This window comes from Lepisosteus platostomus, chromosome 12, assembly GCF_059453375.1.
Source record: "Lepisosteus platostomus isolate fLepPlt1 chromosome 12, fLepPlt1.hap1, whole genome shotgun sequence".
In the NCBI taxonomy this organism is placed as follows: domain Eukaryota; kingdom Metazoa; phylum Chordata; class Actinopteri; order Semionotiformes; family Lepisosteidae; genus Lepisosteus; species Lepisosteus platostomus.
Genome location: NC_142622.1, coordinates 17,562,763 through 17,697,479, shown reverse-complemented (window position 1 = coordinate 17,697,479; position 134,717 = coordinate 17,562,763). Strand labels below are relative to the sequence as shown.

The following is a 134,717-nucleotide window of genomic DNA, read 5'->3' as shown; positions in this document are numbered from 1 at the left end:
TTTGGTATTAGCTTTCATTAAACCATACGTCTTAAACATCTGCTTCAATCCATTAGTTTGTAGTGGTGAGAACTGGGTAACAGTTCATTACTAGATCAGTGTGAATTTCTAGTTTTGGGTATGCAATGAGTTTTGAGTCTCCATTCTGGAATTAATCTTTCGTTTTAAAATAACTATTAATTATCTCTTTAGTACCTTGCTAATCTATTTTTCACTTTAATTACACTTGTGGTTTACCAAGGATTAGTGAAGAACCGTATATACCCTTCTCCACTTGGTTAATGTATACAGTACATTTTCTTAGATTGGTAAAATGAATCAGAAAACTGTAATTATTGATACAGTGAGGGACAGGGCACATGGGCAGATAACCTTTTTCCTAGAGTATCACTGACATGAGAGGATTTGTAAAACAATAAAATATTTTCGCTGAAAAACTAATACCACATAATGACTGGTAGTTTAAATCCATTAACATTGTTCAGAAATAACACCCTCAGGAGGATTCTGGTTTTTATCACAAAGATAAATCATGTAAATATGTGAAAAATCTCGACTACTGTATTGGCAGAATAAGGATGTGTTGTATGGTCTTTGCCAGCAACATTTTGTTTGTAGTGATTTGTGTAAAGTGATTTTACATCAAACATATTTCCTGTATTGCACTGGTTATTAACAGTAGCGGTTCCAATTATGTTTAGGATATACAGTATATGTATTTCGCATGCATTTCACTTCTATTTTCTTCCACTGAAAAGATATACAGTATTATCTTATATATCTTTTGGCTTATGGATGTTTGTTTTTAAATACAGTATCCATATGCCACATCTATCAAAATATTTAAGGCTTCATCTTGATCTTTTATGCAGTGCAAGCCTAATTAAAATGTGAAATTGATGATTTGGAAAAGCTAATTTTGCTTCCTTGTAGTTGCACCAGTTTTGAAAAAGAATTAATATTCATTCTTTCGATAAAGGCCGCTCTCAGTGATGTGGCCTCTTCTGAGATGGGGTTATAAAAAGATGTGGATATTTTGTCCTGCTGATTTTTAAAATGGAGAAAAATTAAGTTTTCAGGTATGGTATTCATTCACCATAGTTATTTTATCTTGGTTTTGCATTATCCAAACCACATTATTCTGCCACCCCAAAATCCCAGGTCTTCCCCGATATTCAACACCATAAATAATTAACTTTCGTTATCTATTGGTGCATCTAATTGTAATAAATGACATTTCACTTATGTGGTTCTTATCTGGGACCGTTTCCCTTTTGTGAGGGTTATTCTATCTACTATTATACAGATTCTGCATTCTCGCTTTGACAGCGGGGTCATGTGCGATGACCTTTAGGAAACTGACCCTCTGTTCACTTCACTGCTTTGTTTTTCCTTTTTAATTGTTACTTTTAAGGTTTAAAAAGACCTTGAATGGCCCTATCAGAGTCCACGCTGTTAAAGTTTGCTAAAGAAATTATGTTCGGTGTGATTCTGGATGTAATTACTTTTTTTGGCAAACATCTGTTTCATGAATGGCCAAACTCAGAGCTTTAATCTTTGCATTTCCTTCTAGTATGATAGCTTTCCCAGCTGATGTTTTTTCAGACACACATCACCTACAGTACCTTTCAAATAGTCTGCTCCATACTACAAAAAAAATGTTTTCTAAAATGAAATTAGTTCATGCTCTCTCTTGTCTGCTCAGTATTCTAGTCTTCTCTCAGAGCTCAGGCTCAGTGTAGCTCTGCTATGGACTTTACCTTTTTTATAATACAAGGAGTATTTATCATATTATGTTGTGTAATGTTTACACCATGATAAGTTTGCCTTTTTACTGTAATTCTGTCACTGTTTTGTCACAGTAGTCACAAAGTGAATGGTCATTTCTCTACAAAATACAGTGTGCGTTTATGTTGCACTCATTAATGATAGATTTAACCTGAAATATCTTCTAGACAATGTACAGGTATGTACAGGAACAATATAATTGTAATGTGTTGTGCTGAGACTAGAATCACACAATGAGACTGTAAACCCTACAATATTGCAACACTACTCTCACTAAGAGTCTTAAGGTTAACCTGATCCATTGAGTGCATTAAGTTGTATATTACACTGTTCAATTTGAACTGGTAGTCTGAACCCCAGATTCACCCTCACACTTGGAAGAATTTTTCTTATTTGTATTAAATACATTGCAAGTCAACTATTTACGTCTTTCTAATTTTTTATATCCCTCCCAAATGGAAAACCCAGTCATTAAATTTGGTCTCCTGCTCTAACCTCTGAACAAATGAGTGAGATGAGAGAACGCTCAGCCAATGCACTCAGCAAGTGCTCCTGTCAGTGCTATTTATTCAGTAATGCTGACCTACACTGAAAATATTATGCAAGAAGTCACAGCACAGTTCAGAAAAGGTTTGAAATTTGTTTTAATCTGTTATAAAAAGGCCATTTTTCAGAGAACACTCCAGAAGACACACACAAAGAGTATACCCCATGGTGCTCTGAATTCAAGTTTTTTCAGGAAGGTTTTATAGCCTGAAAACAACTCAAGACACTGTCTTGTACTGCCATGAATGGATGTATTTTGAATTGATTATAGCATGTGCATTAAAACCTGTACAAATCATTCCCACACACGGCACATGGCTGTTTTTGGCAAGGTTACTATATCTCTGCCTTTCAGTTATTCACAAAATGTCACATACAACTTTCCAAAAAGAGGAAGCTTAGGATGAACCCAGATCAGACTATGATATACTGCTCCACAGTGCCTTGCTTGGAGGAACAATGTATCTCTCCTAGCCAAGCAAACCTAGGCTGACTCATGTCCACCACAGCCAGTATTTCAGCCACATAAGGATTCCAGGTTGCAGACAGTTAATGGCTTTTCCCAGCTTCAAACTGGCAATGTCTGAATCATAGAGAACACAGCCTCCACTCTGGACAAATACTCTCATTGGTTCAGCAACTCAGGAGTCCATAAAAATTCAGATGATATCTATCACAACCCCCAGTGATAATTTAGAAGCATTCAAAAAACTTGTTTCAAAATGCAACAACATTAAATAAAAGCTGTCCGCTTGGCACATGTTTGCGCAAGGAAATGAGTTCCAGCATATAAACTAGTATTGACTGAACACAAAAACTCTTTGTTCAAACAGTAAATTAATTACATAATTATGGAAAAGACTGGCATAAAACAGAAAGCTCTGGATCATGTCAATTAAAACGCTTTCTTTTTAACAGTCAGCTTTTCTGCAATATTTTCCATTCTAACAAAAACATTTTATAAACATTTCCCCTTTCTTCAAAGGTTAGGAGTACTAGGATTACTGTTCTCTTAAAAAGATTCAGTGTTACTTTCGGTTCTGGTTGCACTTTTCCACAAGTAAAAGTAGATGTTGGTAGTTTTTGTATCTCCTAGTGACCAAATAGATTTGTAACTCCAGTAAATTCTGAATATTCAAGTGTCCACGGGACTTGCTGTTGTAAAACTATGAGGGCACAGCAGCAGCTGAGAAACGAATCTTCAATGACTACCACAGTTCTCCATGCCTCAGCATTACCACCAGGTAAACATGCTGAAGCACGACCCCAGAAGAGCTCATCAACACAGAAACATCACCAGTCAAACTCAGGACTCCTGCATCTCTGCCCGTGACTGCACCTCTGTGCTGTCATGATGTGTCTGCATTAACAGCCACTCAGTAACATATAACACTTGGGAGTATTGTGAACCACTGCACTGAGAATCTTTTAATTAAGGACATTTTTTCAGGCTTCAAATTGTTCAATCAATTATCCCCATTGCACTAAATCAAATTTTAATAGGACTATTGCAGAAAAATTCAGGAAGGATCATCTACACACATTGGCAAAGGAATCTCCTCTTTTAACATGTATCCCGTTACACATTTTTGAAAAGGAATTACCAATATACTGAACAAAAGTGTGCAATGAGTGATCTTTCCAATGCTTTCCAAGCATTCCAGAGTACAATCAAATATTGAATTGGACTCTCCTGAGAAAGAATTCAGCCTCAAAACAACCCTCTTCTCATTTACAGTGTTTGACTTTTTATATTTTAATTTGGTTTTGCAGATTTTATTTTTAAAACCCTCTTATTTATATAAACAGTTATTACTTAACAAGACTCAGAGTTATGACTCTTGCACCTCCTTAAGGGGGATGGGTATACTGTACTGCGTGATGTCCTGCAGAACTTCAATGCCAAGACACTCATTTCTCAGATCACGAACTCCAATGTCTGCAGGGTATTGGGCATTGGCTGAAGAACTGATGCAGCTCTCTGTGATACACCAATTCAGGAAATCACCAGACTGGTGTGGCTTGAATGTAGACTCACAATAACAATTTAATAATATTTAAATTATGAAACTCAACCTGACCTACAAATAAGTCCCTTTACTGGGTGAGCTATGAGATGCATGCTGGTAGATTAAAATGTACAGAATGTTCTCTTTGTTAAATGTTGACATAAATTATATTTCATATACATTACAGAAAAAGTATTAGTACTGGTACATTTTTGCAAGATATTTTTCATAAGGCTGTTCTCAAGAGCTTTCCTTTTGCTTAATTTTGTTATGAGGTTGCTAGTTAATAAATGCCATCTTTTTTGTCTTCTATAAATAGTGATTAAAGGTTAGCATTCCTAAACATGTTGCTCGTAGGTACATCTTGTTCACTGCACACTTTGTAAAAGTAAAATTATACGTTGCGTGATTATTAAGTTACAGTGCTGGCTTTTTTTATTCCTCCTGACATTCAACTCTTGTAGGAACATTCTCCAATTCAAAAGCTAAATTAATACTTTAAATAGCTTCTGGAACATGAAACATAAACTAAGGAATGGAAATTATTTATACCATGGTGACAGTTATTTCTAATAACAATGAGAAACAAACTATTTCTGCTGACATTGGAGAGACTAACAAGTTAGGAATGCACACCTTTATGGAAGTCTGACCCATAGTCTCAAAGCCATCTTTTCATCTCAGGGTATACATTATTGTATTAGTATACAAGCCCAGAACAGCAGGAAATAAACCTACCATGCCCGCCAACTATTGTTTTGAGGACATAGCATTAGCCTTGATGCCATTTACTGTATAATGTATATGAATGTTGAAACAGTTGAGGAGTTTTGATTAAGAAGCTCTAAAGAAACAGGACGAGGGATGGAGGCTGGGTGTTGTGCTGGACAAAGAACAGAATGAAAGGAAAGAAGGAAAGAAATCCAATCCTACCTCTGAGCATGGCTGTTACGATAGTAATGATCTTTAAACTTATAGGATCTGAACACTCCATTCAAAGAGCTCTACAGGTAATGGGGACTTCCTGCCACTACTGCCAATGGAGTAGAACCTATGTGGTGTTACGTCACATCCCCGGAGAACTCACCACCCTCAATCAACTCGTTCACATTCCAGTGCAGTTTCCAACTAAGTAATCAGACATACCTTCTTCCACCTGCCTACTTAAACCAGCCTGACACTCCACTCCTTGCTCAGTATGGGGTTTTACCTGGCTAGAACTGCATTGTTTCCTGTTCCCTCCCCGCAAGATTTCTAGGTTCTTGGTTCTGACCCCTGGCTTGTTTCTAACTTCGTCTTCTGGCTCTTGACTTGGTTATTGTGGATCTCTCTGGTTTGGACTCTGCTTCCTTTGTCAACTTACGGTTTTTCATCTCTATCCCCTGAACTTTCTTTGTGGATTTATTGGTTTTTGACCCTGGTCTGACCTCCTGACCCACATTTCTGGATAAACTTCTACTTGTTCTATCGAGTGCTGAGGATTCTGCATAGGTCCTTCTTCTGGATCGTAACACGTGGATGATGCAACTGCAGCCAAAGAGCACCTTTTTTACTGTATAGTGTCCCCATTGCTATACTGGGACATTGGTATCTACACAGACCACAAGGCGAGCAGTCCCATGAACACCTCTTCCAGCAGCAACCTTAGCTTTCTCAGGAGGTCTCCCATCCAGGTACTGACCAGGCTGAGTTGCAGAGTGATATACTGTAGCTGTGTTACACACAACACTGGCTATATGTTTAAAAAAAACTGCTGTACTTCCTTGAATAGTCTATTAGAAGAAATGTAGCACTTAAGGGCTCATGTTGGGTAAAAAAGAGAAAGAAATGGAAAATTTGCTCAACTCCCACTTCATTTATTAATCTTCAACTGAGACCCAGCAAAAGTCCGTTCAAGAGCCATTCCTTCTGAACCATCCCCCAGTCACCCTGCTGTGGGGCGAGACACCACCCCCAAGTTCTATACTACACACAGTTCTAATAGGAAAATCATGAACACTAGAACCAATAACTCAACCTGGACTCCCATCCCTTCTGTATGCAAATTAAAACTACCAAGCTCTAACTACAGCCCTGCCTAATCTCTGTGCAGGCAAAGCCAAATACAATACAAAATAATAACGGTTTCACCCACGAAGGAGTTATGCCTGTCATCTTCTAGTACTGTATAAAGCAAACCAAAAAAAAGTTCAATACATGTGATTCAGTCATCATCAAAAGAGCATAAATGCTATAAAACCCATAACCTAATAATACTGAATGAAAATTAGTAGTAAGAAAAGTGTCGCTACCTATTTATGAATATATGACACTTCCTCATCCCCATACATTTGTTTAAAACAACTGTGAAACTTTAAGGTACAAAGACTAAGAACAGAAAATGGTATTAAAGTGCTCCCAAACACAGGTATTTCATACTGTACAAGTTTAGTAATAGCTGTATTTGTAGGACATTCATGTATTGTTCTCACCATGGGAATATTCCCATGTACAAGCACCGAGTTGGAACCTGTACTGTACAAATAAAGTATCTGGAAAATCCCCTTTGAACTGTCTGAGGCAGCGGACTAGAATTCCTTTGACAAACCCACCTGTCTCATTAATGTTGTTGACTAGAAGTGCTGCAAAAAGAAGGGGAAAACTCACAGAAGAAATAATAAACATGAGAGTGCAGCAGTCAAATTGGCTATCATTTCCACAGAAAGGAAAGTGTTTCTCCTAAATTAAACTTAGCTGTTGCTAGCTCTAATTTGGTTCTCATGAGTGACATGTTTAGACACCTTTGCAATACTTCTAAAGTTAATAAGAACCACACCTAGGCAAACTGCAGGACTAGATATTACACCTATGAAAAGGCCTAGAGACATTTGAAGTCTGGAGTGACTAACAGTAGGTACTACTGTACTGTATATCTGCCACCTAAACTTGCTTAATGTATTTCTGACAAAATGTGTTAGTAATAAAATACCAAAATGTATCAAAGAAACAATTCAAAGGTATTTTCCAGGAACTGTTCATAGAAGACATTTTAGTTAAGGAAAGTGTACTGTGGATGCAAATAAAACATGAGATGTAATCAGATGTTTCAGATCCTAGAACAGAAAGCATTTATACATGCTTCAGAACAGCACAGGCTGTTGTTAAGTAAAACAAGGGAGTATTTTTTTATATGAGGGAAAAGACTGGTGAAGCAATGAAACATTGTAATGGATGATAATGTGATAGTTTAATCAAAGGGAATAATTGAGCCCTAAACACATTGGTCTCTTTTGCCAATTTGTATTATAAAAAAAAAATCACGATAATATAATTGCAGTTGAATTGTAACTCAAAGTTCATCTGAAGGTAAAAGAAGGTACAACTGCTGTAACTGTCATTCAGCTGCTGTTCTGTTCCAGGGTTCTGTTGCACATGTGAACACAGGCCAGAAAATCAACTCAGGCGAGAACATCAACAGCAAAGGCAGAGTTACATGCAGTCACAACTTATAATTGTACATAATTGTTTTGAAATAGCTAGAAACACTGGCAAACGCAATGCATTGACTGCCAACAGACTTAACTGGCAGGGACTCAAAATGTCACATGTGTTTTTTATGCAAGAGGTGTTGATGTCTTTAAGGTAGACGCTGAACTTGCTGTGACCTGATTGTGAGGTTAGACAGTATCTGGCATGCCTATAATACTACCAGTCTTTACATTAAAAAACAGTAGATAGTTTTTAAAGCTTCCTTCTTAGAAAGTGTTTTTACCTGGTTGTTGTCATTTGCAAATACAAGACTGCAGTATCACAGTACACACATCTTAATGTTTTGCTACTTCATGATGCAGTAAAACAAAGCTCTGTGTTGGACAAAAGCCATTGCTTTATCAGCCATCTTTCTGTCTGCTCTCTTAAATCCAATACCAGATGTTTCATATCAGTACCTTTCCAGTCAGACAAACTGCCCTTTGACTTCACCCTCTTAATATTGTTAGCAGTTAAACACCTAATAAGGTTTCCACCTGCATATTCACAAAGGGATGCTCCTGAATTTGCAGTTTGCATAGAGGTCAGTACATGACAAACTAACCTCACTTGTATAGACATTGTGACATCTTTGCAAAGCCCAAAAAGCTGTGCCATGTGTCCCTTAACTTGTCATATATCTGAACTGTTCTTTCTTATAGATTTTACTGATCATGATCTTTCTTATGGAAGTCCACTCATCTTCTGACCAGGTGGGTTTCCCAAAACAGAAAAAAACGTCTGCAGATCTTTTTGTCCAGCCAAATAGTAAGGTAAATAATAGCAAGGATCCTTATGTGAGATATACTGTAGGTCTTAATATACTGTGGGCCGTCCTGCCAAGCATGGTTGAGTATAACAAGGACTGCGTTCATACATTGACAATTTGTTCTGACTTAACTGGTCTTTCCTCTGTGGAGTCTGAAACAACTGAGCCGAGGCCATTCGTTGCTGAAGTCTACAGCCATAGTGGCTAAATGACTGGCTGTGCAATGACTGTCTGCATGCCGAAGGCAGTCACTGGCCTTCCTGTTATTCTGCTCAAGTGAGCAGCACTACAACTATTTTACCCAACAGGGCTGTACAGTAGTCTGCCCTGCCAAATACCCTTAGTTTCATTTAGATGTATTGGTCTACATTTTGGCCATACAGCACATTTAGGGCTGCTTTCCACTACCCTCTGCCTCTGACCCAACCAACTATGTCTGCTCCAATTCATGAACCATCCCATTACCTTCATCCCGATACTTGTCAGTGGTCATTCCATTCCATGGTCATAGCCTCACCAGATGCCGTTCCAAGGGCCTGCCATTACAGTGGAACTGCTATGAATCCTCGCCAGTGTGAATGGTCAGGTGCGAGCATATAACCTCTGCAAGCCAAGCATGGTATTCAGTTGTAACTAATGCTTATTGTGTTAGACAAGGAATACTGTACTTCAAAGGGGGCTGTAACCAACCTTTCAATGGTGGGAAATGAGAATTGATTTGAATGAAAAGTCAAGTGATTCAGTTTTGCTGTTCATTGGTCTTTCAATGTCAATTCCACTTGATTAGCATGAAAAGCCTAAAAGATCCCTAAGGAGTACTGGAAACTTCCAGCTCATAAGGACAATTAATTCAACCAGCAGCACAGAAGTGTGTCAAATAATCAAGTTTATGACAAGAAACAAAGTTTGCTGAAGCACTGTAATTCAAAGTTATGCCAAAGCACCCTCTAAGCCCCAGAAAAGACTTCTTCGCTTGGCTTTCAAGAGTATGGAGGTGTCAGTAATAGATTGGAGATTCTAATCCCTCACTAGGAACCACATGAATCATAATAATGAGATTTTTTAGACTTCCAAAGCATTACAACTAAGTTAAAATGCATATAAAAACATTAAATGTGTTAGGAGAGAATCCTTAATGTTTTTACTACGAATGCATCACTTACTCAAAATCACTTTTGATTAATACTGTGGCACCACTGTCAGATTTAAATTGCACATAATTACTTGTTTTAGGATATGCGGTATGTATAGATCATACAGTAGTATCCCTTTCAAAGCATTTGAAACATCATTTATACGCTCTAAAATTAATCCTAATATAATCTCTAATTAGCATTTTCCTCACAGCTCAAAAGAAATAATGTAGTAATTAAAATGGCTCCATAAAACATGACAGCAGGTACAGAAGTCATATAACATGCCTCAAGGTTAAGAACCATTTTTTAAAAAGTTCTTCATTTCTCCCTGGTCTTCAATTTATACTGTTTATAATACACACAAAGTATAGATAAGACTCATACAAAGTTCTGCAAGAGCTAAAATCCTTTAGGTGAGACATTCTAGGTGAAACATTGAACTAAGGTACTAACTATGTGTTAATTAAATGTGCCTTGGTACTAAACATAACAGTTTTAACATCAGTGTCCTTGGCTTGAATAATCTGGTCTACTCAGCCTTTGCCTTAATTCAGTTGGCAAGGTAATTTAGCACTTCTTCCTATGATAAACTGTGTGTTGGGGTGAATGCACATAATGGCCACACTGAATTCACCTCCTACTGTATACTGTACTGTATGTGAAGAGTACTGGGAACCTTTAGGATGAAAAAACACTACACAACTGCAAGAAAATAACTAAATTCGTCCATTTCTTTCTTCTGAAATGTGTTATGAACAATACATTTAAAAGCAGCATTTTTTCATACTGTTAGAGACTAAGGTTAGTCACATTTCAGCAAGTGATAAAGATGGACAGCAGCTATTCTGAAATCAAAAGCGGGATACAGTACGAAGTCATGCAATGCAAACCTAAAAAATACTTTCAGCTGCAGCTTTTTCATCTAAGAAACAGAACTGAAACTTCAGCTGTCATATGTATTTTTTACTTGTGAAGCACTGTGCTCTACATCTGTGGTGTAAGTTATTTGCATAAAGGACCTCACACAAATCTCAGGCCCTCCGATTTCACGCAAACAAAACAGTTGTGCAGATTTATTCCATCAACAACACCTTCCATCCTTAATAAATCTCATGTCCGTCCTCGTGTCACTGTGTTTTAAATGTAGATTATGAAGTTAGGTTTTGCAGGCATCGCTCTGGTGTTTTTGGAAAAAAGTAAGCACCCATTTTCTTACAGGATTCCATTTACTTGTTCTATTTAATTGTGGAGACAGCAGATCAACAGACATGCTAAAAGAATGTTTTGGGAAACCCATAGTCTGTTAAGGATTACTGAACTGCTTCCAATGCTACAGCTACCAAGTTTTACGTAGAAGATTTTAATTTAAAAAACAAGCCATGAGAGGGATTTCCACCCACAGACGTACTGCATGCCTATTGTGCTGAATCATTCCTGAAAACCATACATCTGACTTGAGCTGTTCATTGGCAAACAGATAGTGCTCTGCCTACACTTACCAGAATTAGAATGACAATTTTAGCTACTTTATTTGAATTCTGAATAATATTTTAATTATATGATTTTACAATTCCTTTAATTATTCACAATGGAATCTTCCAAAATTGTCAGGACTGGGGCTCTCCGGGACCAGGGATGGACACCTTTGACCTAAACTGATCCTACAGTGTGAAAATTCCTTTACAAAATAATGTAATTACAGTGATCAACAGATTTGCAGACCGGTTCATTTTGGCGGCCCCTTGTGGCGATCCCATTGTTAGTACACCCTTCCAGTCCCATCTGTACATGGCAAACTGCCCCACCTCTCCATAGATCTTTCATACTTTCCTCACAGGGCTAACAATTAGTTCTCAACAAAAAAGTGTCTGTTTTAAACTTGACACTGTTTAGGAAAATGGAAATACAGTGCAGTAAAATATTTTAAAAAATAAATACCATTCCTACACCGTATATTACTCACAGTCCTCCTGGAAGTAACATTCAGCCATTTCTCTCTTGGGAGTATTTTGTCTGCATCTATTGTATATTGCAGCATTCAGTAATTGCATTCCCAACCTAAGTATGGTCAAAAGTTGTCTCAAAAATGGTTCTACAGGGTAAACTCTCTTAATTTTGTCAAACCCTAGACTGGCCTGAAATGCGAGCTCATTGTCAATACCCAGGTTAACAGCATTTTCCATCTCATTGAAAATTTGCCTAAAGAAGACACATTATTGATGACAATAATTTTCCAAGTGCATTTTTCAATAGCTTTGATTGTTCTGAGACACATATGTTTTAGTTTGAGGAACATTTTCAAATGTGATGACTTGAGGCTTTCAGAGACAGAATGCAGGATTTCTCTAAGGAAACCCCAGCTAGGGTTAGGGTTAGCATTCCCGCGTTATTTATGCAATTTTTGTGCTCAGTGCTGGATATGTGGTCCCAAGAGAATTTTAAGACAAAGTATAATTTTCTCCTTTCTGCAACTTTTTTTTCTGACATATTTGACTTTTGTATATTGCAGCGTTCAGTTATTGCATTCCAATAACGCCCAAGAATAAAGTGTCATGAAAGGCCTATGGAGTTTTTCCTCAAAATATGGTTTACTCTGCCTGGCTGAGGGCTAACCTCCAGACCACATGACGAGGAGACTGGGTCCCCCATGCAGAGTGAGGAGTGACCAAGGGGCAGCTGCAGAGGTGGAGATGGGGTGGAGGTGAGATTCAAAAAGACCTATGTGAGGGAGAGAAGGGCATGACGCACAGTATTTATAGTGTTTTAGGACAGGAATTGACATCAGGAGTGATTGCTAATTACTAAGAGCCGAGTCTGATTGAACTTGGTTGTTGTCATCCTTTCTGAACATTCATTACAAACTCCATCAAAAGGTTTAATTTCGGTTTGTAGACTATTATGGAATTAATAGCAAAATGCAATAGTGTTTGTGTTCAAACCTGGTTTGCACAAACCAGTATTAAAATTGTTGCTTTATGAAGGCTAGTATCAAATTCCTTTCAAGTTCATGCATCATAAGCTGTGTAAAACTACAGTACAGCCATGTTAGAAAAAAGGAGTAGATCGAAAGGTGCAATTTGCAAGGATTTGAAGTAAGGTTTGCAAGATACCGCAGGGACAGAAATAGGTTTATGGAGAGAGTCCCGCTTGGAGAGAGTCCCGGTGCTCTGGAAGACATCATGCCCAGTCCCGGTACCAAAGAAAGGGCGCCCCTCTGTCCTCAACGACTACAGACCAGTTGCACTGACTTCTCATGTCATGAAGACACTGGAGAGGCTGGTCTTATCCCACCTGAGACCCCTGGTCAGCTCATCACTGGACACCCTACAGTTCGCCTACCAGCCCAGTGTTGGTGTGAAGGATGCGATCATCTACATGCTGCAAAGGGCCTACTCACACCTGGACAGGGCTGGCAACACTGTAAGGATCATGTTTTTCGACTTCTCCAGTGCCTTCAATACCATCCAGCCCTTACTTCTAAGGAGGAACCTGGAGGAGATGCAAGTCGATGCCTCCATAACCTCGTGGATCACTGACTACCTGACAGGCAGACCACAGTCTGTGAGACTTCAGAACTGTGTGTCTGAACAGGTAGTGAGTAACACAGGGGCACCTCGAGGGCCAGTTCTTTCTCCATTCCTCTTCACCCTCTATACTTCGGACTTTAAGTACAACTCAAAGTCATGCCACCTGGAGAAGTTCTCAGATGACTCTGCAATTGTGGGATGTATCAATGGTGAGCAGGAGGAGGAGTACAGAGGACTTTTGTGGAGTGGTGTGGGGTGAACCACTTGGAACTGAATGTAACAAAGACAAAGGAACTGGTGGTAGATTTCAGGAGGAAAAAGGTCAAACCTACTCCTGTCTACATCCATGGGAGTGGCGTGGAGATGGTGGACTCGTACAAGTACCTGGGAGTGCACATCGATGATAGACTGGAATGGTCTCAGAACATCGAGGCCTTCTATAAGAAAGGACAGAGCCGACTTCTTGAGGAGGCTCAGGTCCTTCAATGTATGTAGTAAGATGCTTCATATGTTCTATCAGTCGGTGGTAGCGAGCGCCATTTTCTACGCAGTGGTATGCTGGGGCCCTGGGATTAGAGCAGTGGATTCTAAAAGGCTGAACAGGCTCATCAGGAGAGCAAGCTCTGTCATTGGGTCTGACCTGGACCCATTGGAGGTAGTGCCTGAGAGGAGAATGGTGTCCAAACTAGAGGCCATCATGGACAACATCTCCCATCCCTCTATGACAGGCTTGCAGAAATGAAGAGCACGTTCAGCAATAGACTGATTCATCCATGATGCGCTACAGGAGGTCATTCTTCCCTTCTGCCATAAGACTGTACAACGCATCCACCTTGCGTCTGGGCAGAGGCAACATTGACAGTGACCTGTTTCTGGACTGAACGCATCTACACATCTACTCCTACATCTGTTCTCTTTCTTTTCTTTTCCCCTTTACAACCGTTTTTTGTGCAATATATGCCAGGGACCTGTGCAATATATTTATATTTATATTCATATGTGTGATATGATTTTTCTGCGTACTGTTCTGTTCTTGTTTGTTCTTTCTGCGTCCGGACTCTGAGTAACTCTTTAAGTGCACCCCTCACTGTACTGATTGTATTGTATGTATTGTACTATTATTATTATTGTATCATTTGTTACACTGTGGCTGTGTTGTCTGTGTTAAGCTGCTGTTGCACTGCAATTTCCCTCACGGGATCAATAAAGTATCTGTCTATCTTTACTGTACAGTATGTCATGTTAAACCACTGATTTTTATGAACGTGAAGTGGACCAACATTACTTTTTTAATATTAGATACCCTTATTTTCATTCTGTGTGCAAAGCTAACCAGACAACCTAAAGGCAAACGTATCATTAACCATAAATCACTCACGTTAGAAACATGAAATGTACAGTATCTGCGTACAGCATGACATTTACAAATCAGGCAGCATCTTCACAACAAAAACCTGTAGTGAAATATAGGAAGACTCTTTGTTATTGTTTACACTTCTGCATTTGCAATTTCCATTCTTGTCTGTGTTGACATTTACACAGTACTGTACAAGTTACATAGCTTCACAGCCTGTTCACAGGGAGTGTATTTCATATTGCCCTGACTAATCTTGGTTACATATGACCGTGTGCTCATAACCCACCTCTTCTGTTGCGTTCTGGGTCAGTGAACTAATGATTTCATAATCTGTTACCGATTCCTTTTAACTGGTATTTTGTTTGGCTTTTTTAATATCGCATTTAATTTGCAGTATACAGTTTATCCAGCCACATGTTTTATTTGTATTGCTGTGGAATTTATCCTGTTCTCATTATCCTGTTAGACATCTCTTACTGTACATTTAAATCAAGTTCCACTCTGCTATCAGTGCCTCTGAGGTCTGTAAACACAGATTTATTGCAGCGCAAACATTGTGTCCTTGTAGCATGGATAATAATATTTAAGTAATTATTAAATGATCAGACACGAATGATTGAAGTCAGAAAATCATGTGGTAAAAACCCATACAGTACCTTTTACCTAATTCGCTCCATTGGAAAGCATACACTTTCTCTTTTAGAGTTTTAAAAGGAAATGCGCACATTTATCCATAGTGAGCACTGAAGTATTACACATTATAATAATGCAAATAACTGTAAAGCAAAATGCCTAGATTTTGTTGGAGAATGTCAAGCATTTTACAGTGCTTCCTTTACTTAATACATTTCAAGGAACATTTTTATATAACCCAAAATAATTAATAAATAGCCTTGCTGGTTTGGGACCAATAATTGCTCAAGAGAGAATGACCCACAGATGAGGGCAGATGTGTTTAATTAGGCATGGAAGGTACTGTAGATGCTCTGAGTCCCATCACTCTGCTCTTAACAGTCTGTTTCCTATAGTAGAATGTTTAGAGATTTGAGGTCTTTCCCTTAGGAAAACAGGAGGAAACATTCCGGTGTAAAGCTTTTCCAGGTCCTAGCACCATATGCCCATTCAGGATAATCTATCACTCTTCAGGCCTTCATCCTTGTGGATTTAATGAACAGAATCCAAATTCACAAAGTGACAAGAACGGTCCTGCTGAAAAGTCTCTTTCTTTCCCTCTAATTGCCACTTTTTTTCTCACAAGGCAGTGAACCCGAAAGTTGTCTGCTAGGTTAAAGGCACAAACAGAAAACAAGGACAATAGCAAAAATGAAGAGTTAAGGACTCTTTTGAAAAAGAGGCACAGAAAAACAGGACACCTGGGAAGCAACTCGCATCAGTGAAAAAGCTTACAGATATTTCTGCTGAAAAGCTTTAGAAAATCAAAGAGACTGAGGGTGTGCCATTGTTAGGCTCTTAACTACTTGCAGGAAGGGCACTATCTCCTTGCTTTTCTTCAGTCTCAGCATCACACCTGTAATCATGTGCAATGACAGAGGACTGAGCCATTGTTCACAGTTAAAACATTCCATGTTTGAAATTGTACGGAAAAATGTGGAATGACAAATCTGTCTCTGACATTCACATAATAAATTCAAATTAAAAGGCAGGTCTCAAGAAACTCCTGGAGATGGAATGTCCATAAACGTTAACTTTTGCAAATATCATGCCTCTTCTCTTTTGATTCAATGAGGACTTTTCTCAATACATTCTGCACACAACTACCTGTCAGCAGTAAACTGCTTATACCAGAAAGGATTATGGCATGTTGGAGTTTGTACTGGAAACTTGTAGCACAAGGAGGACCTGGAAGCTCACATTGTCCCAATTATACCAATAAAATGTACAGTATTCAGGATGTCATTTGCAAGTTGAGAGAAAACTGGAGAGCCCAGCAAGACCCCATACAGATGCCCAAGGCTGTAATTAAAACCAGGCTCATTGAAGTATGAGGCAGCAGTACCTCACTACAGTACCTCACCATCATTCCTCCCCTTTCTGCTTGGAATTTTATAAAAAGAACATTGCATAATAACACATAAGGTCATGTTCCACATAAAAAATAATATTCTTTCTTACACTTTTTCTATTTGTTTAAAGAAAAGAATAAGGAAAACAAAAAGAACAGAGTAGTTTGTTGTTGCAGATTGTTAATTACATTCTTATCTAAAGAATACAGTAAACTACTTAAAAGACACTAGGCAAATTGAAAATATCTTTTGTTCTCTTGAACATAAGAAAAAACAAGAGGTTACGAGCTAAAGGGGCTCATTTGGTTGCTAGTAGCTGAGTAACGCTTAGGGTGTCATCCAGACTCTTCTTTAAAAAAGCTCGGGTATCAATTTCAACAACATGGCTGGGTAGCTTGTTCCATAATCTTCCACGCTTTGCATGAAGAAGTGTCTCATGTTCTCAGTTTTAAAAGCACTTGCTTGTAAATTCCACTTCTGTCCTGTGGTTCACTGTTGTTTCTGAAAAGGCCAGTTGGATTGACTTAATCAATGTCCTTGGATCTTTAATAGACTCAATTTTTTACTCATTTATTGTCTAGTAACATACCATATGTCATATTATTATTTTGCATGGTTAACATTTTTGAATGTGTACACATTTATGCAGTATACCTCACAGTACCTTATTCACAACTGCATTGCCACACCTAGAATTGAAAACCCAAACCTTTTAACTCATCACTCCATACACCGCTGTGCTTGAAAAACTCTGTATTTCCTATTTTCACACAGATAAGAATAAACTACAGTACATACTGTATATAGGAGCTAGATTAAACAGTAAACACTATGAGCAACATCTAGAGAAGTTTGGGACAGCTGATGTCTTACAAAAATGCCTAGAATTGGCACGAACTCTGATAGCATGAACAGGAGAGTCTTAACTGTAATTTACTTGTTACAACAAAAGGGATCTCTCCCTGTTTCACTCACGCAAGGCACTGCCTCCCTACTGTGTGTAAGAACATCACCCACACATGACAGACACAAACTAGCAGCATGCTTAATGACCCTATTATGTATGGCTGGAGGCAGAATCATTGACAGACGGGTTTTATCACTATAATCGCAATATTGATGGAAAATGTTCACATTGAAAGGCAACAGGGCTAAAGCAGAGACCTTAAACGACCAGGGATGACAGATGGTATGGAGCCAGAGCTTGACGCTCCGTAAACCAAATTCACTTTAGTGACGATACAATCAGGAAGAATTAAGTTTGAGAGTTGTTATACTATGCCCAAACAAAAGTGACACTTTGGAAAAACTCCCGTTTTCATCACACATCATCTTCGAACCGCTGACAGCTGAAAGTGAACTACAAAAAGTGTAAAAAAAGATGGAAAAAAAATGTAACTTATCTGGTGTTACATAATTAAAAGTCTCCATTTGCACAGCAGTATTGTATAAATCTTATAACCTCCCATAGTTGCCATGACATTGGTCTGAGAGCCAATGACATTAAAGTGAAACAAACTAACAAAAAACTCTCATATTCTCTCTAGAAACAACAGCAATCCACAGGACTCTATGTTGTACATCTGAGCCAGGCATTTCCCATTCAGCACCAGAATACTATTATTTTCAGAGCTATGTAAAGGTAAAAGATTGATATAATGCATTTTCACTGTGTAACAACATTTATACTAGCAATTTAGGAACACCTGCCATCTCTTATAAAACTACATAGTAGTATAATAAATGCTGTATAACAAAAACCATATACACAATAAAGTATGCGATAAAGTATACAATCTTCCAACTCAGACTTCACTTAGCAAATAATAGACAAAATGATCTTTTCTTGAAATACTTGTTCCAGTTTTATCCCTCATTGTATGTAGAGAAATATACAGTAGTTAGATTCACTGCTCCACATTTCCCATGGGGTGCCACTTCAAGTCTCTTTGATACTAATCTCATAAATACTGAGGTCTCCAACAATGTACAGTAGTCGAGGCCATATGTAATGCAGGGCATGTGCATTGCTTCTATCTTTCTAAGTGTGGGTGCAAAGATTGGCATACTTAGAGTTTTAATGTTTTAAATGAGAAAAATTATAGAAATCTAGAAAGCATCGTTTTTTTTCTGTTCCATTTAGGCCTATGATGCATCTCTAGATTTCCTGAAATTAATGGGTTCCCAAAGAACCCATCAAGAATTGTGAGACAGAAGGCAAATATTTAACAGAATGTTATTGTGGAATGTTAAACAGTTCACATATTTTGTGTGGATCAAAACTGTTGGAAATACAGTGGCTACCTATAACATTTTATTTTTCAAAATATCGTAGCATCTGATTTCTTTCAAATGTTTTAGCTTAGTACCTTTAAATGCCAGTTTTGTTCAACTTAAATTTGTTAGTAAAGCACACCGTAGTATGAAATCAAAGTTCAGAAGTGCTGTTAACAGAGTTTTAAAAACATAAGAAAGGATACACATGAGAATAAGCCATTTGGCTTCTTTTTCTCATTTGGTAATAGTAAAACTAAAATTTCATCCAGTCATTTCTTTAAAAAGTGTCCAGAGTTTGGGACTCATCCACATGCCTGGGAAGCCTGATCTGCAGACCCACAATTCTTTGTGCCATAAAACATTTCCTGTTCTCTCTTTTAAATGTATTCTCTTTTTGTTTTCAATTGTGACCTCGTGTCTTTGTTTCATTGCTGACTGTGGAATAAGCCCACGAGTTAACCCATTACTTCCACTCAGGATCTTTTATGCTTGAATCAAATCTCCTCTCCTTTGTTTCAGACTGAAGAGCTTTACCTCTCTTAAACTGTCCATATGTGGCAATCCCCTGAGACCACAAACCATTCATGTTGTTTGCTCTAAGACTGTAATATTGTTTTTGTGATGTGGTGACCAAAATGTAAGCATAACATACCTGGATTTAGTTAAATACTACACACTTTCCTACAGTGTATACTAGGGCATTCTGTTTGTTTGTTTTTTTTGCAGCAATTTAGCTAAACGAGATCTTTCTTGTCTAAATACATGGTGGCTGTTTCTTAAAATGTGATTATTTTCTACAGTACATCTTCTCATTTAGCTTTATAATTCCCCAAATCTTACCTGTAACTGAAGCAAAACTGCTTTATAGCTTTCCATCTCAGTTCCTATCCTTCTTTTTATGAGCTGGTGTTACTGTACCTCTGCAGATCTCCAATAGATAGTGGTACTATTACATCTGAAAGCTGAGATATTCTTGCTAAGGGTCCATAAAAATAACATTTCTTATTTCCCTGAGTACAATTAGAGAAATACCATAAAGAACTGGTAAGGTATTGATTACTAACCCTGGAACATCACTGGTAGTTACAGTATGTCAATATTACTCAATACAAGCAGAGCTTCTTCCAATCCATGGGTATGTTAGAGATGTTCTCTAATATAAAAAATCTGCATGAAATATTGATTTAAATGTTTACTATTTCTATTAGTATTTTTTCCCTATTATCTCATTTCACGTGCTTTTACAGTTTGTGTAGCGTTCCAACACAGGAAGATGTGTGGAGTTATTCAGGTACAGTATTTGTCTCCACCCACAGCCAGCATAATACCTTGAGAGAGTAATAGTAGCTCTTCCAAGCTGGAAATCATGGTTCAGATCTCTTAAGTGATTGTGTCATTGAAGAATTATGTAGCGTAGATGGTTTGCAGTTGTATACAGTTTGTTTTTTTATTAACTTTAAGCATTTAAGCATCATAAATAAGAGTTCTTATAAAGGATAATTATACTGTATTATTTATAATGGGAAGCTCATGAAAATATTTTAAAGTCATGTACTGTAATCAAAGATAAAGCAGCAGTGCTTGACTAAATTCAAGGTATTTACAGTTACACCCTTTCACTGCGGAAATACCTGTATTTTGAATTACATTTGATTAACATTTGATTATGCGGAGAGCAAAATTGAGCACAGTATTCCAAATGGTCTTCGTTAATTATCCCTTGATAAGATCCCTTGATTTAAATTCTGTGCTTTCAACTACTGTATTTTTCCTTACATGTTCTTTTCCTTGTTTATTGATTCCCTACATTGTCTAGAAAAGGAAAACGATGTGTTAACATAAAGAGCAAAGTCTTTTCATCGATTGATTACCTTTTGAAGCTCCTTGCTACCCATCCTGTTTTAGGTTAATGTTTAAGCTAGCTACACAGGAAACACGATCCTTGTCTACATTAAATGTTAACTTTTCCAAAGTTAAATATAAAATGCATGTCCCCACTGTAACTGATCCATAATCGCTTTCTTCTTTAATGTCCCTGAGTTTAGCACCAATGGGTATATTTGACCTTTCATAACACATGGCAGAAATAAGACGGTGCAGTCAAATGTGTGAGCGATGATAGATGACCTTTAACTTGTATTTTTGTATTTTTCTGCAGGAACCTTGAAGCTGCATTAATGCCAATTACAAGTTTATGAAAGATGTAGTCTGGATTTCTTGAAATATAATATTCACGTTTTTGTCAAGGTCTCTTTGGCCTTCTTTATTGCTTCGAGCATCCACACAATTAAAGGAAACATTAAAATACTTTTAAGTCATGCTTGTCTGTCTTCAGGGAGCAGATTGTCGCTGGCAATGAGATAAGCCTATTCAGAGTGTCAGCATCAGGAATGTGTCTGAACTCTTGTACCCTTTCTTGCGTTCTCCACCGGATGTTTTTTGAACAGGGAAAAGATAGAGGTCAGTAACAGAAAGAGAAATCCTCTGTACACGATTAATTCCATTGATTTAAATCGACAATAATTTCATCTCAACCAGAAACAAAACAGGTAAAAGAAAACTGAGGGAATCTGAACCAAAAGAGTATTCTCTCATGACGCTCATCTGTTAAAACTGGAAAGGTAGTGTGTAATATCAAGAATGCACCTCAGTGCATTTCAGTGTAGAAAATGAACACACACAGGATGCAAAATTGTGCTGATAAACACAGTTTAAATAAAGTTTATGTAATACACTCAGAAGTTTTCATCAGGCTAGGAAAGACAAATTCTGCACCTTGGAAAAAGAAAACAGATTTAATCCATTATACCACATTCTTACATTAAATTTATAACATTAAATTAGTCTCAACATTGCATGTTGAGGTTTATTCTGCTGTCCTGTGAAGAAGACGTCAGAGATAAGATTATGAAACTAACTGTACGATACAAAACTCCTGTTCCCTATTAATGCACTTCATTGCGTAAAAGGTAACGGAATTCATTCTCTTGCACAAATTTAATATTGAGGCTCTGGGTCTGAAGGGCTGTGGGCCGTGGGCTGTGATTTTAATTCCAATTCATTTTTTATTAATTCAATGTAAAAATGTAGAAGAAAATGCAATAGAAAACACACTTTGCTATAATCTTGCTGGAATATTTCTTCAGGAAAACATCTCCATATCATACCTCCTGCCATACTGCCATATCGTATCATACTGTCATATCATACTGTAGGTCAGGGCTGTCCAGTTCTGACCTGATCCTAGAAGTCAGCAGCCTGTAGTGCAGAAGTGACATGCCATTTACATTGACAACAGAAAACAGACTGGCCCACAGTTTCTGGAAACATTTGACATTTGAGCAGTGAGGATCAAAGCTCAGATTTACCAATGGATTTACCCCATTTTACCTGTAACAATCATTATTACACTGATTTTTCCCCTTCTCCATCTTTCACAAAGACATCACAACATACAACCACCCTTAAAACTAGGTTCACACCTCACTATTGACTAATTTGTTCCTAAACTCTCTCCCTTCATTTACGGATTTCTGCATTCCACAGTTCCCCAGAAGTTTGTCCCCAAGATTCACATCTCTTTGAACCCGATTTCTCACATCCCCTACCCATTCTCACTTTCTCTTTCTTTTGTCCTCCTTTCTCACGCTTTTCCCTCATTGCTCCCACACACCTGAAGAAGCTCCAGAGCTTAATGAGTTTTTTTTTCTTTGTTCACTTTTCATCAGGTATGAACCATTGAGTTTAAAAACTCTTTGTTGTAGACCTGAAAATGCTGTTAGCTATTTAAAAAAAAAGTGAACAATCCTGGACTCATATGCCCAGTATTAAACGGGTACAATAAAGCTGTAAAGAATCAAACCAATAATTAGTTGCCAATAATTAAGCTAATAATTAGTTTAAATGGATCGTCTGTAGACGCAGTAACCTTTCTGGACCAGGATTGAAAGCTCCTGCTTTAAGCTTTCTGTCACTCAACTTTAGTTTGTATCACACTCCTATCCCAGTGAATATTCATGCTGGTTGCACTCCTCTTTCGTCACCCTGCCGTGTTCTCATGAAAATTACCCTTACATTATTTCCTCTTCTACATTCCCTCAGCATTATATTTCTGTATGCACACAGTAATTGACCCATCTCCATTGCAGTTATCATTCTTCTTGTCTGTGCATATTAAGGAATGTCAGACAATCTTTTTGCAGATCTATATTCCAACCGTAATAACAGACATTAAAATGTGATACTGCACTTCTTAAATGCCTTTCTTTTTAACACCCAGGAATGAAATCAGTGTTGGGTTTCATTGTTAGGGTCTATGAAAGCTGATTAATAATGAAAAAGCTTATTTTTAAAGGTCACGTAAAATTGTGCAACTTTCTGTACTTTAAATCTGTTTTTTTATGTTACATAAATTCAAGGCATTGCAGAGAAAGTTAGTTAAGTTACAATTATAATACATTTATAATATAATAAGCAAATGATTTAATCATATCTAAGGAATTTCAAGTAATTACTATAAATTTCTGCTACTGTAAACATCTACTGATAAAATTGACTGTTTTATCTCAAAGTCTTGTCAGCATTTACACTCTAACAATGACTCAAAAGAATGGACCAAATCTCAAAAAGACAATCTCATATTCTGCGATTATTCTCTTTTCCAATGTACCATAGACAGCAACCCATGTAATTGACAGAACCTACTTACAGAGTAGCAAGCAAAGATTACAGCAAATTAATGATAATTTTCATGTTTATGCTCTCAGAATTCCTATTACACCATTCTGTTTGACAAACCAAGCTGATTTTCCAAATACAGAAATTGCAGTGTTTGTATACAGTATGTAGAGATTTAAGGGATATAGACTTTTTCTATTTTCCAATACCCTTATCCTCCAAACCTTAGAATAAGCTTTTATTAGATAACCTAAGTTATTTATCCATTTATATTTACAGTATACATTTAATAGCAAGAAGACTTGGGCAAAGTTGTTACTGGATTTTCATGTGACCTCCAAATCAACCTGGGTTTGGCTTTGGAAATATCAAATGGGGTTGGCGTACTGCAGGCAATTGAGTGAGTGTGTGTTTACATCTGTGCATATGTATGGGTGTGTCTGCATAAGCGTGTGTGTTCGACAGGCCTTCTCCCTTTCTCACAGTCAGCACACGGCACCGTTGGCTTTTGAAACCTACTTTCAGATTCTTTTTATAAATGATGAAAAGAAGAACAATGTCTGGAAACCTCTGGAATAAGCGTGTTGCCTTTGCCATTTCAGAAGTGTGTTGTTTTGTTACAGGAAGCACTAATACCCAGCTTGCTTAAGGAAACTTCTGCACTTCCTAGTAAATGAAGGGTTATAAACCTCGAATACACCCGCTGGAGAGAAGGTCTGCTACTCTTGTTTCCTCCTCTGCCTTTCGTTTTGCTTGCCAAATGCCTGCACCAATTCTCCCACAGAAAGCTAAATTAACAAACTCTTAATCGTATTGGTTTTCACTGGTTTGTCTTTAAAGCTTTTGGGGAATATATTCTTGACATATTGTGATCATAATCTTTCCAGATTTGACCACAGCCATAAAGGATGTTCTGTCTTTAGTAGAAAAAATAATAAAAACAGCAACTCCACTTCTTTACATACAGTATGACCAGGATACAAAACAAAAAACTAAAATCAAATAGCATATACAGTATAATACCATCCACAGGTGATCTTTAAGCATAGAAGTTTCTCCTTAGCACTTCAGCAAACCCTGCTCTCTGGTATAAAGCCAAACATTCCCATTTAGTCCAAATTGCATACTGTAAACAGTAAAATAAAACAATCATAGGACAATTAGCCATCCTATGACATCTAATCAAATTAGTCAAACAAGCCATAAATAATCATGCATAAAATCTTAGCAAGCAAGGAAGAGGTTCCAATTAGAAAAAAGAAGACATTGTGCCTTATTCCAGTTTTGCCATGATCCCCCAATCATTTGCTAGAGGAAGAAGACGAAGAGGACGATGATGATGATGATGATGATTAATGTCTGTTCGACCTGGAGGTTTAAGCTGGAATTTACAAAACAAGAATGTGAACTTGAATGCAGCTTAACATTAGTATTGGGTCCCCCAATCATTTGCTAGGTCTGCTTCTGTCATGAATATCAGAACCTGCAACTTGGCATGCCGTGTACTATGAATGGAGGTTTGAGAGGAAACCTAATAATAAATCTCAGAGTACCTTTAGCCCTGGAACCTTTCAGAAGGTTACTCAGAATCCGATACAGAAAAACATGTTTCCCCACAAAGCCTTCAGCAGCTACAAGTTCAGCATTCTACTTTACTTCTTGATTACAACCACAAAGAAGAGATGATTTTTTTTAAGAACTGTTGGGAGTCGGAGCCAGCTTCATCCTCCTGTATGAATTATTTCCAATAATGTTCCAACCTCTAGAAGGCTGTTGGAAAAATTCCTTTAATTGCTGCTGCTCATTGTTTTTGAAGTCTAAACACAATGTGAGAGCTGTTAGCTAGGACTATAATAAAAACAATGATTTTGCCATAGATGTTTACACAATTCTAATTGTTTGGTAAAGAAAGCTAAATTCCAAGTGAGGCCAAGTTCATTTTAGGAATCAACTCTATCGAAGGCACTGATATGTGATTGTAATAACAGGAACTTCAGAAACACTCCTGTAGCTCTATAGATAAGGCTTTCTCTCTCTGTTATAAATAAAACCAAAATGTTCTTACAGTAGGGCACAAATAATTTCTGATCAGTTGTATAAATCTGAAAATCGCTTGTAAAAATACCAGAAAAGTTCTGAGAAGAATTAAAGTTTAAAAGTCAAGGAGATGGGAATGCTGTGATAAACTTTATACAAAGAAAAGGTCTGTTCTGTTCCTGGCTGCCCTGAAAACTGTAGCGTCAGAAATCACTCTGGTCTTTGAATGTTTTTTTTTATTTTGGTATGCAGTTGCTGGGTTCATACAGATTCCAATCTGATGGCCACTTTCCTTGTTTCTTGTAAAAAGTATTTGTTGAATGTTATAACTTATTATATAATGTTAAAACAACAATGAAATTAATAAGCGTCAAACTGCAAAAAATAAGTTTAAAGTTCTTACAGAATATTAAAATAAATAATTGCCATTTACCAAATTTCAGTGTATACAGTCACTTATATTAAAGAGATTCGGGTCTGAATGTAAGAAATTTGCTCTTAATCCTCTTAAAATGCAAGGACAGGCCTTAAGTCATTTTAACCAGTCAAAATCATTCCTCTTCATCTGACTATCAAAAAAGTGTTACAGTTGTATATTTTGTGTTTGTATCCACCTTTTTGAAACAACTTTTGCCTTAGACCAAGTGAAATGGTGAAATTATAATCACATTAGCTTTGATTTTGATAAGTCAGTTTTTTACTTAAGATACTTGCAGTATTCCTTGTAGCATGTTCTGCATTTTTATCTGTCTGAGCTTTCCTGGATAATGATGAAGCGTTAGTTAGCTGCTAGTTATCTGTTCATCTTGTCTGTCCAGAGAGCAGAGGACATTGTTTGCTAGAGAAGTAAGAGTGTGTAGAGTTTGGGGTTTCGATTAGTTTTTCATTACACTTAAGAATAATGAAGAGTAAGCTGAACTAATCTCAATGTGTTAAAGGTAACTAAAGAGGAAACCTAGCTACTCTCTTGTTTTCCCTGGAGCACTGACTGTTGTTCTCACTGTCGCTCAAGTGAGAGTCTTGCTGAAGGGAAGGTTTTTTTCTCCAACTAATGCCACTAAAACTGCATTCCATTCACTTTGTGTCATCTCCTAGCCAAAGAACTGACTGTGATAGAGTGGTATTTTCTCCTTAATAGGTCTTAATTACAGCCATTTTCAAATCAATGGACAGTAAGCAGTTTGAGTTCTGACATTTTAAAGCTACTGTATAACTTTAAAAGACACAGGTCTGTGGCTATAAAGGACGCAAAGTGAGGAGCACTAGGTAAAAACAAGTCTGTTGGTTGCTTATGCTAGACTACATGTACAGTAAAATACATTTTGATGTGTACTGCTTACCTTGTGTGCTTTTCACATCCCCTCCCCAACACACATACATTCTTTCCAATATTAACATAACTGTAACCTTTGCATTTAAAATTATTCATGAATGCATTTCCGGCACTAGGAAGATATTTTGGAAGACATGCTCTTACCTTTGCCAGGTGAAACTATGGTGGTATATTTAAATGTGAATTATATTCAATGCATTCTTTGAGTACTGTAAGTATTACCCATTTAAGTATTAAAACTGTCTGTCTTCATTGGTAAATGAAGCTCGTGATCTTCATTATTGCTTCAGTTTGAATACTACAGTAAGTGATTATTTTGCCTAGTTGGCTCGGAGTTATTACTATTTACGACGTGCAACACAACTTATATTTTTTTAATCATTCAAATGCGAGTCACAAATTCCTTCTAGTGTTTCTTTCTATTGCTGCTGTGATAATTTAGACTGTTAAAATGTGTTAATTATGAATTATCATATTATTAGTAGTGACTCCAAGTATAGCAGTTTACAGTATGTCACTGCCAACGTAGTAAATGACTCTCAACTTCGCCGAAAGACGACAACATCAGAGCGATTTCAGCTGCTGCTGCTACACTGAATGCTTGTTCGTTTAATTTCAGAAAGCAGTAAATGTTGTGATGTGATCAGTTTTATTCATCTTTAACTAGATCCAACATGTGATCAAACATTACAAGTGACCTTTACTGATGTTGAAAACTATGAAGTAAATGTTTAAAATTAAAATCATGTAGAGGGAACTAGTAAACGATCACCATCCTCCAAAAGGACATACCCATCAGGCACTGAAAAAGGAAGTGCAGACCAAATCAAGTCACTATAATAATGCAATTGTATTTCATTTGGTTTTGAGCCTGTAATACCCATGTAACTAGCCAATGGAAGACAAGCCACATTTTCTAGCTAGACACGTAGACTACTTGAGAAGTTTTACTATGAAGTGAACAGATTCACATTTGATGTTATTACTTTCCATGTTAAAAATAACATGGAGACATTTCAATATTAACTTTGTAAAATGTTAATAACTTCTTGTTTGGAAGTTAATTATAATATGTTCTTCAAGGCTGGCTGATATTTTTTCTAGTTATACAATTCATTTACTGTTTTTAAATTGTTCTAAATAGTAAAATAAGTTTGGGATGGGAGCTGATAAGAGTAGTGTATATGCACATTCTGATCTGGAGGGGCACCTCTCCAAGATCTTGCCTAGGGCTCAAAAAGGTTGCGCTGGCCCTGCCTCGGGGCTCTAGACAGTCACCTACAGTAATTCCCTTAAGCCAAGATCCGGCCCTGATTTTGACTGTTTTATCGAGGGTTGATTTCTAAACTGCCTTTTGTGAGCTCCTTTCATTCTGTCATTTTTCACATTCTCATAGTGCAAGTATGGGACTACTGAGTAACAACAACCTACACACCCTTGTTGAACCATATTGCCTGTGTTTGTAACCACTGTATTAGCATTCACGTCTCATATACTGCATCAATAGGTATAAACATTTTGTAAAAACAACACTTCCTATGATCAGCAGGAAAAATAAAATACATTTTTACCTACAATACGTGATTTCATTCTAATACACAAGAAAAACTCTCACTGGCAAAATATCTTTCTTTCATCCTAATGATAAACAGTACTGTATATTCACAAAATCCAAATTTACATTTCAAATGCTCTAAACACTTTATTTTGATATTAATGCATGCATTTTAGACAGATGAGTAATGTTTTTTTGTTGTTTGTACTGTAAATGATTATGTGTGTTACAGGAGCAAAAAAGGAGGTACATTCATAAAATACTTAAATAGCATATTACTTTGGAATTAATTTGCTTCAAAATGTCAATTGATGGGATTATTCTGAAAAACACTTTTAACTACACCTAGGTCACATACAGTTTAAATACTGTACGTAATGTTAGGCATGTGAATTTCCTGAAAGATGTGTAGATTTGGGGCATTATTAAACTGAGTGTAATGTACATGTCTACAGAAAACCTTATGTCTGTACAAGGATCATTATTAGTTACTTACTGTATGGGTGCTTTAACAACCAGGATCGATTGTCCCTTTTAAAGTTAACAGTGGCAACAACTCAAAAGCAACTGATGTTCAGTAAAGACCAAATGATCGGTCACACCTGTTGTGGAGTAGATTGAAAAGTGTGTTTTTTTAAAGGGCCTAGCCTGACATCTCTGTAGTATCAATCCCACAGTGCCGGTGATGATACCCTTGGAAAAGTAAATGGGAGAGGCTGAAATATACCTGAGCTCAAAAGAAGATGTCAGGGAGTCTTTGGGCTGGTAATTACTCAATCCTTTTGTTTATTGTCAAGAGGACAGGATGACTAACTGTTGCAGTATCGGTTCACTCATTTATAGATATTTTCTATGAGGAGGTATGACCAAAAGGTTACAGGGGAAAGAACTTGTAACCCAAAAACAAAGAAAGGCAGCTGCACTGCAAAATCAACATCCAAACAATAACAGATTTGCAGGAATGTGAAAATATACTAGGACACATTTACATTTTTTCCAGTCCAGGAGCTGCTCCTTATCAAGCACTGAACTGTAACGTTTATTAAAAACCCATTACCTTTAAAGAAAACCACCACAAACACAAGCTTGGTGACGGGATAATTAAAAACCTTCACTATGTGCCCTGAAACTGTAGATAAATCACCTAATTGTTCATACATTAGAAGAGAAAGTGCTGGAGTAGTGGTTAGGACATTCAATGGGATGAGGCTGAATGGAGTCCAGAATGAAATTTGTCAGAGTGAGGAGTTGTCAAGCAGACCAGTCTTGAAAGGGTTGATTTTCCGTGGAATGAATTCTACAAAACTACTTCAGGGTCATTACTTTTTGTTTCTTAAATAACCAACACTTAGAGAGTGTTGACAATTTGTTTTCTCTCTGGAAAACAAACTCGCCTGCCCAGCACCGGTGATGCCCCTCAGTACAGCCCGAGCTGCATTTTCTCAAGCCTCTCTTCTTAACAGAGTCCTACAAGCATTTAAGCAAGCCCAATCTGTTGATAACCTTCCCTCTGGAGCCTAGATGTAGACATTTTCCTCCTGGATGTCCTTATACACCTCTCCAATAGCCCAGTTCCACACAGACTTTTTAGTTTCTGATGAAAAGAGCAAGTGTTTTCTAGGAAAAGCAAACATACTATACATAGAAATACTGTAAATAATTACAGAAAATATCCCACTTACTTAGTACCCATCACACACAACTGGCTCCTCCGTTATTTTAAGAAAGTGTTGACGAAGATAAATGAGCTACCATCACCTGTCAGCTATCAAATACTTATAAAAACTTGTAGATCTAGGGCGAGATCATTATCTGTATGATTGAGTCTGCCAGAACACACAAGGATCTTGAGTTTTCATAAAGTTTGTGCTACCTATTGTTCAGTCAGGCCAGAATATTTTTATTATTCTCTCGTTGTACATATTTCCAAAAGTAATATTTAAAATGCAAGTCAACCACATGGGTGGAACTGATACTACCGCCAACACATAGTTTGGTTACAAGGGCAGCAGGGGAAAAGAAACTGATCTTCTCATATATGCTGAAATGTTTTCTTAAAGCACAATGGTGCTATGCACGAACTTGTTATGGAGAGTGCATGGCCTCTTCAGCACAACAGAATGAGTTTGTTTATATAAAAGCTTTCTTTCTTTGTTGATTGGAATTGTCCCAAACAACCTGCTAAGGAATTTACAGTAAGCTAAACCTTCTGCAAATGAACAACAGTAATATATTGACTCAATTCAGATAATTTTGCTAATTATCGTCTTATTTGCAGAAGGTTAGCAGATTTTCCTCATTCTTAAGGCTTCTTAGAATCTGTGGCTCTCCAAGCCAAGAGGTGGGAATTTCTTTTGGTTAACTATTAGAAATTATTATATTATTTATCTTGCCACCATGAATCTGAAACTGTCATCTGAAAGTTCACAACAGGTAAAGGCTCTGGATTCTCCATGTGGCAATCAGACTCAGACAGTAAGGCATATTATTTCACATCTCACTTTCTCCTTATAAAAGTACAGCATGTGTGTCATTGTTAATTTTGGTTTTAAAAGGCATATTAGAAACCACCAACTTATTCCACCAGACAGGTGAAAATAATACAAACAGAAAGAAATTTTGTTTTGCCAAAGTAATGAAAGAAAAGTGAGCCAGCTACTGTTGGTTCATTTTTTAGGAGGTCTATTTCGCACCTTTGACAAGAGTTACTAAAATATTACAGGCAATTCAGGGAAAGGATCAAAGCAATTTAAACTCCTTCATTTGCAAATTCATTACATATTCAGGTAGCTAAAACTTTTGAAGTTAATTGTTCCATAGTTTATACAGTATGTACACTTATATGTACAGTATATGATTGCTGTCTGTTGCTGCCAGCCTCTACCACAACTCAACAGGACAACCCCACCAGTCTCAGTTAATATTGTATGATATTAACTTCTTCAGGCCCATCTCTCATCATTCTTATGTCGAAGCATATTTAAGCCATCAGCAACGAAAATGATTGCAGTGGGCAATGCCACCACAATAAGACAATATGGCAAAACATTGTCCATGTCCGATAAAACATTTCTCAAGGGACAGGGTCAACATACAGTATGTATGACGATATGGAAATTACAAGTGATGACCTACAGTGTGAAGATAGCCTGTTGATGTGAACATACAGTATATTTTGCAGGTTTTCATCTTTTAGGGTATGGTGTACAGCCATTGTGATAGAAGTATCACTGCTCAATGCTAAAACAAGGAGGTTTTGCAATCAATAATTGATTTTTATTTTTATTTGCTGGTCAGTTGTCTTTTCTCTCAACATGATACAAACATCAGCTGCACTACAAAATTCAAGGCTCACCGAAGTATCCCTGGAACAGAACAACATTATTACGATAGTTGAAGCAGGTAGCTGCTTCAGCATGCTTAGGCTGCAAAGGAACAAGTAAACTTTATTCCATGCTGAAAAGAGAAGAAAGGTAACAACATTGCGGCTGTGGAGCCTTCTTTGAAACATTGCGTTTCCTTTTCTTCTCTTTTCAAAATGGAATACATATATAATATAGTTGTCCCTTTGCAACATTATTACAATGGTTCCTAACCAGTACCCAGCTCCCTCAGGCGGATTTCAGCAGCTTCTGAGGTGTGAAAGCTGTCTTTCTAATGTGGCTCCTTTATTTCCTCAGAAAAATATTTACTTCAAACTGGGATTGAGTGTAATTGGACACTGCCAACAAAGTATTTTCAAATGGTGCGAATAATTGTATTCCTTGTTTGGCTGGCCTACATATTAAAGGATAAGGAAGGAAAACAAAGGCAAGAAAGACATGTTCCCCACAAAGTATTTTGGTAGTTCCTGCTATCAACAGAATATTTTAGCTCCAATTCTGAAATTCCCATGAAAGAAAACTAAATAAAGTCTGTTAAAGATATTTTTGGAAAGTCTGCCTACTGAGGCAAGGCAGCGACAGTGTTCCTTCGGCACTCTCAGTTTCATGACTCAGTCATTGAGGATGTCCAGAATGAAACTGACAGATAAGCTGTGTCTTTCTCCATATGATTGTCCTTAAAAGGCTGTAGTCTAACTCTGGTGGTCATATTTTCTTTAATCCTTTTATGGCGAGTTTTATGAATTAGAACAATAAGTGGGATAGGTTTTCTGCAAACCACGGAAAGTCCCATCTGCATACCCACTCCATTTTAAATTATTCTGTTTCATGAAAAAAAAATCACGCAGGATAAGACTTTTGGTTTTAGAAGCTGTGGAGTCAGACACTCCACTGCCCAATTGTTTAGCTTCTTGTGTTTTTGAGCAAAAATGATTGAATTTAGTTTTGTTTGTTTTTTCAGATTACAGAAGTTTTAGTTACTCATCACTCTTAAACAAGTGACTACAATCCTTTTTCTGGTGTCCATTATATTTCCTCATGAATTGCAAAATAAATGAAAATATAATTTCTTCCTAATTACACTTCCTGAACACTGCTGAGCAAAAGGCACCTTAGACACAATGAACAAATTACTCTGTTTCTGCTATTTCAGTACATACTATAACACCTTTAAATCAGTCCCGCCAGGATCTTGCAGACTTCTTTTGTGATTATTGCAGCCCAAAATGGCTGAATTTGCAGCGGCATTTTTCTAAAATTGAGATGCCGTTTGCAGCATTTTTTTTTGTTATTTTGTGGTAAAATTGTGGGAAATAATGAGAAAACTGCATGTCAACACGAAAAAAGGTGATATTTCAAAAGAAATCAACAATAATCATTATCCGTAATCAGTACCTCTGTAAATGTTTTAGTCACATAGAAGTGATTATGCAATAAGTATGCAAACAGAAGGTTCAGGAAAACAAAAATGCAACTTAGCATGGAATAAACCTACAGTATTACTTGTTCCTTTGCCTATGCATGCTGACACAGCTACCCACCTGAACTACAAAAACACAAATTATATTTGTTTAATCTTCATTTTTTCTAAAAACAGTAAGAAACAAAGTTAGAACTTTAAACAACCTCATAAAAGAGCATATGTTAAAAAATTTAAAAATTTAAAAAAAATTTAAATTAAAAAAAAAAGTTTTTCCAGTCATTAACCTTCTTCTGCTGGCATACGTGGACAAAAAACTTTCAAATAGTTTACTGCAATAAACCTGAAAAACTCATGGTCATTTGCAGACTCTTCCTCTAATTTATCCACCACAAAAGCCCCACTGCAAAACAGTGTCTGCAAGGTAGGCCAAGACCCTCCCAGACTCATCCTTCTTCAGTGGTGCCAAAGGGATATTCAGCACACATCTCCCCTCTACATCTGGAGTCTCATCAAATATCACAGTAACAGTCTTGCCTTCAGCGATTCCTTTTCCGTCGCAGACTGCCCTCTTGAAGCAGGTGAACACCAGGTATGGCACCTCTATTGACACCCCTTTCCTTCAAAAATGTCCTCATTACAGGATGATTGCTCTTTGAGAGTGGAATGTTGACAGTTGTGCAGGTGGAGACCCATTCTTCACAAATCTAAACACAATAAATTACACATATACCCATTTATAGTAGGTAAAATAATTGATTCATACACAAGCGTACACATGGATGTACACACATACACATCTACCGACTAATTGTCTTCCATATTTCAACTAATTAAATTACGTTAAATAGATTTAGAATGATTTACATGAGAAGTATTTCTCACTCACTTTATTTCTTTCGGTACTAGCAATAGACATCGACGCAGAAGCCTGCACCACGGTTGTTTGTTTCTGGTTTGTTGGTTCAGTAATCCTTCTCTTGTAGAAAAGTGACAGTCGATTGACAATTTTCGTTTGTGTTCCAACACAATATTGCACGGAGTACAAAAAAGTTTACCCCACTCTCATGTAAAACATTGGGGGAATCGTTTCGCACGATCTTTGGCTGTTATTTTTGTTGGTAAATGGGACCAAGAGTGCACTTCTGACATGAACGTGAAATGTAAAAATATAGCAAGAAATTTGAACATGTGAACGGTGTGTTAATGAATTTGATTGGGCCAGGCCGGGTTAATAAAAATGGCTCTGGATTGGAGGATGTGTTTTTTTTTTTTGCGAGTTGGCCGTTTTCTGCGGAAATATTGCGGCAATAGGACAAAATTGCAAGCTATCGCAAATAATACGGGGATTGATTGAACTTGAATTAATTCTTGCGATCGCAAGATCGCGAATTCCTGGAGGGACTGTTTAATTGCCATTAATAAGTTTAGTTCAGCCATGAAGCCAATTAACAGTCTTTAATTTACACTGAGAAAAAAGTCAAAATCTAATCATAAAAGCACAAGGTAAATCACACAATGAAGTGTTGTAGTAGCTACTGCAATTAAAATCTGCACTAAAATCTAATTTACTATTTTTTAATGTTGCCAATCCATAAAGCTACAATAAAAGGCTATTTTTCTGCAACAAAATACAGATCTCGTCATAATTACTGTGACCTTAATACAAAAAGGTTAGTCTCCACACAATTGTCTGCCTATGGAATGAAAAACAGAGTGCAAGAAGTAAAACAATATACAGTAGAGACAGACTTTTGCACTACAGTATAGTGTGTAATATTGCAGCTTTCTTTCTAAAAGGGACGAAATGTAGAGGAGTTGTCTTTTTATGCCATTTTCTAAATTTAGCCACAGCAAAAGGACAAAAAAAAACAATAATTTAAAAAACATATTGCACTGAATGTGTTGAACAACATTCTCCTTTCAGAAATTCACAAAGTGTAATCAAATTCCACTCCCTTATTATAGAGTTAGAGATCATTATCTCTGTGTCTCTATACAGCTACTGTACAGTATGTGTTCTCTCCTGCTGCTCTCTTGCCCTACCATGATGGACCTAGCTATCCAAAACCGTCAGCCCTGAGAGCAGCCTGGCCAGTACTGGGATGGAAGCCCTCTACAGAAAACCAGGTTGATGCTGGAAGTGATAATTGTGCTCTTACCTCTTTTGCCAAAACCTCCTTGCAGCATTCTGCATGAGCAACGTTTTTGTTTAACTCCATCTACAGAACCTAAACGTAATTACTGTGTATTAGAAAAATGCAGAAAAAAATCCATATACCCCTGGGGTCCTGAGCTCTGTTTCTTTAGGGACAAAAAGGTTGTGTTTATTTAAAACAAGGTATCATTTGCATAGGTAAAACCAGTACCAGTATTTATCAGTTTATCTTCCATTCTTAGGTGTGAATGATTTTAACTTCAATACAATATTATCTCTTACCATGCTTAGATATCACCATTATGACTTCAATTATGCCAGAATGCACTATAAGCAATGAATAAATTATTATCGTTGGACACATAATGAAATAGAGGAAGAAGTCTATATAGATGGTGGTTTTATTTGTATTTTTAATAGAGTCCTTAAGATGTTAAGTTTGGAACATACTCCTAGCAGAAACAACAACAGTAGGCACGTACAGCACGTACAAAAAGCATATAGGAGGCAAGAACTTCGTAATAACAGGAAAGCGAAGATGATTTAAATCACTCCTATGACATCTCTGACACTTCACATCTAGGAAGAAGATCATGTAATATCAGCCAAGTGGTTAGTCAGCTGATTTTGAACACTAAATTTTTAAAAGCATCACGGTGTTCTGTTTGATTGCAAAACAGAATGACTCATGTGGTCCTTGAGTTTCATTCTTTTTAATGGACAGCAGAATCGAACACAACACTTGAACAGCAAGGCGATCAGCCCCAAGAGGATATGTTTTTACTTGTGATAAGCATACAAATGTTAAGGCAGGCTTAAGGGGTCCAAGTTTTGCTTTGTGCTTTGTAAAGGAAGTTATGTCTTCTCTGATAACACTAGACGAGAGTTTGTTCTCAATTGCAGAGATTAGGAAACTAGAAAATTTGCACACTAGTCTCATATTAAAGCAGACTTCTACCGTAAATGCCTGCCTTTCCTTCTCCCGGTAGATTTAGATTATTGCTCTAAATAACTGGAATCTTCTGGAATGCACCTCTTCTGCAGTACTATTTTGCACAGAAACATTTGAACAGCTGTATTGTTTTCTATGAAGTATAGATGTACTGTAAGCTTGGCTAAAATGTGTTTAGGGTCTTCACATGATTAAGTTTCAAGGTGTATATTAACTCCATAATTACTGATGTTACTGGAATTTGTCCTTACTTTGGAGAAAACAGACATGGGGAGAGTGCAACCCAACATATCAACAGCTGAAAGGTAAAGATGAAATCCCACATTTATGCAGAAGGAGTTTTTACCTTAGCATTTTTGCTTTTAGCAATATTTTACTGCAGTATACAGTATTTTGTTTTGATCCGAGTCCACTGCATTGTTAGAGGGGAGCATCGCATGTAGATGAAATTTCATTTAGAGAAAAGAACATGAAAACCCTAAATGTAATTAATGGGACAAAGCTGAACAGGTACTTTATGCCCAGCATTGAACATTAAAGCATTACTAAATGAGATGATATCGATTGAGAAATTTGTGTGCAGTCCGTATCAAATAATTATTAAAGCACTCTTGGAGAACTGAACCAAAACACTATACATTAGGACTGCATGCAAGCAGTGACATTCTGTTAAACAGGAAAATAACGAGTTTCTGAATGTGGAAAATATACGTGAACATGTGACTTTCATCCAATGTGGTTTACATTAGTACCCATTTACTGTATACAGCTGAATACTTTACGGCTGAAACTGGATTTCACCACATTGCATCTTAAGCAAGAGCAGCGTATCGTATTATGTATATTCAACAGCACTATCTCACTTCTCCACTCTGCTGCCTACAAACGATCCCAGCTGGCTTGTTCTTTTGGGTTTTCCTGAGTATTTATGCCCCACTCCGTGGGAGGGCAGTGACTCAAAACAAGATGGAGGTCCTTGTCTTGACCACATTACCCAGAATGCTGTGAGCAATGAGGTCCAGACAAGAATCTCCATTCGTCAGGAGTCACTGCCCTCTTGCATTCCTGTCACGCTAGATTTGAAAAACTATTTTCTACAAGTAAATGTTGTAGGTCATCTCCTTCATCTAGCCCCGAAAAAATAAAACAGCAACAACCTTTAAATTGGAAACATTAGTGACTTTGTAACACAAAAATTAACCTGCTTTAAGAAAATTAAAGTTTGTTAACCTCATAATACAGGGTGAAATAACGTACATTTACAGGTTTAAAAGGTGGACAACTGCAAAACCTGTGGTTGCTACAATGCTTTACCATTGACTCTGACGGTGTTAGATGTCTGATACCTTGTAATTTTTTATTAATGCTCTGTAAAAGAAGTGTAAACAAACCCAAAAGATTATAAGTCAAACTTATGATAACTGCCACAAAGCTATGTGAGAAAATAAGGTTAACTTGTTTAAGTACCTTTGCATGGGGTGTGTACATCTCCTTCATTGGCCTTGCCTCTGTTATGACTGTTTCACCTTGGAAACCAGCTGCATGGAAGATCACCCTGTTAAAAACATGATGGTTAATACAAATATTTTCACTCATCACTGATATAAAGAATGTTGCGTAAGCGACAGGCATGCATACTATGCAATATTTGTATGAATGCGGTTAAATTCATTACTGCAGCCAACTTCTCATTGCTTTTGGTTCCTGTCTCAAAAAAATGATAAAAATGCAAATATAAGGGTGTATATTTTTCAGCAGGTCACTCCAGGGTAAATCTATTAACACAAAAATCACATACATAGCCAGAGCTGGATTAATTCCATTAATTAAATAATTTCTCATTTCTCTTCCTGATTGGTTGTGTTATACTTGTCATCCAGGTGGGGGCACAGCATTCCAGTGGGGGATAAAGCCTCCCCCCCACCACACACACACACCCCATATGTAAAGTACTATGGTATTTTCTAGGACAAAATAGAAATACGAAAGTAACTCTGCAAATAAATTCATTTTAAAATTAAAAATAGGGTATATCATTGACAAAACATCAATCAAGACATTTGCTGCTGTAAAAGACTTTTTAATTTATAAAAAAATAATGTATATATTTATATTTTTAGTTTATATAAATTAAATATATTATTCACAGACCTGGGTGAACTATTTTTGGTGGATGCAGTCCAGACAGAGATTATCCACCTTAAATGATGTGTGATTCAGACATTATGACACTAAACCTGTAGCTGCATGTGAAGAAGAGAGTTGGAAGAAATTTTCAAACCGTTTTTCTCATTGAGTTTCTTCTTCTTCTCTGCATTACCAGCTTCTCCCTTGAGCATAAGCATGTGAAGGCTGGTAGCAGGAAAGGGAATCGGAGGTGTCTGGAATGATACAGTATGTCCACTCATGCAGCTCTTTTAATATTATTAAGCATGACATCAGCCGTAGCATCATCCAAGAGGAGAAACGGATGAGACCCACCCTGTTTCTTTTCACAGCATGGTCCTAGGATCCAAACTGTAATAGAGACCATTGTCGAAACCATTTGCACTCAGAGCCGACTATGAATCAGTAGCTGGTTCACTAGGGAGCAGTAATTACAGTATTCTACAGACAAGGGCATGAGATCATGAGCAGTTTGTCAAGATTGTAGTCCCTCCCCCTTAAGGGCGCTCAGGCTCTTTCACTTCCGTGTTGATTTTGTGCACCTGCCCCCTGTTCCTGCCTCCCTACTTAAGCCAGATGCTCACGCTGTTCTGGGCTCTGCATTGATTCCCGTACCAAGCGAGTCCGGAATCTGGAGCGCCTGGTCCCGTATCCCCCCTTGTTCCCCCCGACCTTCCACAGGATCTGCATGCTTTTTTCCCCGTGTTTTCCTCACTTATCCCCGGATTGTGTCATCTGCATAGGGTCCCGAAAGAACGCTTCCGTTACACAGTGAAAGTAACAATGTTGTGGGAAAGCTATACTTGCAAAGAACTGTGGGCTCCTACGACTTAGATCTGGCAAATGTGTTGATTCAGAGAGCCTGAAGGGTTTTCAGACCAAGGATTGCCGATAAACAAAAAGCATCACTTAGGCTGCAAGAATCTGTCTGCTGTCAGATGAGTGGTCTCATTCTTAATGTTTCACACCATCCAATCAAACATCTTCTTGTTGAGCTTTGTGTTCTATATCATAGCACATGTTGTTTTTTTAAGTAGTGATGTAGTTCACACTACAAAAAGTATTATAATTATGTTTCAAGTACTGGAGTAAGCAAAAAGTTCCTCCCACATACAGTATGAAGGGCACATTCAAAGTTCACTGTTACATGGCAACTTTCTGCATTTGGAATTTGCAAATGGAAAATTAGTCAAACCTTTTGTTTCATCCAGACCAGAGTAAAACATATTTTTATTGGCTAGTAAATATATTGGTATCACACCAAACAGTGAGTAAAGATACCTACTGTATCTTGTGCAATAACTGAAATTTCTACCAGATTTAGTTTGTACTGTGGCTCTAGTACTACCACATTGTAGACTGTTTTCATTCATCCAGATCAATGTTACAGAATGTTAGCATGAAATGTAATGGAGATTTAACAAAAAATACATCAGTAATACTGGGGAAGTCTCTTCCTCAGTAAGCAATGTAAAAATAAGATGTTTTAAAGAGAATGTCATATTAGTCTTGAAAGCTTATAACATTTAAGGGGAACATACTGTACTAAGCATTGACTCATGCTCAGTTTCCAATATTGGATGGGGTGAATATGTGTCTCCTGGGTTATACAGTGCACTGCATGCACTTCAAAAAGAAAAGACATTCCCTTGAATGGAGACAAGCTTCCAGAGGCCCCTTCTTGAAAACAGGAAATTCTCCTTTCCTGGTAACACTGGAAGAGAAGTCTGAAAAATCAGGGGAAGCAATGAAACAGTCTATTAAATACCCTGCAAATTCCATCCATCCATCTTCATCCTACTTTATTGAGTACAGGGCTGCAGGGGAGCCAGAGCCTATCCTGTCAAGAAACAGGTGCAAGACAGGATACACCCTGGATGGGATACCAGTCTATCACGGGGCACACACATACAGTACATAAACACACACTCACACCAGAACCAATTTTCCCAGAAGCTAATTAACCTACCAACATGTCTTTGCACTGTGGTAGTAAAACGGAGCACCCAGGAGCAACCCATTTAAACACAGAGTGAACGTACAAACTCAATGCGTAATAGCACCCCAGGAATTGAACCCAGGGCTCCAGCACAGTGAGTGAGGCCCCTACAAAATTCCCTGCTGAACAAATGGATCTCCACGTTATCACTGTGAAAGTGAATTTGTTAACCTGTGTGGATTAAGTACTGTAAATGAAACATTTTGAGTGTTATTTGGGCTAGATTTTACAAAGAAATGCGATTATAACCTAAGGTGACCGGCACCACAACGTCAGCAAAACATTTTTTTTCTGGAGGGTAAAAGAAGGTGCTTTCCAGATTGCTACATACCACTGTATGTCCTCCCTGATCTTCGAGAATTACATCTGTCACCACTCAGAGCTCGTCCATGCCATCATGGCACTGTGAGTTTTAAAGAGAAGGCAGGTAGAGGCATGAGAGGCTATTAAACAAATAAGGAATGCCAAAATAGTGCAGAACGATAGTGTGATTCCCAGTGTTTTCTTGGCAGCTATGTCCGTAATGAAATTCAATACCTGTTAGAAACAGATTTAAAAAAAAAAAGATTTGTGACTTCTGAGGTTTGGCTTCACTTTACTATGTTTTTTGTAACATCAAATTGAGACTCTTTGGTTTAAAAACTCTGTGGCTTTCAGGATTGTTCCTCTCTTGGTTATGTATACAATTAGAGATCAAAAAACAATTCCAGTAACCCTTTGATAATCTGAATTAAGATATCACATAGCTGTCATGTGACTTCTTGTTAAACCTCTAACCTGTGATGTTACAACCACTGAGGAAAAATGAAAACCCTTGTGTCCCTATCATTACAGCAGGGTTGCCAAACTGAAAAATGGTTTCTTCTTCTCTCAGGGTTAATAATTAAAACAAATAACTGCTTTTTTGGTTACAAGGTGATTTTTGTTATTTCCTTCACAGGAGATGAAGTCATTTTATTGTCATTTGATTCTTATTCGGTCCCATGTTCTATACTTGATGATGTATAAATTGTGGTTGTGAGATCTGAGTAAAACTCCATTATTTCTCAAGAATCTGAACCATGAAACCTGAAGTATTTGGATACCGGGGTGAATGGTGGTATCGTGGTTGGCACTAGAGTCTCACAGCTCAAGGGCCTGATCCCAGCTTTCATCTGCTCATGTAGGTTTTCATTAGGTCCTATGACTTTATTCCATCTCCTGAAGACATGTGGGTTAGACATGAACTCTAGACATAAGTTCAATATGGAATCATTCTAAGTACTGTAACTGTTCCTAGGCTCTGGGATTACTGAGAGATAGAACCAAATGAGTAGTATAGGTACACACATAAAAACATAAAAAGAGTTAGCAATGAGAGGTAGCCATTCAGCCCATCTAACCTTTTGTAGTAATAAATGAATCCAATACTCACACCACACTATGGGTAAAAGAGTGCCTCCTGTTGTCAGTTTTAAAAGGACACATACACATTCTTTTGCAGTCAGCATATTTCCAAAACAAAAAGGTTCACATTTCTCTTGACACAGTTCTCGGATTTAAAGTTCTCCAGCAGACCAGTTCTGAGGCAATATCTCATGCTTGGACATTTTGACAATGTTGGAGATCTACAGTAGTTGTATCACATGCAGGGGTATTTTACTATTTACATTTTACTATTCTTTTCTGTCGATTAAATGAGAACTTCCCAAATTAATTAAAATGCAATTCCACAATCTTTTGAATGTTTGAACATTGTAACTATTGTTGCTGGTGGTTTTATTTGTCCCATGGCAATAGGACGTTTTAAAATACGAAGTGCTCTTTCAGAATTCTAGGCGTTTCAGGCAGTGAAGAGATGATTGCTGTCCAATACCTATGGCCGGAAGCAATCTACAGGGTAGCTAAATATGTTGTGATTCCATGCTGAGTTGTCTTGTGTCTAATGTACACAGTACTTTAAATAATTTCAGAAATCTTTTTTTTCGTTTCCCAGAAAAATTATTTCCATTCCCTTTTCAGGATGAGACAGTTAAATGAATGTGAAAAATGTTTGTCCGGTTTTCTCAAGGAATGAAAGAGCCAGCCTGTCCAATTATATCAACTACAAATGACGTTCCCGGACATAAAGGAATGCCCTACATTAACAAATAAAGAATTGAGCTTTTTTTAGTCTTAAACAGAGAAGACCAAGAGGAGACTCAACTCAAGTGTTCAAAATTCTCAAGAATACTGGTGAAGTCAACACAGTGGATTTCTTTAGAATCTACTGTGGAACACAATTCAGACTAGAATAGAAGGCATTTGTTTACACCACAGGATGTGGCGGTCTGGAAGTGTGCCATCCATGTTGTTAAAGCCAATGTCCAGACATCTTTTAACAAATAAAAGAGATCCTCCGATCAATCAGCTGTTTGCAATCAAATGAACTAGAAAGACTCAATGACCTCTCGTTTGCAACCTTCCTTAAGTCCTTTACTACCGTGACAACTATAGACAACTATTTTCAGAAATACTGTTCATTTTTTTCTGATCTGCCTTGGTGTTTCCTTTCCAGTAGCTTCTTGTGTTTTGCTCCCCAGAATACAAATTGGTACATTTGTGTAATTAATAATAATTGCTTACACTTATATAGCGCTTTTCTGGATACTCCACTCAAAGCGCTTTACAGGTAATGGGGACTCCCCTCCACCACCACCAATGTGCAGCATCCACCTGGATGATGCGACGGCAGCCATAGTGCGCCAGAACGCTCACCACACATCAGCTATCAGTGGGGGAGGAGAGCAGAGTAATGTAGCCAATTCATAGAGGGGGATTATTAGGAGGCCATGATTGGTAAGGGCCAATGGGAAATTTGGCCAGGATGCCGGGGTTACACCCCTACTCTTTCCAAGAAACGCCCTGGGATTTTTAATGACCACAGAGAGTCAGGACCTCGGTTTTACGTCTCATCCGAAGGACGGCGCCTGTTTACAGTATAGTGTCCCCGTCACTATACTGGGGCATTAGGACCCACATGGACTGCAGGTTGAGCGCCCCCTACTGTCCCCACTAACACCTCTTCCAGCAGCAACCTTAGTTTTTCCCAGGAGGTCTCCCATCCAGGTACTGACCAGGCTCACACCTGCTTAGCATTAGTGGGTTGCCAGTTGTGAGTTGCAGGGTGATATGGCTGCTGGCTTAACTCATAAAAATCATTTGTGTGATTAGTGTGATTAAGTAAAATGAAGCAGATTTTTAGGAAAAGTGCAACCACTGGGGGCTAATTCCAAAAAAATCCCAAATTGTCTAGGGAAATATGTACTGTAATAGGATGAAAATCTAAAAAAGCTGTTGTTCACTGTGGCTTTATTCTTCCACCCTCTTTAGCTGTTGCATTATGTTCAAACCATTTTTGATTTGACCTGATAAGAAGCACATAATTGAGCTGCATTTGAGAGACAAATTAAGGAGGCTAAGTTCAGTGAGTGTAGACAAGCAACAGGGCCCTCAGTTGCTAACTGTGTAATACTTTGTGATGTACTGTACAGAACAGAGACAGAGCTTAACAACTGACTGAATTATGAACATAAAGTAGATTAATTAATGTTGAGTTTGTTTAGCAATTATATGAAAACGCAGAATTTCTCATTTCTATAAAATATTGCAAATTATGATTAATCTAATCATTGTTATGCTAAAAAGTGATGTTCAGAGGAGCAGAGCTTTGTAGAAGTAAAAAATGTGAGGGGGTTGATTGTCTTCTAATAATGAAGACAACATGCAATGTCTGTTTTGAACAGGCAAACACATTAAATGTCACATTTATCTTGCTTATCTGAATAAGATACCACATTCTTTTTGCAATCTTCTGAACCCAAGTCACTGATGGGATTGCAGCTACAGTATGCAAGAGTTGGACTGATGAAGGCAAAACAACGTTTTACAGGAAAGTAGAGATATTCGATGCTTCTGCCCCAATGTGAGTGACAGATTGGTGGACAACTCAGCCTTGTGTGTTTTTTAATGCAACTGAAGTACAACCAATGTGAAAAAACAGCACAAAGTTTTCAGGATGTTTACTTTACTAACTTTAGTAGTGTGCAGAAACTCCAAAAACTGTTATTACCATAGTATTAGACATTTTTGCTTGACAGGAAAGTGTACAATACATTTAGGCAAAATGCTTCTCAAATTGTTGCATAGCCTGAGGAATTTGCCACACCTATGAGTGCAAATACCCACTGCAACAACAGAACATGATGAAAAGAAATAATAAGATATCAGTGTGCTGTCTTCTCATGATTTTATATTGCGTCTTCACCCTCATAAGTGGGTTGAAGTCAAGCTGTATACAAGTTCACTCTTAAATATGGCATGGGACGTATAGGAGATTCTGTAGTCATGTTTCATCTGAGATTTTAAAAAGCATAAAACCGCATGTACCTCAGTTGCACGCCATAAACTGTAATACTTACAGTATGGTTAACTTCGGGAATTGGCACACTTTATATGTTCTTCCTTTCATAACAGAAGTTGCACAGAAATTCTCAGTATCACAAATACCCTTCACAGCTCAAGTAATGCTAAAGCTGGCCCTGATTTGTACAACAGAATTCATGTTAAATACCATGATGGATTAATATTATTAATATTAATAATAATAATAACTTGATTTAATATATCACCTTTTAAAGTGGATTATCAATGCACTTTACAGCAAAAATGTACACTATGAGAGAAGACAGCAGAATCACACAATTTAATTAGAGGTTTGTAATACAGTAGGAAAGCAAAGGGGCAGACAGAACCAGTTCAATAAAAGCCCTGCTAAAGAAGGTTTTGAGTCTTGATTTGAAAGTGCTCAGAGAAGGTGACTCTCTGATATCCTTAGGGATCAAATTCCATAGCTTTGAGGCATAACAGGAGAAGGCCTTGTTACCCATAGAATGGAAACAGGCTTGGGGGACAGACAGGAGACCAGAATGAGATGAAAGAAGGTTGTGAGGTAGAGAGTAGGACGATAGTAAGTCAGACAGGTACTGAAGTGGCAAGTGCCATGTAGAGCCTTATATGATCTGTAATTGTGGTGAGATTCATTTTTTGAAAGAATTAAATAATTTAGTACTGGGAGTATGTGGGAATCTATTTTAAGATTAATTTTGACTTCTGATTTCTATGTGGAGTAGAAGTCTTTGAATCCATGTGAAAATATGCAGACAGACAGAAAGGTCGTATGGCTAGCAAAGGTAAAGGTGGGGCTGCACATTGGTGGTGGTGGATGGGAGTCCCCATTACCTGTAAAGCGCTTTGAGTTGAGTGTCCAGAAAAGCCCTATATAAGTGTAAGCAATTATTATTATTAAAATGGGAAACAATCAGATTGGGAGATCTCCTCCCTGCTCTCACATGTTACCTGAAATGGCCAGTCAGTCTTCAGGGAATATGTTAAAGCAGAAAGACACCTGAACCCAAAATCAACCTTAAACTCTGTGATTTTAATTATTTTCCTGCAACAGTATCATCATCATAAAAATAATTTCCTGCGTTTATTACTTTCTAAGTGTTTTATCCCAAAACACTTCACAGACAGGAAGGGACTCACTTTAATCACCACTTGAGTGCACCCCCCACCTGGATAAGACATGACAGAAATTCTACACCAGCAGCCCCACTAAACAGCAGATCCAGTGGTGGAGAAGAGAGAAATTGATTCACCAACTGAATTAAGGGGCATTTTTTGGCAGGTCACAGAGTCCCAGACACCATACTTGGGCCTTGGATTGGAAATTACGGTCATGGGGGAAGAGCTCCTTCCACTTTCCTCCAGCACTCCAACACCACTCACGACAGGGCACAGCCATACTTTTGATACGTGACAAGATCATAATAGTTTCAGTGGTGCTATTGAGGTACTGTAAGTGTAATGTCAGTATGTCCCGACTCTGTGTTAAGAACATAATTTGTTTAGGTCCATTTGGCCATTTAAAACAAAAAACTGTCGTAAGTTACAGCTTTAACCAAAAGGAAAATCTGAAGCTCCAATGACAACAAAACTTTGCAGCAGGAAACTGAAAATATTGTATTATTCAGAGTAGGTCTGCAAATTAATCCAAAGTTTTCTCAGCTGTCAAAACCACAATGGGGTAAATCCACAGAGATTAATTAAACAAACAATGGAGTTCTCACATTCCAGTAAACCTGAGCAAGAAAATCCTGGAGATTGTGCCTGCATGTTTCTTGATGAAACTCATGAGCATATCCTACACAATCCTGCAAGAATGGGGGAAGAATTTAATCTTAGAAGGGATGTTTTCTTTACTGGGGGAATGATGTAATGAAACCACTGCTGAATGCCAATATCACTGTCAATTCAGCTTTTGATGCTGTTTAAACATAATAACCTATGAAGATTATTGTTCTAACAAAAGTAGCATGAAGGATAACTACTGTTAGGACCAATACAATTTCTGGAGGCTAATGTTACAAAAACATTTAATGAAAACAGTATATATGTATAAGTTGATACAGTACAGTGTATGTTGTAATGATACAGTAGGTGTTATTAAAGTAGAATCATGATGTTTTGTTTGAGGAGATAATAGTATACAGTAGATGACACCTCTTGCACAGTTGTACTGTGAGTTATTAAATGGTACCTGAAGTAGTTAAACTTTTATTAAAAAGAAACAGGGCATAAAACTGAGAATTAGAGATGCTTTAAGCAGAAACCGAAGTTGTCATACTCACTAGTATGGACAAAGAGAAACTCATGTGGTGCTATTGCTGACAATCACCGGGACCAAAGTCTAAGAAAGTTTACAGCACTTTCAATATCTGAAAATACATGACAGGGGATGGAAATTCCTAACAAGTGTTGTCCACCTTGCTGAGGTTTAGTGAAAAGGGTGTAAAGTACAGTAACTGTGCAGTGTGTTTTGTTACGGTTGCATCAGATACTGATTGTACAGTAGGTTGTAAGAAGAATCTACAGTTTTAATGTGGTACAGGAACAAACATGGTCAATACTGGCAGTTCCTCTGTTCTTCTGACACTGTGAGGCACTACCTGAATCATTTTTGCAGATGTGTGTTTCTTGCCAAGAAAGTACAGAATTCAGCTATTAAGAAATGTGGCTTCAGTAGCTGCTGAGCTCAGAGAAAAAATTGAAAAGTTGATCAGGTGAATGATGTACTGTAGGGATGATTGTCAAAGGTGATTAGCAGAAGTGCATATAATCAGACTCTGGAGCAGACAAATCACCCCGTATAACTGCATAAGACACATTGCTGTCGGCAAGCTTCTTTAGAGCAATAGATGAATTTTGTGAATCCACTTCAATATGCATAATGCACAATGATTTTGGATTCCCCAGACACTAAGCAGTCTAAACAAAATACATTTGGAAACAATTTCCAGGGCAGAAGTCTAAATTTAATGTCTCTTTATAGGTTCTTGAAGTTCCAAAAGCTACTGTAAATGTTTCATTAACGATATGGGATGTTAACTACTGTACATGGATTGAGAAATGTGGTTATGAAAGTTTTAGATAAAGGTCCTCACTGAATTTTAAAGAAACATACTGGTAAAAGAGTCAATTTCTTCTTCCTCTGAACTGCAGTGTCAGAGAATGTCTTAGTTATCAGCAGGCTCATTAACCCCCACTTCCTGACAGTATCAAAATCATAGCAACTTGCTGTCGGACATTCACACTACACATCTTAGCAATGCAGTCTGAAAGGAAAAGCTTTTGCATTCCTGAGTCATTACTTAAGACATTAGGAATGATAACATTGTGTATTTTAGCTATATTTAAGGCCAACCACAGATGAAGGAATGAGTAAAAAAAATATCTAAAAGTACCAGAACAGATAGCTATTTAGAAATTACTGCAATGAACTTAACAATTGAGATCAGTCTGGTGGCTACTTAAAATTTAAGTTGTCAGTTTAACTAAGCTACCCAGTTAACCAGGCTTTGTTTCTTCAGAATGTTACTGTAAGTTGCATGACATAGCATAGGGTCAACAAGGGAAGAGGAAAGCTATTATTCTTAATGACTTTTGGAAATTATTCAAATAATGAGTTTTATTTTCCCCTGAATTGCTATCAGGGATTAAGCAACTGATGACTTTGTTTTCATTTAAATCATGGACCTGTAACAATAACAGGCTTTTTGTAAAAATGTCCAGTATATGTGTTTGATGGCAACCTTATCAGAACCTTCTTAAAATGTTTATTGTATTGTATAATTTTTGATAATGGTGAGGATTCTGATGAGAGAATAATACGTTTTGTTGTGTGTCTTTAATTAAACCAGAATTAATCAGAGGACCTACTGGTAAGTGAAAACTTGTATTTAAAAGTGTGTTTAAAATAGAGAATAGGAGGCACTTGCAAAGGGTTCTGAAACAAGCTACCCTGTCACATTGTTTAAGTCAATACCCTGGCTTCCTTCAAAAACGTGTGCTAAGGAGAAGAGACCATTCAGTCCATCTTCAGAAACGTATTCAGTTTTTTTGGTAGGTAATTGGCCCATCTTGGAAAAAAGTCATGGTATCAGCTTCAACAACGACTGGTAAGCTTGTTCCACACTCCAATAAATTTAATAATTTTTTTTGTTTGTCTTTTTTTGTCACATGCAGCTCCTTGTAATTTCCATTTACTACAGTATATGTGCTTGGGTCCACGTTTCATTGTTGATGTTGAAGAAGTCCAATGTCTGGATCAAGTTCCCTCATAGTCATCTCTGTTCAAGGCTAAAGAGCTTCAGTTCATTTAGCTTCTGACATTACGTTGAGTCAGAGAAAGCTGTTGAGGTCAAGACATAGAACAGGTCAAGAGCTTTCCTTGGTCAGCCAATCCAACGAATTGCTTCCTCTTCATAGTAGGTAGCAATGTCCCATACTTGATGTACTGTAGGTGGGCACTATGGCACTAGGTAAAATTTACATTTGACATACCAGGTAATCTGTTTCTGTGTGCTGACTGGAGTTCTCCAGTGAAGGAGACACAGTTTCCCAGCAATCTGCATTCCACCTGGCAAAGTTACTAATCCATCTTGATGCTCAAAGGTGAGTCAAGAATTCACATAAATTCCTCCTATCAGTTAAACTAAACATTTTGGGAAAGATTTGAGTATCATTTTTATGGAAGTCTTTTTTATATTCCTCTTTTTAACAGATATGCAGAATTTGCAAGAAAATAATTTGAGGGTACGTAAATAAATCCAAATCTTTTATTATAAGATCCATTTTGTCATGCCTGCATTTACTCTGTAATTTGCCTCCCATCAAATTTAAAAATTTACAAAGCATGTTTTCCTCACTCTTGTCATATTCTTCTCATGCACAATAATTAGCTATGAAGCTCAGTGATGGCTGACAGATCTGCAGTGACAAGTAATTTAAGATTTCGATTTATTGCATCACACATCATATATTTACATCATTGCCTTCTCTCTGTTTCTTCTAAAAAGCAGTACCCAGGTTACTGAAATATACTTGATTTCATTTATTTCATTCTTTGCGTTTTGTATAAGGATTTGCATTTGTCAGGGAGAAAAATCACTCAATACTAAAGAGAACACTGAGCCATCCAGATAGACTATAAAATATGCTTTAAAATTACAGTTAATACTAAAACCAAACTGATGGTATTGTCAAGTTTGTTGCACCCATTTTTGTGTCAGTCAATTCAATTAAATGAATGTCTAAATCACAAACATTCACTCTTTTCTTTTCTTTATAACAGCCTTTACAACATTACTTAAAAGAGATTTCTATTCTTCTTTGAAGCAGACATTAAAACTCCTTTGCTGCTATCATGAAGTTCAATAGCCATGGGGAAAAAAAATAATCTTTTGCTGATATTTCAGAACGATGCATCGCTAAAAGAAAAAGGTTTTTGAAACTGACCCCATGCAGGTTGACCTCAGTATGTCTGTCAAACAGTAGACCACATCTGCAGGTGAGCCCACACAGCCCTCAGACCTGAACACCTGTTTGCAAGATGTTATGATGTTACTTCAGCTCTTTTTTTACAGTACAAAAACCTTGGGAGGTTGTCAATAATGAATGTGTTTATCCCAAAGGAGCTGCTCAGCAGCGGCACTGCTTATGAGTTGACTACCATGGTTACAGCGGCAGACTGATTGCATTCACACTCAGGAAGCAATGCGAAGAAAACAGGATTTGCATGGCTCCGGCTTTACTAGTCCAAGAATTCTAGGAAGTTATTGTACTTTATGAAACAGCCTGTGGTATGCAAGATGTCTGACACTTTTAAGGTCAGGCAGTATCACATTACTGGGGCAAAGCTTTTGAAATAATGCAACCTGTTCACAGTCTTTGCAGTACATTCTGTATTGTTCGAATACGGGATTGCCCAATAAAAGAATCTGTTTTCCCTCTTTTTCCCCTAAACAGGAAATGCATCATTTTCTTTTTGGTTGACATCAATGATACGGTAAATACCATTCAAATGCCTGAGTAGCACTCATTATTGTGGAAAGAGTATTGCTTAAACTCAAAAGTTTTGCAAAATAAGAGATGCCAATGTTTTTTCTTTTGTGTATGAGGACAAAGAAGAGTGAATAATCAGAAAAGATAAACTGTCTTGCTAGCCTGGAAAGCTAAAGCCTCAACAATTTCATTACTCTACAATTGTCAACATACTGTACACCCAGATGCCCCATCTAATACTCTATTTCAAACAGTTCCCTACCACCAAAAGAACTTACCATTGAATTTGCCTTGTCCAGTTCATGACCAGCAATGTCTAAGGTTTTAATAGTTACATTAGGTAGAACATATAATTGGCATTCCTACAGTTTCTCAAACCTATTCAAGCAGCATTTGGACAATTAAGTACAATCCTTTATTTATTGTGATAGTGGTTTAAAACCTACAGCTTCGATGAATGGAGCCTGTTGGGCACTCCAAATATAGGTTTAAACCAGACGGATATCCTAAACTCTGCCAGTAAAGTCCACTCATGCAGATCCTCATACAGTCACTGTTCATACTGTATGTGTGTAACAACACTTAAAAAGTTGTGACATTTTGGCCACCAGGTGACAAAAATAGAAAACAGCTGTGAAAAGCAATGTGAAGAATAATTCCAGATATTTATGGCAGTGTGTACTTTCCCTGCAGATGGGGAAGTACAGCTGAAATGAAGAAAATCATGGAGATTTAATTGTGTACAAAAATCCTGGAGTCAAAGTCACTAAAATAGAAGCAATCAAACTTGAAAAAGGCTAAGTACCAGGATCTAATTAGAAGCTCATTAAAGACTGAGAGCCGATCATATATACTGTATTCCTGCAAATAATCTGCCTCACTCATCAGTGTTCCAGGAATTAAGTGTGATGATATTCCTAAAAAGAAATAACTACTAACTGCCAAACATACAATTCTGGTTCAAGGGGATTGTATTAGATTTTTATATTTATAGTATATTTTAAAGTTTTTTTATTGGACTTAAAAGAAGCATGTCAGAGCTGACTTAACTACTTACCAGTTGTGAGAAAATGAAAGAACACCTATGACTTTGCAGTAGGCAAAACAGGGATCGATTGGCAGGGATTTGGCAACAGAGCTCGTCACTAAAAAGAAGAACAAATCCATCTACAGTGCACCCTGGAGAGTCGCTGCTGGAAAATTGGCCTTTGAAGAAAGTAGTTTTCTGAAATAAATAGCTATGTATCTGTGCTGATATGGAATTTTATGTGCTTTGTAGCAGTGTTAATCCTCAGGGAAATTATAATTTCAATATCAATATCGATCCCAATCAAGTCCAGCACAACTATATTTCTGAACAGTTTGCTGAGTTTCTTGTGATGAAATCCACAGTTTTCTCAATTTCAAACACATCTTTATGGCATATTAACTATCTCCCTGTTCTTTATACAGTATTATAAAGAAAGCTGTCACTAGGATATACAGTAGAAATCATTCTAATCTATGTAAGGGCATCTTAGAAAAGGATATAATAAACAGATGTGTGACCATGAGAAATTTCAAGAATGTCATTGAACAATAATGCCCAATATGGTATTAATACTTCTGGTTGCCAGTGTGAGATCATGTGTTCATGCTGCAAAACAAAATGCAATCTGCAGAAAAAAGATGCATTGTTTGTAACACTACTTGGATTGGTGCAGCTGCTTGGAACATCCCTAGGATACTGTGATACTATCTACCTGCAAAAGTTAATATTGATTTCTTTCATGTTGCTTCTATTTAATATTTTAAATTTCCTGTTAAACTCACATTTGCAAAGATGCTTCAATCGAATCAGAAATGCTGATCCCGAGTTCCCTTAACTGAGCAAGACATTTTAAGAGTGGGTAACAGCCAGCCATAACTAATAATCAGTTTTGCTAGGATAAATTTTCAATGATTCCTAATACAATGTTTCTGATTTTGTTAAATCAGTGAACGCCTGTCAGAAATGATCGCTTTCACAAGTTAAAATATTTTGAATATATTTAGACAAAAATATGCATGGTTGTCCAATTTTGTTGTTTGGAAATCACTAGGTAAATGGTCATGGAAGGATTTGCTCTGGGGGTTTTGGGGAGCTTAAGTATAAACCCCACTCCGTGCTTCATCGGCGTGCCTTTCTAAAATCTCGTCTTAACCCCGAGCTCCTCGGATTTCCTACAGTTTACATTCTTCGCTCCCTCTTCTTGTTTGATCTAGCTGAGCTGCACCTGCCTCATTAGAAAGGTCCTCTCTCCGCGAGATGCTCAGCTGAAGCGAGTGAGCTCTGCGATTGTTAGCTTTGACAGTCCTTCTGCCTAACGCGTGGATGGAGCTGGAAACAGCCCCTGGAGACCAAGACAGGAGGTTAAGACCGTTGCCCTGCTTAAAGAACAAATGGACTGTGTTCTTCCCGCCTCTCCTTCCGCATTCCTGCTTCATGACATTTTATACAAAACCTGGCTTTGCACTGCGTCCAAAACACACAAGTGCTTTGTGTGTGCGTGCGTGTTAGTGGTATTGTAACATTTGGATCAAAAAGAAACCTCATAATCCTCACTTTGTGGTCTTGCCAGAATTTACATCGGTATATACATTCAATGTAGTGTGTATATTTAGGTTTTCTTTACTAATAAGTCATTATGAAGCTATTTTTTGTCAACATAAGAAATTGATTTCTGTCTTTTTAAGAAATGTTTATTCAAGAAGACAGCAGCCAATCGCTTGGTTGATGCAGAATTAAATGTTAATAAACAAGATTTGGCCACAAATACAGATAGCAGCCATGTTTTCGGAGCAATTAAATATCTGTTCCTCTACCAGGGGAGCCAAGCCACTGTTTAGTTTGTAAAAAGGAATTCGGAATCCATGTCTCCAGTTACGGACAAAATGAAATAATCCACCATTTTTGTTACCTAGTTTTACAAAGTTGCCAATATGAATGGCAATGGGTTAATAGTTTTTATTTCCATGAAAAGTCCATCAAAAATTAGCAAACACTGCAAGATTTTTTTAGAGAAATGAAAGTGATACCAAATAGCTTTCTTTCAAAATCTAAATTTAAGAGATATTTTGCTCAAAAGCCAAACTTAAATTTACTGTCTCTTAATTAAAAAAAACGTTAAATCAATTTTGTCAGTGAGCATTATTCCCCATTCCACATAGCACAATAATAGTTACACAGCAAGGGATAATCTTGAAACTGATCTTGGGCAGATTTACACAGATGAGCACAGAGGTCATCTTTACAAGCCTGAAGGTGAGCCATTTGCACAGCTCAAATCAGGATTGTGTGAAAGCAGAGTGAGAGTGCTGACTGACACATGTGGTGTGTTGTGTGTACTTTGCCCTTTGTGCACACTTCTAAAGGTGTTTAGGGAATTTTGTTTGTGTGCTTTTGCTGTAGAAAATTGCATGTTGGCTAAACTTGATGCTCTCTTTGTCAATAGAAAGGTTAACAAGTTTGACCTTCCCCTCTTCACTCTGCTGGATGGTCTACGGGAGAGTGGAGCAGAAACATGTTTTCTATAAAAAAAAACCTAGCAAGATTTTATTTTGAATGAAAGCACTAGCATGCAAGTTACGAGTGATTGTTAGATTTTTTTTGGGATTGGTGTTAGATCGTGTGTGGAGTCAGGGAGAGAGTGTTTTCATGACATATTTTGTGGTGGAATATGGGTGGGAGTTGGGGTGTTGATAAACCTGATTTTTTCTAAATGATTAAAGAACTTACTGCAAATAAAGGTTGTTTTAAAAGTTATCAATCCATACATCTATTCATCGTACAGCTGCTGTGGAATGACAATCTCTTCATCACTTGAGGAACTGGCCATGATTAATTAGACTGGCCACAGCTGGTGCCAACTGGAGTCTTTTAACCACATTTCTAGGATGAATGACTGGTACAATACATACATCTAGAGGTGATAACAGAAACTTACCTGTTTTCTACAATGAATTAGTGCATTACTGTGACCCATGCAATTTATTACAAGGGGTAGATATTTAGCAAACACGATGAAGCAAAAGTGAAAATGTATTAATTATTACACTATTTCCACACATTAATTAAACATTTACAATTTCCTTATTAGTAGTCATTCAGTAAGTCTGGTGTCCAGCTGTCTGTGTAACATGAACTGCCATATATGGCTATTGTAAAAAGTATTCACATCCTCCAAAAACAAATAATGGTAGTTTGGACAGAAAAGACTCATACTCAAAAAGATTCATATACTGAACATTATCCACCTGCATCTGTTACTTTATGCTTACAGGTATCTCTTAGTCAGAAGCGTCATCAATTTACAAAGAAAGCACATAGAAAGCACAGCTGTAGAAAACATTTGCTGCTTTACTGCTTCCTCCAATCACTCTATTTGGAGAACAATACAGAACACCTGAATGAATAAATGAATAAAAGATCAGTCTGTAGTCAAAGAACTACACTTTATACTTTAAACAGCCAACAGTGCTTTACAGAGTACGGGCTTTTAACGTCTGCCCATAGATCAATCCATGCATGAAGCTATCAATGGATCAATGGACAAATCAGTTCTTGTTATTTTAAAGTGGAAAAATCCTGCTTCTTATTTCTGGATAAATAGGTACAATTAGCTGGTCTGATAAAGATTGCAAAGGAAGGTTTTGGACTCTTCAGACGTGTATGAAAGTCATGAGATTGGTGAACATCATTTAATCTTGCATTCTGGCATGAACTGCAGAGTGAGTTGGAGTTCTAATACTTTATTTTTATTTAAAGCTGCCCCTGAAACATTTTCCTAGCATTGTCCAAATGTTTAAATCCCATACATTAGAGCTCACAGAACAAGTAGCCCAGAATCCATTGCACGGTGGTGCAGACACAGCTCCTGAAGTGATGGGCTCAGGTTTCCCAGGTTTTGGAGTCTCAGATTCCTCACTGGTGAAGGAAAAATAACAGTCGCTCCCTGTCAGGTTTGTACTACATTAGCAATTCATCTGATGCAGTGTTTGTGAAAAGCATGAGGCGCTCTACACTACTATATTGTAATATTGTATTGGTACTATGGGAAAAAGTGTGTGGTTCATTTTCTCCTTTAGTGTGTCAGTCTAATTTGGGTGAAACATCGATGCTTTGTCAAGTATTTATATTATTTCAGTACTTGCTATGATTTTAGAAGTGTTTAAAATTGTCTTTAAATGCATAATTTCAAATGGAGGCCCATTCACCTTTCAGTGTGTAACTACAGTGGACCATGACCATTTTCATATTCATGCTGTGTGTTTCATATCACTGAACTGCAAATTTCTCTGACCCCATAGCATTATGGGTCTTTGGCTCCCTCCTGTGGAACAACTAAAATCACTCTCATGCTTTTTTGGATACGGGTACTGTACTGTATTACTGTATTGTATTGCTACTGTATATACGGTACGGCATATCCAGCATTTCACAGTGATGAAAAAAATATTGTAAATTCCTTGGATACAGAGTATAGAAAGAAGGTTGAATGAAGATAAAATATGCATACAGAAAATCATATCTAGAATAAATTGGTCAGCTATAGACCTTCAATACACATAAGTCTTTCTATTTTTTTTTGTATTAGGAGGTTAAAAAAATTGGCAAAATTTGTAATAGTTCTTAAATTTTTACCAGGACAGAACTTTCCATGTGTTTATTTACTAAAATAATCCTTATAAAAAGCTTAAAATGCTTATTTTAATACATAGAAGATTTTCAGGAGATGTCAATGAAGACACTGGTGGTGTGTTTCTTTGTAAAAGGCCTATGATACAGTCCTCTGTGTCAATATACTGGGACCTTGGAAAGCAAAGGATACTCTGGTCAAATCTAGCCCACACTTAGCATACTGTAGCTTGGGGGTTTTAAGGTCACAGCTTACTTTTGGCATACATGTTCTAGGCTCAGATTTATGTTTACACTGTAAGGATCAGACCTTTGAGTGATGAGTTAAGTGGTAGCACTTCTGAGATATGATGAAGTTTTTTTCATGATGCTCTTACCACTCCTGCCATAATGTGCCTCACTTAGGTTCTTGTAGGTCAGGTTCAACTGACTTACCTTATACAGGTATTTAAAGTCCAGCCTCGTTCTGGCTGCCTATAAATGTTGTCTAACCCATTTGAATTTTTTAAAAATATGTGCCCTAAAAATAGATAGCAAAAACAAAAGAATCTCTGACTTATTTAAATATTTTGGAGACGTTTTTTTACTACATTTCATACAAAGATTTGTTTATCACATTTGCTGGAATACCAAGTAGATGTGTGAGAGTTAACAACTGTTTAATACACAGAAAAGTTTCAACCTTGTTAACTTTCTTCAAATGTCTGCCTGTTTCCACAGGAGGGAGCCAGAGATCACAAATAGCATTTCATGAGACATGAGGCTATTTACTGTACAGCAGAAAATGCTTTCACATTTTGTCTCAGGTCAATGATTAGGTGAAAACAGACTTTTTCAGCAGTGTGTCAAAATCAAAGCATTGCGACATACTGTAATTGTTCAAAAATCTGACTCTGAAATCTCTGAAAAGAAATGAAACTTCCAACAAGAGACACTACTCATATGCAGAGTTAAACATGATCAGTTTGTGTAATAGTCTATAACATGATTTACAACCACATTAGGGCCAAAAATTAGTGTAATGACTATTCATGGGCAAAATTTACAAAGCTTAAGGTTTTAATAAGGTCAAGTTTTAACCATTCGGTGTGGCAGTTCAAAAGGATTTTGGAGTACATGTGTCATACCACCATTGTGGAAGACACAGAACCCATTAAATGGCATGTCTGTCTCTGTACACCTGTCCTGTATGTAGTTTTAAAAGTAAAAATTGTTACATTTTCAATGAGCTTTCTAGTAACTGCCTGAAAGCCTAATAACATAAAATGGGAAAATACATACTGTAAATCACACCCTAACTTGTCAGCTGGATTTTCATTGTCTGACAATCTTGTAAACCAATCCCCTTTACTGTACTGTACAGTATGTACTGTACACATAAAACTGTCAACAACGTAATCATAACACGCACAGTGGTAAAGCAATGCAGGTGAAACTTTATCTATCTCTGTTTTTATTAAATTATTTTATTCAATGAATATTGCATATGTCTAAACACTTCTGAAATCTGGATCTATGAGAATGCTCATACTGTATGTTCATTTTCTCAACCAAAATCCATATTTTCTGCAGACATCCCATAACAATTGACAGATACAGTACATAAACAGTACAGTATGGGAAGAGCCCATTGCCCAGCTGTTTTATCCCATGATGCCAACTGGTGTGTGCTTCCTTTCCTTATTGTCCTGCGGGAATACTGAGTAAAGACAAGCCATGGATGCTTATTGAATGCTGATGAATTTGAATCATTGGTGGAGACTGGTGTGTTCTTGGGAAAACTTGTCCTCAAGAGATGCCCTCAATAGAAACCACAAGATGGAAAGAAGGTCAATACAGTAGAATAACAGAAACAACTGTATAACCTGTAATCACATGCCTGATTTGTGGAAACTGGTCAGGGTCACATTTTGTATCCACTTTAACAAAACCTTTGATCTTGTTACTCCCGTACTGCTGTGTCATCAACTGCTGAACAGAAAAAAGTACCCTTATTTTAAATGTGTTTCAGCTCTTGTCTGGTGAGGAGCAGCTAGCTACAAAACAATGCAACCACCTTTATGGAACCTGTCCTTTGGGATTGCTAAAGTTTTGTCCAGTATTTAGCAAAACAATCTGCTTGCCTTCATTTACATTATTGCACTTTCTCATTCCTCTCTTTGAGTCACTGGAAAGTTTCTCAGACATGCTAAACCTGAGTTCAGTAAAATAAAAATATGTAGTGAATTGAACAAAAAAAAAACATTTTTTTATTCAAAAAGCACTGTTGGTCCTGAAACAGTACAAAGAAGAGAGATCAGATTAATCCCTGGTCTGGAAAGCATTTCAAACAGAGGCAGGATAAATATTACAAAGAATAAATTACAAAGGATTTTGACACAAGTGCTGTGGTGCCTGAAAAGCATCCTTTGGACGTTTTCAAGATCCAGTTACAAAAGGACCTTAGGTTAAAAATTAAAATGAAATTTAACATACAAGAAAAAATGTAATTAGGCATGAGAATAGAAAAAAAACTTAGCAATTGGAACTTGTAATTGAACCTCACTGCCCAGCCATGTTGTTGAGATTGATTTCTTGGAACCTCTTAAAAGAAATCCTGTCATTGGTAATTTTCTGTTTGTTCATTAGCAAAAGAAATCATGCTCTCTCGTACGTAACCTGAGAGGTGTGACACCCTGCTGTTGTCCTTTTTGAAATGAGACCCTAGAGATCAGTTATATTTAGGAATCTTGATCTCAGAGAAGGACCCAATGGCTGCATGTAAACCAAGAAAAAAGCATATGTCATGTCACTCAGTCTCCACAGGGGCAGAATTTAAAAGCAAACAGGCCTGCAAGGGTGACAGTTGAAAGCAGTTCAAAGGCTGAGAACGTGACACCACTTCTTTAGGAGCAATTTCAGGTGACTCATTTTCAGGCCCTTTTCTGTTTGAAAAAAAGTCTGATTTTCATGGGCATTCAAAACATGTTTTCATACAGAAAAATGTTTATGTACTTGGAAAAAGTAACCAAGTTTTATACCTTGAATTTGTGTTACAGAAACCACTAAAAAAATAAAAACATAAAGTGTCTTCTGTATTAATGATATCTTGCTTGCATTCATATATAAAAGCACTGGGGAAACTTTTCTAAGTTATATATACAGTATATATGTGTGTATTCAAGTAGTTGATTTCCTTGGAAGTACATAGTAGAATATTGATAACTACGCTTCTTATCTGTCAGGTCTTTTAATACTATAAGAATACTGTCATTATTACTAAAAAGCAAAAATAAAATTTGAAAGAATCTGTCAAGAATTTACAGTAATTATTAATTACTATTATTAATTAATTATTAATTAATTAGTTTGATTAATGATTACATACTAAAAGTTGTTTGATTATCTTGATTGTGTTTCTACAAACAATGACAGTATCTTGACAGTATCAAGATTTTAAAGCATTTATAGTGACTTATGAACATGACACCTAGCTACAGTACATATAGCTAGTAACAGAAATACACAAGTTTTAATCGCTGGTTTGCACATGTATGAATTATATTACTGGTATTTAGAGAGCGGATTATGCATTATCCTTTTTAAAGTGCATTCCCAGTTTGTGACAACGGTTGGAAGTTTCCAAGTGTCCCTAGTGTGCCACACGGTGGCTTGAAACCCGATCTCCTAAAGCTTAATTCTAAGCCACAAACCCTGGTCATGCTGACTTATCCAAAGGTTGACGCACTTCCTCCTGTTTCTCTGATTCATAGTTCATAATGTTCTTTGAAGATCGGTGGGATTTCCAGAGGGAGCTGGCCCATAATTTGCTGTTGTTTGCTGAGTATTAATGGAAATTGTTCATTACTCTTCATGGATGTTACTTAAGTTTGGAATTTGCATTTCACTGAAGCCCTGTCGTAAAGCTTACAGTTTAAAACGTGAGGCTGAGAGCTGGATGAATAAGTCATAGATGGGTACACAAGAATTTCAATCAGACACCTGCTTTTTGAAAAACGTAGTTTTGTAAAACAGCACACACTTACAGAATTCAAACAGCATTCAAACATAATAAACATACAGTACCAGAAGTAAGAAGAAAAAGAACACTGTAAATTAAAAAAAAATAAACTAGAGTGGGCGGCATGGTGTTTTAGTGGTTTACATTACTGCCTTGGAGTGCTGGGGCCATGGGTTCAATTCCTGGGGTGCTATCTGTGTGGAGTTTGTATGTTCATGGGTTTCCTACAGTTTCCTCACACAGTCCAAAGACATACAGATACCTGTAGGTGCAATGGCTCCTGGAAACACTGACCATGGTGTGAGGGTGTGTGTGTTTTTGTCTGTGTGTGTCTTGTGGTGGACTGGCTTCCCACCAAGGGTATGTACTGCCTTTGCTCTCATTGCTTGCAGGGATAGGCTCTGGCTCCTCCACAGCACTGAATTAGATATAGCGGTTAGAAAATGGACAGATGGATAACAAAGAGTAAAACTAAATTTATACATTAAAAGCATCAGTGTAATTCCTGGTATTTAAGTGAGTTATAAAAAATATGGACATAATGGATCTCTAATGCAGTTGGCCAATGGGTTCTACTGATGTGCTGCTGCACAAGAGGGAGTTTTTATTGCCCCATTGTGTGCAGCCATGATTCCTGCCGAGTAAGAAGGCCTGAATTAACAGATCTTAGATTACGATCTGGACTGTAATTAAGAAATAAACCCTTAAAATAATCTGGACTTGGAAACATGAGTTTGGACGTGATCAGTCAAAAATTAAATATTACTGTAAACTTCAAAGAGGGACATTGTTATTTACAGAGGACGAGAGTTACACATCACGCTGAGTAATTTCAATCAGCTCACGTCACAGAACGCTGGACACACTGAAGCCTTTACTACAGTATATATTAGCTTAGTAAAAACACTTGCAAAGCACTACATTAGTCTAATTTTGAGGACATACTGTAAAGGCATATACTGTAGAGTGCCTACTGTATTTCAGCCTCAGGCATGCAGAAGAATACCTTGATAGTGAATAATATGATCAAGAGGCAACATGTAAATAACAAATAGTAGTTCCAAGCACAGAAGCTAGTGGAACACCCTGTAGAAATGGATAAAATCAGATTTAAAATAATGAAAATTTATGAACTGGCTCTTTAGCCAAATAGGAGGCAAACTGATTTTGTATCAGTGATTCCCAGATAGTAGACAATATAGCTATACAGTGTTAATCTCTTTTTTTCCAATGAAACACAATGTTGCATTGTCAAACTTGTTGGTTTGACATGAAGAATGTGTATGTATTATTATAACTGCAGTTCCCCAACACTTGTTAATCTCTTTTTGTCATATACACAATTGCAGGTTGTATACTATATGTTGGCCTGTATACAGTATATGTAAAACCTCTAGCCAAAACAAATACTAACATTTGTCCAGAGGCTTTTGCTATAGTATGTGGGTATTTCCTACTGGGGAACCATCTAGTTTCAAAGAATTCCACTAAATCATTTATCTGGCTTCAGCACTCCATTTCCAGTTACAGTCAGGCTGGGTTCCAACGACTGGTAATTTTTTCCAGTCTATGAGTATAGACCCCTATTATCTGGGAATTAAAAAATGGTTTATGTTTGTGGGATGAAACTGGAGATCATGATGGAGGAAAACACAATAGTAAGAAAAATAACTTAGGGTCGAATGAATCAATAGACATTCTTGGAAAGAGGATGTGTCGACTGACAACAGGAGTGGGGCAGAAAGGGCAGGGAGGATAGGTTGGCATGTTTTCAGAGTCTGATTATGACGGGAAATGAGGTGTAGGAGTTTTACAAAAGTCCATTCAATGGAATGCAAATAATGTGATTTCCCACTTGCAGTGGCTCATAGCAGTAAAGTCTTCATTGATAACGCATAGATAAAGTAGACTTGAACAGTACAGGGAGTAAAACTTCAAAGAATGCAAATTCACAGTATTGAAAGGGGAGTTTTTCCTAAACAGAATGTACTGTACCTACGTACTGTTAAAGCCTTTGGTAAAAATAACACCAGAGGTTTCTTACAGCAGATGCATATCCTTATTATGCACAACATGTATAATACCTTATAGTGACATGCGCAAATGACATAAATTGTGCATTAGAGGTCATGACACTCTAGAATGAGTCGAAAATAAAAATTGGAAATAATTTATCCAGAATGTACCCAAACAGTTGGTACAGTTAGAGGCAAGTAAATTCTTCGTCCTCTGGCAGATCTCTGGTGAACAATGTAATAATCCAGACACACTTGGTTAGACAGATGTTTATTAACAATGACAATATCAACACTACACTACAAACAGCACACAAATGACTGTATTTCTAAGGTTTACAGACAAAGCGATCCAGAGGCCTAACATCCTAATCACCCAAAACCCACGCTGCTACCAAGTATTTGACTATCACATAATGCCTATGGAGGCCAAAATAGATAAGCTGCCTTCTAAACTAAATGCAATACAACCTGCAGTTAAATCTCTTTCTCTGCAAACACAAAATAAATGGGAGCCTATCTCCCTAATAAAAAAAAGCTCCCCCAAGCAGGAAAGAACATCTTTTACCATGGTATTCTTGACTCAGATTCCCTAAAAACACACAATAATAATAATAATAATAATAATAATAATAATTCCTTACACTTTTATACTGTAGCACTTAACTGGACACTCCACCCAAAGCACTTTACAGGTAATGGGGACTCTCCTCTACCACCACCAATGTACAGCTGCCACCTGCATGATGTGACAGCAGCCATAGTGTGCCAGAACGGTCACCACACATCAGCTATCAGTGGGGAGGAGAACAGACTGAAAATGACCATTCACAATAGGGATTACCAGGAGGCCATGATTGATAAAGGCCAATGGGAAATTTGGCCAGGACGCCGGGGTTACACCCCTACTCTTTTCGAGAAATGCCTCAGGACCTCAGTTTTATGTCTCATCCAAAACATGGTGCCTTTTTACAGTATTGTGTCCCTGTCACTATACTAGGGCATTAAGAACCACGTAGACCACAGGGTGAGTGCCCCCTGCTGGTCCCACTAACATCACTTCCAGCAGCAGCCTTAGTTTTCCCCAGGAGGTCTCCCATACAGGTACTGACCAGGCTCACACCCGCTTAGCTTCAGTGGACTGCCAGTTGCAGGGTAATATGCTTGCTGTCGTAGCAAGCTTTCTCTAGCAAGGTTCAGATACTTTTCTGATGATCATGACATAGGAACCCTCATCTGGCACAAGCTTCAGGTTCCAACTCTTCCTGACTCCTCTCTTGCTTATGGCCTGTCTTTCTTTTCTCACCCTTTTCTCTTCTCCTAATCTGATTTTATCAGTTTTTTTTTCTGGGCTGTTGATTGACAATTAATCATTTGTCCAGAATGTAATTAACTACTAAGTAAACCAATGTAAACTTTGATTGCATTGATCACAGGATCTGGACCCCTTCAGTACATCTCACCAAACATCCCCTTTGCTTTGAAGGTCTAGGAAGTGCTTTGAAGCTCTAGTGACACTAGTTAGGTATGCAAAGAAACAAGTAATAGGTTTATTCCATGCTGAAAAGAGAAGAAAGAAAACACAAAGTTTCGGCCATGGAGATGTGAAGAAGGCCTGAAGAAGGCTTCACGGCCAAAACGTTTTGTTTTCTTTCTTCTCTTTTCAGCATGGAATAAACCTATTACTTGTTCCTTTGCAGCCTATGCACGCTGACGCACCTACCCACCTGAACTAGTTAGGTATTACCCATTGTGTCTAATTCTTAGAGACCTCCATTGTCATCTACAGTACCTCAACCAGTAACAATATGTTCACTATTTGCATTTAGCTCAAATTAGTTTTTGTAACTTTATTAATGAATACATACTGTATATGAGCACCCACTAAATCTAGCCTTATAGAGCAGCACCTACTGTAGTGTAACTTTGGGTAAAAAACATCAGCTTCATAATAATAACTACCTGTATATATACTGTATATGCAGTATGCAGTGTATGCAATATGTTTAAAAGTATAACAAATGTATAAATAAAAATCCATTCAGCAATGACAGAAGTAATTTTTAATGGGAGATCACACAAAAAGCAATTCATGCTTCAAAGTGGTTTCTTACAAACTATTATATTATGGTGGTTTTCTAAACTCATGCCCTTGTTTTAAAGACATAGATTGACCTCAAAGTGATTTTGAGGTCAGTAGCACCTTTCATTTATCTAAAACTAGGAACAGTCCAATGAAACAGTTATAATTATAGCTAAAGCTTAAACCATGTTTCAAATGTAAACCATGGGCTACAGAACAGGTATTCACTGAACTAAAACTGGTTCCTTTATTTATTTGTCCTTTTTACCCTTGACTGTCTCAAAAATTGAGTTCACTTCAGTGTTAGAAAGCAGGGTTAGCATTTGTTTCAGAAAAGTCTGGCCTTCAAGGGAACCTATTTTATTTGTCAACACGTTCGAAATAAGGGACAGTATCGCTTAATGGAAAAATCATTAGTTTGTTAAACTTTTAACTTCTTTCGCTTTTGTTTTCAGCTCCCAAACATAATTCAAAATTTATTGTATGTGTTTCAGAACAAAAATAATTAAGGAAGCTAATGCAAACTGCATTTTTATTCATATCACCCATGGGACAAACTGCAGAGTTACAAATCAGATGAAGGACTAGTGCAGCTTTCACCGTTAACCCTGTGTGATCACAGCTAACTAGAGGGGTTGTTGTTGTTGTTGTTGTTGTTGTTGTTTGGAAAGCCGAGGAAACCCTAGCTGACTCTAACCCACCCGGTACAGGTTCAGTCAACTCTCCTCTGCTCTCTGCAGCATGCTCGTCATGGTCACGTTGTGACATCCAGTACAGTAGGCCTGATGGACACCATTCACCTGAGACTTTTATTGACCTAGTCTAAACTTAAAACAACTCTGACATTGATAAATGATAAATGGTTTTATCAGACTAGATATTGGACAAGTGTAATTGGTGACCTTCTTATACAAATCTACTGTAGCACTTGTCTTCTCTTAATGAATCTAAAAATGTGTGCCTTAGTTAATTCACCTGGAAAGTGAACCTTTTGTTTTGGTTATTACAGTATGCAGTATGGCGTGTTTCTCAACGCACACTTTGACTAAATTTTACAGAGAATGCTCCAAGAGAACTAGAATAGTTCTTCAATAGTGCTGTGACAAGCCTTCATATTGGTATACATTTTTTTACATCCTGAGTACAGTGATTTTACAAAAGAAAATACCTGAAATGTTTTGTGGCTGATTAATTGAGACTACAGTAGACTCGTGTTTTATGCAGTAGTTAGGTTCCCGAAATAGTGCGTATAAGCCAAAATCTCATATAATCAGAACACCCCCTTAGACCCTCCTATTTACCTCTCTTAAACAAGTAAAATCAATCATAGGTGTATTAGTATGTGTATGTAGTATAATAATAATAAAGTAATAAATAAAATAATAATAAAGTTTAATAATAATTGCTTACACTTATATAGCGCTTTTCTGGACACTCCACTCAAAGCCCTTTACAGGTAATGGGGACAGCCCTCCACCACCACCAATGTGCAGCATCCACCTGGATGATGCGACGGCAGCCATAGTGCGCCAGAACACTCACCACACACCAGCTATCGGTGGGGAGGAGAGCAGAGTAATGAAGCCAATTCATAGATGGGGATGATTAGGAGGCCACGATTGGTAAGGGCCAAAGGGAACTTTGGCCAGGATTTGAATTTGTGAAATTCCCTGAATTATTTGATTTTTAATTTATTTTTTCATTGCTGACAACGTATACGTATAAACGTATGAATTTCGCATAAAATATTTAGCATAAAACGCGAGTCTACTATAATTTTATTAATTGAAAACAATCACAAAAAGCCATTTAAACAAATCCCATTCACTTCTAAAGTTGTTTTTTATGAGCTTTTCCACATTATGCACTATCTACAGTACAATCTGTAACCTTCTCATACTTAAGATACCTTTACACCATGCAGGTCAGCAGGCACAACTGAACTAAACAGGACATTGAAAATGCAGAGTCATACTTCACCTCCCTTTGATCCATCATATACAGGATGTTTTGTTTAGTAAATTAAAAGGCGTTGTTCAGACGTTGACTCCTTTAGTGCTAAACTATTATAACCTAAGGGGAACAAAGGACATTACTCTAATAAGCTCAGTTTGCAGTCATGTTGGTGGCCATCTGCATTCCATAAATGACTAATTTCAGAACATGAGGTTAAGCCCTAAACCCAGCATCATGCTAGAAGGAAACAGAAGAGTCTTTCCATATATCAGCTTGGAAACTGCGAATATTAAAAGTGTTGGTTTAGTCAGGATCACACTAAACCAGAAGTTGATAATTCTGCTCTAGGGTGGCCTGTGTCTCACCTTGACTTCATTCCGGCTGACTAAAGAGCTTAAATTGAGCTTTCTCAGTTGGATTGAGTTAGTTATCAATCCAATACCAATTTCTGGATATCTAAACCATCACCTAGCATGAGTAACCCCTACAAAGCAGATGGCATATAAACCACAAAATCACAGAGGTAGTTCAGACCAGGATCAAGATTTGGAGCCACATCACCAAATTAAATCTTGATTTATCTCATCCATCGACAATCTTATGGCTTTCATTTCACCCTTGATCTTAATTCCTGCACTGTATTGACATAAATATTTGGCTAAGAAGACAAATTGCGTTTTAAGGGGATCTTAATCAGTTACTTATTGTAAATCCCTAGTACAATCTTCAGGAACTTCTTATTTAATAAGGCTCATAACTCCCCTGGATGGAAATGATTTCTTTGTAAAGCAAGGAAAATTAATGAGAAACTAATTTAATCCATGAAGTTTAAAAATTTGGATATTCTCTGATCATTTATGCATCCAGCCTGGACTGTGAAAAATCTTAATATGGACAATATAAGAGTAATAGAAAATATTGTATATTTTATAATGGCGCCATGTTAGTGGCAGCCTGCTACAGCAGCTCTGTGTCTTTTTGTTTCTTTCAGTTAGTTAATGCTAGTGTGTTAGTGTTTTTTCTTCATACCTTTGCCGGCAACTAGATTTGCGATCACAACATGATGGATACTAGGAAGCTGAGAAACTTTTTCTTGTTTTTTCTGATACTCGGACCTCTGTGGCTATCGAGTTGCAATGCCGATAGCCACAGAGGCATTGTCTACACGCGGGACCAGCTGATCGCGCTAGCGCGTCCGGCTCTACTCACTGGAGAGAAGCCATCGGTGCCGGAGGAGCTGAGGAGGAGAAGCCGAGGCTGTAGGGCTGGTGCGACGCGAAAGGCGAAGAGAAGGAGATTTAAACCCTACCTTCCTTCGATCATCATGGGAAATGTGCGGTCCTTAGTGAACAAGATGGACGAACTGGGAGCATTGGTGAGAAGCCAGAGGGAGTATCGTGAATGCAGTATCATGTGTTTCACCGAGACGTGGCTGCAGGAACTTATTCCGGACTCGAACGTTACCATCGGCGGCTTCGCAAGATATTTCTTGCGATAGAAATATCGCAAGACTACGCCCTACGCTATCATTAACTGTGGCTGAAAAGCTGATCAACATATTTGTATTCTCTCGAATTGACTACTGCAATGCTCTGCTCCCTGGGGTATCTAAATCTACTCTGAACAAGCTGCAGTATGTCCAAAATTCAGCAGCCAGAATCCTGACCAGATCTAGTGCAAGTGTTCACATTACTCCTATCCTGGAGTCCTTGCACTGGCTTCCGGTCAAATTCCGCGTAGACTTTAAAATCCTCATGCTCACCTACAAGGCTTTACATGGCTTGGCACCTCAATACCTGTCTGAACTTTTATCGCCCTACTCCCCACCTCGCAACCTCCGCTCTTCAAATTCTGCCCTCCTTACTGTCCCCCAAGCCCGTCTACATTGTATGGGCGACAGGGCCTTCTCCTGCTATGCCCCCAAGCTCTGGAACTCCTTGCCCAAGGATATTAGAGAGTCACCTTCTCTAAACTCCTTCAAATCCAGACTCAAAACCCTCCTTTTCAGAAAAGCCTTTACTTAACTGGTTCCATTCTTCACCCCTCTGCTCTTCTTAATACCATCTTCCACGGTCTCCTCTATTGTTATTGTTGTATTGTTGTAATTATAATTGTGTCCTGTCTTGTGAAATTTTCTTATTTATTGTTGTAGTCTTCTTATTTATTGTTATTGTCATCCTGTAAAGCGCTTTGAGAAGCCACCTTTAAAGGCGCTATATAAAATAAAGTTTATTATTATTATTATTATTATTATTATTATTATTATTATTATTATTTTATTATGTGCATAACATTAACATTAAACCATAGACTAACAGACAGATTCCACTTCATTTAAGGCCTTATTTGCAGTTCCTGTAATGTCTAATATGGTTTTTCCTTCAATCAGTAAACAAGATTCACATTTTGATTCACCTTAACAGGCCCTTGAAACTCATCACTCATTTACTGTTGTGTTAAACATTTACAGTTCAGCTGCCCTTATTTTTACTGTGTCTGCTCTTGACAAGTGTAGAGTGCTTTTTTTTTTTTACGAAACACACTGACAAGTTCTGAATCTGCATTTCAGCTGACAAGAGTGCAAATCATACAGGTTGCTTCTATCAACATGATTTAGCAAATTGCTTTAGGTTTGTTGAAGTTTAACAGCTGTGCGTTAAAATATTTCCAAGAGAAGTATTTGAGTATCTCTTTATTCAGTTACCACTTAAAAACGGTTTATTGAAGATCTCTGATTGGCTTATTTATAAAATATTATTAAAGTGGCTGCAAATACTGTAAAGTAACTGATCTTGGAGAGATTACTGACTGCAGTAACATTCATATTTTTCATAAGTGAGTTCTGAAATATTAATCGCAAACTTCCTTGTGAAAGTTTAAATTTCAGAATTGATGGAACAAATAGGGCCATGGTGCCATAACTGAGAAATTAGTAACAATTGGAGGCTTGGCATCACATTTGAAGAGCTATTTTCATTATTCCGTAACAAAACACTTCTCCCCACACATACCTTAAATACCTGCAAGAGTACTCCCTTTTAAAAATGTAGCCGAGTCTAGGAAAGAAATGAATATGCAATCAGACTTAATCTCCCCAGCTTGTTCTGTTTTGTTTAGGAAATACAAAGGTCATAAGCAGCCATTGATATCTGAGTGTTCTGCTCTTTAGTGTATCCCATGACTTTAGGGATAATAAAGAACAGAATGTTCAAATACAGTATATTGGCACTTGCATAGTCAGTCTAAACACCATTAGAAAGGGTGAAAACACACATAACACATATGACCGTGTTTGTCATGTGTCTTTTGATTGGAAATTGCCCTCAGTACTGGCAGATAAATAGTACATTTGCTTATAGAGAAAACAGACACCTAAAATGCTCCTTAGTTTTGTAATGGGTTGCCTAGCTGAAACAAGTTGCCTAGCTGAAATTTCCTAGCGTTTTGCTCTATGGTAAATTATTTCCTTCCTGTGCTGTAGCAATGTTAGAGCAAAAAAATAGAAATAATGTGTCCTTGTAATACAGTAACTCTGTCATCATTGTCAAGTGAATTATGTCTGTTATCTTACAAATAAGAAGCTTATATAATGGTTAACTATGCATTGTATTACGGTAAAAATATATAGTACAGAATTTGCAAGATGTTTCAAATATTTCAGAAAGTACTACAATAGAACATTTCCTGCCCAATAGATAACTAAGACAAACATCACAATTATGATGAAAAGCAAGACAGTGTAGTCGAGAGGTAAGGCTTCTGAGTCAGAGCCAGTTTTAAGAGTTGCCCCTCAATAAAATCATGCATAAATTGGTCACTGGATTGAGTCAATCAAATTCCTTTATCATGGCTGTCTGAAGAGAATGTGTCAGAATGTGGGTTTCACACTCTGGTAAAGATGCAATGTCATAAGATCAGGACATTAATCAGTGCATTGTTGCTTGGCACCTGGAGTGTTTACAGACAACAATTGCTTGCTTGACAACAGATTGCGTCCCAGTACAATGTCACTGATAGGCCACTTCATGGCGGACCACAGTGATTGAAGTAGCGATTGATGGCAACAAGATTGCATGGCGCTACACTGAACAAGTTCTGAAACCTCACCTGCTGCCCTGCCTCTGGACGTATCCTGATATGACAATATGCCTGCAGAACAACACATGTCCTCATGGGTTTCTTGTGTCATGAAAGTGTGATGACCTGTTCACCAGGCTTGAGCTCCATTAAACACTGATGTGATGAGCTTGGATGTCATGTGGCATTCTTACTCAGAGGCCCGTCAACAGCTTGTCCATGACAATTTATCTTCCTTAATTACAATTTTATCATGTACACAGATTTTGTAATTTATTCTTAGAACAATTTATGTTCAATTTGTTTATTGAAGACAAAATAATATTACATTGGTACCACAGACAATAACGAACAAATGTAAATGTGAAATCATCATGGTATGGCAGACCTGGAACCTAAACATTAATATTAACATAAAATATTAATATAAAAAGAGGAAGAAAGGAGAAGAAAGAAAAAAAGAAACCAGGAGTGTGAAAAGTGAAAGGAAAGGAGAAAAAGAAAGCAGTGAAAGGACAGAAGAGGGAAGCTCCAGTCTTCGAGGTCTTTCAAATGTCTGGGTCAAAAGAAAATTTGAAAATTACCCCATAAGTACTTATTCAAAACAGTTATTTTTATACAGTAGTTCCCATTCTAAATCAATCAGCAAATTCTTTAGTCTTTAGTTTATCACTCTGTTTGTAACTCCCCCTGAGCCATGCCTACATAGCTCCTGAATTCCTTTCCTGTAACCTGTTCTATTTAAGTATTCTATCCCTAGCTGGAAGTGATGCAGGTTGACTTTGCAAGCCTCCTTCATGGTTTTAACTTTTATGTGTACTCGTTTGGTTTTCGCTAGTCCGGACAGGCACAATTTCCTTAAACTGTCCTTGTACTTAAGGAAATTGCTGTAATTCTATGAACTGTTTTTGTTCACACAAACTGACACAAACTAAGACTGGCAGAAGTGTACTCAATAACATAACATTTGTATGGTGCTTTTTTCATCCAAAGAATCCCAAAGCACTTTACACTTAGGAAGGTGTAACGCAGCACACATACAGTAATGTACCAGCAACCTCACTACAACAGCAGGCCAGGTGGAGAAATGACAAAGTACCAGTCATATTGTTTTGAGCAAATTATGAAAGCCCAGAGTGAAATTGAGCTTGACCAGTGAGGTTAAAACACCTATTTTAACAGCCAGCAATATATGAGCTTTAATGACAAAATTAGTCTGGATCTCAGTTCAACATCTGTCCTGGTCACCATACTCAGCCATGTGAGGGATGTTCCGGTACAGATGGAAAAGCATCTTTACCTTTTAAAAGCTAGTCTGTTTATTAACTGAAATAAAAAAGGGGCTTTCAAACCTTTTTGTTTCAAAAAGGGAATCTCATCTGAGACGGCTAAGGTATATACAAAGAAATGTAATCAAAGGTGTGTTTGTTAATTGAAAATATGAACAACAATGATTGTTTTGACTTCAGAACCTGAATTACTCATTCTGGATGCTGCACATTGGTGGTGGTGAAGGGGAGTCCCCATTACCTGTAAAGCACTTTGAGTGGAGTGTCCAGAAAAGCACTATATGTATAAGCAATTATTATTATTATTATTATTATTATTATTATTATTATTATTATTATTATTATTATTATTATTATTATTATTATTATTATTCTGTCTCCCATTGGAGAGATAAAAATGCACATTGTTTCATATAAAACAGGCTCAGCTATGGTATACACTGTTGTGGTGAATCAGCTCGAACCCTGTTCGGCAGAGGATGGCAACAGAGAATGAACTGAAGGTAGGTTTGCAGCTTCACAAAGGTAGAGGGTTCATCATCCTTTTAGTTACAGAATAAGGTGCTATTCACCAGGGAAAGACTAAGGGACAGCAACTTCAGGTGAAGAGAAAGGGGGAGTACAGTATCCCGTAGCTTGTCATGAGGTACGAAGAGGGTGAGCACTAAACGGGACCTACAGGTCTGACTCCATTTTGGAGCTTATAATACCCTATCCTATCAGCTCACAATAGGAAACCTTTAAGATTTAGCATACGTAGGGTTCAGAAATGTAACAACTGATTCAGAGGCCCTCCTGTAGTACTTGAGATGTCATTTGTTTGAGTCTGTGACCACTGGCACACAATTGGTAAAGGGCAGCCAGGGTAGGGTGACCTTACATTGGCTAGGCTTTGCAGCAGTAAATCGTAGTGCATGTCAAGAAACTGTCTCACCTTTTCTGACTGAGATCCTCTGCTCCAGTGAATGCTACCTCTGCTTCAAGGCATAGTGGACTTCATGGCATTGCAAATGACTGTGGGGCTTGTGGGGTGCTGTGGAGTACAGGAAAAGATTACTGATTGTGAGTAACTGAAAATAAAGGGTTTTCATCTCCTGGTTTCCTATGTACTGTACTGTGCAGAAGAGGGCATTTCTTTATACAGTATTGTACCTATAAACCTTGAAACATTTCTGCTTGCCTGTGTCAAGATTGTATCAGGCCATGTCTAGTGGTATAAACAAATTGTTCTGCATCAACTTGTTGATTTATTGAGCTGCAGACAGACACACATCTTTGTACAAATGCTTTAAAACAGCCAAATATTACTCAATGAGCGGATATAAAATGGAAATGTTCTACCATTAACCTTTTTTCAAAAAGAAAACAAATGTACATATTGTTTTAGAATCCAGTCTGTCCCACCAAAAAATATTTTGAACTTTGTTTATGGTACATACTCTCCCTATGTCACACTTCCAAAAAGCAGACTTTGTAATTACACTTGTATACAATGCAGTATAATACAGTCTAAAAATCGAATCTGTATCTTGTCTTCAAAATCACTTATTCAAATGCAACAGAACACAAAGTCAAAATAATGCATTATGGTGTTTACATACAAACAAGAGACACGGATGTGAGAGTTTATACTTTACTTCTGAATATTATATAACACACCCCTCCTATAATTGTAGAGCCTGACAGTAGTCATTCCAGGAAACAGACATTGCAAAAGTTCTTAAGTCAGTACAAGTATATCCATTTTCTAGCTGCTTCAATTCAGGGTTGCAGGGGAGTCGGCAAGCAACTGGAGCAAGGGAGAATATACGCTGGATGGAATGCCAGTCAATCACAGGGCATATACAGACACAGAGACATGCACACACTCACACCAAGGCCAATTTTCCTAGAATCTAATTAACCTACCAGTATGTCTTTTCCCTGTGAAAGGAAACAGTCGCACCCTGAGGAAATCTACATGAATATGGGGAGATCTAATGAAATTCAAATTGTAATAATATTGAAATTTGAGGTTGATTACCAACTTTGTGTTCAATTGTTGTTGTTTTTTTACATTTTATTTTTGTTTTTCTAAGTACGGTAACTCATTGTACAATCCCTTAACTAGCTATGCATCAGACATTAATGAGTTTGGTTAAGTATAAAGAGTTCAAAACTGACAAGGTAATGGCTAGTATTCATCAGCACTGAGTTCGATGCATTTTCGAGATGTTTGAACATAATACTGATCTGCTATAATTTGGAGATACATTTAAGTGTTGTATTTGTGTTTATTTTAAATGAGAGTTAGATGTTAAGGCCTATAGTTTGTTACTTAATGCAAACCTTTCCTGGCTGTCCTGTTCCCTCACTGACTTGATTTCTGAGTACAATAACCTGTTACTGGGCACAGTAGAGATTATTCAACTAAGATTGGTAAGTGTAGTTATATACAGTAGAACTATAAAATAAATGTACAAAATGTCACTGCGTAGTCTGTGTAAACACCCAATGAGGACCCCCTCCCCCAGAAAGCAAAAAAGTTACAAAGGCCCCAGAGTCCACCAGAAAGCAAAATTAGGGATTACTAAGGGTGGGGAGCTGCTACATTATATAAAGTATTTTGCAGATACTTCAGGGAAACTGGAACTACTGCTTATTTGAATTTTATAAACTTGTTATTTGTTGTCTGCATAGTTGTGAACATTTTTAAATAAATACGCATTCTGACATTTCCAGTGATTGCTTTAAACATAGTTCTGCAGCATGTTCATCTGGAAGTTGGCTTAATCAAACACTTTTTCATCCCATATACAGTACAATCTAGATCAAAAGTCTTTGCTTCATTTTCCATTTGATGCTTATCCAGTTAAAGGCTTTGATAAAGAAACTGTAAAAGACGTAGTATCGCTTATCATCAATTAAATTGATTGAATTTAATTACCTTCTTAAATATTACACACTGTTACATACCTTCTTATATATTACGCAATATTACACACAGTTACTTACAGACTTAAATATTTCATAGTATTACACTTTTACTTTCTATTATTTTATGGTCCGTTATCTGTTTTTAGCTATGTATATTTTTTCTATGTAATGTTGTTTTATTTGTTATGTGTTATACTGTATGTTGTACTGCCTGCTACTTAAAATGCTTAAAGTATTTTGAATTTGAATTGAATTTAAATATTTATTCAAGGATGCTCACACTTTTACCCAGCTGAAGGATGGATATTACACTAGAGCAATCTTAGTGAGGCAAAGACCACCTTCTACTTATGCTTTGCTCACAATATATAGATCCCATTTTAGGAAAATGCATGAAGCTAGTCCTGTTTCCAGACATATTGGTTTCTAGTACTGGCATCCTACAGTACCTTTGGAAAGAGCAAGCGACAGTCTGGAACCTTCCAGTGCAAAGAGTAACAACAAAATGCGTTGAAGAATTATGTACTCAGTCTGCTCAAAGCTTTCAGAATTACACCTGCTGGTTTGTTTTAAGTAACTACAGGATTGTTATGTAGGATTGTGTGAATTTTGTTTTGTTTTTTGTCATCAGTTTTTAAATAGTATGGTTGTAACAGCCTAAAACCTGTGTCACATGGCTGGTGAATACCAGTCTGTTTATTATTATAATGACTAATCTTTGTTTTGTGAAAAGCACAAATGTTTGTGACATTTCTTCTATTATGTATCTTTGAAGAACTTTCTTTCTTTTCATTTTAGTTTTACTCACAAGCCACCTTTTTCATTTTTCAAAGCAAAATCTAAATAAAAATTGAAGCTTTCTTTAATGTGTGTGTTTTTCCATCATTAATGATACCTACCGTACCAATTTTCCCTTCTCATCTTTACATTTCAGGTTCTGTGAAATTGATTTAATTTTCAGTTTGTTCAAACAAATTTCATATCCTGACCTTTATGGCAAAATCATTGTCTTGTATTTTAAATTTCCATACCTGTAATCTTTGTAATTAAATACAAAATTATCAATAGGCTGCATCATAGAGTAACTGAACTGAAAGAATTACACAAATACCTGAATTGAAACCAAAATAAATATGTTAAAGGAGCGGGATCTACTGCAATACTACAAAATTCACAAGAAAACTGTATCATAATTTAATTACGTTAAGGGTTTTATTTTATTCAGACGTTGCTTGCTCCTGATCTTCTTTCCATCCATCCAGTTTAAAAGGCCATTGATCAGTGGTATTATCACTAGTGACATGAGAACCCCCATTAATAATTGCTTTGCTAAAATACATTTATCTTTTCAAATTCTGATTCAAAGTTCCCACCATAAAAGAAGATTGAGGGTTTAGGGATATAAATCCTTATAAATTATAGCTGTGCAATTACTGGATTCTAATTTAAGATGATAAAGGCATCCTTGGAGTCTGATTCCACATCTTTTCACAGCATTATTTTAAATCCTAGGCTTTGAGGTGCGTTATACTGTAAGTAACTGTATCTTTAATGAAGTGAATGTTTTGAGTAATTAACTAAAAGAGTCCTTAATTAAAATCCTGTGTAATTTGGTTAACTGTTTAATTGACAGCTCAGGTTGGAGGAAACATCGAAACCAGGAAGTGAATCTGAACCTCTTGTTCTTCCATTTCAGTTTTTATTAACATACTGTATGTTTGTTTTATGTAAACTAAGACACACCTGTAAAAAAACTTCAGTGCTATGACATTAGATGGCTTAACTTCACAGCTCTTCTCTCACTCTCACAGCCATATTCTACTGGCTTTTGACATAGCAGTAAAGTACTCTCCCTGTTTTGAAAATTCCTCATCAGTCTCAAAAAAATAAATATGGTGAAAGCATAATGTCAGCTGAAGTCATATGCCAAGTGTTTACAGGTGTCATTAGAGTACCAGAATTTTATTTCATAGATCATTAAGCCTAAATCTGGATTGTCTACAATGAGGTCTTATCTAAAAGGCCATAGATGAGAGCAAGCAATACAGTGTGAAAAGCTGAACTGATTCTGTTTTTCTGTATATAGCTCATAATGCATTGGAAACAATCCCCTTGAACCTGCAGAAAGCCCCTTATTTTTCATACACTGTATTATCATAATTTAATTTAGATTGGTCAAAAAATGTTTTAAATATTAATGCTGTGATACTATAATTGTTTCTGCAGACATCTTCACAATTTGTGTTATTCTAAATATAAATAACGTTTTGCTTAATAATTTAAATTTAGAAATATGGGAAACAGGATCGAAAATCATTTGATTACTTCTTATTATATCCATGAACATGATTTGCTTATAATCTTGAAGAACAATTTAAATTTTAAGTCAGTCTTTTTATTTTCTATGTCTAATGTACAGTATAACACTCCAAGCTTTCTCCAAATCAATAATATATTCACATATCATTAAGATAAAGCAGAGTAAAATTAAATTGCTTCATTTTTGTCTACAAGTACTTTGCTTTAAAGACAGGCTTGCTTGATGAAATATTAAATTATATTCCTGCTTGTCCTTCCTTATTTACTGTGAGATTTGGAGACAGTAATATTCTGCGTCTTTGAAAAGGCAATTCTCGTGTGTGGTTGCACGGTAAACACAGCACTGATAAGGCTGTCCTCTCTATCCACAATGCCTCTGAAGACAAAGCCCAGCCTACATTTACCTGTGGTATAAAAGGGCCAACTGACTCAATGGGGTGACCAGTAACACCATTGCCTGTTCTGCTATTTGTGGTATTAAGCTGAAGAATCACTCAGACAGGTTTTTCATACTGTAACTCGGGGACATGACAAATGACAGAAGCTGGAAAATCTATCATTGACAAAAGTTGACAAGATGATGAGAGATCAAGACAACTGAAGGCACAACAGGAGAATAACAAAGACACTGAATTGCATTCACTGATTAAGGAGTTAATTAACAAGAGCTGTATAATGGAAGCCCAACGATTAAAACTGACAGTTGTTCTTTTAGTTCTAGCTTGCTGTGAGACATTAGTAGACAGTGACACACTAAGAGGAAGCCGGATTCCCAATGGTACCTACTCCTCGACAAGAAATGAACAGGCTGGAAATGGCAACGCAACAGCAGACAGTATCAGCACCTTCCAGATTGTGACCTTTAAATGGGAGCATGTCATGGAACCTTACCTGGTGGCTTTGTGGATTTTGGTGGCCTGGCTATGCAAACTCGGTATGTGATTTCGTCATGTGATTTGTCATATAACACATACAGTAAATGGTAAAATAGTAATGGTAAAATGTTATACGTTTGTCCTAATCATTTTGCAGGTATTAGTACCTCTGGAGCTGTTTGTATCTCACAAAAGCCTTTGGCAATGTCATTAGAATTATGACCGTGAATTCTGTTTTAAATATGACTTAACTTGAAAATATCAATCAGCACATTTCAATATGTTTTGTTGATACGGTATCTGAATAAATTATTATTTTATGTTTATATACCCTATACATATTTTATATTTATATACAGTACATAATATATACAAGACAAAACACGGCAACTGTAAGCACAATGAAGTAAAGGCTATTTTTAAACTATAGAAAAGTTAAATGAACCTATGATGTGAACACACTATTCCATATGTTACGGTATTTAGGATATAAATATTGCATTGATGAAGTATGTGAAGTCAATTACTTAAATATATGCATGTCAATGATAAAGACCTCTTGACATCACTGTAGTGAAAAATAAAAACTCCTTCAATTGAAAATTATTCAGAGAATGTGACGGACTAAATTTTATTGGTTATTGTGTTCAACAGAGCCCACCTACAGTATTGTGTTATGTCTTTACTTCTTAGCTGCATTACTCATTCTAGAACATGTTTCTGGAATATGCTAGGTAATGATGTAACTCTCATTACATCATTCTCTCTAAGACACAATTGTAACAATACAGTACAGTTAATTTGTGAAACGCGATACTGTTTTTTACATACTGTACATACAGTAGTGCATTTTTTTAGGAAATCTGTCTTTGTAATCTAATACATTATTTAATAATAATAACAACAATTTTCCTTGAAAAAACTGAGGCAAAATACCATTTAATCCATCTTAACCCATTTAAAACAAAAAAATAAGAGAAAATAAATTAAATATCAATGGAAAGCTGTCAAATTAAATGAATAAACTCCTTCTCTGCAAACTACATGAAAGGTACAGTAGATGTCTTCACTACATCATACATGTACGTTACAGGATCACCTGCATAGTAATAACATTTTAAATGATAGCTAACATTGATTTAAAATGTATGTCTTGCTTAATTCTAATAATTAAAAGCACTGTATAAGTGTAAGGAATTATTAGTAATTATTATTAATAATTAAGAAATAATCTCAGGTTGCTAAGATCTAGCAACAGAAATAATGGATACTAACAGAGAAAAACATATGGAATGATTAGATTTTCAGAGAGCATTTGATAAAGTTCTTCATAAAAGAATAAGTTTGAAACTGGGGTAGGCATTCAAGATAATGAGTTGTCTATGTTGATATGATTTACTTATTTTAGACAATAGAGGGAAATAATTAAAAGGTTAACAGACCTTAATAGGATACAGAATTAACAGTGTAGATTTTAAGTTATATTTGGATCCTGTGCTTGGAAATTGTACAGGACACCAGTGAAGAATTGTCTATAATACATGAACATGTTCAGTAAGTTACAAAAAGAAATCTTTCCACCTAGTGCACCCAGATATACTGTATGCCAGGGCTAAAGCGTATGTCACTGTACTGACAGACTGTTATAATAAGTAGGAACAAGGAATAGGTTTACTCCATGCTGGAAAGAGAAGAAAGAAAACACAACGTTTCAGCCGTGTTATAATAAGTATTTTTTTCTCTCTGCTGTTCTAGTAATTGAACTGGACCACCGAGTGACACAATATATCCCAGAAAGTGCTCTGCTGATTACGTGTGGCTTCATATTTGGAGGCATTATATGGGGAGCTGACAAAGCTCCTACGTTCTACCTGTTACCAAGGACCTTTTTCTTCTACATCCTGCCACAAATCATCCTGGAGACAGGCTATCACATGCCCAACAAGCTGTTCTTCGGAAACATGGGCGCCATCCTCCTGTTTGCTGTTGTTGGTACCTGCTGGGCGGCTGGTACAATTGGTTTGGCGCTGTGGGGTTGCTACCTGGGAGGAGCAATGGGTAAGTTTGTGGTCCAGATTCCCAGTGTGCATAGAAGTATTAAAGCTGCCCTTGGGGATTTTTTGGTAAATCATCAAAACCAATAAAATATTTCCAAGTGCTCTATACTACATTTTGCATCATTTCACAGAATCACAATTGTTAGCTGTAGGATGAAGAGGGGTGGGCAAAATCTGAAATTGTCATGTTTACTTATAAATAACAGTTCACAGCTGTCCACTCCCATGACAATACAGATGATACATACAGTATGAAAATTTGTTCACTATTTTTCATTTATGTGACTGGCTATAGCCTTCAGAGAACACCAAATGTGTAAAAAATGCTTCATGTTGACTCCTCTTCACACAATTTGAGATTAGTTGATTAGTGAAATACATTTTTTAATGATTAGGACCTCTGATCATCTTTACTATACACCTTGGAAGAACTGGAGATGTTTCAATAAACTTAATGACATTAAATGTTAATGACTTTACAATGTAATAAAGATATTAATTTTACATCAGAACTGCTAATTTCAGAAGTGTACTTGCAATGAAATCACATAATAAAATCCAAATGAGATCTACACTTCACCTACAGTACAAAAATAGAAATTGATATTTGATCCGAATGCAGCATATAAAACAAGTTCTTATTATACAAGTTCTCAAAACAAGTGTTATTATACTTGATATCATCTGTTTATTATTCACATTAATATTTTCAATATGTTTTTCAGACTAGTTAAAACAGCTGTCTTATTTTTGTGACTTAAGGTATTCTTTGAATGAGGAACTTTACCTGTTTTTTTTTAATTGATAGTTTAAAAAATAAAAACAAAGCTTTTGCAATATGAACTTGTACTTTAACAAGACCATATTCTGCATGCATAGTTAACAGATCACCTAGAAATGCTATATTCAGTTTATATTGAAAAAATATTTTCCATATACAGTAAGCATTTCTCATTCATTTATTTCTTGTGTGTTGTTTTGATAGTTTGCCATGCATGGGATGTATTTTTAATATCTGTAGAAAGGACTTCTAATGTAATATGTAATAAATATAACTTGTGCACTGATTATTTTTAGGTACTCTCGACATTACTCTACTAGATTTTCTTCTGTTTGGAAGTTTGCTTTCGGCAGTTGATCCTGTTGCTGTAATTGCTGTATTTGAACAAGTACATGTCAACGAAGTTCTTTATATCATTGTCTTTGGGGAGTCTCTCCTTAACGATGGTGTAACAGTGGTAAGTACCCACTTTGCTTTGCAGAAAACAACAATATTTTCACAAAACCAAAATTCATAATTTGTTAACATTAGTTATTTCCGTCTTTTTAAATGCTAAAAAATGTTTTAAAATAGTAAAAAATGGAAATGATCGAAGACAATTAAATACAAAAACAGGTACAACAGTATATGGTGATATTTATGCTTGTCATGGGGCCCAGCTTTCTTGAAGTCCTGGTGTAGATTGTTTCTAATTTGACATTAATTTTGCTTTATACTATAATGCCTTTCTACCTTTGTCTTCAGGTCCTTTATAATGTGTTTGACACTTTTGTAAAGATGGGAGCTGAAAACATCCAGGCTGCAGATATTATCAAAGGCATAGGTGAGGCTGAATTCCTGTGCATTATAGTCCTAGTTTTTAATGCTTTTTTATGCCCTACGCAATACACAACAATTAACATCTGTATTATAATTTTTATGTTGACATCATGGGTGGCACAGTGGCACAGTGGTTGGCCCCAGCCCCCTGGAGTTCTGGGTTCTACTCCGGACTTGGGGTGCTATCTGCATTGAGTTTGTATGTTTTTCCTGTATTTATGTGGGTTTCCTCCAGGTGTTCATGTTTAGTACAAAGGCATACAGTACCCGTAGGTTAATTGGCTTCCAGAAAAATTATCCTTGGTGTCAGTGTGTGCAAGTCTGTGTCTGTGTGTGCCCTACAATGGACTGGCATGTTATCCAGTGTGTATCTCGTCTTGTGCCTGTTACTTGCCTGGACAATTTATGGCTCACCCACGACTCTGGATTGGATGAAGTGGTAAGACAATTGATGGATGATGGCATTATTTATTACATCATCTCATTCACAAATTGATCTTTTCAGATAAAACATTCTGCAGTACAAGTCTAAGGCGTCAAGGTAACTGAATTTCACACTTGTTCTGAAATAATCATCTTCAATTTTTATTCTGTTTCTTCCTTCAATTCAGTGTCCTTCTTTGTTGTTGCCTGTGGTGGAACCATAATTGGAGTTTGCTTTGGAATACTGATCTCCTTACTGACGAGGATCACCAAAAATGTTCAGATCATCGAACCGGGTTATGTCTTCATCATGGGATACCTTGCCTACCTCACTGCAGAGATGCTGTCTCTATCCGCTATCCTTTCGTGAGTTTTTAAATTTCTTACTTATCACACACGTCTCAAATACATTTTATTTTCAGTTTTTCAAATTGTCTTATGTGTTGCAACAGACATGAAAGATAATTTTAAAATAAGGATCTCTGACTTCAAACTTCCCTTTTTTTATCTGTGTATCTCCATGCTGTTGTGTTCTTTATGAGAGTAGTTTGCAAATGGACAATTTTTACTGATTAAAATAAAATCAAAGAAAGATGTGTCTGCACAGGGAATAACTTCACTGAAGTGCAGTGAAAGTGCAACAATCTTTACTCTCCTCCCAAATTTTCTGATACAATGACAAATTTGTGCTTCCGTCGATAATGGCAAGCTGTTCCACATCCCGAGGCAGCAACACAGTCCCAAACCATAGCACTCCCTCACCATGCTTCATGAGTGTGACAAGTTTCGTCTGTTGGAAGACATTATATAGTTTTTTTATCACACAAAATATTTCTCATTGTGGCCAGAAAACTATTGACTGTCCAAAGAATATGCTTCGGGTGTTCTTGTAGATTGTCCATATGATTTTTGGCAAATTTTAAGAAACTTAGAGAGCAATGAATTAAGAAAGCAATGGTTTCTTCCTGGATTTTGTCGCATGAAAACCATTCCTGATAGGTCTCTCGCTGATGGTTGAGTCATGACCACTGGCATTAGCTACCATGAGAGAGGTCTGCAGATCCTTAGATGTTACTTCTTTGTGATTTTCTGGATGCTTTTCTAGGGTGCTCTTGTGGTGATCTTGGCAGAATGACTGGCCCTGAATACCATCACCATGGTCTTGAATATTTTCCTCCTGTCTAACTGTGGATAGGTTTAGATGTGGTTTTGTAACCAACTACTCTTTTTCTGAGGTCTTCTCAGACCTTCACAAACGTTTTATCTGCACTCTATATGAAACTCATGTTTCTCAAGCACAATGACTTAGAGGTTAGTGTTGTGAGGTACCTGTAGGCCTTATGTCTCTTTGAGGCCAAGAACATGCTTGTAGAAATAGGTCCTTTCCATTTTCTTGTGGGTTTTCATCAGGTGCCCTGGTTTTCACTCATCTTGGAGATTCTTAATTATCTCTGTGTATTTTAGCCTTGAGATAGACTAATGCCCTGCCAAACGTGTGGTCCCATTTTGAATCCTAATACCTACTGATATCTTGAGTAACCAGATTAGTATCTAGGTTACTGAGACCCTGGCCAGACATAAGAAGCAATGTGGAATTGGATAGGTACTTGATCATTTTAAAGTATGCAAGACAGGGCTGCATTTATATTTTGTGAATCGGGGATGATTATGTGCATTTCGTAACTTTCACTTAAAAAAACTTTTATATTTTAGGATTACTTTTTATGGCGTCTTCTGCCAAAAGTACGTCATGGCTAACATGGATGAGAGCTCGGTCAACACTGTCCGATATGCTATGAAAGCATTTGCCAATGGATCTGAAACCATCCTCTTCTTCTTTCTGGGAGTTTCTGCAATAGATACTCATATCTGGAAGTGGAATACAGGTTTTATCCTGCTCACGATTTTGTTCATGTTAGTTTTCAGGTATATAGGTAAGAAGTTCACATATATTTTTCAATATTAGTAAAATTTTGATAATGTGTGAGACCACATGGGAAAAAGGTAGAGTACTAGCTCTAGTTTCCATTGAGCGACTGGATTTGGAGTGGAATAAAATAGAAAATACAGAGTAGTATAATACAGTCTAAAACTTCCCAGAAGAAGAATAGATATAAAAAGATTAATTAAAACTAATAAAGCAGTGTTTAATTTTTCAAATAGTACTGTGGCTACCAGTCAAAGACATGACTCCTGACTGGGTATGGAGTGGTCTATAGAAAAAAGGCATAAGTACATTTATACATGGCAAGCATGTAACACAGAATTTTAACAGATAGTAACAATGTCAAGGGCAATCAATGATTCCTATATACCTGCTCACACTGTGGGCCCACTGTGTTGCAGGTGTCTTTGTCATGACATGGATGTTAAACCAGTTCCGACTGATTCCCTTAAGCATCATTGACCAAGTGGTCATGGGCTACGGTGGTCTGCGGGGTGGGGTGGTATATGGCTTGGCGTTCCTTCTGGACGACGCAAAGGTGAAGGAGAAGAATCTTTTCATCAGCACTTCTCTCATCGTTGTGTACTTCACTGTCATGCTACAGGTAAGTGCATTCCAATTTAAAATGAGTAGGACTCAAGCATCTGTGGGAGTGCAGCGTGGTCTCAGATATGATTGAGTTGTACTGGAATTCTTCACCCATTCTGTGTGTTGAAGGAGTGCACTAACAATACTTTATCAGCACCTCTCTGTATATCATGACTTATTATAAACATCTATATATGTTATATAATAATAATAATAATAATAATAATAATTATAATAATAATAATAATAATAATTAAAGTGCTAGTAAAGGGTAACCTAATTGAAGAATTTATATTGATTTCTAAAGTAATTATCATTATATTTAATAATTAAATTAATACAGTACATTTAATAATATTTATGAATTAAATAATTGAGATTTGTTTTATAACAGATTTCAAGTTCAAGTAGGAAATAACAGATATATAAAGTAGTATATATAATATGTATCATATAAGTAAAGGTAAATAATGTATTAATATCCTTAAAGAGAAAACGTCAGTAGCTAATTGATCTTGGTAAGCCAGTGTGTATGTGCCTTATGCTACAGATCACAAAAATAACTTTAAATAAAGAAAACGTGAGCAAGACGGTCACTCTCATCCCTCTGATACTTGTTGCAGGGAGTACTGATCAAACCGTTGGTGACCTGGCTGAGAGTGAAGAGGAGTCAGCCCAAAGATCCTCTGCTAGTTGAAAAACTGCAAAGCAGGGTAAGGCCTTTTACTTCACAAAATGTACCTCAACTACATTTATTGTATCAGCAAATATATATAAAAATATTTGATCATTTTAAATGTTTCACCTGAACATTTGCTGTTTGTTTTTTTTAAAGCTGTTTGACCACATTCTTGTTGGAATCGAAGATATTTCTGGACAGTTCGGCAATAACTATTTCAAGGAGAAGTAAGTGAGAATATTTTCATTTTGAGAAGAAAAATTAAACCGTTCATTACAGGAAAGCAGCATGAGAATACTAAAATGCTTTTTTTTTTGAAGAACAAAATACTTTTAATATTTCAAAGTTGAGAACATGCATTACCTTTGTTAAGAAAATAATTGCAGCATTGTGTGACAGAAACAAATCCTCTGTGACTTACACAATTGAAAAGTTTTATTTCTTCTCTGAAAGAAATTTTAAAAAGTAAAAGGGCTTTACTTCTTCCACAAACATATTAATTTATAATGCCTGTTTTCCAATTAAAGTCACCTAAGCTTAATTTCCTTACTTTTTTAAGCTTCTCATTGGTTTTTGCATGTTGAAATTGTAGTGAATTGTTAAGTATTTATTTATTTCTAAGTTCAGCTATAGACATACTGTATAGTAAATACTTATTAACATGAACACAACCAGGATTGTTGGACTTAAGGAGATTATGAGGCAACTAAATGAGCAGCATAAAGGAAGTAAAAGCAGAAAGCGTTCAGGAGGTTTTTTTAAATTGTAGACTGTCTTTCTTTTGTATTCTAAGCAAAATACAGTACTGCATACAGTAGTCACAGGTTGAACTCTTGACACTATGGCAAGACGTCCTGCTTCAAACTGGGGCAAACTTCATGTCCAGCCTGCTTTTGTGCTGGATCCTAAGCCAATTATGCACCAGTGGAATAATCCTGTATACTGACTTCAAAACTCTGTGAGAATTAGTTGTAAAACCGACAAAACAACAGAATATACAATATACAGTATAGCCCTCATATGAACTATCTAAGTAGAATCCACAATATTTCAAATGCCATGATGGTAAAATAAAATCCCATATCAGGCTGGAAAGTTTTGGGACAGATAAAACACTTTCGAAAAGTGTTCTACTGAGTGTGAGGACATATGACATACAGTATGAGAATGCCTCAAGCTTTTGGACTGTTTAAAAGACTTCAAAGGTTTTCACAATCCTCCATGTGGCTGTTCTTTTCAGATGGACGCAGTTCGATGAGAAATGGCTGTGTTGGTTGCTGATAAAACCTTCTGTACGAAAGTCAAGGGATTATCTCTTCAGTGTGTACCATCACCTAAATGTTCAGGATGCTGTCAGCTATGTCTCAGAGGTAATAAAAATAACATTCTGAATTGCTCTGGCTATGACCAGAAAAATTCTAGATATCTAAAAGGGTAGGTAATCTGAAAATATTTTTGTACTGTACTGTAGGTGATATACAGTACTATGCTACAATATCAGAATTATAGATTAATGTGTACAAACGAATCACCTGTATGGAGTGGCTGTGGTAGTGCTTTTTTAAATTGTGTGAAGATCAATCTCAAAATCAATCATCAATGCACATGTCTTTCATACACTGTTTAAACTATATACTTTCATATAGTGTTGTATAAACTGTGGGCATTACATGAGTTGGAGCCCACATTTGAGCAATTTGCCAAGTCCAAAAACTCCTTGAAATAATATGTGAAGGGGAAATATTGTGGCTCAACTCTGTACATGTTCCACAGTCAAAGAGCTAATCCTTTTGTCAAGAATCCAGACCTAACTAATACTTAACCTAAGTATTTTGTTAAGAAAATGCACATTAGTCTATTGGACATTTACCCCAAGCTTTCTGATTCTGTATTCTTGTCTACAGTAGGTTAAATGTTTATTTAAAGTGAAAATATTCATATTGTTAGAGCAAATGTGACTATAGGAAGGATGGACACAGAGTTATGAACAGAACAGAAATCTAAAATCGTGCAGCAATACAGTATGTTTTTCTGTATCGGATTACTTCTGCACCTTCCCTCGCTCCTTCACCCTGTCTTAAAGCAAGATTTCCTCTTTTGTTTAAGGGTGAACACCAAGGATCACTGGCCTTCCTACGGTCTGAAAGCGATGCAAATGTAGACTTTAACAAGAACCTGAGTTCAAAGGTTTCAGAGATTATATCTAAGATGACACCTGAAGATGCATCGGTATCTTCTTTTCTGTAAGTACCAGGTTATAACATTTGATATACTTCCAGTCAAAAAGATTTTTTTAATCATTCCAGCAACAAATCCTTTTAAATAGTTGCCCCCAAAAGCCATAAAAACAATTTATTTCATTGTTTGGCAAAACAATTAAGATCCCTTTGGAGTAACCAAAAAGCTAGGAGCACTGTCAACTCACTAATAACACTTTGAAAATGAAATATATACAGTACTTAACAACTTGGAATTCACTGTTTGCTGCTTTATTTCGGAAGAGAATACATTTTAAAAAGACAGACTTTTTTGTATCTTCTAAATTTTGCTTTTTCTTCTTTTCTTTCTATTACGTTGACAACCTGTCAACAGGGCTAATAATGCAGTGTCTTGTATTGTGATTTTTGATCATGCAGGCATTTCTTCATGTCGACAATAATAAGGCTGAGTGTTTTCTGTTCTTGCAGACGGGATAACATCAGTTCCGTGTGCCTGGACATGCAAGCCTTGGACCTCTGGCAGAAGACTGGTCGTCAGAGAGAGGACATGGACACCCATCACATTATCCAGCAGCACCTCTACAAGTCCAGGAAGCAGGTCAGCTACACCCCTGTGCTACAGACAAGCAGAATCTTTTGACCGGCAGATTCCAAAAGCAGCTACAGCAAATGATTATGCCAGGTTTTCAAATATAACACAACAGAGGAGCTCTTGGTTTTAATGTGTCGATATTATGCAGTCTGTCTTTCTCAAGTAAAAGGAAAACTAATAGAGAGCAACTACCAGAGTATTGTTTCAATACAATACAATTTCATAAAGTGTTTAAGCCATTGATTATTCAAAATATAATATATATGGTTCCGTATTCAACATAATATTGTGCCACATTGAATTGTAAAAAACTAACAATTGTTTACATTGTTTACATTATTACGATGGTTTCTCAGGGTCATCACTTTAATATGTTTGTCTGTGTTCCTTTTAGACTAGTTTTTATATATAAAAGATATTCCCCCAAAATACATTCTTCTAGTACTGTATTAAAAACCAAACAATAATCTCCTTGAGTTTTATTGATAAATGAAAAAAGAATTAAACCATTAGAAATTATAGGGCCATTCTATTTGTTATAACTATGCATTATGGATACTTAATTCAGCAATTAGACTCAAAGTCTATACTGAGTGCTATTATAGTTTCCTTTTCTGTTTGACCTCAGCCCAGAAACAGGTTTAGCAGAAGCAACAGTGTTCCCAATAAAGATGAGAACGAAGTCCAAGAAATCTTCCAGCGCACCATGAAGCGACGTCTTGAGTCCTTTAAGTCTGCCAAGATGGGGGTCGGCCAAAGCAAGAAAATTCAAAAACATCAAAGGAAGGATCACATGCAGAAAGTAAGGTTCAGCCATCCCATAATTCTAAGATTTTGGTGTTAAACAATGCAGTTGTGAATAATCCATGTCTGAATAAATTATTTAATTCCATTAGACAAGGAGTCACCAACACAGGTCATAGAGAGTACCAGTCCTGTTATTCTTATAGGTCACCCTAAATTGCCTATTATTTAAAGATTAGGAACACTAGTCTAAGCAAGTGATCAATTAAAGAACTAATATTTCAATGAAGGGAACTCTGATCCTTAAGGGCTGAAAGATTTTTATTCCAAATGATCACTAAATTGTCTAATTGGTCATGGGTTAAATTGTTCCTAACCTTTAGAAATGTATGATTTAAACACTGCCTACAAAACCTGCTGGATCTCCAGGAACAGGGTTGAAGACTCCTTCCTCACAGGAACTGTGTTGTACAGTAGGAAAGTCTATTTGTCTGCACTTTAGAACATATACTGTACACTTGCAAACACTTGTGGATATGTACAGTATGTGTTCATACACTTGCAGGGATTAAGTAAAGTTAGGACAAGGACAGACATTTGTTTGCCATGTACTGTATATCCAATCCCAACAGATGACAATGGCCAAGCAGTCCTCACCAAAAGATTGCCTTATACTCAATAATCTCATTTTCTCACAAGTAAAAACAGTCCTTCTCAGTGTTCTGGCTCTCCAGACTTGCTTTAGAATACCACTTGCACCCTTTGAGTCCTATCAGTTACCACTAGTTGCCATATGAGAGCACGTCAAATTATACCTTTTCCTTTTTTTCATGATGCAGATCAGAACACCACCAGTGGAGAGTCCTAACCTCTCGTTTTCTTTTCAAGAAGAAGGTAATGGGATATTCAATATAAAACAGAAATATGTTACCTAAATATAAAATAAATAATATTTTATAGATAAAGCTTGTATTTACAAAGACAGAAAAATATATCTAATATGAATTATTATATTTTATATAAAAATATATTTTTATTGATATCAAATATTCTGGGGAAATGTTGGATATGTTGAATTTGGCTTCCTGTGTCCTGTAATCTTTTGTAACTTTTTCAGAGAAATATTCTTCATTAATATAATTCTGAAGCTCTCATTGGTGTCTTCACAATAAGACAAAGGATTTCAACAGGATCTCATGCATTGTCTCTTTTTCTAAAAAAAAATATGAAAATCTCATTCATTTTCAGATTTTGATTTTCCCAATGTGGATGTTACTCAGCAGCCTGGAGGTGGCATTCACTTCTTAGCATCTGGAACCCTGCGGACTGTTCAGGAAGAAAATGAATCTGGGGGTAAATAATATGTTTGTGATCTTTTTAAGTTGCTGGACAACAGTGCTTTAATAAATTATTTTGTTGCTGCTTCCATTAGTTTGACTACAAAACTGATAATATTCAATCATCAGCCTGGAACAAGTAGTTACTGTAAGTTTAAGGAAGGACCTCTAGTATGAACTGAAAGATTCAGAGGCGCTAAAAATGAAATAGTTTCATGTTGTGGAATTTATAACAGATGTTCAGGAGAAAGTTTAGATTCAAATCTCTCCTTCTGCTCTCCAACAGTAAAAATACAGAATATATATATATACCTTATATACCTCGGCTTCTGAACTTCCTTTGCACCCCTCCCACAACCCCATCTACAGTACACCCTTGCAGCAGCTCCCTGGCTCATTCCTGGTAATAGTGAGGAGGGAAAGGGTGCTGTTCTCTCAGCTAGATGAGTCACACTAAAAAAGACTCTGATAAATTCATCCCACTATCACATCCATTAGGTTCTATCCAAACTGTTGAAAGGAGAATATACCAGTCTTAGTACAGAAAGGCAAGATGTAAGAAAAGAAAAAAATCATTTAAGTTCATGAGATAGACTAATCTTTTATCACCTTGTGGATGTCCCCTTACATACTCACTTATTCAGGGAAATGTTCAATGCCATTTGTTTCAGAGTAACATGTTTGATTAATGGAATACCAAAAGTGTAAAGAAGTTAATAAGGTTGTAGGAATCCACCTTTTCATAGTAGATTGCATTAGCAAAGAAAATACATAACCTCCGTGACAGATTAGAAAACATACAAGTGTTTGTAATTTCTCCAAATGCTCTAAAGCCACACTGCTGTGGTAAAGAGGTCTGACTTCAGGGCTGCTGTCTGTCTGCTGCCAGTGCATCAAGGTACTGTACTTCTCTAGCATATTGATAGATAGCCCTATGCTGGCTGCAGCACGTGGTGTTACAAAGGGGATTCCGAACATAAACTAAACACTGTGTATTCTGCAGATATGTTTAACTCCATATATTACTTAGGATGCACATGGTTTTGCAATTGTGTTAATTCCATGGCTGGGAATTTCAGGTGGGTAGCTGCGTCAGCATGCGTAGTCTGCAAAGGAACAAGTAATAGGTTTATTCCATGCTGAAAAGAGAAAAGAGAATACACAATGTTTCGGCTGTGAAGCCTTCTTCAGGTGTGAGAAAGACAGGGCAGACAGCAAAGATTAAATAGCACAGGAGAACAAAAGCTGGGAGAGGGGAGAGGCCACTCAGGAAGTGCAAAGTGGAGAGGGGTGAAGAGAGGTGTGAAGTCAAAACGTGCATGAGAATAGAGAAGATTACACGAAAATAAGTCGGTCATTGAGAGAAGGGGGGTGGCGTGAACCTTGTTTCAGGATGAGTTTAGTTTCTGTTGTTTTTCTGCTATGGGAGTTGAGAAACCCTTCTTTGAGAACAGAGACAGAGAGATCAGTGTGAAACTATGGGATTGGAGAAATCTTTAATCTTCACAGCCCTTACATGTTCTCTGAAGCGGTCTCCTAGTCTCCTTCTGGTTTCTCCTACGTAGATAGCTGGGCTGATGCAGCGAGTTCTGTTGCAGAGGAAAGTGCCTGATGGGGAGCTGTGAACCAGAAGTTTACGTAGATTGGGTGGTCGGTGGTATGAGATGATTGGGAGGTTAGAAAAAAGGGTACCTATGGAGGGATTGCCCTGTAAAATGGAGTAGTTGTTAATAATGGTCCTGGGGATAGAAAGTGTGTTACAGTGGTAGGGAAGCACCATAGGAATGCGGTTGTGAGACCGGGAGTTCCTGGTCAAGTTGATGATCTGAGGGCTGTTTTTGGCCCAGGTGAGGGCCCTAGCTATGTCCCATCCTGTTGCCCATGGCAACCCCACTAACTTGCTGATAAAAAAGGTTATTAAATGAGAAGGCATTTAGTGTGAGAACCAATTCCGCAAGACGCACTAGAGTGTGGGTAAGTGGATCAAGCACTGTGCGTTTGTCTAGCATGTGCTTGAGGGCTGTAAGACCGTCATAGTTCGCCAGAACGCTCACCACACATCAGCTATTAGTGGGGAGGAGAACAGAGTAATGAATCCAATTCATAGATGGGGATTATTAGGAGGCCATGATTGGTAAGGACCAATGGGAAATTTGGTCAGGAAGCCGGGGTTACACCCCTACTCTTATCGAGAAACGCCCTGAGATTTTTAATGACCATAGAGAGTAAGGACCTTGGTTTTAAGTCTCATCCGAAGGACGGCTTCTTTTTACAGTATAGTGTTCCCATCACTATACTGTGGCATTAGGACCCACATGGACCGCAGTGTGAGCACCCACCGCTGGCCCCACTAGCACCTCTTTCAGCAGCAACCTTAGTTTTTCCCAGGTCTCCCATCCAGGTACTGTCCAGGCTCATACCCGCTGAGCTTCAGTGGGTTGCCAGTTGTGAGTTGAAGGGTGATATAGCTGCTTTGAGATGGATCTTAGTTGGAGGAGTCATATATTATTGTTATTTTATTTTTTATTTATTTTGTATTGTATATTTTTTCTTCTACCACTCAGGAATTGAAAACCCAGCGTTCATTCCTGATGAAGATCAGCTTACTTCCCTGAGGCCTCCACCCTGGGTGCCCAGAGAAGACACCGTGGTGCCCTCACAGAGTGCACGTCTTCACCTTCCCTGGTCTCCCAATACCTTCAGTCGCCTCACCCCACTGAGGCTCAGTGCAAGATCCACAGACTCCTTCCAGATGGCGGATGCTCCCACTAACAGTGAGCATCCTCATTCGTTCCTGCCCAATGGGAAAAAACATTAACTATTGCAAATCTTTCTGCTCCTTTTCAAATCACAGAAAACTAAATCTGAGTATCACTATATCAATGTCATTTTTCAAGCTGTGTTAATATAACCTTTATGTCATTTACCATTTATCACAGTATTTGGTAAGGGAGAAATAAACACAAACAGTTTAATTTATTTTGGTAACTCTTAAATTGATATCCTGAAAGGTTAATGAAAGGTTAATGTGACAATTTTCACAGGTAGTACTTACTTTTTTAATCAACAAATACTCCAGATTTTATGTACTATGCATTCTGCTTCATAACGTTTATATTATTAATGGAGTTGTTAAAACAGAAGTTCAGGAGGAGGTCAAATTAAAATCTCATTCTTCAGCTCTCCTACTGTATGTACTGTATAAACACTAGCTGGGTAACCATTACCTCCTAGCACTCCTCATTCCACCCCCTCTGCACCAGTGTAGCTTCCTCCCCAGTTCATTCCTGTTGTCACAGCAGTTCTTCTGCCAGAGCTATCATTACCTGAGCCAATTATTTTACATTATTTTATTGTGGTTTATGTAGTTTTATAAAATATTTGTTTTGTTAGGAAAATATTTCATTTTCAGATACTGAATGCAGCCCTCTTCTCCTAAAACTGTATATATCTTACTTTTCTTGTATTATCAGCAACATATCAGATGCAATATGTAGAGCTGCTAAAATGAAGGGCTTTAATAAGACATATGCATCTAAGAACATCTCTTAAAGGGATTTTAGAGACTGATTTTTCTTCTCCTAAACGACTCTATTTTAGGGTTAAATGACTTGATATTTGAAATATTTAGATCTATCAAGGTCAGACGACTTGTCCTGTGAAATGTTCAACTAGTAAACTATTATAATTGATGCACATATTCGTGTTTTATATATTTTGTTATTTTGTTGTAATAAAGTTCTTATGGCTACACCAGACCATTGCTGATTTTGTACAGTATGTTCATTTTCAATGATTTAGCTTCTTTGTGTGGACCTCAACAGGGTTAAAAACACTGAAATGCCACAAAGGGGATTTTTTTTCATTAATGTATCATTGCTTGGTTATGGCCCTTGCTGTGTCAATTTTATGCTAAAACATTGGTGTACAGTATATGTTTTTCTGAATGCTCACAGTATATATTAATTTATAAAATAGACTTCAGTACAGTATGTCCAATGAATAGTAGCTCACATTCTATAACCATGCTGCATCAGCATTAAATTGTCATCATCTGAAAATTGCTTAAGGCACTGATTGGTTTAGCTCCTAGCCAGAACACATCGCATAAGCATAAACCAGTTATTAATCTGAGTCCGGATGATTCAGATCTTACTCTACTGAAGATCAGGCCCCAGTCTATTTGATTCAATGACTCTCAGAATTTTTCAAACTATCCTAACGACCATGGGATTAATAGGTAAATTTACTGTGATTATTTTGTAGTTTAAATTCAGTTTTTTGGAACTTTGGAGTTTTTTAAAAAAATGCATATTGTCATTGTTGTTGAAAGTCGGGTCTTCTCCTTACTTCTTTTATCACTCATTAACAAAGTAAAATTCAATTTTATTGGTGGTGGTGTACAAATTCAATTAAAAAAGTGACAATAATAACAAACTGTGACAAAAATATAGTCAGCCACTCTTTCATACAGTACATAAACTGAAATAGTCTGGAAAAGATTAAAAATCTATCTCCCAGAGTAACCACAAGACTCCCCCAGGCCAAGTGATGCCAGAGCACTTAAAGCTTTTATGTTCACAGTATTTTTAAATCATTGATCCATTCATTTTCTGACTGCTTTATCCAATGCAGAGTCACAGGGGAGTTCCAACCCCAAACAGAGAGCACCCCAGAAATAGGACCTACTGCAGGGTCCCAGATCTGTGAAGAAGCAATGCTAGTCACTGTGAGACTATGCCTGCCCTAATAGTAAGTCACTAAGACAAGAATTAATTCAAGCAATCGATATAGAATGGAAAACAAATGACTCTGTTATTCTTCATGATATTATCCCAGAAGGATTTCAGAAATGACTCTCATCATCTAACCAATACCGATTATGAAGCCAGCAGTAGATGGTGCCATTTTGTTTTTTTTAACACTTTCGTTTCTCTGTGATAGAAAATGACCGAAAAGTTAAGGATTGTAACACATTTTGTGAACAGGTTAATTTTATTCAGCCTCCCCTCCCCCTAAAAAATCTGTTAAAGCAGGAAATCAAATTGTTCAAGTAAACGTTGAGAAGTGATTTGACATATATTTATTTTTTGGTTGAGCAATGAATAAGTGAACAGACGTATAAATCTAAGCAGCACTGCAAAAGACAATTCTGTCATCATTTCCATCTTTTCTGCAGGGAATATTCCTTTCATTTTATGTTTTTTTTGTACACCTGTGCTGTCCTGCATTTATAAGACACAATAATCACCGAATAACAGCAGTTTAAATGACAGTAAACAAGCCTTAAAAGCACTTTGGGTTGAACTGAAAACAAATTGTCATTTTGAATTCACGCAATCATGACTGAATAATGGTCACCTTCTGAACTGGTCCAATACTGTCCTTACTGGCCCCATGGCATGTCATCACTGTTCAAGACCTGGAGACTTCTGTCAATACTCTTCTACTACTTGTATTGTGCAATACTGGGAGATTACTTTGACTGTGTAAACTAGTCTTTTTACATTGATTAGATCTCAGATTAGAATACATGCATTATCCCAATGCATGGCCCAGTTCTTAAAAACTTAAATGGATAGCAAGTGGGTTAAATCCTGGACAGTTTAAGGCAAATGACTGCTGGCTTTGGAGTTGTACAAACATGGCTATGCTGTGGTTATTTAAACAAGGTTAGTACTAGCAGTCTTGGTCAAATATTGTCAATAATGTCTTACTTCACTCAAGAACAAAAACAAGACAACTTCATGTGCTAAAACACACTTAATTTATTCATTTGCTCACAGGTATAGAATTCAAGAGAATCACAGCTTCAGTTTTATAAATTACCAGAGATCCTAAACAACATTTTTTCTGTTCAAACATTCTCAAAAAGGCAGACTTTAAGAGTTCTTGCTAATGCATATCTCAACTAAACTTGGGTTTGTTCCTAGAAATTCCCGACCTCTTTTCAGCTAATGGTGTTGTTTTGATATGAATCAGTATATAGTACATAATCTGAGTGACATATTTTACGGTACCCTCTCACTGAACATTTCACGACAGGATTTTCACCATTTATACTGATCAGCATTTTCAGCCTCCTCACCCCAGGTAGAAATTACAATACAACATTTGTACTTTTCAATTCTTGTCACAAAATTCAATTGATCAGTTGTTCAGAGTTACTGTGTGAGCTAGGAGAGTAAATATTTAAGAGAGAGAAAAATGTAATTTATAAAATGTATAGTAATGCCATAAATATACTGCAAATATTAAATAGTCAAGATCATTTTAATCTTCATTTTTACTTCATGAAATACAATAGTATTATATTATTATAGTAGTAACTTTGTAACTACACAGCATTAAAATTGAATAGTATGTAAGGATATGCACCTGCAAATTAGGAAAACCTGCAGAATGAACCACAGCTAGTCTGAATGACTAAGCAACAAAAGGGAGAGGAAGGGAAGATAGAATGAGGGGCTTTTCCAGTTCTGGACAGGTGCACTGTGTGGCAGTTCCCCAGGACTGAAGAAGATGTTCCAAGCTGCTAAGGTACAGGGATGATTTAAGTTATTAGCACTGGAGGACTGGGGCGGTACCTGCCATGTAGCAGTATACCTTCTATCCACATCCCAGGTGAGAAATGGCACAGGCAGAATCCTGAGTGCTCCCTTGACCTTATCCTCAGCAGACTGAAGGTGCTCTTAGAGAAATGTGAGAGAAAGGCAAACTTGGCTGCTGATGCATCAGGGACCCTGGTGTTTGTTACTGAGAGGAGTCCCTGGCCAAACAGGATCAGCAGGAAACATAAAATACATTGGTGAAGATGAAGAAATGGACGACAGAGTTAATTGAGCTGAATATTCCAGTGCATTGTGATAAACATTTATGAGTACAGTTAAGGAAGGACATGCAAAAGAAACTCCGTACTGTGTTCCTCAAGACGGGACTGACACATGGGAATTATGAACCTGGAGGAAGGCTGAAAGTACATGACAGTCCACTTAAAATGCCAAAAAAACTATGGTGGCATGCTGGCAGACTTGGGATTGTAGTTGTTTCTGTGTCAGTTTTTGTTATACTCTACAGATTAATAAACATTATTTCCTAATTATCATGCAAATAATTAGTGCTCAAATTGCTTTTGAATTTACTTCCATTTAAGCCTATCCTCTCTCAAGATTTACAGTTAATATGGAACCCTTTCGAGATCACAGACTATGGTAGATAAACTAATATATAAGAAATATATAAACCTACCCATTTTTTCTGTACAAAATGTTTTATTTTGAACATAATGTAAATATTAATTTCCTAAACAGTTTAGCTCTTTTTCATAAAAATAATAGTTTTGTAACAAAATTCCCTTTCAGGGATTTGTTCATCTACATTTTTAAAAATATTTCTTTAATATCTTAGAGATTATTGCACATCATAGTGAAGGAAGATTATTGGTAAGGCAAAGTAATTCAGCATGTAATGCAAACAAAGACCTATAAAAACCAAAATAATACAATGTACTTTGCTATCTAGAGATCTAGAAAATAAAAAAATCTTAAATGCAAATGATGTTAAAGAATAAAACATAAAAATCTAAAGTCAGTTTCACAGATTAGGAGGAAGATGTTTTTACCACACGGCTTGATAAGGAAGAACCAACTCATGTTTTCCTGGTGGTAGACAACATGACATTTGTACTTTTGATTCTACATCAAGTCGGAATTATTGAGGATTCTCATCAGTAGCTGGAACACCTGCAAGTAAAAATGAATCTGTGGATCTGGTGCTGAGCCTCAGTGGGGCGAGCCGGTTGAAGGTATTTGGAGTCCAGGGAAGATGCACACGTGCACTCTGTGAGGGCACGACGGTGTCTTCGTTGGCCACCCAGGGTGGAGTCCTCAGAGGAGCAGGAAGCTCTTCATCTGGCATGAAAGCTGGGTTTTCAATTCCTGGGAAAAGGGAATCGAAACCTTCACCAGAAAGGACACAATAGTTGCACTGTTTCTGTAACATATTACTTCTAATATGTCACTTTAGGAGGCAGGATAGGATTACCATTTGTGCTGTTGCCACACAGAGCTTTGGTTCTCGGTTTAATTTTGGCCTGGGGTGCCTAATTATTTTTATTTCCTTTCTAAACAATGAGGGAGACCCCGTGTCTCAAAGTCTATCATTTCCTAATTCCGCACATGCAGTTTTCTGAAGAACAACTACTGTACATTAACTTTGAAGGAGGCTGGGGCTCCCACTTGTGGCAGTAGTTGGAACTACAGATCTCATTTGACGATATCTTGTCATAGCTAATATTTCAATCCTCAATCCATCTGAAAACATGTTTTTAAACGTGTAAGTTTAGAATGCACTACAATAAGTGGATTTCAAGATTCAGACATCAACTTGGAGGCGTGGGCTGAAGCTGGTGTGCCTGCAGCTCTTGTCTAGCATAAATCATCCATCCTATCATTTTCTAACCACTTTATCTAGTTCAGAGATGTTAGGGAGCTGGAGCCTATCCCAGCAGGCAACAGGCAAATTAGCATGAATCTGTCATACGAAAAACGTTAATGTGAAAAATCAAACACAGCAGTTACCACTAGATAAATGTCCTTCATTCACAGTTGACACAACTCCAGATTCTAGGAAACTAATTGCTCCACCATTTTCTTGGGTGCCTCCTGCATTAGAGAATTGAAATTCTGAAGAAGCAAAATACAGTATAGTGCAAAGACAACATCAGGAAAACTGATGTGTTTAACTCTTTTGATACTTTGAGAGGTATGTTATGAAGATGAACATAAGAAAGTTCCTAATGAGAGGGAGGCATTCAGATTGTCCAGCCCATTTGTTTACTCGTAGCTCACTGATCCAGGGAACTTATCCAGCTGTTTCTTAAAGAAAGTATCAGCTTCAACGTTATTACTGACCAGATTGTTCCTGGCCCCCACCATCCTTTTGTATTAAAAGAACATAAACCATAAGCTATTAAGTTCAACACACTGCATTATTTTTGGAACAATAAGTGAATTATACAGCTGTAGATTTTCAACTGTTTTTTTGCATTTTATAATGGCTAAGACACAGAAACAAAGGGGTGAGAAACCAACAAGAACTCCTTGTGTTGTCTTTCAAGAAACAACAGTAGTGATACAACAAAAAATAAAATGAGAGTGAGAATCCAAAGATTGTGAGAAATGTCTGGAGATGTATTTACAACATACAAGCAAGAAGAAGTCACATAGCAGCCATAGAAGGCTCTGGTATCAATCAAGTAGGATCACAATTCTATTTTACAGATAGCAGACTGAACATTACCTTCATCTTGAGAAGAAAATGACCACCCAGCAGACTCCTCTGAAGATTTTCCATTTGGCATCTGGGAAAAAAAAGAAAGAAAAGATTATGCTTATGTGTCTTTTATGCAGTTTTTTTATTAAAGTTGGTAATGATGGTCAGTTAAGTTCAGATAGTTCAATACTCTCTTCTGAAACTCTATGGAATTTACACAAAGAACAGCATAGTTTATTTCAATAAACTTTCACATTAGTACAGTACTTTCACTAAATAGAGACTCACTGAGAAATTTAGCCATGTTTGCTAAAAATTAATTTAATATACCTGAAATACATATCACTAATTGCTGAAGTGATTGCTAAATAAGATTGACTGCCATTGCATATTACGTGATCTCTTGCACTTTACATGATTAACATTCTGTGTGATATGTTACTGTATGCAATAACTGAGATCTAAGTTCTATTTAGCTTTAACATTTTAAAAAGTACTGTATTAGCAAGGATAAATATACTTAATGCTTTATTTTGATTTTAGGCAATTTGTGAAAATAATGACAAATCGTATATTTTTGTATTTCTTATTGAAAAGTAAAGCAATTTACTTATAAACAGTGAAAGGATGAGAAGTGACACAGTGTCTCCTTACATGGCAATCAAGATAAAGGAAACAGAGCCATACTTGGCCCTATTATAGAACCTTGTTTTATTATGACAAGAATCTTAAATCTGTGCAGCTAAAACACTTTTTTTCTAATTTCAAATATATATTACCAATTGATGGTCCAGGCTTACCTTCTGTGTGTGATCTTTCTGATGATATTTTTGGAATTGAATGAATTAATTGAATTGGAACATGGAATATTGCATCACAACAAAATTTCATTTCTTAATACCAAAAGCCTAAAATCTCAACATTTCAATTGTTTGAACCTCTTTTCTATGTGTTAAGGCAGCGGTGTTCAAACTGTGGTACTCTTAGCCCCAGGGGTTAGCAAGCTGAGCTGTAGGGGTGGTTGAAAAAAATCCATAATGGCTGAAACATTAAATAACAAATTACTTCAAACTGTCTCTCCACACAAAATACCATATCAGTGTCTGCTTTTGGAGCACTGACACTGCACTTAGAGGATGTTTATTGTTGAGGTACTCCTGTTTTGTCACAATGGATGTTCCTCACAAGGAAAAACAAACAAAGGGAGAGATACTTAACAAAGAAAGAGGAAAAGGGGATGGGACAATAACCTTTGTTAGTTTCCTTGAGTACATTGGGTTTTGGTGATAATCGTGAAATGATTTTGATAATTTATCAATTTATATTTTTTGGTTTACGTTCATTACATATTTGACATACATATTACATATTTGGCGCCTCCCCCCCGTACAATAGGAGAAGATATTTTTAATTTAATTGATATTTTCAAAAAATATAACAGCATTGACAGTGAACACTGTGTGGGGAATTTGTACTGACAGGGCTATGTCAATGACAGGGAAACATAAAGATTTTGGGGCTCACATCAGGAAGTTTGCCCCACTGTTTTCGTGGGTACACTATAGCATTCATCAAGAGGCCCTTGCCTCTTAAAATGTGCCAGGAGAACTCCTGTCAGTACTGAATTAATCTGTGAAAATAGTTAACTTCATTAAAGGTTGCCCAACGAATTCAGGCATTTTTACAACACTGAGCATTGAATTGGGACACTTCTCCTGCACACAGAAGTTTGCTAGCTGTCACTCTGCAAAGTTTTGACTAGGCTTTTTGAAGTGAGTTCTGAAGTTTAGTAATTTCAAGATACAAGAAAAACTGCTGGAGTTGATGTCTGGTGGGGGACTGCAGTTACAGTTAAAAGGAGACCACTCCTGGATTTCTGGGTACAAGTAATGGAAGAATACCCAGACCTATAGAACCTACAGTAGCCTTGATAGCATTCTTGCCCTTTGCCACAGCGTTCCTCTGTGAGGCTGGTTTCTTTGCACTCACAGCAGTATCAACGTATCAACAAAAGCTGGATACAGAGAGAGATTTAAGGGTTAAACTGTCTTTCATTAACTTTACTTTGTTAACCTTAAGTCTGAAATGCAGGCCAACCCATCGAATCAGTAGTTAAGATTATTATTAGTAGTAGTAGAAAGTTATTCCATGTTTACTAGTGCATCTGTAATACAAATTTGGTCCTAATTTCAAAGGAGGTACTCAGCTGAAAAAGTCTTAAAACCACTGCATTAGGGGATGGCTGAACCTCACCTTCTGCATGTGATCCTTCCTTTGATGTTTTTGAATTTTCTTGCTTTGGCCGACCCCCATCTTGGCAGACTTAAAGGACTCAAGACGCTGCCTCATGGTGCGCTGGAAGATTTCTTGGACTTCGTTCTCATCTTTGTTGGTACTGATGTGGCGTCTGCTATACCGGTGTCTGTGCTGTGGTTGAACCAAGCAGACAGAAAAAGTGTTAACATACAGTATCCCACCTTGATGTCTGTACAGTCTATAGTATAGTGCCAAATAAAAGGTCAGGAGATAGTTGATGTGGTTTATAAAATGGACAGTTCATTATTCTAAAACACTTGGCTCAAAAACTTTTTAATCACAAACATTCAGGAACAATGACAGGAGCATAGTCTAATTCTCCTAAGCGGCCTTAAATTGTAAATATTGAAGTTATCATTTCCTAAATTAAAAAAACGAAAAATAATTCATATTTATTTATATAAATAAGCCCCTTCTCTCCTTCTCATTCATGTTTTGCACCCCCTCTCAATCCCATCTCCACCAGTGCAGCTCCCCATTGGTCACTCCTCATTCTGCAGAAGTGTCCTGACTTTGTCATCCTACAGTCAGGGGGCTGGCCCACAGCCAAGACGGGTAAGCCAAATGAATAATACAATGGATAAACACTTAAAAAATATTTTTCAATATTTTGCTAATACTTTTAATTCTTTGTTGCTGTTATTCCTCATGAACGGATTATAAAGTTAACTTTTTTTTTTAAAAAAAATTGTGACTGCTAAACCAAATACAGATGAAAATCCTTAGCAGTGGTTCACAAAGGATTCATTAGGTATGCCTCCCATCATGTACAGTACTTCTGAAACCAGAAGCAAAAATTGATAGTTTTCATGTCTGTTTCTTCACCTTAGTGGCAAAACTGCCAGTGAGGAAAGAATTGTATTGACATAATTGTATTGACATCCAGGTGGATGCTGCACATTGGTGGTGGTGGAGGGGAGTCCCCATTATCTGTACAGCCCTATATAAGTGGAAGCAATTATTCAATTATTATTATCATTATAATCTTTTCAAACAAGAAGCATATAATCTGACAGATAATCTGGAAAATTGTGTCCATAATATAATGCAGTGATTATATTGTTATGAAGTGTCTTTAAGAATCTAAACACAATGAGTAACACCTGGCTAAGGTCAACATTTCCAGCTTCAAAGCAAGGAGATGTTTGCTGAGATGCAGGGATTCAGTGATAAAAACAACAGTAAAGTTTGCTTTAGTTTACCTTAATTAAATTCTGGGTTAAAGATTAACAGTCCAGGAAGACAGCATAAAACAGGCAGGTAGAAACAAAAGAGAAAAAGAAGAGACACAAGGGTGCACAGGAGAGCAAGACGGAAGGTGAGAGCTCCTTGTCCTGATCATCAAGGCCAGATCTGAGTTAAGTATTTGAACCTTATTAAGACAGCTTGTTATTCTGTTGTTGTTATGACTGTTGATTTCCTGTGGAAAGACTCTCTCGGTTAAAAATGGTCTCTTCTGGTTAGTGGCTGCATTTTTAGAGTAGGGACATAGGTTCCCACTCATTTGGTACCATCTGGGTTTAAAGATATTTCCTTGGGTTATATTCCCTTGGTTTAGAAGACAGAATTATATTATTTTGTCCTTTGTAGGCTTTATATACAGTAAGTGTTTAAATACTGGATAGCAGATCGGGGGTTTCTGGGTGGTCAGGACATAGGCCTCTTGGAAGCCTTGTGTGTAAATTTGTAAATAACTTAACTTGTACAGTACATTGTTTATGTTGTGTGTAGGTTAGTGCGAGTATTGCCATTGTCGGCTCGCATGTCTCCATTTATATCCTATAAATTTGGTTTGAACCAAATCTTTGAGCTGACGTTGCCATTAAATGCGACCGAGAATACTCCAACCGGCGCGTCGCACCGCCTGCAGTCGGGGGCGGGGGGGAGAGGAGAACAAAGTGATGTAGCCAATTCATAGAGGGGGATTATTAGGAGGCATAGGATATTTTACCAGGACGCCGTTTTACACCCCTACTCTTTTCAAGAAACACCCTGGGATTTTTAATGACCACAGAGAGGACCTCAGTTTTACGTCTCATCCGAAAGACGGTGCCTTTTTACAGTATAGTGTCCCCGTCATTATTTCAACCTCACATGGACCGCAGGGTGAGCGCCCGCTGCTGGCCTCACTAACACCTCTTCCAGCAGCGACCTTAGTTTTTCCCAGGAGGTCTCTCATCCAGGTACTGAGCAGGCTCACACCTGCTTAGCTTCAGTGGGCTGCCAATTGTAAGTTGTAAGGTGACAGGGCTGCTGGCTACTAGGAAGTGAACTGGTTTCTGGAAATTGATCAGTCTTAGTGTGAGTGTGTTTTTGTGTCTGCGTGTGCCCTACAATGTACTGGCATCCTGTCCAAAGCGTATTCTGCCTTGCACCAATTGCTTGTTAGGTTAGGCTCTAGCACCCCTGTGACCCTCTACTGTTAGAGAATAGATGGATGGATTATGACGGAATGAGGCAGAAATAACAGGCAAGTGAACTGAGAACAGATGGACAAAAAGCCAACAGAAAAAGGATGGTCATACTGTACTTCAGAAACATACTATTGAAGTATGAGTCTATGAAAATTAATAAATACAGACATGGTTTCTTCTCATTCATAACCTTCCTTATGTCCTTAACCTCCAAACGGTTTTTCCATATTTTAATCATTTTTTTATTAATACAACAACTATTTTAAGTATTTTAAATTACCTCAGTAGGATATAATTGGTCACCTCTCCATTGTAAATAAAATATGTCAGTTGAGACTGATTACCTCAGACTAAAGTATAAGCAATATGTAGTTTCTAAAAATTTTAGGATCCAAAAAAGTAAAGGAAACCATGCCAGACCGATCAATCTCTACAGGTATCAGGGAAAAACAGGTTAGTGTTTTAGTAATTAGACAACATGCTGCTTCAGTTAAGCACACAAACCAGGTAATCTATCTAATGTACTGTACCCTCTTCAACTAAAGGCAGAGGAATACCAATGGGGAAGATGATTCTGGTTAGATGCTGCATTTTCTAATAAGTACTGTTTATTTGCCAGAGTGGTTGAATTTACTGGATTAGGTTTTAGAGCTAGAAAAGAAAAAAAGCTGCTTCTCTGAAGCAACAATTCAACAGCTTACCTGCTTCCTGGCCTTGTACAGGTGCTGCTGTAGGACATGATGGGTGTTGACATCCTCTGAGGCCCAGCCACTCTTCCTCTGCAGCTCGATCGCTTGCATGTCAAGACAGACTGAGCTGACATGATTCCGCCTTCAAGAAAAGAAAAATCAGAAAAGCATGACATTTTTCCAAGAGCAACCAAGAGCAACTGTATTATATAGCTATTTGTCTTCCACTGCAGCAGAGTGTACTATTAAAAGAAGCTTCACATAGAACTAAGCACAGTTGAAAGGATTCGTAACCTACAGTACAGTAAAGTACAGTATGTGCTTGTTTTCACTGTATAGCCACCGAAATAAAACAATTCTAAAAATCTTGAAAAGGGCATAGAAAATGTATGATCTAGTGGTTAAAGAAGAAGTCTGGCAAGTATCCTTACCATGGATAGAACAAATATTTATTTTTAAAAGTGTTACTTTGTTCCCAATTATTAGTTTCTGGTTCACTTTTACTATGGGTTGAATGTAGTAAAATAAATTACTTATTTTATTTATTTGACTTATTTAATTATTATTATTATTATTATTATTATTATTATTATTATTATTATATTTTATTAAATTATTTATTTTTTTAGTTAGGTCTCACTAGTGATTGGGTTTGGAATGGTTGTTCTAACACATCTTTTCAGAAACAAGCACACTAAAACCTTTCTATCAACATTGTGAAACCTATACTCACAGGATTGCAGACACAGGGGTATCATCGTGGATCAAATCCGGCGCCATCACTGACATAGCTGAGTGACGCTTCCTGTTAAAATCCACGTTTGCATCATTTTCAGACCGTAGGAAGGCCAGTGACCCTTGACGCTCACCCTTAAACATGAGAGGAAAACCTGCTTTAAGACACAGGACTGAGACAAGGAGGAGGCCGAAGGCTGCTCTCTTGGAATGCAGGGACTGGCCATTTTGTTCTGTGAACCAGCAAGGTGCAGTCAGACACAGAAGTATTTATTTCAGAATTTCTCTGATTTCCAGATGTACAGAAGGCAAAATCGGTCTTTCAATTAAGCCGAGCTCTGGGATTTTGCAAATATTCTGAGAAAGGGCGAATTGTGATGGCAGTGGCAAACTAAACATGAAAAGGCCTTTTTAGTGGAATAAAAAGTAAAATAGCCCATTCTGTATTCATGTTCTGGGCAACACAAAGAATCCATCTATTCACTCTTCATTCCTCCACTTTCTATAGCGGACATGACCAACTTCTAATAGACTAGAAAGACAATGGAACTTGCCTTCTATGATGTAAACTTAATCCAGTAAATGCAGTGATTATTCCTGTAAAGAGGTTCACAATAGCACTGTTGTGACAACAGTGTCCTAGCAATCCCATTCTGTGCTATAGAATACATTTTGTACAGGGGTTCCCAATCCTGGTCCTGGAGGTGTACACACCTGTTGGTTTTTGTTCCAGGTAGGCCCTTAGCTACATACAGTAACTGAATCCTTAACTGATGTAATAACAGGATTAATCTGAACTGATTGTTCCCAGCTCTTAAACATGTTAGAGGTTGCTTTTAACTATTGCTTTTCCAGTATTACAATTCTAAACCCAATTCTAAATTTGAAAAAAATCCAAATGTTCCAATCAAGCAAGTTTTTTGGTTCAAGGCCTTATTTAATGAAGTCAGCAGTGCACGAGCCTCCAGTCCCAGGAGTGAGAGCTCCTGCTCTAGTACACAAATGAATGACAGTAGTTCAAGTCACTACAGCAGAGTGAGAGTCTCTTTCCACTGAAGACAAGGATTTGGGGTGGCTGTCCACCTCCCTCATAGAAACTGACTTGTATTGTATGAAAATGAACCCGCTCATTGAAAAGCTAAGAAGCAAAGCTATTTAATCTTTCTGTAAAAAAAAGCAAGATTACTTCAAAATCATTTTGCTCTTCCTCTGAAAGTCCTTGGAAATGTGTAAAATTGCAAATCAAGCAGGAATAAGCATGCGTGAGGGAAGAGTCACCTATCTTACATTTATTCTTCTACAGTCAAACACAAATTTACTAAATTAACATGAGTTCATAAAGAGTTAGAAACAATTGAGTTTTTCATTGGATCAAAAAGATTACAAATCTGCCACTGTGCATCAGTGCAACATTTTTGCACATTGTTGAATATACAGTAGGCCAAATCATAGCCAGCAAGAAGAAAGCACTTCTTAGTGCAACCAAAGTGAAACAACTTGAATTATTTCCTAGCAAACATACTGGTCATAAATCCATATAAGGCATTAGCAACTTTCAGGCTTTGGCATTATTTCAACTCACTATTACTGTACAATATTTAGATTGGGTTGCCATAATATCCACTTCACTTTCTAATACGCAATTTGTTCTTTGTTCACTGCAGTCTTACCTCTGACACGTAGCTGACTGCATCTTTTAGATTAAGCTGGTGGAAGACGTGGAAGATGTAATCTTGTGACTTTCGTGCAGAGGGTTTCATCAGTACCCTGCTCAGCCACTTCTCATCAAACTGCAACCACCTGAAAGGTACACCTTTTTTCATTCGTCCACTTCATTACAACGTCAGACACCTCAAGTTGTTTTGTGAATAACCGTTGAAATGTATAAGTACTATTATACGTATTATAGTATAAGTATAAGCCTATTATGTGTTTAGTAACAAAAATTAGAACAATTCACTATTTAAAATGTTAGGGGTTCTCTGTAGCTTCAGTAGTAAAACCCTAGTGTCATTACGCATCCTGGGCCATATTCTCTAAACTGCTGTCTGCAACTTTCAGGCCATCCTGCCTCACATTTTCCCAATGCCCTTTTAGAATCTTTTACTTGTCCTAAGTATTTGGCCAGCTGCAGATAAATGTATTGGTACCCTTCTTTTGAATCCATGTTATTCCCTTAATCATTTTTTGCATCAATTGTATCTTCTTAATGGTTGTCAAATAGAGATTTGTTAAAGCAAAAAGCAGTGATTATTTCAGAATTCAGGCAATACTTGTATCTGTCACTACACAGACACATAGAATTGCAGAAATACTGTAGAAATTCTCTTTTAAATTAGTTTACTTACAGAATAGTGGCTATCCCACACTATATACTGTATTTGCATCTTTTAATACATCCATTATTTACACCTTTTAGTTATTCAGGTTCATTGTATTTTCCTCATAAATGTATAATTGTTTTAAATGTATTTTTTCTTCTTGTGCTGTATGCTTTAACATTGGTGAAGAATAATCTGGTTTTGCTGCATCTTTTTTTCTAAAAAGCTTAAAATTTACTACTTACTTGTCCCTCATAAAGTTATGCCCAATTTGTCCTGAAATATCTTCAATTGCAATAAGGATGTGATCAAAGGCCTAGGACAAAATAAAAAGAGAATGCTCAAATATTCTGTTTTTTGTTGTCCTTAAACTAGCAGATGTGAAAGGCCTTACCCTGCTTTGCAGCTTTTCAATTAACAGAGGATCTTTGTGCTCAGTCCTTTTCACTTTCAGCCAGGTCACCAACGGTTTGATTGTTAAACCCTGCAACAGAGATCAGAGCTCTCAGAACAAAGGCTGTCCTGACTTTTGGGAGACTTCAAACCTCAAAGACTGCACACATAAGACGAATTTAAAGCCTTAAAGTATTTAGTTAAGGTACAGGTTTAAGACCCTGCTTTTAATTTAGACTCCAAACCCTCACTGGCATAGACATCATTGCAAATATTTCCAATCGCTACCAAGATTGCTTTGTTGCCTCGTTCTAAATGGCAGAATATGGCACTGTGCATACCTGAAAATTTCATTTATTTTGTGCTGTAAACTGGAGGTTTTACAAGTTACTGTGTAAATTTTACTTTTATTGTGGTTTGATGTGCACTCATCAATGCTAATTCTTTATGATCCCGAAATGTAAAAATAACATTGCAGTTTAAATCTTTTAAAAAGAAAGGAGCTGGTCATTGACTTTTTGGCCAAATGCTGCAACACCACTTCTAAAAAAGAGAACAGCCTCCAAATACCGATGCACTCTTCTATCAGTAAATCTATGGTAAGAGCACATTTTTTGAAAAAATTAATAATTTAGGAACTTTCCCTGAATATATTTTCAATTTAACTCATTTTAATAATTGTTCTTGATAGTGATTAAATGCTTTCATTATCACATACAGTATGTTGTTTGTTGTACTCTTACTTTCTGGTTTGTTGTATTTTTGTATCGTGTGATCATCATTATAAATGAGGACTTGATAAGACCAATAATGCCATGGATGCACAGTAAGTTAAGGTAACAGGAGGACTTGATTGGCATTGTGTTATTCTAGTATCTCTCCCACACCTATTTAAGCATTTGCAGGCAGCACCCCGAAGCTTTTTGAGAGGCCGTGTCTTTCCAAGAAATGGAGGGAGTATTAAAGCGCAGTACAACAGGTTGTTCACATTCATGAGACAAAATTAAAAGAAAAAAAGCAGCAAGAAGATCTTATTTTCCGTGATGCTTTCAAAGCATTAGGACAGACACCTGCAAAGTACTTTCTTCGAGGCCACATTCACCTGTAGGATGACAGTGAAGTACACGACGATGAGAGCGGTGCTGACGAAAAGGTTTTTTGCTCGAATTTTTTCCGCATCCAACATGACTGCCAAGGCATATGTCACACCTCCTCGCAAGCCCCCGTAACTCATGACCACCTGGTCTATGAATTCCAAGGGCACCAGCCTGTGGCGGTTTAAGATCCACGTCAGAACGAAGACACCTGTGGTGGGCAAAAGGAAAATATAAAAGAGAGTCTTTAACTGCCTGGAGAACTGCACTTTGGTTAAAAAACGTCAGTGGGGAATGCCTATTGATCAGATATTAATTCCAGGCTGAAAAGAAGAAAGAAGGAAAAACACATCACTTCAAATGCTGAGCCTCATTAGGCATTAGGGAGCAAGAAGAAGGCAGCAGGGAATTTATGGAGAGCGGAACAAAGGACAGAGCAAAAGAGAAAAACAAAGAGAGAATTGGGGGTGATACAATAAATGAATTGGGAGCTCTTCAAATAAATCACTGAGAGCTGGTGGAAGGTGTGAACCAAGTCTAAGGATAATGGGTGGTATCTTGAGTTTTTCTTGCGTAGGAATCCTAGAATCCTGGTAAAAGGATGCAGACAGATAGGTCAGTGCAATCATGGCCAGCAGTGATGAAATAGAGGACTAATTTGCTTGGAGAGATCTCTGATCCTCCTGCTCTGACATGTTCCATGAAACGATCAGCCAGTCTACTTACTGTCTCACCAATGTACAGTAAATGAAAAGACATTTTCTACAAAAGTGGCATTAAAAGAGTTGGCTGATACCTACAGTATGATGTTCTCAGGTACATTTTGACATACTGTAGATTGGTCATGTACAGGATATTTTTATTACAAATCCTTAACAGGCCACTAACTAGACTTATGTTCCTTTCTTGTGGTAGATATAGTCATTTAATTTCCAAATATTTTTATTTATATTCATTTGTCTTACCTATAAACCTGTAGACTAATATGAAGACAAGGGTGAGGAGTATGAAGGCAGTATCCCAAACCCATATATTGGGATCTATTGCAGAGATTCCCAGGAACACAAAAATGATGGTTTCAGAACCGTTGGCCATCAGCTTCAGTGTGTATCTCACAGTGGTAACTGATCTCTCATCCATGTTGGCATTGATATATTTTTGACAGCAAATGCCACAAAAAGTGATCCTAAAAAATAAAAGGCAAAATCTCTGAAGATAAGGAAATATGAATGTCTGCTACAGCACAAAATAATGAGTACAAGGCACAATAAAGGCACAAGCAGATAAGGAATTTAATGCAACTTCATGTTTTCCATTTCATGTGCATTAGTTTCTGTTGTTAATGATTCCCTGTTGTTGTTTCGGCCTGGACAGACCATCATGAACTGTTTGCAAGATGCTATAGCAAAGATTACCCTCCTGTGTTAGTAAGTGTGTGACAAAGGGGCAAGTGGAGGACATATTGATCCACTCTGAAAGTTAAAAAGAAAGAGGACAACATTTTGGTGGGAGAACTTTCATCCGGTGTGAATAAAATAGCTGTTTTTAGAATGTTGCTAATGTTTTGTAAAATCAAGGTCAGAGGGACAGATACTGTACCTTTGAACAGCCAATAATGGCAAGTAGAACACTCAGTTTTCACAATATGCAAAACCCTCATAAAAAGCCAGAACTTTCCATGTTTAACACTTACGCCAGGATATCTGAAACAGACACCATATCAGCAGTGAGGTAGGACAGATATCCCATGACAAAGATGAATCCAGGTTCAATTATCTGAACGTTTTTTGTCCACCTGGTCAGCAAGGACAGCAGTGTTCCAAAAACAACTCCCACTAAGGTTCCTCCAAGAGCCACAACTAAAAAAGACACTGAGCAAATAAAGAGAGAGCAGCATTTGTGTGAGTACAGTGTGCTGTCTCTTCTCTTCAGAATTAACAAAACATTCACTACACTGCTGCTGCTAGCAAAGTCACCTTCTAACGTGATAAGTGATCTGAAATGCTGTAGAATAGCATTTCCACGCATTTTTTAGATAAGAATTCTTTTTTCAATGGTTAGGAAAAAATCTGGCATTTCCAAGATCTTAAATTTTAAAATTGATTACTATACATAGGAAAGCATTAATATTGCTGTCATGTTCAATTTACTTTTGGACATTACAATTTTTTTAAATAAATAATTTGTACAGTAAGTACTACAGTAATGCGCAAAGCAATTTGTGGTCCTGCTGCAGTAAAAACATATTCATAATACTAGCATGTTAAATATGGTGGAGTTTAATTCATTAAAGATACTATAAAGATGGTGTTTGCCATATTTATTACCCCTCTTATAACACATGTACTGTACTGTATAAACAGCATGGGGTACTTAGATTGACTTTGCCAGTCCGATTTTGCCTTATCATTACTCTTCTTATTCATCATTGAACCACGGTAGGATTATCAAAGCTCTTCAAATCAAATCTTATCAAATCACATTCCAATATTTTGCAAAGAGAATATTATAATGTCCCCCGTTTCCTTACGAGGTAGATATTCTGCCTTGGAGTAGGTGACCCTCCATGTAATGGTTAAGCATTGTAAAGTAAAGTTTAGTATTGTTCACTGCATATTAGTTTGAGTTTGAGTCTTTCAGTAAACTCAAACTTCAATATACAGTCAGGGTTTTTTGTTGGATTCTTGGTAAAATTTTAATTTTATTATTCATGCACATAAAATACAGTACATATCTACAAATACAATAAAACAAGAAAACATTTTTTTTATTTTCAACAAAACAGAGCATAGGAAGTACAGTGTTCATAAATTGTCTCTCACCTACTCCTTTGACAATTTCCACAGCATTAATATTTCCTCCTCCTATCGTTACAAAAGAGTCAAATACATTATACAGCACCTGAAGAATAAAGTAGAATAAATTATAAAAAACAGTCATTTCAAGAGAGAGGTAACTGTTATGCAAATGGGAAATAAAAAGATTTAAAAAACACCCCCTCGTAAAACCTAGAATCGGCAATTGTTTTCTATTTGAATACCCATGGGACTGGGAATCATCAGCTGTTAATTTACTTGACTTATTGTTATAACTACTGTACCTCACGGAGAATGAGGACCGATACAGCCATGTGACAAATTCATGAATCATCTCCACAGCTGCTAACAGGAGAGTTAAAACCTACTGGAGGAGCAGTGTGTTTCTCAATGACATCACTGCAGACATCACTGATGACGACAATGCAAGTACACCTCTTAAACTGCTGTATCGATCTCTCTACTGATCAATTACAATTTTTGCAAAAGTAATCACACAGTCTGAGTGATGTCCTGTTTTGCTGAATTGCAAATGATGGATTAACATCTTTTGAACGTTTTTTTTAATTATTCTAAATTTTCCCTTTTAAGGCTGAAAGAGGCTTAATGTCAGCAATATTTGGGGTTGAGTACTTTTGCAAGGCACTGGCATTAGCAAAATTGTGTAACAGAAAAGAATGGAAAAGCCATAGCATGAGAGGGATGTCTTTACTATCTGTAGTACCTGAGTCTGAGTGAAACAGGGATTGTACTTGGAAAATGCAATGAGAAGTCTCTTGTCAGGAAAACAGGAAAACTTGGAGTATTGCAAAGTACATTTCCTGCTACAACTTCAATAACAAATCATTTCCAGTTGGTATACTTCAGGTCTTTGCTGCTTTTGGTCACAGTTTTCTGACTGCACTACTCTAGTTTAAAAGTCAGTGAATGTGATATTCCACAACCATTGTCTACTGTGTATTTACAATCGTCAAAGTTGTATTCCTGTATAATATATACTGTAAACTCACTCATTCCAAACTCCACAGACCTTGCCAATAGTATATGTAGAACAAAAAATCTAAGTCCTCAGCACTTCTCAGGTCTGTTGAGTATACAGTATACTGTTCCATGGTTTACTCATAGTCCAATCTAAAGACATGTTGAACCATTGGAATCTATGGCTAACTTTCAGCAATACATTCACCATAGTGAAAGCTTGAAATCGTACTGGCTTCTAGAAATCAGACAGGAGGTCTTACCACTGTGACACCATCATTCAGAAGAGATTCCCCAAAGACAAGAATGAATAAAACTTCATTGACATGAACTTCTTCAAAGACAGCTATTACAGCCACAGGGTCCACTGCGGAAATCAAGCTTCCAAAGAGGAGAAACTCCAGCACACTGATATTGAAGTTGACACCTAAGAACAATGTAAATATTTTTGACATTTGTTGCATAGTTTAAAGGGCTTCACAGTAGTATGAAAACAGTATGATAGCAGTAAAATTAAATTCGATATTTTAAGTTGATCTCTTTGATTTTTAATAACAATTAAGGGGTTCTTAATATAGAAAAGTAAAAACACAATACCTGATAAAATAATAAGTAGTATCGTGCATTTTTGATTATTTGTGGATGTTACTTCCGCCTAATCTTACTAGGGGTCTGCTCTTGAAGGAGGAAGAGAAAAGGGGGTGCCAGCCCTACAGTATGCCACAGGAAATTAGGGAATCACACCCCTTTCCAGCCTATTGGCTGCTTTGATACAAAGTCTCAGTCTTTTGTAAATCCCAAGAACTAAAGCTGGAGGTTAGACAAATCCTTAAAAATCTTTAGTTCTAAAAGTAAGTCAAACAAGTATTTGATCAGCATAGCTGTAAGATTTCACTAGAAATGTTTCACTTTGGGATTTTGCGATTCATTGCTGTTGAAAATGCTCACTTCTTATTTTGTTAAACACCTTAAAGTTATGACTTTTTGGACTGGTTTGTTTCCTATCATTTAAGTGCTTGTTTGCTTCACTGTTTGAAACATAATAACTTAACCCCCCCCTCCTAATCACTGAAGACTTAATTCCCTATTCTCTTATAATAGATCCATTTGTGTCTATAATAGACACTTTGCTTTATTCCTTACTAATCTTGTTGTTATAACAATACTGTAATAACTAAACTAATGACTATAGGTTTGACCCACATAGCTATATTTCTTCCTATCTCATGTCTTTGTCAACTTGCACTGACAGCTCAGCATTATCTGTGTTTTACCTTATCCTGCTCCCGTTTGCATTCTCTACAGTGTAGATAATCCCTGTTCTCTTTATGATCTTCTTCAGTGTCCTACTAAACTATTGAGGCCAACATTTTCCAGACCTCAATTTGTTAAACTCTGATACGAATTTTTCTTGTGCCTCTGGCTTGTAAAATGTACCATGTATTTTCATAATTTACCCCAATCTGTTTCTGTTTGGATCTCTCTCACCCTCTTAACGTACGCCAAACTGAAATTAAGCAGGCAGAAAGAAAATACATCAAGGAACACAAACTTACCTATTATACCACCCAGGTAAATGCCCCACAGTGATAAACCAAGTGTGGCAGCGTTCCAGCAGGTGCCAATGATGGCAAACACAAGGATGGCACCGAGATTTCCAAAGAACAGCTTGTTGGGCATGAAGTACCCAGCATCAAGAATAATTTGGGGTAGGAGGTAGAAGAAAAAGACTATAGGAGTCAGGGTAAAGGTCTGAGCTTTGTCTGCTGCCCATATAATGCCACCCAGGACAAAACCGATTAGAATCAACAAGGCACTCTCTGGGATGATGCTGGTCACTTTGTGGTTCAATCCTAAAACTGAAAGGGATGAGAGAGACAAGAAATGTATATTAATGACAATGACACCACATGGCTTTTATGTACTCGTTGGCTGAAATGAACTGACACCCCAAACTAACAGTATCCAATATTTACTGCCCTTAGTAAAGACACCCTGACCTAGATACATCACTAAGAACTGAACAATTTGTGTCCCCTTCCTCTTCCATTTATCTAGTTGGATCGCTGTTAAGACCAGGCTGTATTTTGGAAAAAACATCATGGTCCAACACTTTCATCAGTAAGAGTGCTTTCATATCTGTTGTTTAATGAGACAACAGATGAGCGGAATTGAATTCAACAGAATATTTTTAAAAACATGTTTTTACATATAGTGTATATGTGCAATATATAATAGCGAGTTAGAAATGCCACAGAATGCCTTAAAAGGGAACCTGATTCAAGCATTTAATCCATCTATTGGACTTTGTTAAAACCTGAACCACAAGAATGAGGATAGAAGTGAAAAATAAAGGGAGATGCACGTAGAAGCTGAAGTTGAAGTTGATATCTTGCCTTTTTTCAAGAAACTGCTGAATGAGACATTTCAATCAAGTGGCTACAAAAAGCTAAGTGAAATAGACAGGCAAAACACCTACCTCGACCTTTCTAATATTCTTAAGTAAGCCAAGAGTGGATTATGACATTAGCTGTTTAAACAGCATTTAAAATGAATGGTAGTGACGCATTTGTCTCTGTCATATCCTCTCACACTGTAATAAAGTTAAACCAAGTGTGAAGGACCCATAGTCCACCAGTAGATTAAAGACATTAGATCCTACATTAGTTTGATTGTAGTAACTAGACCTTATGGAACAAATGACGGTGATCACTTGTGCTTATTTACAGTTTATTCTGGGATTATCACATTTCAAAGATATTACTACAAGAAACCTACTAAAATCTAAAAGTTTATTTTGCTGTTGCTGTTAAAAACATTTTAAGGTGGAGTGATCAGGAATAAAGAATCAACAGTTCAAAGCCTGTCTACAGTGCATACCACCGTGAACTCTGGTACAAATCTGCCACAATTCTCTAAATTATACAACACAGACAGACCACTAACCATTTTCTCACATTGCCTTTTCTATTTGTTCTGCTGGGTTATTAGTTCTGCACTGCAACCTCTTCTCTTTATGATTAATCATTAATCAATGTGCTAAACTTGAAGAAATACTTGCTTTACTTTCACTGGAATCCCTGTTTCCTGCATGTCTGTGTAACTGTTCTGTCATCACTTCTAACACTAGCAAAAACTGCTTAATCTTATGTTTTTCCATGCCATGAAAAGTTCAGTTTTCCAATGCTTTTTTAATGTGTTCTTCAATCTTAAAAAAGCAAGCAATATAAATAATGAGAGACTGGAATATGGACATTTAATAATGGAGTAGCTTTTTCCAGACTCCCACAACTCTTTGTCTAAAGAAGTCGCCTCTGATCTCAGTGCTCTCTGCAGTTTCCCCATAGTCCTATTTCAGCAATGATGTCTCACAGTGCTGGGGTCTGGTGCAGTCCAATGTTACTGTATCTGCATGGAGTTTGTATATTCAGCCTGTGTTCACGTGGCTTTCCTCCAGGTACTCTGATTTCCTCCCATAGTCCGAAGACATACTAGTAGGTTAATTGGCTTCTGGGAAAACTAGCGCAGATGTAAGTGTGTGCATGTTTGTGTCTGTGTGTGGCCTTGGATGGACTGGAGTCCTATCCAAGGTGTATTCTTCTAGTGTCTGTTGCTGTCCGGTTAGGGGAATAGGGGGATAGACCCCACCACCAACGCAATTCTGTATTGCATAAAATGGCTAGAATATGGAAGAATAAATGAATACCGGATAAAACCGCTAGAGGGCGACGAAGGGACACACCAGAGACCAAGAGAACGCAATAAAGTTTTGTAGCGTGTTTCCATGTGTTATTAGAGAAAATGGCTCCAGGTGGCTGCGGGCTGTTTTCTCTCTATAAAAGAGGTTAAAGGAGATCAGAGATTGTCTATTCCGGCGAGATGGTACGGCAGACTACAATTTCTCGTATAGTCTCGTGGTGAGACTATAATTTTAGACTTTAAAATCAAGCCGAGATCTTAAAATCAGCTGCTGTCAGGGGCGCTAGTTTCACACGTTTAAATTTCTCTGCCGGTTGAGCAGAAAGATGAAAGGCAGGAAGGATCCGGATCGAACTAGAGCTGGGACCATCAAGAGTGGGACAATTTAGATAAAAGTCTAAAATTCACCTCCATCCCACAGCCCCTTCTAAGACCCCTTCTAAAATTACAACGCTAGATTTGATCAAATGTCTTTCATTTGAGTACCATAGTCTTATAGTTTATGTTTGCCCATAGCTGAGCCCTACCAAGCGTTGACACAGTATTTGCATCTGTTTAACCTACTGTATCTATTCCAATATGTCAGCCTGCCAATCTCCTGTATTGGAAAAAAAATCTGTATGAAGTTACTTTTATTTTTTTATTCTATTTTATAACCAACATGATTGGCTTCCTCTACTTCTATAAACGTTTTGAGCAAATTCTGCTCTGCAGCAAAAAGAAAATGCTGCTAAAAGGAACATCTGACAGGGTCAGTATTTGCTGTGGCAGCGTACAATGCTATGAAATGAGTAAATGATCAACTGTTTTCAGGACGGGAAGTGTCCAGTTTCAGCGGCAGTCTTCAGCCAGGAGTATAATTAACTGGCAAGTTTGTTAACTTTTTCTGTGTTAGCTCTTACGCAGACACTTTGTATTTTCCACCCTTATTGCACGTTTTGCTTATTCTCGAAAGGAAATGATTAAATCTGAGACTAACAACACTTTACCAATCTTGACTGCAGGAAGGAAGTTTTGGTTGAATGCGAAACTTGCAATTTCTAGCTTTTTATAGAGTGGGCTAAAATTGTAAAAAGTCTTTCCTTTGCAAACTGACATAGAAAACAAAAACAGTTCTACATTATCAAATGTAAGTACAGTATAATAACACAAAGATTGGAAATAGCTGATATGCTAAACCAGAGATTAACAGCAGGATTTAACAGTATATAGCATCTTCAGGAAATGTTCAAATCCCAAAACTGCTGCTGCAAGAATGTTGCATTGAGTTGCAGCTGTGGTGAGTTGCAGCCTCTGAGGCCAGAGGCAAAATTTCTGCTTTTTTTAAATTCTGTGATGCCACATGCTCTATACGTGGTATACATGGTACAATTGCAGGCGACACTTCGGGATCTTGACCTCATTCACAGGGACAGTAGCATTAATTGACATACTGTATCATGAATATCAAGAAGACTTTATTTCAGGTAATCAGGGATTAAATACTTCACATTAAAAGCAAATAAATGGTTCTACAATATTGCCCACATGAACAGGAAACAGTATTGTCCATTTACATTTTATGACCATCTCTTTATATGAATTTCTTCTTAGTCTAAAGGCAGATAGGACAGTTTGCCATCTGCTAGGAGTGTGGTCTATTCTTCATGAAAGCCCAGCTGTGTACCTGCCACTTAGATTGCAAAAAAATGACACAAAGAGATGCTGAACTACATGACTCGGCTCTTCTGCTCTACCGGCAGAGACAAACATGCTGAAAAGAGAAGAAAAGAAACTTCTACAACTATGACAAAAGTACACTCATTAATACTAATGTGAATTCCTTCTCTGGTTCCAAAACTCATGCCCAGCAATAACAGGTGCTAGGCCTCAAGTAAAAGTTAATGTCTTGTAACAAAAGTAGTTAAAACTAAATTAACAAAGCCAGCAGTGAGTCCCATGAAGTTTGTGTTCTGGTCATTTCTCCTGTCTTGCAGAAATTTGTACTTCAGCGCTCAGTCTTTTATGCACTGGATTGCTCTCATATGTCCAGCTATTAAAGGGAACTGTTTCCTAGCCTGTGATATGGGTTCCGTGCTGGAATTATGGTGCTACTCAATAATAATACTACTGTAATTCTTTATTTTTCCATAGTGCCTTTTTTTCTCAATGTAACCTAAAATGCTTTACATATACAGTAGAAGCTCTAATGAACAGTCCTGAACATATACTGTAGAAGCTATAACTGGATTTTTTAAATGACCAAATAAACAGGACTTCAGTTCCACATCTCAATACAAAGATGGCACCTGTCACCAAACTAAGGTATAGGACACTATGATCTAGAGGCAAAAGTTCCACCTCATCAACCAGAATCCTGCATGAAAAGTTACAAGGAATGCACTTGGACTGATGGATATTACTTTTTAGTAGTTTTCCATTTACATATCTCAAATGACCATTCCAACTTCAGGTTAGTCTTCAGCCACTATATAAGCAAATAAGTCAACAATCAAATGTTTTGCTCAACACACTGTGAGTTCCTTCTGGTATCATGCAGCTGCATTAATTTGGAAATAAAAAAAGGTTACAAGCAAAAGGAGGCCATTTATGGTATAAATTATCAATCACAGTTCAACACACAAGTCTAACTTTGACTTATTTAAATTGGAATTTGTCCATCCCTCCGTTCATTCTCTAACAGCTTTATCCAGTACAGGGTGGCTGGGAAGCAACAGGTGCCAGGCAGGTAACACCAGTCCAACACAGTGTACACACAGACTCAAACACCCACTCGAACTAGGGCTCATTTTCCCAGAAGCGAATTAACCTACCCGTATGTCTTTAGACTGTGGGAGGAAACCCTGTGAACATGGGGTGAACATACAAACTGCACTCAGATAGCGCCCCAGGAGTTACACCCTGGTTCCCAGGGCTGTGAGGCAGCAAGGCTAACCACTGTGCCACTGTGTCACACAAGTGTAAATCAATAAGTTCAAAAATAGATTTAATATGTAAAAAAGTAAATTATGTTACAAGCTTACACGGTTGCTATTATTTTCAGAACAACCCATTGTGTTAAAGAGGTTCTTTGCAAGCTGGACTCTGTCCTGAAAACTCTAGTACTGTGGAACCAAAATTAAAATTACTCTCCTCCTGGGTGGGACGTCACTCCATTAAGAACAGGACAATTAATAACAGCACATCGAAGCTAACTATCACGTCTAGATATACAGTGTTGTAGTTGGACGGGAAACAGTGGATTTGAAAAAATAGGCAAAATTGACATTGAGCAGCAGATATTGTTTTATGATGCTTCAAATGTACCACTACTCAGATTTTTGTCGTTTATATTTAGAAAATGTCTTCCGTGCATGCTACAGTTAAGTTAATTGTTTAACTGAAGTTTCAATTGCTCCTTTAGTTCCAGGAATTGGACCTTGTGCATCAACCAGTTATAATCACACAAGTCTAAGTTATGGAATACAATATGGAGATGTCCTTTCAAAGTAACTTTGAAAACAAATCTATACAGTATGTTGAATTTAGATCTGAAGCCTAAAGATCTAAAATAGGATTAATAGTTTTAATAGGTTTAATAATAGACCTGTACCTAAGATCACTTCTCTTACTTTATATACTGCAGCAAGTAAATAATTTCATTCTAACCTGCTCCTAGAACCTTCAGTTAGCAGAGCTGGAAACTTCTATGCTTGTGGACACCTGTTTTTAGTTCTCACATTCTATTCTCAGATTTCAGTGCAAATATTTGTTTAATCGAATTTAAATCAAGGAATGTGTGTTAAAAATGTACAATACATTAGTAAGACATCGTTTAGAACACTTTGTATCATTTTAATCACCACATGACAAATGAAATATTGTTGCTCTGGAATCAACTTATAAAAAGAGTAACCTGGAAAATCCCTGGTCATAAATGCATTACTCATACAGGCTAATACAATCGAATGTTTTCAGTCCTGAATGGAGAAACCAACAGAAGGGCCTGATTCAATATTCAAAATCTTCAAAGGGTTGAACAAAATCAAACCAGGGAACTTCATCAGAACTGGAAGAAGTGCATTGACAACTTAGAACAGGATGTATAGTATGTTTTTGCAAAAATGGGTGTTATGATACCAGGCAATGAAAGCACTCCAGCACACATGGTTTATCCAAACTGGTTACAGTACATAGCAGTCAATTGCAGGCATACAAATGCAGCACATCCTGAATCCCACAACACTGCTCCTGATTGTCTCTCTGATGGGATAAAGACTTTCCACCTTCTTGGAGTGCTGGTTGCATCAAGAGAATGTTTCTTTACATACTGTAGGTGGCATCCTCACTCACAGTCCCCATTAGAGAAACCTTTGGCTCCTCCTTGATGAGGACAAAACTAAAGGCCTCAACAGCTTTTGTTGGCTGTATCTTAACTCCCTTGCCTTCCTTGCATTTCGAGCGTTTTCTTACATTGCAGTTGTACCGCTCGGAAAAACTGCAAGTGTAGACATAAAGTATAAATGCACAAGCATTTTAGAAATGAGCTAATTTCAAAGATCTCCATATCAGGTATTGCATGAGTTGAAAATATTTAAATATAGCAACATTCTTTCTATGGGGGGAATGGTTAATAACAAAATGAATATACTATAAACAAAACAGCATAAAAAGGTTTTTAAAAATCTCACCTCATTGTAAAAATCAACATTACGTACCCATTTTGGCAATAGCAGCCACCAGAATCCAGAGAACAATGGTGTAGGGAACCATAATATGATCCCACTTGAAGGATACAATCTGGAAACCTGCAGCAGAATGCCTGGCTGCTCCAGTGTCATTGGCATTGGAGCCAGAAAGCACAGGCTCATGGTATGTGTGATGTCCATCGGAGCTATGGTTCACTCCCCTGGCTTCCAGTCTTGACCTGTCCACTAGTGCACCACAGCCACGGATGGCTAGCACCACAAATACAAGTATCACCAAAAAAACATTCCACTTGCTACACTGCATGTTAAACTGCCTTTCAAATCCACAGCACAAAATAACTTTGCTTTTACTCTCTTCGGTCCCACATTCTTTATTTCACTGGTTTATGCCTTTCATTAGTTTGCCAAGTTCAAGTTGCCAAGCTTTTCTTCAGCTAAAATCTCTAAATTAAATGAATAAATAATTTGCACTTGGAGTGGAGTTTCTTCGCCGTTTACTCTCCCTAGATTAAGCCCGCCAGGTCTGTTTGATTCAGATGCTGCTAGTTAGATAAGCATATTGCAAAAGTGCTATTTATGCTTAATTCGTGGTGAAGGCGGGACTTAACAGCAAAAAGAAAGACAGGATCGTAAAACGGGGACCAGACTTCATTCATGTGCTGCGCTTGTTTTGAGAATATGATTTAAAAGAACAGAGCTATTATTAAAACAAATAATATTAATTTGAATGCCTGCACATCTTCATTTTTTACGCTTGGAAAAGTTTAGCGAATCGTGCAGAATTTAGGATATCTCCTTTTCGAACTAAATTGAACGCCGCAAGATTTTAGTTATGCTGTACCTTACAGGGTCACCCGTATGCCACCAATGACTGGTATAGATATGTGATATTTTCCGTTTTTCACCTAAAATGTAAAGATGCATAGCGGTATTATTGCACACAAATCATACTGTACGTCAGACAAAACAGTTCACCTGAGTTGTCGCTGTTTCCTATAGCATATAAGTCTCAGTCCTCAGACACTGGATAAAGTGTTAGAAGTTCTTAAAGAGCGAGAGATCGGTTTGCCTTTGACAATTACAGAAGATGCAGGTGAGGATTCTAATCTTATGCCTGTTGAAGTTGGTGCAGGGACGGAGGTAACTGGATTTTTTAGGTTACTTTTAATCTTATTTACAGTGCGTTACACGAGCTTTGCGAATAATTTAGTTTTTAATGAAGAATGAAAAGGTTGCATTAGTAACCACTATACAGTATGAATTTCAGGATTGACGCCGACCGGTGTATTGTTTTTTAAATCTCAACATAAACTGTGAAATAAATTACCAATGTCTTATTTGTGGATCGCATCTACTGTATAAAACAAAAGGAATTGTACAATAATGTTGACGTATTGGATTATACTTAATAAGATAAACACCTGAAGTATAGAGGTCTTTCCGTTTTAAGTTAATACGAAACGCAGTCTGCTAGGCTAACTGCTAGGCTAATGTGTCCTATTCCTTGCATAGGAATTTGTACCGGCTCCCCCGTTAGTACTTTGAAGTAACGACCTCCCACACAATACTGTACTAGGTTTCATTCCTGCACGTCCAAATTTCCATTTCGTCCATTCTGTACCGCAACAAAAAAAATGTTTGAGGGACACAAAAAACTGATTGAGGGACACAAGTCAAATATCAAAATTCTGTAACAAAAAACAGCACTGCCATTGCTTTCCTCATCATTCAGCTTATCAACCGGTTTCATACTCAGCTAATATTACACACAAACGATGTTTCTTTAAATTATATCATAAAAATAATTACACATTAAACTAATTTCACATTGTCATATCCAAAACTTCATGATTGGTTATTATTGTACCCGACATTAAACCAAACACACAAGAACCTTACAGTAGTTTCTTAGCATATGTCTTAGTAAATGTTATAGGTTTAGTAATATTAGAAATGGTTTTATAGAGTGCTTAATAATATCCAGTCTCACAGTCCTGTTCTGCATTTAAAATAGAACACATTTGTACCTGTAGTTTAATATGCAGAAACCATATTTAATGATTCACATGTTTTTTTTTACAAATGCTAGCAAGGTAGGAAACCGTCAGGGGCACCTTGAATCATTCATCCAGAACAGTTTAATGCTCATTGTTTCTGTTGACATTGTAAAAAGGTTTTAGATATATTTTTCAACTGAAAATCAACATAATATATCTCAAAGCAATATTGGTGCACTTCGTGTTTTCCTTTTTCATTATAGAAGCGTTATAATGTAATTTATGTTTATGTCCACTTTTTAAATAGACATAAGATTAATTTATATTTTAGGCTGGAGTTAGTGCAACTGCCTCACAGATTATAGCTTGTTGGTTCGAGCCAATGCAGTGAGTTACAAACTACGGTGGGAGCGGAGAGGGCACAAGTCCGTTACAATAACAAGAGGACAGACAATGAATTGTGGGTTATTTCGAAGTCGCAATTGAGAGATATAAAATCGTAATTCTGAGTTTTTAAGTCACAATTCTGAGTTTTTAAGTCGTAAATGATATGAAGTCACAGTTGTGAGAGATAAATTCGCAATTGCGAGATACAAAGTCGTAATTCTGAGATATAAAGTCGCAATTGCGAGATACCATAGCGCGTTTTTTTTTTACTCCCTGGCGAGTGTCTATTTCTGCATCTTATTTCATATTCTGTCTCCGTTTTTGTATTTCTGGTGTTTAAATAAAAAACTTTTTTTAAAAAGCCCACCGTGCACTATTCCATCCGGGTACTATGGAAGCACATGTTTCATTGTCTGTCCTCTTTTTATTGTAACGGATTCGGGTTCTAGAGCTTGTGCCCTCCCCGCTCCTACCCTACCCTACCCTACCCTACGTGCCTCACTGCATTGGCTCGAACCCAGGTCTTGCCAGCTGAGCTTAAGAACACTTCCTTTAACCCCGGCGGCCAGGATCCCTGTTATGCGCAGGGGAGGGCGGTGCCCTGATAAAAATCAAACTAATTACACTAATTTTTATAGAATCCAATTTCCGCCAGTGAGGCTTCCATAGTACCCGGATGGGATAGTGGACGGTGGGCTTTTTAAAAAAGTTTTTATTTAAACACCAGAAATACAAAAACGGGGACAGAATATGAAATAAGATACAGAAATAGACACTTCACATCCAGAGGAATTCACAATTATAAAAGCTGAAACTTATACTTTTTACATATTTCCATTGTATGTCCTTTTTTACTTAAAAAAGAAGGTCTTCATTATCTCAGCTAGTAAGACCTGGGTTCGAGCCAATGCAGTGAAGCACGAACTACGGTGGGAGCGTCGAGCGCACAAGCCCTAGAACCCGAATCCGTTACAATAACAAAAGGACAGACAATGAAATGTGGGCTATATCGAAGTCGCAAATGTGAGTTATAAAGTCGCAATTACGAGATATAAAGTAGGAATTCTGAGTAACTAAGTCGGAATTCTGAGATACCATAGAGCGATTTCTTTTTACTCCCTGGCGGAAACGGGCTTCCATATGTGTTCGACTTTGAAAAAAGGTTTTCTCACATGTTCTTTTAAGATGTCATAAGACTCGTTAGATGTACTGTAATACTCAACCTAGTGACCAATCTGTTCCTAGATTCTTTCTTGCACAAGTGATGATTGTAGAGCAAGGGAGGTCAACATCATCAATAGAGCTGAGAGCAGGAGAAGAAGATGTGTGCTTGCGAAGTTTTTAACAGAAAACCACGACTATCAAGATGTCCAGACTGTCACGACTATCCATGATTTTCTGGCAGCTGCTATTCTACACATGGTGTTGCCGAAATGTTATTTTCAGTCCAAAAAAGGAAACAGGGAACTACATCAACTAAACAACATCACAAAACCAATAATTTTCTCAGTCACCTGTGAACAAATAAGAAGGATAATTATAAGGCCTGCATTTGTATAGATCATTCCATCCGAAAGTATTTAAAAGTGATTTACAAGTAGAAAGGGACACACTTAATTCACCACTGAAGTACAGCACCCATCCGGTTGACATGTGTCAGATATTGAGCAGCAGCAGATAAAAAAAGTCAAATTAATATCTCAGTCATCATGCTGGCATTGGTTTGGAAATTCTGGGTCAAAGGAAAGAGTGCCACCTACTGGTCCACTAGTACAACCTTAAGCATAACCCATGTTTTCCTTCCCAGAAATGGGTCTCTCCCATCCCCGGAATGGCAAGCCCAGCCCTGCTCAGCTTCTGATCAGGCAAGAAAGTGGTGGCACAGCTGTCAAATGTAGCTCTTAAAATATTTGAACATCCCCAGAGTGCAATTGGGCAGAGGCCTGAGGCTCCAGCATTAGCAGCAAGCTATGAACCCTTTTAGAATGATATTCTGAAGCATATGATCGATAGGGCTATTTATCTTTCCAAGCAAGGCATTTAGTGGCCACATTGTAGTCACTAATTCTCCAGACAGAGAGAATTATTTGCAATTACTTTCCCTGTTCACAGATTTTGTCACGGACGTCCAAAGGGACTAACCGTGGGGAGCAGGAGAGCGGAAAAAGACCCATATGCGTAGCGGCGAGACGGGAAAAAGGCCCGGGCTCATTAGTGCAAAGAGTTCAGGAATGCCGTATAGAAACCTATGCCCTCAGGGAGCGGACGTGGGGCGCCCTGGTGCTAGGCGGGTCTCAGGACATCCGAACATCAATGCTGAGCGAGGACAGAGTGCAAGACCCAGCAGCCATATCACCCTGCAACTCACAACTGGCAACCCACTGAAGCTAAGCAGGTGTGAGCCTGGTCAGTACCTGGATGGGAGACCTCCTGGGAAAAACTAAGGTTGCTGCTGGAAGAGGTGTTAGTGGGGCCAGTGGGGGGCGCTCACCCTGCGGTCCATGTGGGTCCTAATGCCCCAGTATAGTGACGGGGACACTATACTGTAAACAGGCGCCGTCCTTCGGATGAGACGTAAAACCGAGGTCCTGACTCTCTGTGGTCATTAAAAATCCCAGGGCGCTTCTCGAAAAGAGTAGGGGTGTAACCCCGGTGTCCTGGCCAAATTTCCAATTGGCCCTTACTAATCATGGCCTCCTAATAATCCCCCTCTATGAATTGGCTACATTACTCTGCTCTCCTCCCCACTAATAGCTGATGTGTGGTGAGTGTTCTGGCGCACTATGGCTGCCGTCGCATCATCCAGGTGGATGCTGCACATTGGTGGTGGTGGAGGGGAGTCCCCATTACCTGTAAAGCGCTTTGAGTGGAGTGTCCAGAAAAGCGCTATATAAGTGTAAGCAATTATTATTATTATTATTAAGACCCGGAAATATAAAGCCCAAGGGAAAGAGAGGAACCGGAAGGACAGCAGACCGGAAACCAGGGACAGGACAGAGAAGGAGCGCCCTCTGGCTGCAGAGGGCGTGACAGATTTTAACAGTGTATGCTGTGTAAGAAACTATAAAATAATTTATGGGGATTGTGTTTATGTTGACCTATCACTTTCATCTTTCAGACAATGTGGAGAAGCAATAAGAAACAAAAGAAAAGACAATAAGGTATAAGACCATCAATGTTAGGCTATACAGTCAAAAATGCATCATTCACATCAAGGGATATTAGGCTGGATTTGTACAATACACTAGTTAGGCCTCATAATAGTGTACAATTTTAAAGTGGAAACTATGTGAAGTAAAAAATGCATTTAAAACAAAACATAGGATGCATTTTTTTACTCAAATGGTTATGGGAGTGTGGAACAAGCTACCAAGCCTTGTGGTGCAGCTGATATTTTGGTTAAATTAGAGGAACAGCTGGATGGGATCCTTGGAACAATTAGCTACTTACTGCCAAATGGGCCAGATGGGTCAAATGGCCTACAGTTGTTAGTAACCTTTCTTAATATTACTTAGAAACCAGACTGATCCATAACCTATAATAATTAACCAAAGGTTGAGGAGGCTACAGGTTTTATTCCAATGGTTCAGCACACAAATAAACAGAAAAACTTAAACAGTAAAAAAATAAATACATAATTGAATATCACAGTCACCACGCTGGCATTGGACTGGGAATTCTGGGTCAGAGGGAAGAGTGGTTTAGGTTTCTTCTGTTGCTTACTAAACACACTGCAGCACTTAACCCAATAACCTTCCTTTTATTCTTGTTCACCCTACTGACGCACCCTTCTCTTCTACACAAAGACAAACACCCAGTACGAATCCCACCCTCCAAACAAAGAATAATCCATTCAATGTGTTGGTGAGAAAAAGTTTAAAAAATACATAGTAGTTGTTGTCTCTACTGAGAACTGCAAGTGGTTCGTCTGTGACCTTGGATTGTCTCTGATTGAATCTGTCTTTGTATCCAAAATATTTGTATATGCTCCCCAAAGTTTTAATGCATCAAAACATTGAACTGTATTGAAAAAATAACCCAAAATATTTACATAACAGACATTACCAAAATAATTGAGTCTAAATAGGAGGGCAGGGATACTCACATGGAGTGTGTGAACTGTATCGGCTTATATCTCTGTTACCTCAGCAGATTTTGTCCATGACCATTTCTCCTAAAAATCTGTTTGTGGCCTTGTCAAAGCATATAGTGGACCTAAAACATGTAACTGTAAACATGTTTACAGTATATATGAAAAGGAGTTATGTTGTCCTTACATTTTTGATGCAACAGTTGTACACTTTTGGTAGCCTTCCGTCATTTTTAGGGAGTATGTTATAATGCACTGCATCTAATGGTTTGATTAGTCTTGAGTTCCATGTGTTTTTTAATGAGATGATGCTACTCAAAATTCAGCAATTGTATACTTTGAAGGATGGCATGGTGGAACAGTGGTTAGTGTAGCTGCCTCACAATGCTGGTGCCCTGGGTTCAATTCCTAGGGTGCTATCTGTGTGGAGTTCGTATGTTTCCTCCAGGTGCTCCGGTTTCCTCCCACAGTTCAAACACATGCTGGTAGGTTTATTGGCTGCTGAGAAAAAAGTGTGTGTGTAATGTTCGCCCACGCTGTTGTTCAAGCGAGCTGTGTTGTGTCATCAGGTTACGCCATCGCCTTCCTGACTCCCTGCGCTGGTTGCCATGGAAATGGACCCTCTGGGGCCTGGGAGCACCTGGAAGCGGTTTATGCCCATGCCTGTGCCTGGTGCTTTGAACAATAAATACTTGGATCTGACAGAGCTCAGGACTCTGTAAGTGTGTTTCACTCTGAGCCCCTCAAGTTTGGTTTCTGTGTTTCCCTGGCTTACACCCTAGTTACACTTGTTGGTCCTCTAACCTCTGCTTGCTTTACAGCATCTTGTCTCTCAGATTGCCCATGGCTGGGTATTTGCTCATCTCTCTGATCCCCCTTCGTCTTAAGATTCTCTCGTCTCTCTGATTCCCTGCAGCTTGGTGTTCTCTTATCTTCCAGATTCCCTAAGGAATCACCTCCCCTTGTCTACCCAGCTCTGTACTTGGATGGATCACTCTCTATGACCCTTGGATTACTGTATGTCCCACACTGCGGCCAAGCTTCCATAGTTCCCTGGCTGGACGTGGTGCTACGTCTGTTTGTGTAGATGCTCAGCACTCCCATTGGCTGCTGACGGCCTGCCACTCTCTCTACACGCGCACCAAGAGCATGTTCTCCATCTCACCCAGTCTCAGAAATATGGAGCTCTGGAACCCAACTCCCACAGGCACGGGGTGGTGCTGCAGCCGGCTGGGAAGACCAATTCTGCTGCTCCTATCCCTGCCGCTGTGTTCTCTCCTGTTCCTTGAACACACAATGAGTCCCACCTCAGTCATGCACTATTACTATTATGTGTTTGGGTCTGTATGTGTGCCCTGCAATGGGCTTCTGTCCTGTCCAGAGTGTATCCTGCTTTGTGCTCAATAATTGCTGGGAGAGCCACCAGCTCTCCCTTGACCCTGTCACGATCGAAAGCCCATCTTCTTAAGGACGTTTTTGCCTGGACCAAGCCCCCCCGAGCAGCAGTGCACCATCGACACGCCCCCCTGTTTGTCTACCAGCCCTCTCCTAGTCTTCTTTCCCCGTGTTTGATGCACTCCCTTCCAGATTCTATCGTCTGCATAGGGTCCTGAAAAACGCTTTGTGACAGACCCTGAATGGGATAAAGCTTTTAGGAAATGGATGGATGAATACTTTGAATGCTTTTTGTGTTGTAATGCAGTACATCCTGACATTCAGCTGCACTCTTTTAACATAACAATATACAGTATCTTATATACAGTATACAATATACAATATACAGTAACAATCAAACAAATTGTTTGGCAGGAATAAAATGAAAATAATTCTTACTGTATAATGTATCTGTACAAGACTTGGACATCCAGATTAGATGTCCTGATTAAATGTCACCAGCAGGTATGTTCTCTCTACAGTAGGTATCCTTTAACATGCCCCTCTAAACATATGGTTATTTACAGTACTGTATATTGCCATATTACACCCTTTCCAGTTAGTACTGAATTCTGCTTTCATTTTTTTTATTATATGATCACTTAGAAATGGATTGCTCTACAATTCTGAGTTTCCTGCAAGTATTTAATTATAGCAGTGCTTTGATTGGAGTCAATTGTCAGGTTTGTGTGGCTTGTCTTCATTTAGTTTTAAGTTTTTAATGTTAACTTGTATTTTATAATTTATAGCACTTCTACAGTACATCTCATGTTAACATTATGTTATCTCATGATGGTCTTTTCCTCTTAAAATCTAGCACACTGACTAATCCATTTTAGAATTGCACATTCCAATTGCAGAACATGTGAGTGAGTTCACATTTTAGTAGTGTATACGCTGTGACAGCCTGGTCAGGTGCTTTTTCCTGCCTTAAGAATTTGTTTAAGGAGGTCCCTTTCCTAAATTCATCTTTCTTTTGTCTTTCTTCCAAGATCTCCTCTCTTTCATGTTTTTGTGCATCTGTTGTAATTAGTCCTTTTTCTTAAGTTCTATCATCCATTCATCTTAATAATGCGCAGTAACACCATAACTGTACGGTTAAATAATAGATTAAACTCTATTAAAGAAGAGTTAAAAAAGACAAGATGACCTGAAACAAAGATTTCAGTTTCTGTTGTTTTAAACAAGAACACCATGCTGTTAATAAATAGCTTGTCCCTGACCTCTAAAGATAACTATTTTCTAGTGTCTGATACTGTAACTTACAATGTGCTGTGGTACAGCTAAAAATATTAGATAATATTATACTGTATAAGCCTTTGTTCCCCTCATATGAAAGGTCCTAGGTCAAACTTACATAATACAATGTTAATAATACAATCTTAGCTCTGACATTTTCACACAAATAGCTACGGTTTCTGAGACAACAGTAGTCTAGACTACACTGAGACTGTCACTGGGACAATGTTTTGTGATGTACAGGTATAAGTTTCTAAAATCTAAAAAAATCCATGATGAACTAGGCATCCTCCACTCATTCATTTGGATTCTCTTATTTCTTATTTCCTATCCCCTTGTTCTTTCTTAAAGCTTTGAAAACTGGAAGGTACTGTAGATAGCCATGATTGGGAAACTTTTTGTCCCTATTCCATACATTTAACTTTTTATGTAGTAGAGTTTTTTCTAGCCTAGCTGGTTTACAGTGCTGTTAATGAGGGACGTGTTGAACCTGCAGTGGGAGATACCTCCTGTGAGGTGTTTAAATGGGAGTCTGTCTGCACTTTCTCCTTCTCCCCTGTGTGCTGGTGTCCGCAGGTGCTTGCCAAGATGTGAAAAACAAACATGTGGCTTTTTCAAATTGACCCGGTGCTACAATAGAAGTCAATGATTCTAAATTCTGATTTCTAGTGTTTTTAAAATCTTTTCAGGACATAGATCTTTTTCCTTTACCTGATGAAATGGGGTGCTCACTTCCAACCATTAGAAAGCGCTACACAGACTTGGAAATGACAATCTGAAATTCTAAAGTGTGTGTGGTGGTAGTGGGAGCTCTGGAAACAGTTACTGCCAAATGACCAAAACAATGGTCCTTCTAAAATTAACTGCATTGTAACTGAATAACAGAATTAGTACTCACTGTATTCACAGCTGTTCATTTTTGTAGGCAACTGCAAGCGACAACACTATTGTCCCACATCAGCTCCTTCTGAGATGACCCATTAATAGCTGACCAGGTGCATATCACACCTAGAGAAAAAAAAACTGGAAAGCAAAGTCACTTACCACATTTACATAGCCAGCACACGAGAATCCACAGAGCAAAGAAGTATGAGTCCTTCACATGATTCCATCTCCATGTGACAATCTGGAAAGTAGTGTTGGTGGAGCTAGTAACATTGGAAAGGCTGGTGTCGGTATCGAGAGGTGCGGAGACCTCTCTATTATCTTTATTTTTCACTCCTCTGGCTGAAATACTGTCAACTATTACTATAGCTAACAGGAGAACAGGCAGCTTAAACCTTTGGTGCTGCATAATTAAACTACAGTTTAAGCAAAACAAGGCAAAATACAACTGATGCTTTTTTGTTTGTTAGCTATCTCAGCACTGGTGATATGCTCTCTCTTAGTGCAGGTGCGACAATGTGCTCTTTCAGCTCAGTCCAACAAGTTTTGGAAGAAAAGATGCTGTTGCTAGCCACTCCCTTCTTGTTGTTCTGGGTTTTATCCCACCTTTAATATGTGGGCAGATCTTCTCGTGGAACTTGGCATAGTCTGGGCAATGACTTATCAGAACTGTTTGCTGCTCCACAAGTACTGGAAAGCTGTACAGCACTAGTTCATTTAGACAGTGGGCTTCAAAGCTGCTGCTGGTCAGACCTTTTCAGTTTGTGTTGGAGTACAAAATGACAAGGTAACAAAATTAATGTAGACCCCAGGACAGAAGATAGGTTTTGGAAGTCTCACTGCAGTGGAATGAAAACAAAATCAATAGGCCATAGTGACCATAGGTACCACAGAATAGATATTAAATTATAGGTTCTCAGGACTTGTTTTTTCATAAACCCCTTGCTGAGCTATTTTAATTAAAAGGTCACCTGCAGGATTCTAAAAGATCAGATTCGTACTGAATACGTGCTACAGAAAAACTGTCTGAATAGCCCAGGTTCAATAGAGCTCATTTAAAACCAGGTCTAGGTGTATAGAAAACTACTGTATGTAATGTTAAAGCCCTGTGTTGAATGTCATTCTTTTATTTTTAAAAAAGTATTCAATAACATATTCATAAAGGAAGAGTGGAGCAAGGTTCAGTACTATTAAATATCAACATCCTCCTCATTTCTCCTCTACAGAAAATACATTTTATGCTCAAAGCAACAGCCTTTGAGCCATTGTGGCATTGAAAGTCATATAAAAGCTGTATTGTCGTTTGGATTATTGGGATTGAGGAAACACTTTTGTGGGCTTCTGATGTGAACGTGTCGAACTGTCCCATAGACAAACTGGGCTTTTCCAAGGATTGTGTAGAGCAGATAAAGAAGATGTTTTGCATAATAGTCCTTATGCATTAAATATCCTAAATATTCTATATCAAAAGTGAATTGAATGTCTCATTAGAATATTCACTATAATGTGTTTTGTTGCTTTTTGCAGGAACCTACAACACAAGGAACTCTTAAGATATTTAAGAAGAAACCCTGGTTATAAACGATTTCACAGCACTGTTTATAAGATCAGGGGTGTGAACCCTGGTTTCATGTTTAAGTTCCACTGTGGGATTGTAGAATCGACCCTCCTTAAAGTTTCCACTGAATTTAGTTAATGAAGCAGTCTCTTAGTCCTCCACCTGACCTGCTACAGTATGTAGTTGGGTGGACAGAGACAGAGTATGTATGTCTGTACCATTCTCAAGCCACTGAAGCACAGGTGAAGAAACCCCACACTTTTGTCTCGTAGTTCTGTTGAGTCACTTGAGGTCTAGGCAAGTCCACACACCTGCTGGCTTTTGTTTGAGCTGAGTTCTCAAGTTACACAGTTGAACCTTTAATTAACCCAGTAATAATATGTATTCTTTCTTTTTCTTTGTTTTCAGCCCTTAATCATTTGGGAGGTGGCATTTTGACCACTTCATTTTGTAAGTTGTTTAAAATCTCCAAATTTCAAATAGAAAGTTAGTTTCATTAAGGGTGCTATTTAGTAAGGAGCTCAACAGGAACAAAGACAGTTTAAGATACTGCAGATAGTACAAGCTTAAAATCACCCTGTGGCACTCTCTGACATGCACTTTCTCAAGTCCTGTTCACACGGTACATTCTCCTTGTAAAGTCAGTAATTGCAAATTCAGTAATGCATTTAGTTACAGTTATCTAGACATCAATCCATTTCCTAACCACTTAATACAGTATAGGGTCACATGGGAGCTAGAGCCTATCATGGCAAAGAGCACAAGACAGTATACACCCCTGGACAGGATGCCAGTCCATCGCAGGGCACACAAAGTAACAAACACATTTACATTCGCACCAAGGCCAGTTTTCCCAGTCTCCAGTTAACCTACCAGCATGTCTTTAGATTGTGGGAGGAAACCCACGCAAACATGTGGAGAACATTCTAATTCCACCAATGTGGATAGCACCAACCCAATTGAATCTGGGGCCCCAGCACTGAAAGACGGCAACATTAACCATTGTGCCACCATGCCTCCCAGCTCTCGGTATCATGGCAAAGATTAAGACTATATTAATCCCTTACGGGATTCATCCCCTACTAGATAAGACTATCTATCTATAGATAGATAGTCTTATCTATCTATCAGAAAGTTTTATTTCAGTTGTCAGTACATCCTGATGCCATTCAAAACAAATACTAATCTACTGTATCTTACAATATGTGCATATCAAGACTCAAAACTTTTATTTATTATTTATTTAAATGTATTTTTTGGTCTCATTTTCTGCTCATTTATTGACTGATTGGATGCTTG

General features: G+C 37.4%; 2 protein-coding genes across 3 annotated transcripts; one reads left to right on the top strand and one right to left on the bottom strand.

Annotated features, from left to right (window-relative positions):
* The first annotated feature begins 77,786 nt into the window (after positions 1-77,786).
* On the top strand, positions 77,787-94,170 carry LOC148651214 (sodium/hydrogen exchanger 3-like). The gene is made up of 16 exons (XM_088601250.1): positions 77,787-78,287; positions 79,984-80,286; positions 81,363-81,523; positions 81,811-81,889; positions 82,497-82,674; positions 84,022-84,242; positions 84,655-84,857; positions 85,465-85,554; positions 85,677-85,747; positions 86,761-86,890; positions 87,627-87,763; positions 88,208-88,337; positions 88,960-89,133; positions 89,915-89,969; positions 90,324-90,428; positions 92,977-94,170. The coding sequence occupies exons 1-16, from the start codon at positions 78,029-78,031 to the stop codon at positions 93,228-93,230; spliced, it is 2,550 nt and encodes an 849-aa protein (XP_088457376.1). The 5' UTR covers positions 77,787-78,028; the 3' UTR covers positions 93,231-94,170.
* A 1,992-nt stretch (positions 94,171-96,162) lies between these two features.
* Positions 96,163-132,387, bottom strand: LOC148651213 (sodium/hydrogen exchanger 3-like). 2 transcript variants are annotated; one of them, XM_088601252.1, is made up of 15 exons: positions 132,020-132,387; positions 114,998-115,300; positions 113,705-113,868; positions 112,470-112,548; positions 111,341-111,518; positions 110,613-110,833; positions 109,656-109,858; positions 108,555-108,644; positions 108,406-108,476; positions 107,510-107,639; positions 105,838-105,974; positions 105,117-105,246; positions 101,939-102,112; positions 99,713-99,773; positions 96,163-98,349 (listed from the first exon to the last, which is right to left on the bottom strand). In XM_088601252.1, the coding sequence occupies exons 1-15, from the start codon at positions 132,267-132,269 to the stop codon at positions 98,123-98,125; spliced, it is 2,418 nt and encodes an 805-aa protein (XP_088457378.1). In that variant the 5' UTR covers positions 132,270-132,387; the 3' UTR covers positions 96,163-98,122. The 2 variants fall into 2 exon arrangements, with proteins under 2 accessions (XP_088457378.1, XP_088457377.1); XM_088601251.1 differs by lacking the exon at positions 132,020-132,387 and adding an exon at positions 121,838-122,404.
* Positions 132,388-134,717: the final 2,330 nt, after the last annotated feature.

Excerpts from the sequence above, each read along its gene's own strand:
- LOC148651214 (XM_088601250.1), top strand. The coding sequence starts at position 78,029 with ATGGAAGCCCAACGATTAAAACTGACAGTTGTTCTTTTAGTTCTAGCT. Across the intron at positions 85,748-86,760 it reads AATAACTATTTCAAGGAGAA|ATGGACGCAGTTCGATGAGA; the intron begins GTAAGTGAGAAT and ends TGTTCTTTTCAG. Across the intron at positions 86,891-87,626 it reads CTGTCAGCTATGTCTCAGAG|GGTGAACACCAAGGATCACT; the intron begins GTAATAAAAATA and ends CTTTTGTTTAAG.
- LOC148651213 (XM_088601251.1), bottom strand. The coding sequence starts at position 122,132 with ATGCAGTGTAGCAAGTGGAATGTTTTTTTGGTGATACTTGTATTTGTG. Across the intron at positions 110,834-111,340 it reads TCTGTTTCAGATATCCTGGC|GATCACTTTTTGTGGCATTT; the intron begins GTAAGTGTTAAA and ends TTTATTTTTTAG. Across the intron at positions 108,645-109,655 it reads ACTTCACTGTCATCCTACAG|GGTTTAACAATCAAACCGTT; the intron begins GTGAATGTGGCC and ends TCTCTGTTGCAG.